General features: G+C 38.4%; 9 protein-coding genes, 7 long non-coding RNA genes, 1 other non-coding gene and 1 pseudogene across 26 annotated transcripts; 8 read left to right on the top strand and 10 right to left on the bottom strand.

Moving 5' to 3' along the window:
* Positions 1–239: 239 nt before the first annotated feature.
* Positions 240–2,431, top strand: LOC139195752 (uncharacterized). Its single transcript, XR_011580672.1, has 3 exons — positions 240–374; positions 1,287–1,356; positions 1,718–2,431. It is a non-coding gene; the product is annotated as an uncharacterized lncRNA (long non-coding RNA).
* Positions 2,117–4,658, bottom strand: LOC108171634 (uncharacterized). Of its 2 annotated transcripts, none has more exons than XM_029102775.2 (4): positions 4,442–4,658; positions 4,154–4,342; positions 3,145–3,200; positions 2,117–2,490 (listed from the first exon to the last, which is right to left on the bottom strand). In XM_029102775.2, the coding sequence occupies exons 1-3, from the start codon at positions 4,656–4,658 to the stop codon at positions 3,166–3,168; spliced, it is 441 nt and encodes a 146-aa protein (XP_028958608.2). In that variant the 3' UTR covers positions 2,117–2,490; positions 3,145–3,165. The 2 variants fall into 2 exon arrangements, with proteins under 2 accessions (XP_028958608.2, XP_017183506.3); XM_017328017.3 differs by having other exon boundaries at positions 2,117–2,496.
* A 131-nt stretch (positions 4,659–4,789) lies between these two features.
* LOC103420031 (uncharacterized) lies at positions 4,790–5,413 on the top strand. The gene is made up of 2 exons (XR_527017.4): positions 4,790–4,970; positions 5,134–5,413. It is a non-coding gene; the product is annotated as an uncharacterized lncRNA (long non-coding RNA).
* A 1,169-nt stretch (positions 5,414–6,582) lies between these two features.
* Positions 6,583–7,362, bottom strand: LOC114825150 (pentatricopeptide repeat-containing protein At1g79080, chloroplastic-like). Its single transcript, XM_029103524.1, has 2 exons — positions 7,128–7,362; positions 6,583–7,040 (listed from the first exon to the last, which is right to left on the bottom strand). The coding sequence occupies exons 1-2, from the start codon at positions 7,360–7,362 to the stop codon at positions 6,583–6,585; spliced, it is 693 nt and encodes a 230-aa protein (XP_028959357.1).
* Positions 7,363–8,018: 656 nt separating this feature from the next.
* On the top strand, positions 8,019–11,781 carry LOC103428093 (G-type lectin S-receptor-like serine/threonine-protein kinase At4g27290). 2 transcript variants are annotated; one of them, XM_029102773.2, is made up of 7 exons: positions 8,019–9,587; positions 9,830–9,973; positions 10,088–10,242; positions 10,320–10,530; positions 10,608–10,845; positions 10,939–11,089; positions 11,265–11,781. In XM_029102773.2, the coding sequence occupies exons 1-7, from the start codon at positions 8,309–8,311 to the stop codon at positions 11,559–11,561; spliced, it is 2,475 nt and encodes an 824-aa protein (XP_028958606.2). In that variant the 5' UTR covers positions 8,019–8,308; the 3' UTR covers positions 11,562–11,781. The 2 variants fall into 2 exon arrangements, with proteins under 2 accessions (XP_028958606.2, XP_028958607.2); XM_029102774.2 differs by having other exon boundaries at positions 9,839–9,973.
* A 2,651-nt stretch (positions 11,782–14,432) lies between these two features.
* Positions 14,433–17,052, bottom strand: LOC103415362 (pentatricopeptide repeat-containing protein At1g79080, chloroplastic-like). The gene has a single exon (XM_008353701.4). It carries the CDS (start codon positions 16,560–16,562, stop codon positions 14,859–14,861), a length of 1,704 nt encoding a protein of 567 aa, XP_008351923.2. The 5' UTR covers positions 16,563–17,052; the 3' UTR covers positions 14,433–14,858.
* A 651-nt stretch (positions 17,053–17,703) lies between these two features.
* On the bottom strand, positions 17,704–18,417 carry LOC103420037 (pentatricopeptide repeat-containing protein At1g20230-like). Its single transcript, XM_070821893.1, has one exon. It carries the CDS (start codon positions 18,415–18,417, stop codon positions 17,704–17,706), a length of 714 nt encoding a protein of 237 aa, XP_070677994.1.
* Positions 18,418–24,246: 5,829 nt separating this feature from the next.
* On the top strand, positions 24,247–24,867 carry LOC139196222 (zinc finger protein GAI-ASSOCIATED FACTOR 1-like). Its single transcript, XM_070821894.1, has one exon. It carries the CDS (start codon positions 24,247–24,249, stop codon positions 24,865–24,867), a length of 621 nt encoding a protein of 206 aa, XP_070677995.1.
* A 6,949-nt stretch (positions 24,868–31,816) lies between these two features.
* Positions 31,817–34,586, bottom strand: LOC139195753 (uncharacterized). 2 transcript variants are annotated; one of them, XR_011580673.1, is made up of 3 exons: positions 34,398–34,586; positions 33,270–34,173; positions 31,817–32,742 (listed from the first exon to the last, which is right to left on the bottom strand). It is a non-coding gene; the product is annotated as an uncharacterized lncRNA (long non-coding RNA). The 2 variants fall into 2 exon arrangements; XR_011580674.1 differs by having other exon boundaries at positions 33,691–34,173; positions 34,398–34,582.
* A 24,273-nt stretch (positions 34,587–58,859) lies between these two features.
* Positions 58,860–71,294, top strand: LOC139196223 (G-type lectin S-receptor-like serine/threonine-protein kinase SD1-1; annotated as a pseudogene).
* LOC108173404 (uncharacterized) lies at positions 65,429–67,863 on the top strand. The gene is made up of 3 exons (XR_011580675.1): positions 65,429–65,715; positions 66,266–67,563; positions 67,653–67,863. It is a non-coding gene; the product is annotated as an uncharacterized lncRNA (long non-coding RNA).
* An 8,764-nt stretch (positions 71,295–80,058) lies between the features above and the next one.
* LOC139195959 (uncharacterized) lies at positions 80,059–81,470 on the bottom strand. 2 transcript variants are annotated; one of them, XR_011581044.1, is made up of 4 exons: positions 81,088–81,470; positions 80,705–80,977; positions 80,387–80,595; positions 80,059–80,228 (listed from the first exon to the last, which is right to left on the bottom strand). It is a non-coding gene; the product is annotated as an uncharacterized lncRNA (long non-coding RNA). The 2 variants fall into 2 exon arrangements; XR_011581043.1 differs by lacking the exon at positions 80,059–80,228 and having other exon boundaries at positions 80,336–80,595.
* A 3,067-nt stretch (positions 81,471–84,537) lies between these two features.
* LOC103420039 (G-type lectin S-receptor-like serine/threonine-protein kinase At4g27290) lies at positions 84,538–92,182 on the top strand. The gene is made up of 7 exons (XM_070821184.1): positions 84,538–85,937; positions 86,060–86,191; positions 90,478–90,632; positions 90,712–90,922; positions 90,999–91,236; positions 91,330–91,480; positions 91,657–92,182. Exons 1-7 carry the CDS (start codon positions 84,569–84,571, stop codon positions 91,951–91,953), a joined length of 2,553 nt encoding a protein of 850 aa, XP_070677285.1. The 5' UTR covers positions 84,538–84,568; the 3' UTR covers positions 91,954–92,182.
* A 1,961-nt stretch (positions 92,183–94,143) lies between these two features.
* Positions 94,144–95,367, top strand: LOC139195961 (uncharacterized). The gene is made up of 2 exons (XM_070821643.1): positions 94,144–94,539; positions 94,622–95,367. Exons 1-2 carry the CDS (start codon positions 94,249–94,251, stop codon positions 94,799–94,801), a joined length of 471 nt encoding a protein of 156 aa, XP_070677744.1. The 5' UTR covers positions 94,144–94,248; the 3' UTR covers positions 94,802–95,367.
* Positions 95,368–102,559: 7,192 nt separating this feature from the next.
* Positions 102,560–105,858, bottom strand: LOC114824935 (uncharacterized). The gene is made up of 6 exons (XR_003773538.2): positions 105,719–105,858; positions 105,292–105,501; positions 104,489–104,669; positions 104,304–104,411; positions 103,566–103,629; positions 102,560–102,799 (listed from the first exon to the last, which is right to left on the bottom strand). It is a non-coding gene; the product is annotated as an uncharacterized lncRNA (long non-coding RNA).
* A 2,250-nt stretch (positions 105,859–108,108) lies between these two features.
* LOC103420030 (uncharacterized) lies at positions 108,109–117,450 on the bottom strand. Of its 6 annotated transcripts, none has more exons than XR_011581512.1 (5): positions 110,897–111,067; positions 110,722–110,796; positions 109,561–109,647; positions 108,612–108,734; positions 108,109–108,300 (listed from the first exon to the last, which is right to left on the bottom strand). It is a non-coding gene; the product is annotated as an uncharacterized lncRNA (long non-coding RNA). The 6 variants fall into 6 exon arrangements; XR_011581513.1 differs by lacking the exon at positions 108,109–108,300 and adding an exon at positions 117,364–117,450 and having other exon boundaries at positions 108,532–108,734; positions 110,897–110,963; XR_011581514.1 differs by lacking the exon at positions 108,109–108,300 and adding an exon at positions 117,364–117,450 and having other exon boundaries at positions 108,532–108,734; positions 110,722–110,806; positions 110,897–110,963.
* LOC114825306 (small nucleolar RNA Z103) lies at positions 116,922–117,024 on the bottom strand. Its single transcript, XR_003773948.1, has one exon. It is a non-coding gene; the product is annotated as a small nucleolar RNA Z103 (small nucleolar RNA).
* A 407-nt stretch (positions 117,451–117,857) lies between the features above and the next one.
* Positions 117,858–118,739, bottom strand: LOC114825151 (uncharacterized). The gene has a single exon (XM_029103525.1). It carries the CDS (start codon positions 118,737–118,739, stop codon positions 117,858–117,860), a length of 882 nt encoding a protein of 293 aa, XP_028959358.1.
* Positions 118,740–144,179: the final 25,440 nt, after the last annotated feature.

Here is a 144,179-nt window from a genome sequence, read left to right on the forward strand (position 1 = left end):
TATGCTTATGTCGTCTATGGTTGATTTTTGCTAAGGTGGAAATTAGAATATAAAACGTTTGATCCATTTTCTTCCTAAATTAATTGTGGATAAAATTGTTAATCTTTTTGTGGATGGTATTTTGTTTTATCAAAATTTGTGTGGATAGTATTGGCGGCTGACCAACTACTGACGGTAACTTTACTATGAAGTCTGCCTATGTGTTGGACTTAGGTGCAAATATGGACATTAAGTGGTGATGAAGCTTTATCTGGGAGTTGTATATTCCTCCTAAAGTACTCTCTTTTCTTTGGCTTTTGTTGCTAGACAAATTATCGACAATAAACGAGCTAGACGGGGGTTGGCTACGGGTTCTTCATGCAACATGTGTGGTGGTGCGTTTAAATCAATTATTCATGTCTTTAGAGATTGTTTCTTTGCTGCTAAGGTTTGGAGAAGTTTCCCTGTTCCTAATCAATTTTTTATTGATACATATATGATGTACTAATGATTGGTTTTCCAAAATAATTTCTCTTCCAAAATACTATTCTCGGACTATTTGAAATGGAGACTTATTTTTTGTATAACTTGCTGGCTCTTGTGTCATTGGAAAAACAAAAGTATTTTTTGATCAAGATTTTACCAGCCCCACTAATTCAGGGGGAATTCTGGGCTAAATTTGTCCTAAAGGTTAAAACTCATATTTGTCCCAAAGGTTGGAGCAAGTTAGGGTAAGTTTAAAACCTAAAATTTGAGTTTTATTCCAAGGGTTGAAGTAGGTCTAATGATCCCAAATTAGTTATTATTGCCTACTTGAAAGATTGACTTTAGGCGAATACGTAGGCGAATCGCCTATGATTTCCTCCATAAAGCCCCTTCGAACACATGCTTTTCTTCATTGGGAACCTCCTTCTAAAGGTTGGGTAAAGCTTAATGTTGATAGGTGTTGCAAGGGTGTGGCCAATTTCATTGGTGTTGGTGGTGTCCTTACAAACTCTTCAGGGGTATGAGTCTCTGATTTTTGTGCTAATTTTAGTTGAGGTGAGATTTTATGTATTGAAGTTTAGGGTGTTTTTATTGGATTGCAACTTGCGTGGAATAATGAAATTAAGAAGATTATGGTGGAAACATATTTTGCACTTGCAATACAATTGATTTTAAATGCAAAAGTATTAATCACACTTTGGAAAGTTTGGTATTGAATTGTCGTGCTCTTATGCACCAAAGTTGGTCTTATGAAATTCGACATATTTCAATGAAAGGAATTTTGTTGCTGATGATTTGACTTGTTTGGGGTTGTCATGCAGTTTAGGTCCAGTCTTTTTTAAGCAAGCTCCTCTTTCTTGTAGTCAGTTGCTAGTTGCAGATATAGATGGGGTAAATGACTCTTTTTTTGTGATATGTAATCTTTCCTTTCCATTTGAGCTTAAAAAAAAAAAAACAATCATTCATTTCCCTCTTAAGATTTTGAAGAATTCGCTCAAAATTCAGATGGAGTAAATGACTAAAAATGCTTTGGATGAAAATACTTTTGGAACCAATCATTCGTAAAAATGCAACTCAATCCTAAAAAAAATAATACTTGAAGTGCTTTTAGAACCAAAAAAAAAATCATCAAAAAAACACCTTCAATCATTCTTAAAACATTTTAAACATGCCGCTCTCTTAAATCTTTCAAAAGTGTTAGAAATTTTGGGGTATTCATTCATTCATGTATACTTAAATGCACATTGTGCAGGTTTCCGTTCTACTCAGTCGATTTTGGATGGGGAATGCCGTCCTGCATACGTCTCCCAGGACTTGGAGGGATTAAAAACATGGTCATATTGACGGATGCGAGTGCCGGCATTGGCATTGATGCACACTTGGTATCGAAAGAAGACATGGCCTTAATTGAAACCAACCAGGAGCTGCTTGCATATGCGTCTCCGAATCAAATATACGATGGCTAATTAATTGGCAATGTTCTTGTGCGTTTTCAATTAAAAAGGATGCTATATATGTTTTTACCTTACGTGATTTCTTTTGGCGTTGCTTGTACGTAGTAATGTCGTTCTCTCCGTAAACGATCAACTGTATTAAAAAATACCGGCAAGCATAACAAAAATTGTAAGTGGAAAAGTTTGGATCAAAGAACTCAAACACAACCACGAAATTTTTTTCTTTTTGGAGCTAGGATTCAACAAATGAAGAAAACACATCCCATCTCTAAATCGAAATCAAAATAGAGGGGACGGAGTCAACTTAGTTTCCATTACTACGTATCCAAACAACCACCATTCAACCTATTGAAACCTAGTCACAGCCCATAATCAAAATAATCACCTTCATACCGCAGTTCCAATCTCAATCTTCACTTTCAGGTACCGTGTATGTTCCGCGAATGATAGAACATCCATGTGGCTACTGAGACTCACCTCATCCAGCTTCCTCCCAAGATGGTGAAATTATCAGTGAGTAGTCAGCGGAGGCAAAACTCTTAAGGTTGTCCCGTGCAGTCCCATTATTAAGCTTTATCTTTCCGCAGATAACAAGAAAAAACCATAAAACAGTCAGTACTTCATATACTGAGTGAGATAACAATTACAATGTGTGTGCACTGCTTTCTTTATAAGTCAACAAGCCTACAAAAACAACAGCAAACTAATCTTTAACTAAATTACATGAATGACTTATTCATTTTCCATCGTGCAACTGCCTTGTGTGTTCTCGTTTTTTTTAGCTGGTAAAAGATTAAGATTTACTGTTGCTGATTTACAGATTATTACTTTGAAGTTCAAGTATAAGAACTACATAAAGTCATCTAAAAACTTTACAAAAACAGCAAGACAATAAGAATTGTACTCCGTTGGGTCTAATGAACTTCAAAATAACTAAAATGGTCAACTGTATGTGCATGAATCGACGTATAAATGAATCCAGCATTACATTGTTTTAGTTTGAGCCTACCATCCCAGCAGTCAATGCAATATATTTGTCAATGTTACTCCGTTCCAATGTTTACCAATAACACATTGATGAACCGTGGTATGCAATCAAAGAAGTTATAGTTATCCTTTTCCAAAATTTCCAATGTTTACCAATAACATATTGATGAATCGTGGTATGCAATCAAAGAAGTTATAGTTATCCTTTTCCAAAAAAGAGAGAAAAAATGTGTAGTACCTTTCGAGACACACAACTATATTACGGCAGTCCTGAATGTCCTGTGGCCGTCTTATCTGCACATTAAATTCAAAATTTTCAGACACAACCATATGTAGAGCAAGGATACACAATAGTTCAAAAGTTATATATAGGGTAGTGCTATTCACACACCCAACACCCCTGTTAAATTTGTCTATTGATCTTTTTGAATTCATTCGATTTGACTGAAGGAAATTGAGAGGGGTGTGTGAGAGATAAAAATGGATGAGTGGATATCACCACCTATATATAACATTTGATATTCTTGAGAGGGGTGTGTGAGAGATAAAAATGGGTGTGTGGATCACCACCTATATATACCATTAGATATTCGAACTGATAGTTTCATACAAACTTATCCGTTCAAAAACCAAATATCCATAAGGGCAAACAAAAGAGTTCTGCAAACACTCATCCAAACACATAACTACTTAAACCACAAGTTTACAAAAAAATCGGTAATGTAAAGGTGAGAGCGTTGTTAGGCGCCTGGCCTTTAAACTGGTTAGACATATTAAGACTTGAAAGCGAGAAAACAAGAATTTAAAATTTTTATTCTAACAAGATATGCGCCCATGTCTTGCAAATAGCTAACAGAAAATAGCACAATTTATCCCAATCACCCTTAGTTGACGAACAATAAATTGAGAGAAGCATAGACTCGTACGACCTATGTTTCTTTCGTTCTTCTTGACTAGTAACTTCCATGACCTATGTCAAAATCAACTAGCTTCGATATGTTTGGAAGTTGGGGTTCCGCATAAATCTTCGCATCTGCGGAGGTGTACTAATCGTAATGTGAACCTGGATTAAAAGCAATCAACTTTTTCTCATCTAACTATCCATGGAAATCTATCTTACAGTAGCTTGATCACACAAGTCACTCTTTCCACTTTCATTACCACTCGATTATCTCATCATAACGAAATCGAAATGTCTCGAAAAGTGGCAAAAACAACATAAAAAGAACCTTAGTTTTAGTAAATACCATGTTGTTGTTGCTGCTGATGCTGGATTCGGACGCCAACAAACAGCATTCTGTCAATGTTATCAAGCCGGCGCTGTACGGACTTGAGAACCGAATTCAACGACGAAACTCTCTTCCTAACGGCGGAAATCTTCGCCGCGTGTTGCATGATGAACAGAAACGGAGCATCGTCCAACAACTTATCCAGCTCTGCCCACAAAACCAAAACAACACTAAATATCAAAATTACAAGCAAAATTCAAAATTTCAAAAGAACAAAGAGGAATTTTTTTTTAACTTTTTTTTTACCGCGGGTGAGGCGATCGAGCGACTGAGAGAGGTGGTCCTGGCTGGCGAAGGTCTGCTGAGCTTTGGAATCGAAGTCTTTGATGACGGTGGTGAGCGTCGACGAAAGCGCCTTTGCCAGCGCCTCCGTCGACTGTAATCTGTTCTTCGCGTTCTCGTTCTGGTCGACAGTGACACTCTTCTCCTCTGATGACTCCAGCTCGGTTTTCTGGCTTTCCATTTTCTCAGACTCACCACTGAAAATTGACTGATTGGTTTTCTCGCTCACTTTCCTATTAGTTTTCTCGGCAACCAAACAAAAAATTAAATAAAAAAATTGGGGTTATTTGGTTACCGGGCTTTTTCCATTTTGGGCCTAAGATTAAACACTACTTCAAGCATTTTCTGGCAGGCCCATGTGCATATATAGAAGAAGCAGCAGAGATATTAGGGTTCAGAGTCGTCAAAAACCCTGCGGTATTCTTCTGGAGACGTCGCGGCCATCGTTCTGGTAACGCAGCAGCAGCCTTTCCCATCCGACATGAGGGCCAAGGTAATTCTTCAAAACCCTCTTCTTAAATCTCCGTGCTTTAAACTTTAAAGTCAGCGGGATCGAATCGAAAAACTGTTTCGAATCTGCTGCTGATGGTTGAATAAATTGTGTGCGGTGGTTGTGATTAAACCTGTGTCGCTTTTTGTGACGTCGTTGTTTGCAGTGGAAGAAGAAGCGCATGAGGAGGCTGAAGAGGAAGCGCCGAAAGATGAGGCAGAGATCCAAGTAGGCAGCTTTTGCTCCGGCGTCCGCATCGCCCCCTTCTCATGGCCTGAGCTGCCCATGTGAGGTTTTGCAGACTGGTGGCTGCTCGTGAGGGTTTATTTCTCTGTATTTCGGTTTTCGTAGTTTTGGGGTTATAACTATTTGGATGTTAAATTAAATGCTTTATGACAGAGTTTATTCTGCTCCTAATCACATAATTAAGTATGGATTTGGTTAAATTACTATGGATTCTCCTTGTTGTGATGTTTTCTTTAATTTGATTGTGTTGTTATGATGCAATGGGGATCTCGGATCGTGATAGATGTCAAAGTTTAGAGCTTTTAGGCATCTGGTGCACTTCGTGGCACCACATTAGGCCTTAGGTTTTTGACTAACCAGGCAAATGTGCTAGTTTAGTGTCTAGACCACATAAGCAAGATCCATCGGAAGCTTTGATTCATTGGCCAACCCGCGGAACCAGAACATGTACGTGTCTACCATCTGCAGATTTCTTGATCCTGGTTTCTTCACTGTATCGGGTGTTTATGGTTTCTAGTGTCATGCTGCATAGGAAGTCTTAGCTATTAGTATCTTTGTCTCACAGAGGATTTCTTTTGTTACGATTCACCGCTATCACCATTTCGTTGTCTGCTCCTTACTTGTCCAACTTTTCACAGCAGAAATCGATGGTTTTCTTTATCCGGCATACATTCTATTGACAAGCCCGCCAGGGATTTTTCCGAAATTGTAGATTTGTGAAAACCTAGTTCAGTTTGGTTACCTACTCTACAAGTTGTAGGTATCAGGTTAGGGTTGGTCATGTATCTGATTGATCCGAGTTGATCTCGAACTTAGGTCAAGAATATCGACCGCTTGGTCGATATTGCGACCGCACTGAGTTTCAACAAATGAAAACCCGCCCTATCTTCGGAAAAAACATAATCATGCTTATTTACGGCGCAAAGAAATTAAACGAGTAAAAGTTTGAAACAGATGTCTGAGTTTTGTTCTTCAAGTGGTACCAACATGGAGATTGAAACGGATCTCAGAACAGCTGTTAGACTTAATTTACAGAACAAAACTGAAGAATGCAAGTTCTCTCCAGAGTGAAAGTAAATAAAGTAAGAGTCTAGAGCAAAACTTCTTTGTCTTGAACTTGTTCAATGCTGCCCAGTTCCAAAGCCTGAATATATATGTCAATGGTCATAAGGAATGCATCTCCTATCGTTTTCCTTTCTTCCCTCATCGATCGATCTACACCAAATGATTGAACAGATCGATCTACACCAAACGATTGAACAGCCTGCCGGAACTGAGTTTCCCAAACTTGGCCCTAGAAACGACTTGGCCATAATCTTGCTTGCTTTTCTCGCCTGTCACAGTATTTCCGTTTTGTTTTCCCTCGCTCCTATCCCGGTAAATCCTCAAAGTCATACTGCATAACCAGTCTTTCCACTGTATTCGGACTCACTACGTGTCTCAGGTGCAACTCTTTTAAGACTCTGGCTGCCAGTTCCAGTTCTCCTTCGTGCGCAATCCCTTCCACAAGAATGGTGTAGGTCATTTCGTTAGGCATACGCCCTTTCTCGATCATCATCTCAAAAACCTGGAACGACTCGTAGCGGGAGCATTTTTGTTTATTGCAGAGGCTTTGAATGATAGAGAATGCCTCTGGCACCAAACCTTCCTCGCAGAGCACAGCAATGGCACTGAATGTTCCTTCATTAGGATTACACCGCCGATGAACCATTTGGTCTAGACACTTAACCGCACCATCCACTTTCCCCTCTTTGCAGAGATGAGCAATGATCGGATTGTAGCTGGCAGCGGTAGGCTTGAACCGACCTCTCTGCATTTCGTCCAAAACTTGACGATCATGTTAAGTTCTACCATGAAGTGCAAGTGAACCAATTAAGATGTTAAACGTAACTATGGAAGGGGCTCGATCCTCACCTTCCGTCTCAGACGGAAGCACATTTGCCTCTTCCCACCTACCCTCGTGACATAAACTCCTCAATACGATGTTATAGCTCACAACATTTGGATCGAACCCCATCGAAGGCAAACTCCTAAAGAACCGAAATGCCTCATCAGTCCTACCTTCCTTGCACAAACCAGTTAACAAGACATTGTAACTGACCAAATTAGGCTTTCCATCTTTAGCATTTATCTCCTGCAGGAGCTCCATGTTGTGCATGCTTTGTACATATTCGAAATGTTCTATTTCTATCCCACGTTTAAGAAATTGTCCTATTTCCCGGTATTTTTCCTTTAAAATTAGACGACTAAGAATATAACAGTCATGAGATTTTATGAGCCGATTCATTCTATAATATCCGCTAATTGATAATAAGTAAATGCGTAAATTACAAAAAACTACCTTAGGGTCGAAACCACAATCTCATACCTTATGTTTTAAACATTACAATCTCATACCTCAACTTATGAATTCTTTGCAATGTCAAACATTCGTTAATTTTTTTATTAATTTAATATCCGCCTCCTCATGCAGCGTCAGTCTCCAGCAGAGAGTGCGTGAGTGAGGAAGAAGAGAGTTTAATCAATGATTTTTTTAGAATTAATTTAATTGTTAAATAAAAAATAAATAATTTATTAATAAATAATGATATTTTTATAATTAATTTAATTGTTAAATAAAAATAAAAAATATATTAATTTTTTATTCTTGTTGGAGATAAGTGATCCTGCTCATGCTACGTTATTATTTAACAGCCAAATTAATAGAAAATTTAACGGATATCTAACATTGCAACGGATTTATAAATTGTAATATTTAAAACATAAGGTATAAGATTATAGTTCGACTTCGATCCATAAGTTATGTAGGTTTTTTTGTAATTTAGCTAAGTGAATTATTGTTTCATGACAGCTGGGAGAGAGGTATTTGTCATATGAATTTATTTGGCAATCCACCATTGGAGATGCAGTCAATTTTACAGTTAGCAGTCAATTTTACAGTTAGCAGTCAACTTAGTTGAGTCTAAGTTGTTGGCTCAATTAAGAAAACCAAGTCTTTCAATTTACTTTGATTTTTCTTTGGGCGAACAGTCCATCTTCTCTGCATAATTTTTATATTAATTTCTTTGGATAAAGTATACAGTCTCAGAACAACGATGCAAGCCTTGAGAAGCTTTTATATGTGCTTGTTCTTCTTATTCTCCCTCCTACGAATCTCAGCTGCAACTGCACTGGGCACAACAATCACTCCGAGTGGATATATAAGAGATGGCGAAACTCTGGTTTCAGTAGGTGGAAGCTATGAACTGGGATTCTTCAGCCCTGGTAAATCGAAAAGCCGGTACGTGGGAATATGGTACACTGATTCTACTGATGCAGTTGTGTGGGTAGCCAACAGAGAAACACCACTTGGTGATTCTTCAGGACTTTTGATGCTCACCGAGCAAGGAGTTCTAGTCCTCCTTGTCAATAGCTCAAACAAGATTGTGTGGTCATCGAATTCATCAAGAATCGCCGGGAATCCAGTATCGCAACTCTTGGATTCTGGAAATCTTGTGGTGCAAGATGGGAACGAAACTAACCCGGATAACTTCTTGTGGCAGAGTTTTGATTATCCTTGTGACACATACCTACCGGAAATGAAGCTTGGTTGGGACTTGGTTACCGGTTTAGAGAGGTATCTCTCGTCTTGGAAGAGCACAGAAGATCCTGCTCCAGGAGAGTTTTCGGCACGAATTGATTATCGTGGCTTACCACAACTTTTTGTTATGAAAAGAGCTAAGAAAGTTGGTAGAGGAGGGTCATGGAATGGTCTTCATTTAACAGGATTTTCATCTGGACAACCAAACCCAATATCTAGGATTGAATTTGTGTGGAACAAGGATGAAGTCTACTGTCAGTTTAGGCTCCTAAACAGGTCGGTGTTCCAGAGATTAGTATTGAGCCCATTAGGCGTTTCGCTGCTGTTCACATGGGAGTATCAAACACATAGTTGGGAATTTGCCTCTACACTCCAAGAAGATCGGTGTGAAAGTTACGCCTTGTGTGGTGCATATACTATTTGCAAAATCAATAACTCTCCCATATGTGTATGCCTGAAGGGATTTGTACCAAAATCTCCACAAGATTGGAATTCGGGAAATTGGTCTGATGGGTGTGTTCGTATGACTCCATTGGCCTGCAGCCATGGTGATGGCTTCCTAACGTACAGTGGGGTTAAATTGCCAGACACATCTTCGTCTTGGTATGATAAAAGCATGAGCCTCGAGCAATGCAAGGGATTATGTCTGGGAAACTGCTCATGTACGGCGTATACAAATCTAGATGTCAGGGAGGGAGGAACTGGCTGCTTGCTTTGGTTTGATAACGTCATTGACATAAGAGAATTCACTCTCGGTCAGGATCTCTATATACGGATGGCAGCATCAGAACTAGGTATCCCCCAGACTTGTTATGTTTTCCTTTCTATAGCAAATAACATTATGACTCTTGAGGTTAATGGAAACTGAGTTTTTTTTCCAATTTTGGTGGGGGGAGGTTTAAAGGGTTACAGGGTAGTAGTGCATCTTATACCTTTATCTGCAGCAGCTATGCAAAGTAGGGTTTAAATAAGTTAGTGTTAGAATCACAGTTACTGCAACAATACGAGATCCCATGAAAGGTTTGTTTCAATACAGATATTTCAGATCATGTTAAGAAAAAGAGCAATTTCAACAAGAGACAGCTACTTGCAATTCTCCTCAGCTCTGCAGTTTTTCTCATGGGAATGCTAATAGTTGGAATAATATTGTACATCCGGAAGAAGAAACTCAAAAATGAAGGTAAGCATTTTTGGACACATTAAAAATGCATTTGATAAGGTAGTATTTAATTTCAATAGTGTAGCTAACTGTTCACATCTTTTTATCCATGCTGACAATATTCTACTATTTCAGGACTCAGAACAAAGGATTGCGGAGAAGAGTACCCTGGAGAAGACGGGGAAGACATGGAGTTACCACTGTTTGACTTGACCACCATAGCTAAAGCCACCAACGGCTTTTCAAACTGCAACAAGCTGGGAGAAGGTGGCTTTGGACCTGTGTACAAGGTAACATAAATTTGTGCAACGAAAATTAGCTACATTGCTATACAAAACTCAAGTCTTTTCAAAATGATGGTCCATAGGGTACACTGATAGGAGGAAAAGAAATTGCAGTAAAGAGGCTTTCAAAGAATTCCGGACAAGGGACGAGAGAGTTCAAAACTGAAGTTATACTTATAGCCAGACTTCAGCATCGCAATCTTGTTAAGCTTCTCGGTTGTTGCATTCAAAAAGACGAAAAGATTCTAATATATGAATTCATGCCCAACAAAAGCTTGGACTTCTATATTTTTGGTACGATCCTTCATTTTCGACCTTATTATACTAGGATTCAATGTGGCATTGAAATAACAGGCTTAAAGTTTCTTCAGATCAGGAGGGACAAAAATTGCTCAACTGGCCTAAGTGCTTCCACATTATCGTTGGAGTTGCCCGAGGGCTTCTTTATCTTCACCAAGACTCTAGATTAAGGATTATTCATCGAGATCTGAAACCTAGCAATATTCTGCTAGATAATAATATGAACCCGAAGATTTCAGACTTTGGCCTGGCTAAAACATTCGGCGGCGATCAAAGTCAGGCCAACACAAACAGAGTGGTTGGAACCTAGTAAGCATGCTTAGACTTGTTTTGAGGTTTATAATTTTCATTTTTCTGCTTTTGAAATTCTTTCTGACTGGTCACTGCATATTGATCTGGCAGTGGTTATATGTCTTCGGAATATGCAGCAGATGGAATCTTCTCGATGAAATCTGATGTGTTTAGCTTCGGAGTCATATTGCTCGAGATGTTGAGTAGGAAGAAGAACAGGGGATTTCGTCATCCGGATCACGACCACAACCTTCTTGGACATGTAAGTTTAACCGGCGAGGTGATTATATTTACTTTAAAAAGAATAGCAAATTAGACGGTGCTCTTCAAAGAACGTCTTCTAATGACATGTATTTAACAGTATAGAAGGTCTGCAGCAAAGCCCCTTTTACATATTAGCCCACTAACATATCATACATGTTTCAATTTGTTTTAAGGCATGGATACGATGGATTCAAGATAAACCACTAGAACTGATCGACAAAACGTTTTGTGATTCATGCAACATATCTGAAGTGGTAAGGTGTCTTCATGTGGGGCTGTTATGTGTGCAAAGAGTACCTGAGAATAGACCAAGCATGTCATCTGTGGTTCTGATGTTGAGCAGTGATGTTGCCTTGCCACCTCCAAAGCAGCCTGGTTTCTACACTGAACGAAGCGTCAATGAATCACCATCAAAGACACTTCTATGTTCAGAAAATACTTTCAGCACTACATGGATAGAACCTCGGTAGATCATCATTGCGGTGCTTGTTAGTCCTTCAATCAACCATCACAAAACGTGTTCGGAAGGTTGACGTGAAGCTTATAGCCTTAGCTGGGAAACAATGAGACCTGCGATTGTAACTCTGCAAGAAAAATATTTATGATTACAAGTTTATCAGTTCCTAAATCAGAACAAAGAAAGCACTTGGGGTTGTTAGATGATTGAAGAAAAATTAAGTTATAGCTAAAGTTGTGTTTATTATTTATTGATTTTATTTTATTATTTCATGATAAGATAAAATTTATTGAGAAGGAAAGTAGATCCTGGTTCGGATATTTGATCAAGTCACCGGAATTAACACTCTAAGCCTGGTTCGAGATAGGTGTTTGTCATTTAAGTTTCTTTGGCAATCCTCTATTGGTAGAAAAACTTCAGTGCAGGCATTTGGACCGCGTGACCATCGTCCCGCAAACACAAACATCACGCTAAAGTGAGGCAGCCGTACTGAAGTTTCTCTCCACCGTCTATTCAAGCATTTTCAGCGCCTGTTCGGTCTGCCCATTATTCAAGCACCCACCAATAACAGCATTCCATGAAGCACCATCCAATTTAACATCTACCCTTCTCATCCTACAAATTAAAGTTACACCTTTTTGTTTTGAAGCAAGAAAAAATATATATTAAAAGGTAAACCCCCAAGAACAACCGTTCCCTATATAATCAAACGGAAGAGCATGAAGAGCAAATGAAGGAATATGGGATGATCCCAAATATGACAATTAGTAATAAGAAGGCCTTGGTGATCAAAGGCATCCGCCACAAAGTTAGCCTCTCTAAAAATATGTTTCCAATCAATGCAATCAAATTTGGTTGCCATCCACTTGATATCTTCAATAATAGGAACCAGATTCCACGGTGTCATATCCTGGTCCAACACTGACTGAATGACCAACTTAGAGTCTCCTTCTACCATAATCTTTGTATAGCCCTTCCCTTGAGCATAAAGAAGGCCCTCTCTGAGAGCCCTATCAAGATTTAGAAATAGTGGCACCATCAAGATTTAAAGCTCCACCGCCGATGAGTTGCCCAATATGATTCTTTAAGACAAATCCCCCCCCCCCCGGGAACCTTGTCCCCAGCCACTGAGCCATAAAAAATTTAGCTTAACATAACTCTGATCTGGAGGGTGCCATTTAATAATCATGGAAATATCATCAGTATTTCTACTTAAACCCTTACAATTGGCTTTAAGATATCGCTCACCCATAAATATAGCCAGTAAAGTTTACACCCTTTATGTTATCTCTGTTCGAAAAATACGCAGTTAGAAGTACATTCCAGGACGCGACATCTCGTTTAGACATGTTGATTGAGATTTAATATTAAATAACTTATTTACCCTACTATGCAATGACAATTTTGACCTTATTAGGTTTAAAAAATAAATAAATAATTTCTATATACACCCCAAATCACTTTTAATGTATTATTTATCTTCTTCAACTATCAAAACCCTTCCGACCCTCTATTGTTGAACAAAACCCTAACCAATGAAACTACAAACATGTTGATTGAGAAAAATTATTTTTGACAAATGAAACACAAAATCAGTATTTCCGAAGCTTCACATGAGGTAAGACTTCATTTTTTTTTTGTTTTAGTGATTTTGACAACATCAATAATTATTTATTCTTGCTTTTGTTGCATTATTCAAGCTTCTATGTTCGTATTCATCTTTCAGGGATTACATGAAGAATTAAACACCTAAAATTACCATAAAAAATTAAAACAGACGATATGGGTTTTAATGGTGGAATTGAAAACAACCTATATATGCTTTAAATCTCAGGCGGCATCTTTTGTCAAAATTCTAGTCGGCATTTTTTATCCAAATTAAAAGCTTTATCAGATTTGAGAAATGTTGGGTGTATGGAAAATATGGGGTACATGTAGAAAATGTAAGGTGTATATTGAGAATGTGGAGTGTAAGGGTATTATGGGGAAGTATGTGGGGTGTATTAAGATAATTTTTAATTGAAAAAGCAAATCTGGGGTGCATTAAGATAATTTTTAATTGAAAAGGCAAATGTGGGGTGTATTAAGTATATAGTTCATCTATTTATTAGATGAGTGTTAAATGACGAAATGAATTCCGTGTTAGTTGATTTTTAGTAGATTTGACATTTAAATAGTGACTTAAAAAATTTACGGTTCAAACCATTATGTCCCATTACAAGATGAATAAGAGAGACGAAATGTAAATAAAAAATTTCAAACAAGAAAATTGCAAGCATTCTCTCTTTAAAATTTGAACACGTGACCTCTCCAAATAAACTAAAAACAAGATGCTATCAAATGATCTCTAGCATAATCTTATGGTTTGAATTTCAACAATTCACCGTGGATGTTTACTTTTGACACGTAAAACTTTGACACGTGTACAAATACATTATTTATTGTTTAAATGGCTTTTCACAGCAGAAATCGATGGCTTTCTTTATCCCGCATACGTTCTATTGACAAGGCCGCCAGGGATTTTTCCGAAATTGTAGATTTGTGAAAACCTAGTTCAGTTTGGTTGCTTACAAGTTGTAGATATCAGTTTAGAGGGAAGGGTTGAGGTTGGTCATGTATCTGATTGATCTGAGTTGATCTCAAAACTTAGGTCAAATTTGTCAAGAAGATCGACTGCTTGGGCGATATTGTGACATGGTTTTATACTTAATAGTCTGAATTATATGCTGGACAGACATGAACAGGGACTTGTTTGACACCTCCAGTGCAGCAGTGCTTACGTTCGTACGCCTCGTCTCCTAGGCCTTTGAAAACCCGATACCCTATCTTCAGAAAAAACATCATCATGCTTATTTACGAGGCAAAGAAATTAAACGAGTAAAAGTTTGAAACGGATCTCTGAGTTTTGTTCTTCAAGTGGTACCAACATGTAGTTTGAAACACATCTCAGAACAGCTGTTAGACTTAATTTACGGAACAAAACTGAAGAATGCAAGTTCTCTCCAGAGTTAAAGCCTCTCATAAAATAATTAGCTTCAAGTAAATAAAGTAAGAGTCTAGAGCAAAACTTCTTTGTCTTGAACTTGTTCAATGCTGCCCAGTTCCAAAGCCTGAATATATATGTCAATGGTCATAAGGAATGCATCTCCTATTGTTTCCTTTCTTCCCTCATCGATCGATCTACACCATACGATTGAACAGCCTGCCGGAATTGAGTTTCCAAAACTTCTTGGCCCTAGAGACGACTTGGCCATAATCTTGCTTGCTTTTCTCTCCTGTCACAGTATTTCCGTTTTGTTTTCCTTCGTTTCTATCCCGGTAAATCCTCAAAGTCGTACTGCATAACCAGTCTTTCCACTGTATTCGGACTCACTACATGTCTCAGGTGCAACTCTTTTAAGACTCTGGCTGCCAGTTCCAGTTCTCCTTCGTGCGCAATCCCTTCCACAAGAATGGTGTAGGTCATTTCGTTAGGCATACGCCCTTTCTCTATCATCATCTCAAAAACCTGGAAGGACAAGTCTGTTCTTCGAGACTTGCAGAAACCGAGTATAAGGGCATTGAAATTGTCCGTATCAGGCCTAAGGCTGTTTTCTTCCATTACCTTGAAAATCTCCATGGCCTCATCCAGCATACCCTCCAAACACAATCCTCTGATCAGAGATGAATACGTATAAGAATCTGGAGTGAAACCGTGCTTGGTCATTTCGTACAATATCTGAAACGCTGGAAACGTGTTCCCTTTCCGACATAAGCTTGTGATTACGTTTTTGTACAACTCGTAGCTGGAGCACTTTTGTTTATTGCAGAGGCTTTGAATGATAGAGAATGCCTCTGGCACCAAACCTTCCTCACATAGCACAGCAATGGCATTGAATGTTCCCTCATTAGGATTACACCGCCGATGAACCATTTGGTCTAGACACTTGACCGCACCATCCACTTTCCCCTCTTTGCAGAGATGAGCAATGATCGGATTGTAGCTGGCAGCAGTAGGCTTGAACCGACCTCTCTGCATTTCGTCCAAAACTTGAAGAGCATGTTCAGTTCTACCATGAAGTGCAAGTGAACCAATTAAGATGTTATACGTAACTATGGAAGGGGCTCGATCCTCTCCTTCCATCTCAGACAAAAGCACATTTGCCTCTTCCCACCTACCCTCGTGACACAAACTCCTTAGTACGATGTTATAGCTCACAACATTTGGATCGAACCCCATCGAAGGCAAACTCCTAAAGAGCCGAAATGCCTCATCAGTCCTACCTTCCTTGCACAAACCAGTTAACAAGACATTGTAACTGACCACATTAGGCTTTCCACCTTTAGCAATTATCTCCTGCAGGAGCTTCATGGCTTCATTGACCCCTCTTTCCTTATAAGCAGCTTCAAGTAAGAAAGAGTACGTATAAACATTCGGAACCAGACCCTTCTGTATCAGTCTATCCAAAAGCTGCAAGCTCTGATTCAAGTTTCCACGAACGCAAAGCCCTCTGACGAGCGAATTGTAGGTCACAGTATTCGTCGGATATCCGTACTCCTCCATCTTCTCTACCAGCTGCATTGCATACCCAATGTTCCCTCTTTTACACAAGTAATTCACCAAGAAAGTATAAGAAGCTGCATCAGGTATAATGCCGGAAACAACCATCATTTCGATGACTCTGACCGCCTTTCGCATCTTATTCGCTTTGCAGAGGTCATACAAGAGCTGAGTTGCCTGAGCCACATCAGGCTTCTGGTCCTTCCCCACCATAGACTCCAAATGCACAAAGGCATCAATGAGTCTGAGCTCCTTACTTCTTCTGTCATTCTTGGCATGCCTCCAGTTGGGCAAGGCGAAAACGGTGTCTTTCGGAGAAATCGTGATCTGGGAAGCCGCCAAAACTCTGGAAAATCCCTTGCTAAGGGAAAGGGGTTGGAGATTCCTGATGTGGGAGAAGAACCCACAAGTTTTTCTGGTGGTTTCTGGCAATGGGTGTGCAATTGGAGACACATAATTTACAAGAACCGCCATTGACAGAGCTAAAAATATGCTACAAAGTTTGAAACTTTCTGCCACAGATAACAAGAATCAAAATTCTGGGTTGGCTAAATTCTCATCAAATGAAGATAAACAAATGGATAACAGAGTGTTTTATCAGGATGAACACGGATAAGATGGACCGGATAATTTTAACACGAATCAATCAAAAAACGAGAGACGAACTAGAAACGGAGAGAGAGAGAGAGAGAGAGAGGAAAGAACCAACAGGCACACACTCGATATCTTCAGCCGCTGGGTTTTTTTCAGGAATGATTGGTTGGTCCATTTGCCATCCCACTGCTAAGTGCTAAACAAAATGAATTTCCGCTTTTCCATTTCTAATCTGGTAACTTGTAAAATCAGACCCCAAAATATAGATGGTAACTGGAAAAACAAATTAAAACGTCACAATAACGATAAACTCGTTAACGTTACTACTAATACTATCACTGTCCAGTGTGAGGACCACTACGACACTTTGTTATCCTGTGATATAGATACATAAAAATAATTAACCTGTGATATAGGTTGATTATAAAAATTAAAAATAAAATCTATAAATGGGGTTTAAAGCAGGAGGAAGAACAATAAATAACAAAAATTAAAAATAAAAAGAAATAATCAAAGAGATAATTAGGAAGAAATTTGATTTTTATAATAAATCTTATCATTGAATAGAGAATTATTGATAATTAAATAATTAAATTTAAGAAATTGGACTTATTTTAATAAATTGGACTATTCCTACTATTGGCTAAAAAAATTGGACTTATATCAAGTTTTCCCTATAATTATATAGTATGTTTAATTACATTATGTTGTATCATTGTCATTAGACGCTATAATAGTGGTTACTTATTTTACGAAGTTGCTCTCGAGCTTGATCAAGTGTGTGGTTTTAATGAATTTGTACTTCTAATTATAGCTATAAATGTGATTTGGGTGTACTTTCACAAATTTAGAAACTCTTGTTTTATTCAAGATTTAGAAATATAGTCTCTCCAAACTCCCTCGGACAATGTTTGAGGCCTCTCGAGCAATGCTCTAACCATCGCGAGACCCCTTGATATGTGCTCAAGGGCTTGAGTAAATACACTTAGCCACTTCAGTTCCAAGCATCTTGCCACATCATTCAATAACTTGGATACCGAAAATCACCAAAATTTCTACAAGAACAATCTCCATTTTTGAAATGGTGAAACCTCAAGGAATCTCTAACAATAATCTGCAAACCAACAATCTTGGCCATGAACTTGATGGCATTACGGCAGTCCCCAAGTATCCTTAAATTCTTAAATACCCGAATCGTCGATTCGCCATTCAAATTGAGTATCCCAAACGCAACAGCAATTTTCTCACTGTGGTTGCAAGGGATCCCCACTTTCTCCTCTCGATCCACATCTTGCAGAACAAAATCAGTGTTGGGGACATGCCCTGCCAATCTCATCTTCTCACCCATGTCAATCAGAAACTTGTATATCTCCGCGCTTCGCTCGTTACTCCTATCACCGGTAACAAAAGAGTAGACTCTATTCTTCAGCTGAACCCAAGAACAACCCGGTGTTTTTGTGATTCCTCCGTCTCTCATTAACTTCCTAGTTTCTGAAGCTTCTTCCCATCGCTTGGCGGTGACTAAAATGTTGGACAACAGCACATAGTTGCCACGGTTATCTGGTTCAATCTCGAAGAGCTTGTTAGCTGCAATTTTTGCTAAGTCTACATTTTTATGAACTCTGCACGCGCCAAGCAATGCTCCCCAAGCACCGGGAGTAGGTTCCATTGGCATTCTTTGTACGAACTGATATGCCTCTACTAGGCGACCAGCACGGCTAAGCACATCAACCATGCATGAGTAATGTGTAGACATCGAAATTTCAGTAAATAAATGTTGACCGATAAATCAAAGTTTCGACGCTCATGTATTACATAAATTTTACACGTAGCGTATGTCTAAACAAAAAATCGAAATAAGTTGGAAAAGTCATCAAATAGGACACGTGTCAACACCTGGCAGAAATGACTTATTTCATCTGGAATATTATATTCAAAATTAGGCCTTGGAAAATTCTATAAATAGAAGCCAATTTCATTCATTTGAAGGGACCAATTTTCATATAACACCTTGAAGCTCTGAAACTCTGAAACTCCGAAGCTCTCAAGCGTCCAGGTTCCCGAAGAATCAAGAAAGCCTTCTTCGTTCTTCGTTCATCGTTCTTCAAGATCAAGCCCCAACGGCCCTTGAAGAAAGCGTTCTTCGTTCATCGTTCTTCCAAGATCAAGCCCCGATGACCCTTGGATTAACAATCATCCACCTTCAAGATCAAGCCCCGACGGCCCTTGAAGAAAGCGTTCTTCGTTCATCGTTCTTCCAAGATCAAGCCCTGACGGCCCTAGGATCAACAATCATCCACCTTCAAGATCAAGCCCCGACGGCCCTTGAAGAAAACTTTCTTCGTTCATCGTTCTTCCAAGATCAAGCCCCGACAGCCTTTGGATCAACAATCATCCATCTTCAAGATCAAGCCCAAAAGCCCTTGAAGATCTGTTCATCACTGTTCTTCAAGATCAAGCCCAAAAGCCCTAGAAGATCCGTTCATCACCGTTATTCAAGATCAAGCCTCAACAGTCATTGAAGAAACGCTCATCCTCAAGATCAAGCCCCAACAGCTCCTTGAAGATTCGCTCAAATCCACTTTCAAGATCAAGCCCACGACCCTTGAAGAACGTTCATCCTTAGATCAAGCCCAACGGCCCTTTGGATCAATTGCACATCCACAAATACACACCTTACGGAGATCGAGTCAGAGGATCAAATTAGAGATTGTAACCCTAAAAAATCATCAAATACAAAATATTATTTTGTGCATGTTGTTCTTGTCTCTTTCGTTTCAGGAAAATTTCGTGTTTACAAATTTGGCACACCCAGTGGGACAATCTCTACCTCTCATCTCTTTCTCCGTTCAAGAAATTCAAACACACCTCAAATTCAATGGCATCAAGCAAGGGACAAGCCGTTCTCGCAACCACTGAGGGAACGATCCTAAGCATTTTTGCCGCAAACAGACAATCCATTGGCGCCACAACCGCTCCTCAACATGCCACTTCAAAATTGGTGCCGCTAAAAGAGCAAGGGAAGCATCAAAGGTGCGAGTCTGTCATCAACCTGACCTCGCTGGGGGCACCGAAGCATGCTGCTGAGGCACACAAGATGACATCCCAAAACAGCCAACGACATTCTTCGTCAGCATCCTGGATGTCTAAAGGAAAGTCACGTCTATTGGTTGCACAAGTCATGACCATCGACATTACCTCCATCGAAGAACAACTAGCTCAAATGAATGAAACGATCGCAAGGCTAACACGGATTGTTGAAGAAAAAGACTTGCAAATCGCTGCACTCGTCAACCGACTGGAGCCACAGAACGGTGAGAACCCCGACCCAGAGGATGATCCACTAAAGAGAGGAGATGGCGAAGAAGAGGAGCCTCAGGTGGAGAAAATCAATATAAAGCCGGAGCCAGACCAAGCAGCGGCACTCATGGGATCTATTTCTATCCAGCAGTTGCAAAAGATGATCGCCAGCACCGTCAAGGCACAGTACGAAGGGAGCTCAAATACCTCCGGGTTGTATTCAAAGCCTTATTCAAAGAAGATTGATGCCCTGAAGATGTCGAGGGGATATCAACCACCAAAGTTCATACAGTTTGATGGAAAAGGAAACCCAAAGCAGCACGTTGCACATTTCGTCGAAACTTGCAACAACGTGGGGACAGAGGGAGACTACCTCGCCAAGTAGTTTGTGCGCTCGCTGAAAGGAAACGCCTTTGAGTGGTACACGAACCTAGAGCCTGAGTCCATCAACAATTGGGAGCAATTGGAAAGAGAATTCCTTAACCACTTCTACAGCACCCGCCGCACTGTAAGCATGCTGGAGCTCACAAGTACGAAGCAATGGAAAGATGAGCCGGTCATTGACTACATCAACAGATGGCGCACTCTAAGATAGGCTCTTGGATACCTCTTCAATCGAGATGTGCGTCCAAGGTATGCAATGGGGTTTGCAATACATCCTTCAAGGCATCAAACCACGGACATTCGAAGAGCTAGCCACCCGCGCCCATGACATGGAGTTGAGCATCGCCCATCATGGGAAGAAGGAACCGATCGCCGACTACAAGAACGACAAAGTTCTTGAGACAAAGGTGGAGAAGGCTGCGTGGAAATCCACCAAGGAAGCAATGACGGTCAACACAGCTCCCGTCAAAATCCCTACACGAGGTAAGGCGATTCAAGCCGAAGCTTTTCGTGATTAAAAGATGCGTAGACGCACTTTGAAGGAGCTTGAGGAGAAGACTTATCCATTCCCCGACTCTGATGTGGTTGCCATGTTAGAAGACTTGCTGGAAAAGAAGGTGATCGGTTTGCCTGAATGCAGACAGCCAGAAGAGATGAATCCCACCGACAGTCCAAGGTACTGTAAATTCCACCTCTTCATCAGTCATCAAACGAAAAAATGCTTCGTACTGAAAGATCTCATCCTGAAGCTAGCACAACAAGGGAAAATTGAGCTTGACCTCGAAAACACGGTTGCGGCACACACTACTACTATCGTGTTTGGATCACTCGATCATGTGCCTCTCCGAAGCACGCATGACCATTCCCGTCAATGTTCAAGTCACACAGCACTTCCTACACAACCATCATCGGGGGCAAGCAACCAAGATGCATCTACCAGTAATAAGGAAAGGTGGACATCGGCGACCTACAAAAAAACAAGGAAGCCAAGACCACAAGCCACAAGGCCAAAAGAGGAGCCTAAACCCGTCCCTCGAACTTTAGTCTTCTACAGGCTGAATCATTCAAAACCTAGAATTTCGGCACTTGATTGCATCAGTGGTCGAGACCGAACTTCCGTCTTCAAAAGGCTTAAGACGCCAACACCGCAAAGATCTGTCTTTGAAAGGTTATCAAAACCCAAGAAACAAAGCGGCACAACTAGATCTCCCCCGCAACAGTCGGCTGCGGACAAACTTGAAGAAACTAAAAAGCCTTCTAGAAACAGGAAGACAACGCCAAAGGGAGAAAAGCTCGACAGTCTAGCAGGAAAAGACGATGTTTAAAGCTTGATTCCTTCAAGGATGAAGCGCCAAGCAACTTTGGAAGTCGATACAAAAGGACCACTTAAGGTAAGGAGGCGCACCATCATCTACACCGGCCAATCTTCACGCCAACAAACCTAAGAAGACCGCACTGAAGAAGAGGCCCAAGAAGACAAAGAAGACGAAATCCCGGAAGAATACGTCACTTCCGGCTCCGTCAACTTAAAATCTTCACCTCAATCGCTTGAGGCATGCTCTAAAACCATGCCAGTCAAGCCAAGCGAAGTTGAAAGATGGATTCATGTCACTTCGAAGAAACTGCACAAGAAGCATATGTCTTCTCCACAAGTGCACCAATCAGAAAAGGGGCAAAACAGCTTTCGCCAACCTCCAGAACAATGTGAAAGTGTTGGAGATAATGAAACTTTGACACAAAGATCATCCATCCCCATCACGATGTGTGACATCTTCCTAGAAGACTTCTTCAACTACTCAGTCAAGGCTTCTTGCTATGAAGATTGCGAGGAATAACTCTCCCGGATCGCTTGACGAACCACAAATGCTCCTTGTTCGCACGAGCCTAAACTGTACGAACCAAAGCTCCTTGTCCGCACGAGCCTAAACTGTAGGACACGAGGCTCCTCGCCTACACGAGTCTAAACTGCATGGCACAACGCTCCTGGTCAGCATGAGCATAAAATGCGACATCAACGCTCCTAATCCGCATGAGCATAAAAGGCGATACCAACACTCCTTGTTCGCACGAGCCTAAACTGCACAAACCAAAACTCCTGGCCCACAAAAGCATAAACTGTGTACGGCAAAATCATCATCAAAATCACTGTTAAATTCATCACTCATTTGAACTACGTTATGACTTGATCTCTTATTTGGAAGAGTACATAGGCAACTTGAAACTTCAAAAGTTCAAGTACAGTCACATCATCATAAAAAACACAAACACTTTGAAGAATAAAAAGCAAATTCAAAATATGAATACTTTATTTCTTTAAAGGAATGATTTGGTTACAAAGCCGTATTACAAAGGTGGGCATTACGTCAACGTCACCACCGAGGAAAGTTGTGACCAAAAGGCACTACATAGCATAAACTCGCTGCAGTCTTTTGCACAACCCCACAAGGTAAAGGTGACACACTGGAACAAGCTCCAAGCAGCAGCGGCAAAGAGCCTATGGCAAGCAGCAAGGTCAATATGCACGGCAACGTCCCCCACCGAGGAAAGTTATGACCAAAAGGCACTACACAACATAAACTCGCTGCAGTCTTTTGCACAACCCCACAAGGTAAAGGTGACGCACTGGAACAAGCTCCAAGCAGCAGCGGCAAAGAGCCTATGGCAAGCAGCAAGGTCAATGTGCACGGCAACATCCCCCACCGAGGAAAGTTATGACCAAAAGGCACTACACAGCATAAACTCGCTGCAGTCTTTTGCACAACCCCACAAGGTAAAGGTGACACACTGGAACAAGCTCCAAGCAGCAGCGGCAAAGAGCCTATGGCAAGCAGCAAGGTCAATATGCACGGCAACGTCCCCCACCGAGGAAAGTTGTGACCAAAAAGGCATTACACAATATAAACTCGCTGCAGTCTTTTGCACAACCCCACAAGGTAAAGGTGACGCACTGGAACAAGCTCCAAGCAGCAGCGGCAAAGAGCCCATGGCAAGCAGCAAGGTCAATGTGCACGGCAACGTCCCCCACTGAGGAAAGTTGTGACCAAAAGGCACTACACATCATAAACTCGCTGCAGTCTTTTGCACAACCTCACAAGGTAAAGGTGACGCACTGGAACAAGCTCCAAGCAGCAGCGGCAAAGAGCCCATGGCAAGCAGCGAGGTCAATATACACAGCAATGTCCCCCATCGAGGAAAGTTGTAACCAAAATGGCACTACATAACATAAACTTGTTGTAGCCTTTTGCACAACCCCACTTGGCAAAGGTGACATACTGGAACAAGCTCCAAGCAGCATCGGAAAAGAGGGCAGCTATAAGACGGTTTTTCAAAGCACGCTACAGTAGCAAAGAAACCAAAATGCCACGCAATCGCACTACGCAACCTCGCAGCAATTACGCAAGCAGTTTCTTACACCGCACGTCGACGTCACCACCAAGGGAAAACTGTGACCAAAAGGCATTACACAGCGAAGCCCCACTGCAGTCTCTTGCATAGCACCACACGGTAGCGCACCACCGAGGGAAAACTGTGATCAAAAGGCACTACACAGCGAAACCCCGTTGCAGTCTCTTGCACAAACCCTAGGCAGCAGAAAGCACAAATATGCCCACATCTTGCTCACTCCAAATACCACGTCTCTGAAAGCTTCATGAGGGTTCCAACATCATGCTCTGCCTTCTCCAAAATTAAAGATTCCTTGCATCACATCAAATAAAAAAAATACATATGTTTTATGTATTTAATAAAAAAAATAAAAAAAAAGAATACATACGTTATTACTTGTTTACAAAAAGAAAAAAGAAAAAAAAAGAGATTTCTTTTACATACATATACATACAAATATATATATACATATATATATATATATATGTATGTATGTATGTATATCCATCAGCAGCAAGCCTCTCAAAAGGAGGCCATCCAGGCCCAAGTGGCAGCCTCCAAGCCCAATCCGTCATCTTCCCCGCCTACACAAAGTCCAGTGAGAGAGTTGCCAGAAAATCCCACGCAAGTTGTGGAAGCAGTGCCGGCTGTGGTGGGTAGAAAGGGGAATTGTAGCAGCAGCAGCAGCAGCAACAGCTCAAGCAGCAATGGCAGTACAAGCAGTGGTGTGTTTGCAAGTTTATTCGCTTCCTCAACAACATCGGCAAGCTTGCAACCTCCTCAACCGCCTGCATTTACTGACTTAATTCGAGCCATGGGGCATCCAGATCAATCAACCAACCTAGCTCCATCTTCTTCAATGGAGCCCATTTCTCTTGGCCTCTCAACCAGCCATGGATCCTCAATTTTCGAGTCTGCAGGACAGGAGCGTAGGCAATATGCGCCTCCATCACAACCATCTATGTCTGCGACAGCACTGCTTCAGAAAGCTGCTCAAATGGGCGTAGCAGCAACCAATGCATCGTTGCTTCGTGGGTTTAGCATTATGTCATCTTCAACGTCTTCCACGCAAGAAGAGAGAGAGAAAGAGCGAGCATGGGCGAGATCCAGGCCATGAGGGACCTGAGAGAATGGCTGCTGACGCTTTGTTCAACACTTTGCCAGCTGCCTTTGTTCAACGTTTTGCTTCTTCCTTATTGGGTTTCCTTCTGATTTCTACAATGGATGCCGACGAATCTGACGACTTGAGCAGAGAAGAAGAGGCGTCCGATACTAAGAGCATGGAAGAAGGCGAGATGGCACAGCAACAAAAACCACGGCTTTCGCCGGAAATACGTCAGATCCCGCACGAGCTTCCCCACCGATGATACGACCAATATTGCATACATTTTAATGCCCTTTAGTTTAGATTTTTGTTATGTTTTTGAGTGAATTTAGTTTGTTTCATTTAGTTTTATGTTTTTCTTAGATTTGAAGAGTGAAGATGAAGAAAGAAGAAAAAATGAGCACTTTGGCGATTGAAGTGAGTTATGTGCCCTGGAAGCAGAAGCTGTTTGTGCAGATCAGCCAACTTGACGGAATAAACTGTACTTCCTCAGAATGAACCAGCTGTTGAGCTTTATACCATTGGAAAGATATGGATGTTAGCTTTCAGAGGAATTTTACGGACTGTGATTTCGAGTTTCCTAGACGATGTTATGAAAGTTTTTGTACAAGACGTCGGTCAGCCAAGTCTACGCGGAAATTGCAAAGTCTGTTGGGTTTTTCAAGTCATAATTCAGTCGAAGCCCAAAGCCCAAGATAGAAAACGTTGGAGATGATTTTAGTCCTATTTCAAATGGGTCTGGAGTAATTTACTTGGGAAACTTACCTGCCACATCATCAATTATCCAATACAAATGAGGAAAAGATTGAAAAAGACCTAAGGATGCTAGGATTTTGACGAATCGATAAGGGAGAGATTGTAGGAAGCAAAGAGGGGTTCTTTTGGGGGGGATTCTCTGCGTGTTTTTGGAAGAGCAGCAGCCGCCTTTCATCGATCCTAAGTTCTTCATGTTTTTAAGATTGTTAATTATGTTTTCATATTCTATGAGTAACTAAACTCTTTTTCTAGGGTTAGGATGATGCCCTAGCATGGATGTTTATGGTTTTTAATGTTATTCATTGGGTTTCTAGATTCTTTTAGATGAATGTTTAATCACTGTTTGAATTGTTACTCTTTGTATGGGTTCTTTGATTGATCACCTTAGGGCTTTGCATCTAGTAAGATTGGAAGATGAATTTGAGGCTGAACTAGCAATATAATTCAATTAGCTTCTTGTGGTTAAGTGTGGTAAATTACATTGTTGCTTGACAAAGAATAATGGTTTGCTTGGTTCCCTTGTTTTCTAGAGCGTACAGAGTCCTATTTGTTAAATTTATGCCTTAACCAGGATAGATTGCATGTTAGGATATACGACCTCTGCTTGAACTAGGAGAGAATCATTCACTTAAGGAAAACTATGATCTAATGTGCCTGACAAGGACGTAGATACGGGAATTATCATCTAAAGAATCGAAAGATCCGTTGAATGCATTGAAACCTAAATTAGATTGCTTGTGGTTGATTCCGAATCCCTAGACTTTTCATCACTTGCCTTAAAACACAACATTTTCTTCTCTTTAATTTCAGTTTTTACTTAAGGTTCTGTTTTTGTTCGTTTATAAAATCATCACAACAAATTCTTCACATCCTTGATTGATTTTATTAATTAAGATCGAGTCTAGTCCGTTGTTTGAATTTATAGTTTTGTGTTTGTGTGTTATTAATATTATTAGATTTGGTTTAGTTTATCGAATTGGAGATTGAATTAGAATCCTCGTGGGAACGATACTTGGACTTGCAAAACGCTATATTACGACTACTTTGTGCACTTGCAAGTTTACACCAACCGACCCCCAGGCGTTGGGCCATATTAGACTTGACGGATTCGAGCAAATAGGCGTTGGGCCATATTAGACACAGAACCTGCACACTGCACACTAAGAGCCAGAGAATCCTTAACAGCCAACTCATCAGACCGTTTGGAAAGTAGTTTGTTATCTTTGAGAGTGACAAGGTTCCGGGCCACCACCGCAGCGGTCATATCATTCTTCATCATCGAATCCCCAACGGTAAGAGGACCAGTAGGGGATATGAAGGATGGGCGCCATATGTTGTCTGGAGAAGGCGGGACTGCCTCTTCACCAAGGTTCAAATAAAAAACAACGGTCGGAGGGTCCAGACATTTTCAAAGGTGTTGAAGAAAGAAGAGGTCAGACAAATCAAGATCTTAGAAGTGCAAGAAGGGAGTTTCTACAAGCGAAAATTCAAGTGTGCTTTGAAACGAACTGCATGCCTCTATAAAAATCAGTACTCGACGGGATTTCAGAGATAGAAGAGGCGAGCTCAGAATTCAAAGAGGCCAATTCAAAAATCGAAGAGGCAAGCTCAGAAATCAGAGAAGCATCTTGCTTTTCCAGACGCGTCAGCACCCGTCACACACAAACTCAGCTTTGCGGAAATCACGGGCAATTTGTCGAAACGCCGATCCCAGATATCGAAGAGACGCCAGTCTTTTTCAGCCTCGTCAACACCTGTCACATGCACACTCAGCTAGGCGGAAATTACGGACAATTTGTCGAAGATTTCTGATAAAAAAGAAAGCACGTGAAGCCATACTGATCAATCACGCATTGGTTGCCGACACGAGTGAAAGAATAGTACCTCTACAGGTACTAAAGAATTTCCTATAACTATCCACCTTCACCCTCCATAGCAAGGTAGACATACATAACCTTTCTTCATCTCGGAGAACCTTTCTTCATCTCCGAGAACCTTTCTTCATCTCCAAGAATGCCTTCCCAACGAAGCCTCTCGAGTCACTCAGTGTTTCTTATTCCTTGGGGTACCTCTGCAAACAAATGACCTAAAGCAAAAGTATCTTATATCACCAGGGTAGAAAGCAAGAGTATCTCATATCATGCTTTCTCCCCGTCCTTTCCTTTGTCCTTGTTCTTACCTGCAAAGACAAGGATAAAGAAAACAATATGTCGGAACCTCCACTCAAACTCAGGTAAGGAATCGACTACCTGGAACCTTTGCCTGGTTGCTTACATGGTATTACTCTCGAGTACTCGTCTTTCACTGCTGCTGTACTTCCAAAGAAGCTGCCACATCTGCCTGGAGAACAGATAAGGCAAGTGAAAATGATACCTTGCAGCATGTGGAGACAACGTGCAGAAGAAACAAGCAGAGAAGAATGCGGTCTGCACAGTCAACTCAGCAGAAGGAGTCCGAGTTGAGGAACTCAAGAAGCTACCACATCTGCTTGAAGAAACAAGCAGAGAAGAATGCAGCCTGCACAGTCAACTCAGCAGAATGAGTCTGAACTGAGGAACTCGAGAAGATGCCACATTCTGCCAGAAGAATAAATAAGGCAAGGGAAAATGATACATTGAAGCATGTGGAGACAAGCGAAAAACAAAGCACGTGCCGATTCATCCGCTACTTCTTAAAAAATCAAAAGTATCTCATATCATCAGGGTTGCAATCACTATGGGTGGAGGACTCGTTTTGACCCTCAAATTCTTGGGTCGACTTACTAGGCGTTGTGGGCTGCACGTGCCGATTCACCACCCTTGAATCAAATCCTTAAAAATCAAGTCACCAACTGGAAGAAGAGCCCATCAATCTTGAAGATCATACCGTTGACCAAACTGCTCAGGTGTGAATTAGAAAGATTGAACAAAGCAACAAGTCATCACCTTCCCCTCATGCCTGCTTGCCATGTGTTTGAGTCAACCTTCAAGAATCAAGCTTCAACGGCCCTTGAAGAAGCTTCCAGCCAAATTCAAAATCAAGCCTCGATGGCCTTGGAAGAAATCACAAGTTCGATTCAAGATCAAGTGTCCACCACCCTTGAATCAAATCCAGTTCAAGAATAAGCTGTGGAAAGTCAACAAGCGCAAAAAACAAATACGTACCAATTCATTCACTACCAAAGCCAAAGATCATCTACCACATGAAGCTCCTTGTGGTCCAATTTCAACCTTCAAGATCAAGCCTCGACGGCTCTTGAAGAAATCTCAAGCCCAATTCAAGATCAAGCCTCAACGGCCCTTGAAGAAATCTCCAACCCAATTCAAGATCAAGCCTTGATGGCCCTTGGATCGACATCTACAGTAAGGGACTTCAAAACGCATCTCCTACATGTGACAAGCACATGTATACGACACGCCTTGAAGTGGGGGCATTTGTAGACATCGAAATTTCAGTAAATAAATGTTGACCGATAAATCAAAGTTTCGACGCTCATGTATTACATAAATTTTACACGTAGCGTATGTCTAAACAAAAAATCGAAATAAGTTGGAAAAGTCATCAAATAGGACACGTGTCAACACCTGGCAGAAATGACTTATTTCATCTGGAATATTATATTCAAAATTAGGCCTCGGAAAATTCTATAAATAGAAGCCAATTTCATTCATTTGGAGGGACCAATTTTCATATTACACCTTGAAGCTCTGAAGCTCTGAAACTCCGAAGCTCTCAAGCGTCCAAGTTCCCGAAGAATCAAGAAAGCCTTCTTCGTTCTTCGTTCATCGTTCTTCAAGATCAAGCCCCAACGGCCCTTGAAGAAAGCGTTCTTCGTTCATCGTTCTTCCAAGATTAAGCCCCGACGGCCATTGGATCAACAATCATCCACCTTCAAGATCAAGCCCCGACGGCCCTTGAAGAAAGCGTTCTTCGTTCATTGTTCTTCCAAGATCAAACCCCGATGGCCCTTGGATCAACAATCATCCATCTTCAAGATCAAGCCCAAAAGCCCTTGAAGATCTGTTCATCACTGTTCTTCAAGATCAAGCCCAAAAGCCCTTGAAGATCCGTTCATCACCGTTATTCAAGATCAAGCCTCAACAGCCCTTGAAGAAACGCTCATCCTCAAGATCAAGCCCCAACGGCTCCTTGAAGATCCGCTCAAATCCACTTTCAAGATCAAGCCCACGGCCCTTGAAGAACGTTCATCCTTAGATCAAGCCCAACGACCCTTTGGATCAATCGCACATCCACAAACACACACCTTACGAAGATCGAATTAGAGGATCAAATTAGAGATTGTAACCCTAAAAAATCATCAAATACAAAATATTATTTTGTGCACGTTGTTCTTGTCTCTTTTGTTTCAGGAAAATTTCGTGTTTACATAATGATCTGCATTGGGTTCTATTGAGTGATCCCTCCTCATTGAATCAAAAACCATGATGCCTTCACCAACCAGCCGAGAATGGCTACAACCGCTCAAAACACCAGTGAAAGTAACAGAATTAGGCTTCACCCCAGAGTCTAACATTTTTCTGAATGGTAACAAGGCTTCTTCTCCATTCCCATACATCGAGTTTGCAATGATCATCGTATTCCATGCAACTGTATCCCTTCTTGGCATCATATCAAAGACCCTCTGAGAAAGTTCCAACTCACCACATTTCGCGTGCATGAAAACCAAAGCTGTTGTGGTAGCCAAGTCCTCCATTAAACAATTCCTAAAGATGTAACTGTGCACCTCTTTGCCTGCCCTCAAGCTTACCAAATCTTCGCAAGCTGGTAACAAACTAGTAATTGTGATCTGATTGGGCTTAATTCCTGATTCTTGCATTTGTCCGAGCATTTTCAGCGCCTGTTCCGTCTGCCCATTATTCAAGTACCCACCAATAACAGCATTCCATGAAGCACCATCCAACTAAACAACTTACCTTCTCATCCTATAAAATAAAGTTACACCCCTTTCGCAATCTCTGTTCGAAAAATACACAGTTAGAAGTACATTCCAGGACACGACATCTCGTTTAGACATCATATCAAATACCAACTGAGCTTGTTTAATGCTCAGACAACTAGCATAGATATTTATGTGTCTGTATTATTTATTTGGTCATAAGTAAAAGTTTGTATTCGTTATTTATGACAACTAATAAAGCTAATAAACATATATTATATATGTTTGACATTTACTTGTGACGCGTAAGAGTTTGACATGTGTACACATATATTATTTATTTATTTTCTGAAATACAGACACATTTTTTTCATTCAATTACAAACACATTTAATGAATAAACTTGGTACAAAAAGTTGGTTCCCTTCACCCAATGATTTGATTTTTTCGCTAATACTTGCCATCATATTTGAGGTAGGTTTTATTAGCTAATGCTTGAATTCCATATAAGATTTGACATGCTTGATGGGTATTTTGTTTCTTTTGAAGATGAAAGTTTTGCTTCTGTTTGTCTATTTTAAAATTCAACAACTAAAAATTTAACGGTCATGCGATATTATGAGCCAATTCATTCTATAATTTCCGCTAACTGATAACAAGTGAATTATTGTTTCATGACAGCTGGGAGAGAGGCATTTGTCATATGAATTTCTTTGGCTATCCACCATTGGACAAGTGATCACTGTTATTATCAGCTGTCAACTTTGTTGGGTCTGAATTGTCAATAGAGCATAACTTTCTCTCCAAACCAAAGTTGGGTCAATTAAGAAACCCAAGTACTTTAATTTATTTGATTTTTCTTTGGGCAAACCGTCCATCTTCTCTGCATAATTTTTGTATTAATTTCTTTGGACAAAGTGTACAATCTCAGAACAACCATGCAATCATGCAAAGCCTTGCGAAGCTTTTTTATGTGCTTGCTCTTCTTATTCTCCCTTCTAAGAATCGCAGCTGCAACTGCACTGGGCACAATCACTCCGAGTCGATATATAAGAGATGGCGAAACTCTGGTTTCAGTAGGTAGAAGCTATGAACTGGGATTCTTCAGCCCTGGTAAATCGAAAAGCCGGTACTTGGGAATATATGGTACACTGTTTCTACTGATGCAGTTGTGTGGGTAGCCAACAGAGAAACACCACTTGGTGATTCTTTGGGACTTCTGAAGCTCACCGAGCAAGGAGTTCTGGTCCTTCTCAATAGCTCAAACAGCATTGTGTGGTCATCGAATTCTTCAAGAATCGCAGGGAATCCGGTGTCGCAACTCTTGGATTCTGGAAATCTTGTGGTGCAAGATGGGAACGAAACTAACCCGAATAACTTCTTGTGGCAGAGTTTTGATTATCCTTGTGACACATTCCTACCGGAAATGAAGATTTGTGGGGACTTGGTTACCGGTTTAGATAGGTATCTCTCGTCATGGAAGAGCACAGAAGATCCTACTCAAGGAGAATTTTTGGCACGAATGGATTATCATGGCTTACCACAAGTTCTTCTTATGAAAGGAGCTAAGATACAGGAGAGAACAGGGTCAAGGAATGGCCTTTATTTGACAGGACAAGGATATGGTGTCAGAGAACCAAATCCAGTATCTGGGACTAATTTGTGTTGAACAAGGACAAGGTCTATTTTGAGTACAGCCTCCGAAACATGTCAGTGTTCTCGAGAATTGTATTGAACCCCTTCGGGGTCTCCGAGCAGTTCACATGGGTGTACCAAAAACACAGTTGGGAACTTCCCGCTACACTCCTAGCAGATCGGTGTGAAACCTATGCCTTTTGTGGTCCATTTTCTAGTTGCAGTATCAATAATAACTCTCCGATATGTGCATGCTTGAAGGGATTTGTACCAAAATCTTCAAAAGATTGGAATTTGGGATATTGGTCTGATGGATGTGTTCGAAGGACTCCGTTGGCCTGCAGCGATGGAGATGGCTTCATAAAGTACAGTGGGATGAAATTGCCAGACACATCAACCTCGTGGTTTGATAAAAGCACGAGCCTTAAGGAATGCAAGGGATTATGTTTGGGAAACTGCTCATGTACTGCGTGTGCAAATCTGGACATCAGGGAGGGAAGAAGTGGCTGCGCGCTTTGGTTTGATAACCTCACTGACATAAGAGAATTCACTCCCGGCGGTGGTCAAGACCTCTATATACGGGTGGCAGCTTCAGAACGAGGTACATCTTCGACCTTTCTCTGCAGTATGCAAAGTAGGGTTTAAATAAGTGAAGTGTTAAAATCACAGTTACTGCAACACTACGAGATCACACGAAAAGTTTGTTTTAATACAGATATTTCAGATCACGCTAAGAAAAAGAGCAATTTCAACAAGAGACAGCTACTAGCAATTCTACTCAGCTCTGCAGTTTTTCTCATGGGATTGCTAGTTGGAATGATTTTGTGTATACGGAAGAAGAAACTCAGAAATGAAGGTAACTATTTTTGGACACATTAAAAATGCATTAGATAAGGTAGTTAGTATTTAACTAGTGATGGTGCCCGCACGATGCTGCGGGTTTTTAAACCATATAAAACATATCAAAAGTTCCATGTATATATACGATATGCAATATTTATGCATGTGATTCATGTCTTCTTAACCATTAACAGAACAAATTGAAAATATGAAAGTCAAAAACTACACTTAAGTATAAATATACATGCGGTCTGCAAACTCGTTTCTAAGTTCTACAACTGCCACTTATTCCAAAACAACTACTTACTCGTCATCTCCCTTCATAATCCCGTTCGTTGTCTTTTTAGATTTTGGCAGCTAAACATGCTCATTTTAATATTCTCTGCATCCACATCATGAGGAACTTTTTGTACCTGAAGTTGCTGTTGGTATTCACAAGAGTTTTACTAACTCAATACCAAAATATGTGGGTGATAAGTTTACAAACTCTATCACACCTCTCACTTTGCACTCTCAATAAAATTGGACAAACGAAAAGGAAAGAAGTAACAAGCTTGGTGATAACAAACACTATGAAATATTAGAAGAGTTTACAACTCTTAAAGCTTACAAGCTGAAAATGAGAATGGGAATTGGATTGATGTTCTAAAACCTAGCAAGAAAGCCTATTTATACAAAACAGAAATTGATAAACAATACAACAACATGCAATGAATGATGGTGTTTACCATCTTTACACCCTTTCAAACACAGGCAGCAACTTTAGATAGTTGGCACACACATGCATTGCATTATTCCAGGTTGGAATCACAACCTTTCGGCTAGCACACAGCAGCTCACATTAGGGCTGGGTTCGGTTTGAAACGATTCGGTTTTTTGCTAAAACCGAAACCGAACCGAAATTTTGGTTCGGTCCGATTTTTTTTCGGTTCGATTTTTTTCGGTTTTGATTTTTTTCGGTTCGGTTTCGGTTTTTTTTCGGTTTTTTCATGATTTTTTTTTAATATCTGGAGCTTGAAGCACATTTTTTTTCCTCATTCGGCTGCAAATTTACCCTTTCTCTCCACACTCCGCAGATCCGGAGCCCTCTCAAGCATAGATGAAGGTGGTCGCTGCATCGTTGTTGGCTGTATTGGGCAGCAAGACCACCACAGCTGGCGGAGGTGGTGCTGTTGCAGTTGCTGCAACTGGTTGTGGTGGTGGTGCTGCCGCTGAGGCAAAGAAAGAGGATAAGCAAATAATGATATCAGGGGAGAAAAAAAGAAAGGGAAAGAAATGGGTGAGACTCTCACAACACAAAAATCAAACAAATCTACAATACAAAACAAAACAACAACCCATAAATTTACACCAAAATTTCAGATTCCCTCCATGGAATTTACTCTAAAAAAACCCATAAATCGACAAAATAAATAAGAGAGATTGAAGATCTTACCCTGGAGTGAGAAGATCGAGAAACGGAGAGAGAAGAATGGAGAAGAATGGAGAAATTGGAGGCATGGACAAGGAGGGAGTCTGGAGGCGCAGGGACGAGAGAGAGAGAAGAGGGGAATGAAAAAAGAAAAGGTATGGCTGCTACTACTAGTGGCTAGGGTTTTGTTGATTTCTAATTGCACAAATGGCTATAGATTTATATCTTTATAAATAGTTTAGTTATACAACTATAACAAAACAAAACCAGTTGCCATGTTGGTTTTGTTGAAACCTTTCAACTGGAGCGCACGGGTTCAAACCCACATGCCTCCAGGACTTTAGAGATTTTTTTAATTTTTATAATTAAAATATTATAAAAAAATAATTAAATATATATTCGGTTCGGTTTGGTTTTTTTCGGTCTCGGTTCGGTTTGGTTCTCGATTTTTTTAGGTTTTCAGTTTTTTGAACCCACCCCTAGCTCACATCTCTACTGTCTTTCAACACACTTTCAGCTAGCACATGGATGAAACTTTAGTCTTTGTAGTTGCAGCAAGTGTGAATACAACCTGTAAAGAAACTAATGATAAGCTCATATTTATATATATTTTACATAAAATTCACTTGTCTTTTCTTAGTTAGTTCCTTATATTTTTGAGCTATTTACTATGTTTTTGTGTTTTGTGTGATTTATCAAGCAAAGAAAAGAAAAGTAGCACAAGTGAATTATTAAGTAACAAATTCGTCAAAACTGCCTGTGCAGATTATCTGACTTTGGAAGCATATTACAAACAGCTCAGAATGAATGAGAGAATGAGCCTTATATGCGTGGAAAGCTACAGATGTCTATTTTCTGGAGCAATTTATGGATTGTTAATCTCATTTTTCTAGAAGAAGTTATGGGCATTGTAACACTGAAAGGTCAGAAAAGGGCTAAGCAGATTTGGCTAATAAAAAGAGAAAGGCAACTCATGGGCAAAGGAAACACACACACATGGGCAGAAAATGGGTGGATTGTTGGCTGAAATAATGAAGAACATGTGTCTGCAAATGCAAAGGAAAAAAACACACACATAGGCAAAGGAAACACACACACATGGGTAGGAATTGTGTGTGTTTTGTGGTTGAAATGATGAAGCATGTGTGTGTAAATGTAAAGGAAAACATGGCAGAAAATGTGTGTGTTTGGTGGTTGAAATGATGAAGCATGTGTGTGTAAATGTAAAGGGGAAACATGACAACACACACCCACACAAGCTGCACATGCAAAGGAAATGGAGTGGTCATCTCTCAAGCCTATAAATACCACCTCCCATATTCATCAACAAAACAGATTTTCTCCTTGCTTTGGCCGAAACTTCCCACCACCATTCTCTCTAATTTCAGCCAAAAACCACCCCTAGCCACACCACCCATCAATCCTAAACCTTTCCATACCATTCCCCATCCATTCTACACCATAAAAACCACCCAAAACCGTCCAAAACCTCTAGTGCCGCTGCTTGCAAGGAAGGAAAGAGAAGGAACATCTTGTGCCGTGCCTATGCCCAAGCCTTGGGAGTGTTGGAGCGTTTCTAGGTGTTTTCTATCTTTGTTTTTAATGTCTAAATTTATGCATCTTTGCTTTGTAAGTATGAGGAACTAAACCCCTCTTAGTTAGGGGGTGATTCGAAACTATGTTCATGCTTGCAATATGATTTGATTACATCCAGTTGTGATTCATAAGTTGTGAATTCAATTTACTTATCCGTTCGTATAAAAACTGATTTGTGTATGTTGGTTGAGAGTGTACGCTTAATTTTCATGCATGAATTTGACGCTAGAATATAAGGGAGTTTCACCTAATCGTTATGAACTTATATTCACAAGTAGTGAAGGTTGCTAGTCACAATCACGTTAAGTAAATTCTTGGCATAAGTTTCATGCAAATCATAGTAACGAGTGCCTCGTCAATGCTTATGTTTTTCATAGAACTTAATGATTCTTGCTTGTATCTCTATTATGCAATTCATGTAGGGAACTTGTAGGGAATGTTTTGGGTTGTCGTATGCAATCATCCAACCTAATAACTTGTGGAAAAACTGAGGGTTAATTAGTGCAATTCACGGTTAATTTGGGGCGTTGAGTATTCATAGTTTATCGAAAAGCAATTGGAAATCATTTTGTATGCAAGTGTGACATGTGTGGAGAAGAACCTCTGAGCTAGCTTCTCATCCATTCAATTTGATCAATCTCGTTTTAAAACCTATTTTGTTTTACAAAGTTCTTGTTTTGTTTTCAAATTCGTCTAAAATCAATCCCCCTTTATTTTGTTGAGTCATATTAGTTAGAAATCAATTTAGTTTGTGTTTTTAAGTGTCTTGAGTCAAGTTATAACATATTTTCGTTCAAATTCTTCCTTAGTGTTCAAAACTGCCCAGATTGTGTTTTTAAGGCAGTTTTGAGTGTTTAGGTGCTGTTTTGAGTCTTTGGGTTTCATCTCTCACCTCTTGCCGTGCCCATCCTTCACCCAAATCCATATTTTCTGACCCCTAAACCCCCCTAGCCGTGCCATACACCCATCCTAGACACTTTTCCACCATTCTACCTCATCCAAAACCATCCCAAACCATCTCCATACCTTGTGTCGCAGCAAGAAGGAAGAAGGAGTGCCCTTGATTGTGCTTGCTAGTCTATTGCAGATTGCTGGAACTTTTAGGTGTAATCTTTCTTATGTTTTCAATGTTTCAATTCAATAAACCTTGTGTTGTGAGTATGAGGAACTAAACCCCCTTAGTTGGGGGGGGGTGATTCGAGACCATGTACATGCTTGCAATATGATTTGATTACATTCAGTTGTTATTTCATAAATTGTGGATTCAATTCGTTCATCTACTTGATTGATAACTTATTTGTGTATGTTGATTGAGAGTGCACGCTTAGTTTTCATGCATGAATATGATGCTAGATTATGAGGGAGTTTCACCTAATAGTTACAATCTTATAATCACAAGTAGTGAAGGTCGCTTGAAAACGATCGCGTTGAATGAATTCTTGGCACGAGTTTCATGCTCATCATAGTAACGAATGCCTCGTCAACACTTATAGTTCTCATTGTGCTTAATGATTCTTGATTGTATCTTTATTGTGCTCATCACGTAAGGAACCTTTGAGGAATGCTTTGAATTGTTGTATGCGCTTTCCCATCCAATTCATTAACTTAAGGAGAACTTGAAGGTTAATTTAAGCGTATCTAATTAACTTGGGGTGTTGAGTTTCATAATTTATTGGAAGAACAACTAAAAATCGTTTTGTTTGCAAGTGTGTCATGTGTGGAGAAGAACCTCCTAACTAGCCTTTTATCCATCCTTTTCATCCGAAACGTTTTACAATCTGTTTTGTTTTAAAGTTTCTGTTTTGTTTTCAATTTTCGTCCAAAACAAATCCCCCTTTATTTTGAAGTCTTAGATTAGTTAGAAAGTGTTTTGATTTGTGTTTTTAAGTGTTTTGAGTCAAGTTATAACATATATTCGTCCAAATTTGTGTTAGTACTCAAAACTGCCCAGATTGTGCTTCTAAGGCAGTTTTGAGTGTTTATTTGCTGTTTTGGTTCCTTTGCTTTGTTTTGGTGTTTTAACTTTTAATTTTACATTCTTTGAGTCTAGTTTAGTGTTTTAAACTTTGTTTTTACATTATTGAGTAGTTTTCAAGAGTTTAGCAATCCCTCCTAATCCCCGGTTTAGAACGATCCCTACTTACATCTTTACTACAATTTGACAAAAGAGGGTTTAATTTGTGTGTTTAGTTATTTTATGCATCAATTTGATCAATCTCGTTTTAAAACCTATTTTGTTTTACAAAGTTCTTGTTTTGTTTTCAAATTCGTCTAAAATCAATCCCCCTTTAGTTTGTGTTTTTAAGTGTCTTGAGTCAAGTTATAACATATTTTCGTTCAAATTCTTCCTTAGTGTTCAAAACTGCCCAGATTGTGTTTTTAAGGCAGTTTTGAGTGTTTAGGTGCTGTTTTGAGTCTTTTGGTTTGTTTTAGTGTTTTAAAGTATAGTTTTGCATTCTTTGAGTCTAGTTTAGTGTTTTAAACTTTGTTTTTACGTTTTCAAGTCAGTTTCCAAGTGATTTAGCAATCCCTCCTAATCCCCGGCCTAGAACGATCCCTACTTACATTCTTTACTACAATTGACAAAAAGAGGGTTTAATTTGTGTGCTTATATATTTCGCACCAACTAACAGCTAACAGCTGCCATTTACAACCTGTTTTGATTTGAATTTCCAACACACCTCCTCAAATCAAAACGCCTTCATGCCTAGCATTTCACGTAGCAACTTGAATGGCTCAACTGGCAGGGGCTTTGTGAAGATGTCAGCCACTTGTTCCTTGGTGTGACAATAGATAAGTTCGATTGTCTTTTGCTTCACATGGTCCCTCAGAAAATGGAACCCGGTATCAATATGCTTGCTCCTTCCATGTTGGACTGGATTCCTAGCAAGCTTGATAGCTGAGATGTTATCCACATGAATCACAGTCGATTCCACTTGTGGATGACATATTGACTTCAACAGATTTCTTAACCAAATTGCCTCACACACAGTTGAGGCTACAGCAACGTATTCGACTTCACACGATGACAAAGCAACAATGGATTGCTTCTTTGAAGTCCATGAGAAAGCTGTTGATCCTAGAAAAAACACATAGCCAGTTATGCTTTTCCTTTCATCTTTGTCACCTCCCCAATCACTATCTGAATAACCAAATAATTTTGCATCTTCACCAAAATTATAAAATAGACCATAGTTTAGAGTACCTCTTATGTACCTCAAAATTCTCTTGGCGGCCAGCCAATGAGACTCCCTTGGTGTTTCCATGTATCGACTCACGAGTCCAACATCATAAACTATATCAAGTCTTGTGATTGTAAGGTACCTTAGGCTTCTAACCAAGCTTTTGTACACGGTTGAGTTTACAAACTCACCTTCTCCTTCCTTGGACAGCTTCAATCCAGTTGCAACTGGAGTGTTGACAATATTGCACTTGTCCATATTGAATTTCTCCAATATATCTCTCATGTACTTTTGTTGAGAGATGTAGATACCGTCACTTTCTTGCTTCACCTCTATGCCAAGAAAGTATGACATTAATCCATTGTCAGTCATCTCGAATTCACTGAACATGGATTGCTTGAACTCACAGAACATTGCTTCATTGTTTCCTGTAAACAACAAGTCATCTACATAGAGACAAATAATTAAGAACTCCCATTTTTCACCGTTCTTCATGTAAACTGAATGCTCGTATGGACATTTCTGAAATCCATTTTGGTGAAGGTAGTTATCAATCCTTGAGTTTCGAGCTCGTGGTGCTTGCTTGAGGCCATACAAAGCCTTCTTCAAACGATACACCTTATCTTCTTCTCCTTGTACTTGGAAGCCTTCCGGTTGTTCCACGTACACTTCTTCCTCAAGAACTTCATTAAGGAAGGCTGACTTGACATCTAATTGATAAATTTTCCATTTATGCTAAACGGCAAGAGAGATTAGTAATCTTACCGTGTCAAGTCTTGCAACTGGAGCATAGACTTCATCATAGTCTACTCCATACTTCTGTTTGTAGCCCTTTGCTACAAGCCTTGATTTGTACCGATCCACACTCCCATCTGCAGTGCGTTTGATCTTGTACACCCACTTGACACCAATATCCTTTTGATTTGGTGAGAGCTTTGTCAACTCCCAAGTGTCATTTTTCTCGATGGCATGGATCTCTTCTTCCATGGCTTTCTTCCAACAATCTTCTTCCACAGCTTCATTGAATGAGAGAGGCTCATGGTTTGCATACAAGCAGAAAAAGTTGGTTTTTTTTTTCTTCTTGTCCATATATCTCGGTGAGACTTCTTAGCCTCACTAGAGTTGAGGAGCTGCTTTCTTCACTTGATGTAGGACCACTCATTGCAGTTCTGTGCAATGGAGTTGTTGTGTTTGTTTGAGCAGGCTGTTGCTCAACAGGTGGTACAACTTCTGGTTCTTCAAAATCAGTGGAGACGATCTTCTCTTTACTGACTTCTTTGTTGTTCCACTTCCATGCCTCTTCCTCACTGAAGATGACATCTCTACTAACCACTAGTTTGCCAGTTAGTGGGTTGTAGAGCTTGTATGCCCACAAACACACACTTCTCACTTCAATCATCGAGTTTCCTTCTCTTGGCTTCTGGAACTTGAGCATATGCAACACACCCAAAAACTCTTAGGTGTGCAACATTCGGCTTGTATCCACTCCAAGTCTCTTGTGGTGTCATCCTCTTAACACTCTTTGTTGGACATCGATTCAACAAATAAATCGAACAAGCTACAGCTTCTGCCCACAATTCTTTTGGCAAAGTCTTTTCTTTAAGCATGGACCTTGTCATGTCAAGGATGGTTCAATTCTTTCTTTCGGCTATCCCATTTTGCTGTGGGGTATAGGCAGCAGTTAGTTGATGCCTAATTCCTTGCTTATTGCAGTATGCTTGGAAAACATTGGAGGTGTACTCTCCACCTCTATCTGATCTCACAGCCACACATTTGTGGTTGCTTTCAGCCTTTGTGAGTGCCTTGAACTCCTTGAAGATTCTTAGGGCAGCCGACTTCTCCTTGAGAAAATAAACCCAAGTCTTCCTACTAAAATCATCAATGAAAGTAATAAAATACCTATTACCTCTATAAGACATGGGATCCAATGGACCACATATATCTGTATGCACCAACTGCAGTGGTGCCTTTGCTCTCCATGTATCACCAATAAGGAACGATAGTCGTGCTTGCTTGCCAAGCACACAACCTTCACATACTTGGCGTGTGGCTTCAATCTGGGGTAGACCACGAACCATTCCTCCACTTGACAACAACTTTAGGCCATTGAAATGAAGATGGCCAAATCAAAGATGCCATTTCCATGACTCATCTTCCATTACACCGATGTTGCAACTCCCAATCTTTGTGTTCAACTTCAACGGGAACATTCGGTTCTTTGACATTTGAACACGTGCAATAAGTTTTCTCCTTGCATTTCTGAGAGTGAGAAACATATCCTCCATATGTATAATATACCCTTTCTGGAGCAGTTGACCAATGCTCAAAATGTTGTTCTTCATACCTGGTATGTAGTAGGTATCAGAGATGTATTCTTCTCTACCATCATTCTGGATGATCTTGATCTTCCCTTTGCCTTCAACTGGCAACTTTGAGGAGTCACCAAGACTCACAGATCCATAATGCCCATCTTTGAGTTCGGCAAAAAACTCTTTCTTTCCACACATGTGGTTGCTTGCATCAGAGTCCAAATACCAAACATCTTGTTGGCTACTGATACCATGGTGTTCTAGTAAGACTGTAAATTCCTCACCAGCATTTCCACTTGATTCTGCAATGTTGACATGCTCACCATTTTTATATGAACATTCATTGGCATAATGTCTATATTGCTTGCAACTGTGACACTGGATATGCGCTTTTCCTCGAGTAGATCTCCATTCTTGAGATTGACCTCGGTTTTGTGCATAGCCTTAACCTCTTCCTTGGGCTCATCCTTGGCTACGGTTAGATGAACTCCCACGACGTGAGTTCCACTGCCCACGACCTCCATTTGGTTTGTCAATATTCAACTTTGACTCCAAAGCTTGCTCTAGCGTTGTGGGGCTTGCATTCTTCTGAATGAGTTGCTCGTGAACTAGGAGGGATCCTAGTAGCTCCTCTACGCTCATCGCCTCCAAATCCTTGGATTCATCAATGGCAGTCACCATATGCTCAAACTTAGATGTGAGTGATCAAAGTATCTTCTCCACAACTTGTACTTCATCGAGTCTCTCGCCATTTCTCCTCATTTGATTTACTATCACAATGAGCCTTGAGTGATAGTCGGAGATGCTCTCCCCTTCATTCATATGAGCAGTTTCAAAATCTGCTCGAAGTAATTGTAACCTCACTTTTTTGACTCGATCTACTCCTTTGTAGATTGTACTGAGTGTGTCCCATACTTGCTTGCTTGTTGTTGCTTCTGCAACTTTCTGGAACGTTGAATCTTCCAGACCCTGGTATAGAAGATACAGCGCCTTCTGGTCATTCTTTCGTAAGTCCTTGAGAGTGTTCCTTTGTTCTGCAGTATATGCGGCTTCTTGCTCGGTAGTGGGTACAACATACCCACTACTGACTATTTCCCATAGCTCTTGTGATCCAAACAATGCTTTGAATTGGATGCACCATCTTTCATAATTTTCTTTCTTCAATGTGGGAACCTGGAGCTGCACTAAGTTGGACGCCATAACTGCTGCACTTGCCAGAATGGTATTCTGGCTCTGATACCAATTGTTGGTATTCACAAGAGTTTACTAACTCAATACCAAAATATGTGGGTGATAAGTTTACAAACTCTATCACACCTCTCACCTTGCACTCTCAATAAAATTGGACAAACGAAAGGGAAAGAAGTAACAAGCTTGGTGATAACAAACACTATGAAATATTAGAAGAGTTTACAACTCTTAAAGCTTACAAGCTGAAAATGAGAATGGGAATTGGATTGATGTTCTAAAGCCTAGCAAGAAGGCCTATTTATACAAAACATAAATTGATAAACAATACAACAACATGCAATGAATGATGGTGTTTACCATCTTTACACCCTTTCAAACACATGCAGCAACTTTGGATAGTTGGCACACACATGCATTGCATTATTCCAGGTTGGAATCACAACCTTTCGGCTAGCACACAGCAGCTCACATCTCTGCTGTCTTTCAACACACTTTCAGCTAGCACATGGAGGAAACTTTAGTCTTTGTAGTTGCAACAAGTGTGAATACAACATGTAAAGAAACTAACAGCTAACAGCTGCCATTTACAACCTGTTTTGATTTGAATTTCCAACAGTTGCAGCACAATAATATGAGAAATCTTGCCATACAACACTACCAATTTTAAAGATCATACCAATTTTAAAGATCATAACATGCAGAGAGACAGTGACATGATAATCTTCCAAACAACAATGGGGTTTAAGGAATGCATTTTAGAATGTTGATTCCAAGTTGAGCATATAGTGAGAAGAAGCTATCCACAAAATGTTAACCACCACGTGATATTGGAAGATGGTTTTGACGTATTGGGTGATCCAGTAACTAAAGCAAGTTAGAATCTAAGTTTAAATCCCTATCAGCACTAAAGCATTATCTTTCAACATAACTCATGACTCAAGCTAATAAATTTAACAACTACTCTCAGCTCTAAATCTTAAGAATAATCAGAAATCCAACAACCTTAAAATATTTGACCCTCCCCACAACATAGAATTGATGGTTTCCAGACGCAGTATCAAATTTAAAATAGTATTGCACCAGTAAACCATTGACTGATGTACACACAACATAAATGGGTGTGCTTGTGAGTGTGACATAACATTGATCTAAGTAAACCTCATAAACCAAAATCAAAACCAGTAAACCATTGCTCCAATTTTCTCAAAACACAAAAAATATTCCTGTATTTTGCTCTCATAAAACCCCACACTAATCTCAATCTCATTTAAAACTATCCTAAGCAGATAGCCTTGTTGAAATTTATTTGGAGAAATTGATCAATTTCGAATGGGTGGCCTTATGAGTGTGTGACATAACATTGATCTAAGAAAATCAAAACTAATTTAGAAAACACCAAATAATGTGGAACTGGAAATGATAATGAGGGGCAGGCAACCCAGCTCAAAAGGAATAGGCCTTTACATTCCTTTTCAATTTCTTTAACTAAATAATTGCAAATGCATATTAAATATTCAGTGGTATTTAAATCACAGGTGTATACGAAATTCTAATGATCATAACAATATATCTTCGACCAAAACAATACATCATTTCGTCTCAAAAAACAATACATTATTGGTCATAACAAAGGTTTTAAATTCTAATAAAAACTTATATCAAAATTCGATTCAAGCAGTGCATTAAACAATAACGACAGCACAACAGTACACAAATGCTCTCATAAATGAATTAAAGAATTCTAGATGTTGTGATGCCTAACTTAGGATAAGGTCTTGGAGTGGGACTAATCAACAAAATAAATGATCAATGTTTAGAGGAGCTTACATGGATCTCACATCACAAAAATTAGAGCATGCACCAAAATCCACAACAAATATCACAAAAATTAGAGAATGCCCCAAAATTTGAGGCCCAATTCTCTATTTCACAGAGGAGAAAAACCAAAAATAAGGGTAACAAAATCACAATTCTCTGGTAATAAAAATTCAACAATACATTAACAAAATTACTGTAACTGAATATACCTCAAAAAGCCAATGGCCCAATTGCTCCCTCCAACGATCCAAATTTCTGAAATTCACAAACACAGCAAATCCATTAGCAATTTGACATGATTAGTACAATCAAAATTCATAGGAACAAACAAACTTTGCGAGCTAATTAAATATTCACACACACTGCACTCACACACACTGCATACACACACAAACTGATTATAGACACAATGCACAACATTCACACACACAGTCACATATACACTCACACGCACACCCGCACATACTGTGTCATACGTACACACACACAATTCACACATACACCCAGTGGCGGATCCAGGAATCTTACCCCAAGAGGTCGCAGTGTAAAAGTTCAAATAAAAATTTAGGATGGAAAAACATATTGAAAATGAAATCATAGTACTTTCATTCATAATTCATAATGGAAACAATATTACAAACTATAATTGTCCACGACGAGGTTTCATATTTTGAAAACGAAGCATTATAGCTTCATTTTCAATACAAGCAAAAATATCTCTCTCAATATAAACAAGCAAGCTATCACTCAACCATTGATCTCCCATTTTGTTCCTAAGTAGACCCTTAACAATATTCATGACAGAAAATGCTCTCTCCACTGAAGCAGTTGCAACTGGTAAAACTAAAGACAATGTAATGAGCAAATATACATAATTGAATACTTGATGCATCCTTGTCTCCACCATTTTTTTTGCAAGATCACCAATCCCTTCCAATTGAGAGAAATCACTACTGGAACACACATAATGAATATAAATTTCAAGTTGATCTTCAAGTGCCAAACGATCTTCATCCGAAAAGTCTTGAGGATAAAATTGAGCAAGACAAAGTAACTTTGGTTTATCAAAAGCTACAAATGAATCTTTCGGACTCAAACATGCCATACAAATAAGCAACTCGGTATTTACCTCATTAAAGCGATCCTCTAACTCCGTAATTTGCTCATCAATGACATAAATAAAGAGCTCCACACGATAATGATGACGATTTGTCTTTATTGGAGCATAACGCCTTGACCTCCCTGGAAGTATAAATGCCTCTTCCATGTTAGGAACATCAATATGATGTTTTTCACAAAAAGAAGATACTTCATCAACCAATGCATCGAACCCATTATTCCTCATCCAATATAGCTTTTCCTTGCATGATTTCACTAAAGCCATTGCATTCACAATTTCTTGATCTTTCCTTTGCAATGCTTGTGACAAATCATTTGTGAGTCCCAATATGACTTTCATCAAGAAAAGGTGAAACACAAACTCAAAAGTAAGTATCACTCTCATTAACTTATTTGCTTCACCCGCACTTTCATTGGGATTATCATCAATAACCATTTGAAGCACATGAACCACGGATGAAAACATAGAAATGATGCTAATCAAGGTACCATAGTGAGAGTTCCATCGTGTGTCACCGGCACGTTTGAGACTTGTTTCTTGATTTAAGCCTCGCCCCGTTATAAGACAATCATTTTCAAAAGCTATCACAAGCTCTTCTTGAAGTTGCCCTCTAAGTGAATCACGCCGCTTACAAGATGCTCCAACATAATTAACCACACTATTAGCCGTTGCAAAAAAAGAGGCAATGTCTATATTCTTCTTTGCTACGGCAACAAGAGCTAGTTGAAGTTGATGAGCAAAGCAATGAACATAATATGCACAAGGTTGTTCTCTCAATATCTTTGTTTTAAGGCCATTCAACTCACCTCTTATATTGCTAACACCATCATAACCTTGTCCTCGTAGCTTGGAAATGCTCAAACCGTTGCGAGAAAACAATGTGTCAATAGCATCCTTTAGTGAACTTGAAGTAGTGTCGGTAACATGTTGGATACCCACAAATCTTTCAATTACATGCCCGTTGTCATCCACATAACGCAACACCATAGCCATTTGCTCTTTCACAGACACATCACGTGCTTCATCCACCAATATTGAAAAGAATCTATCTTTTAGACCATCCATGATAGCATCAAGTGTTTCAAGGGCACATGAATTCACAATTTCTTTTTGAATGGAAGGAGCTAGTAATTTGAGATTCCCCGGAGCATTTTCCATCACAACTTCTCTAACTTTATCATTATTATCTGCAAGGAATTGCAATAACTCCAAGTAATTTCCCCTATTGCTTGAAGTGGCACTTTCATCATGGCCACGAAAAGGAAGAGCTTGTCGCAATAAAAACTTAGTGCACTTGATTGAAGCAATCAAGCATGTGCGATAAGCCTTACGAGCTTGGTCAGAGTGTTTGCTCACTGCCGTTTCAATATGTGTAGCTTGATTCATCAAATTTGTAGCAGCTTCTCTAGCCTTATTATGAACACTCCCAACCGGTCCAACATGCATCTTAAATCTTTCTCTCCCTTTCTTCCAATTCTTAAATCCATCTCCAGTGAAAGCTTCACTACCCACTTGTTCAAAATTGGTTTTAAAGAGATAGCAATAGAGACAAAATGCCGCATCTTTAGATACACTATACTCCAACCAATCAAACTCATCAAACCATTGGGGAATGAAGCGTCGATTAATTCCCGACATATTAGTTATTGGGAAATTATGACCTCTAGGTTGACAAGGTCCTTTTTGTAGATATAATCTTCGGACCTCATCTCTCATATTAGCATCATAATCTATTATTCGAGTTCTTAATCCAGGATCCGCTTGAAGATTACCCAAAACATCATCTAACTGACTTTGTCTTGAACTTGGAGTTCTTGAACTACCAACAGTATTTGAACTATCAACATTATTCGAACTACCCGAACCCGATGATGACTTTCTCTTAAAAAACCGTTCCATAATAATGCTACATATACAAAATATTCAAAATAAATACTCACAATATAAACAAACCATAAACATAATCAAAATAAATATGAATTGGATTTCAATTAAATTAAATATCTCATCTTGCATTCTACATATACAAAATAATGAAAATAAAAACTCACAATATAAACAAACCATCAATATAATCAAAATAAATATGAATTGAATTTCAATTAAATTAAATATATTCTACATATACAAAATATTCAAAATAAATACTCACAATATAAACAAACCATAAACATAATCAAAATAAATATGAATTGGATTTCAATTAAATTAAATATCTCATCTTGCATTCTACATATACAAAATAATGAAAATAAAAAATCACAATATAAACAAACCATCAATATAAACAAACCATCAATAAAAACAAACCAATAAAAACTCACAATATAAACAAACCATCAATAAAAACTCACAATAAAAACTCACAAAATAAATATGAATTGAATTTCAATTAATTAAATATATTCTATATATACAAAATATTCAAAATAAATACTCACAATATAAACAAAGGGAGGAGATGGAGTTGGAGCCGCCAACAGGGGAGCAGCAAGGGAGGAGATGGAGTTGAGGGTTTGGGGGCAGCAGCAGCAAGGGAGGAGAGGAGTTGAGGGTTTGGGGGGATTGAGTTAGGGTTGGAGGATGAGAAAACAAAAGAAATTGGGGCTATTGATTGTATAGGAGTCGGGTAGGAAGGCTGGGACTGGGGGGGACACGGTGGGAATTTCTTTTTTTTTTTTTGTTCGGCCTGGCCCAAAACGACGCCGTTTTGGCCAGGTCATTTAAAAAATTTTCCTGGGCCAAAACGACGCCGTTTTGCCCGTCTGTTTTGAAAAAAAAGAAGCGCGCGCGAGCGCTGCTTCTTCTTCCTCTTCCTGCCGAGTCTTCGTTCAGGCTTTTTGTCGAACAGTTGGCGTGCGAGTCCGACCCCGACGACCCCAGCTCCAAGAGGTCGCATATGGGAGCTTCAAGGTTGTTTCCATAGTTTCCAAGGGGTCGTGCGACCCCGACGACCCCACTGTGGATCCGCCACTGCATACACCGCCATGATAAACCACACTGCATACACTTACACACTCACACATTCCCACATACAATCCACGTGTATTACTTTGCACACAAAATCTTTATCACACATACACTATCATGAAAAACCATTTTGCAGATTTGACATCCATTATAGCACAAATTAGGTTATGTTCGTATCTCTTCAATAATAATGTATACATTTCCACTTTAGCACAATTTTGACATCCATTCTAGCACGTTACAAAAACTATTATCAACATTTGTGTATTAAGAGATAAACTATATTCTTAATCTGGTATCAAAATGGTGTTAATTTGGGCAAAAACATTTGTGTATCGTATAGTTTTTTTTAGCAAAAATTAACTATCCATTCATTTTAGTATTTGTATTATCTACAGGAAACACAATACCTAACCAATTTCATAATCAAATTCAGCAATGTATACATTTCCCTGGTGATTTTAGTTTACACTACTCTTAATATAACATGGTTCTTTCTTTTTAAAGTACTTTGTATTAATTCTTTTGTGAACAATTACTCAATAGCATCTGTCAATACTTTAAACAAAGAAGGAATCACTCGATTTACCCTTCTAGATTGGGTTGAATGGTGGCCAAGTGGCCATTACCTTTTGGCTATTAAACAAAAAAAAAGAAAAAAAAAAAAGAAGGTGAAAGACAAAATGATAAGGGAACATCATGATGAAGAGGCATCATGATTATGTTTGTTGAAAAGAAAAAATGAAGGTCATGATGATGTTTTTGAAATTTTTATTGGGTGTTTTTGTATTGATGAAGTTATCATCCGAATGTGAGAGAGGTAGTGAAGGGTGCACCATTTTTTGTTTTAGTAGCCCATCTTTGAGAAAGCAAAGAGAGCTGCAGAGAGCAGAAAACTGAGAGCAGAAAAGAAGAAGAAGGTGCTCTTCTTTTTGGTTAGTAATCACCCACCAAGGTAGTTGTTGTTGTAATAGCTTTGAGCTTTGTATAGAGAAGAAATTAATCACTATATTTCTTTCTCTATTTGTTTCTTTGGTGTGTGAAAGCTATTGATTGTATTGGGTTATTTGGGTTGTGAGATTGCCAACACTTTGTAAACTTCAATTTGGTTGATAGTGGATTATTAGGTGAGCTCTTACTGCTCCGAGGACGTACTCCAATTACATTGACTGTTGAGGAACCTCGTTAAAATCTTTGTGTCTTTTATATTTTGTTCTTGCATTTTCATTTGATAAATTTCTTGTGGGTTAACTTGAGTTTGTTCCATAAGGTTTGGTGCTATCCTAGCACAACAATTGGTATCAGAGCACTGGTTGCTCTTGGGTACTGTCTAGTTGCCAAAGATGTCAGACGGGCAAGATGAGAATCCTTTTGGAAGCAGCTCCGGGTTTGCAAGAACTACGGTGCAAAATGCAAAGTTTGAAGTGGAAAAGTTTGATGGCACAAACAACTTCGGGATGGGGCAATGTGAGGTCAAAGATGTGTTGGCTCAACAAGATCTACTTGCCGCTTTGGGAGAGAAGCCGGAAGCTATGTTGAAGTTGGAATGGGAGAAATTAAATTTGTGGGCTTGCTCTTCAATTCGGTTGTGCCTTGCAAAAACTCAGAAGTATTTTGTGATGCGGGAGACATTAGCAAGTGTGTTGTGGCAACAATTAGAAGACAAGTATATGACAAAAAGTGCAGAGAACCGGCTACACTTGAAGAAAAAGCTCTACCGCTTCCAATACAAAGAAGGTACAAAAATGATTAGACACCTTGATGCTTTTAATAAGTTGATTGCCGACTTGTTAAATTTAGATGAGGATATTAAGGATGAAGATAAGGCCTTGATATTGTTGAATTCCTTGCCAGACTTTTATGAGCATTTTGTTACCACTATTATGCATGGTAAAGAAACTGTGAAATTTGAAGATGTGTCAAATGCCTTGATGAATTATGAAATGAGGCATAGAGAAAAAAATCATTATAGTACCTCTGAAGCTTTATTTGTTAGAGGTAGATCATCGGAGAGGAGGTCCTCTACTAGTAGGAAAAAATCACACTCTCGACCTAGAGGAAACTCTAAAGGTAGAAAAACCTTGGAAATGGATGAATGTGCCTTTTGTCATAATAAGGGCCATTGGAAGAAAGATTCTCCTAAGTTGAAGACCAAAGGAAAAGAAAGTTCTGAAGCCAATGTTGCTGAGGTTGAAACAGATATTTTTTATTTTGCTTTAACCACTTCCTCATCATTTGATTGTGCTACTAAATGGGTGTTGGATACGAGTTGTACTCATCATATGACTCCTCACAAGGATTGGTTTTCAAGCTTGAAAGAGTTTGATGGTGGTGTTGTGTTCATGGGAGGTGACAATCCTTGTACAACAAAAGGGATTGGTACAGTTCGTTTGAAGTTGCATGATGGCATGGTTAAAGAGTTGACAGGTGTTCGGTATGTACCGAATTTGAAGAAAAATCTTATTTCTTTGGGCACTTTAGAATCCAAGGGCTTCAGGTTTCATTCAGATGGGCAGACATTGAAAGTTACTTATGGTGCACTTGTTGTGAAGCTCCTAGATATGGCCATTTGTATTTATTGCAGGGAAGCACTGTGACAGGTGAAGCATCTATAGTCTTAGAAAATATGGGCACATCCGATTCTGATACTACTAGACTGTGGCATATGAGATTAGGCCATGCCGGTGAGAAAGCTCTACAAGGGCTTGTGAAACAAGGTCTTCTAAAAGGTGCCACAACTTGTAAGCTTGATTTCTGTGAGCATTGTGTCTTGGGGAAGCAAACTAGAGTGAAGTTTGGTACTGCTGTACATTAGACGAAGGGCATTCTTGATTATGTGCATTCGGATGTTTGGGGTCCTACAAAGACTCACTCTTTGAGTGGTAGACATTGGTTCATGACCTTTGTTGATGATTATTCAAGAAGGTCTTGGGTCTACACTATGAAACACAAGAGTGAGGTATTAAACATTTTCTTGGGTTGGAAGAAAATGGTTGAGAACCAGACTGGGAGAAAGATTAAGATTTTGAGATCGGATAATGGTGGTGAATACACATCCAACCCTTTCTTTAAAGTTTGCAAAGAGGAAGGGATTATGAGACATTTTAGTGTCCGGGGAACTCCACAACAAAATGGAGTTGCAGAAAGATTGAATCGAACCTTGCTTGAGAAGGTTAGATGTATGTTGTCTCAGTCGGGTTTAAGCAAGTCATTTTGGGCAGAGGCAGTTAATTATGCATGTCACATCATCAACCGGTTACCCTCAGCTGCTGTTCAGGGTAAGACACCAATGGAGGTATGGACTGGAAAACCTTATTCTGATTATGACTATATCCGTATTTTTGGTTCACCTGCTTATTTTCATGTGACTGAAAATAAACTTGATCCTAGAGCCAAAAAGGCTATCTTTCTTGGTTTTAGTAGTGGTGTCAAAGGTTACAGGTTGTGGTGCCCAAAGATGAAAAAACTTGTAATCAGCAGAGATGTGACATTTGATGAATAAAGTATGTACAAAGACTTTGAGAAGAATGTGAAAGATGTCCAACAGGTGGAGCTTGAGAAAGTTGCCTCTGGTACTTCAAATCCTATTTCCGCTGATGTCGAAGCCACTACAAGTGAAGAAGTTGGAGACCATGAGGATGTTGAAGAAGTTGAACTTGAAGATTCTATTCAAGTTGAAGAGCAAGTTTCACCTCAAGAGTCTATTGTAAAGAACAGAGGAAAGAGACAAATTACCAAGCCAGCTCGGTATAGTGACTATGTTGCTTTTGCTCTTCCTATTATCATTGATGATATTCCATCCAATTTCGAGGAAGCCATTGAGAGTGAGGAGAAGAAGAGGTGGTGCAATGCCATGAGTGATGAGATGAATTCTCTCTTGAAGAACAAGACTTGGGAGTTAGCTAAATTGCCTAAGGGCAAGAAAGCTATCGGTTGGAAATGGGTGTATGCCAAGAAGGAAGATGCTGATGAGAAAAGCAATGTAAGATTTAAAGCAAGATTAGTTGCTAAAGGGTATGCACAAAAGGAGGGCATTGACTACAATGAAATCTTTTCTCCAGTTGTGAAGCACTCCTCAATTCGCATTATGTTAGCTCTTGTTGCACAGTATGATCTTGAGCTTGTGCAACTTGATGTGAAGATGGCTTTCCTATATGGTGATTTGAATGAAGAGATCTATATGTGTGAACCGGATGGGTATACAGTGAAAGGGAATGAGAATTTGTTTTGCAAATTGAATAAATCACTTTATGGCTTAAAGCAATCTCCAAGGCAATGGTATTTGAGGTTTGATAAATTTATAAGAGGCCAAAATTATTCTAGAAGTCAATATGATCATTGTGTGTACTTCAAGAAGTTGCAAGATGGGTCTTTCATTTATTTGTTGATATATGTTGATGATATGTTGATTGCCTCAAAGAATGTCGAAGAGATTGAGAAATTGAAGAAGCAAATGAAGAATGAGTTTGAGATGAAGGATCTTGGTGAAGCGAAGAAAATCCTTGGCATGGAGATCACTAGAGATAGATTTGGGGGTTGATCAGAAGCAGGTGGAGGTACATTGTGATAGTCAGAGTGCCATTTATTTGGCTAAGTATCAGGTTCATCATGCGAGGACCAAGCACATAGATGTGCGTTATCACTTTGTTCGTGAAATTGTTGGTGAAGGGGAAATCATTCTCCAGAAGATTCCAACTAAAGACAACCCCGCTGATATGTTGAAAATGATGATGGAACATCATGATGAGGAGGCATCATGATTATGTTTGTTGAAAAGAAAAAATGAAGGTCATGATGATGTTTTTGAAATTTTTATTGGGTGCTTTTGTATTGATGAAGTTATCATCCGAATGTAAGAGAGGTAATGAAGTGTGCACCATTTTCTGTTTTAGTAGCCCATCTTTGAGAGAGCAAAGAGAGCTACAGAAAGCAAAAAACTGAGAGCAGAAAAGAAGAAGAAGGTGCTCTTCTTTTTGGTTAGTAATCACTCACCAAGGTAGTTGTTGTTGTAATAGCTTTGAGCTTTATATAGAGAAGAAATTAATCACTATATTTCTTTCTCTATTTGTTTATTTGGTGTGTGAAATCTATTGGTTGTATTGGGTTATTTGGGTTGTGAGATTGCCAACACTTTGTAAACTTCCATTTGGTTGATAGTGGATTATTGGGTGAGCTCTTACTGCTTCGAGGACGTACTCCAGTTACACTGACTGTTGAGGAACCTCGTTAAAATCTTGGTGTCTTTTATATTTTGTTCTTGCATTTTCATTTGATAAATTTCCTATGGGTTAGCTTGAGTTGTTTCCATAAGGTTTGGTGCTATCCTAGCACAACAGATTGCATTTCAAGTTATACACCATACCTGAATGAATTTTCTAGATTGCATTTCCTATATGAATTCTGTATTTAGGCAGTAAACTGTTGGATATAACCAAGGTCCTAATTCCTAATCACTTTAATTGATCAAAGTGGCCAAGCAAATCTTCTTGCAGTTTGTCTTTGAAAAAATCCTACTTGGAGTAAAAATAAATAGTAGTAAGTTATAGCATAACCAGTAAATTGAATTTGACCTACAAAAAAACAATTTGACCACTGCACATATAACTCCATAAATTACTTACCACATCAACCTTGAGAGGTCCAACATGTCTAAAAGTCGCAAAAACTTTTCCATGTTCAGCTCTAATCACCTACAAACACTGAAAAGCAGAGGAAAACATATAAATTCATTAAAATTCTCTACCCACGGATAAGTTAAAAATCGAAAGCACTGACCATTCCAAGGAAAAGAGCAGCCATTATTAGGATCCAAAACTCATTCCTTAGTCTCCTCATCTGGGTACTCGACTCCGTAATCTTTGCTTTATTTCCATTATATATACACACTTTGTCATTATATATTTTTCTAGAAAAAAACCCTAAAAGTTAGACGATTCTAATCACTGAAATAGAATGAAAATTAAACTTTTTGGAGAAATAAATATTTTAATATGTATAAAAAAGAAATTAAAAGAGAAATAATCAATTTTTTTCTAATTCTTAGAACACCATCATCAGCCTAATTGGCAGAAATCAAAGTAATTACACGCTTGACCACTTAATCAGCTTAATCACAGAATAAAATTAAGATCCCTCAATTCCTTCCACCATATTTTTGCACACATGCAGTTCTCCCTATAAAAATTCCAGAAAACTCATTATTAGGAGAGAAATAGAAAAGGACTTTTAGAAGTTGTCTATGAAGCAAAGGAATCCAACCCAAAATGTATGTGTGCAACTCATTGGAATCAAATCAAATCCAATAACAATAATAAATGACTTCTTACCTATAAGTGGTAAAACCATTTTACCAACTTAGGAAACCCCTGCCCAAATGATTTGTAATTGATATAATTTAAATGGAACCAATATGGAATGAATAGTAAACAACTTAAACCACTGGACGAAGTCAAAGACTATGTACCTGTTTTCACGTTTCATACTGGATTCAGTAAATCTCTTTAATAAGCTGCTTACTCGCAATTGGATAAACTTAATTTGGAGGCTAAAAATTATCTGAAAAGTAGTTTCAAATGGCATCTGATAACTCAAACAAACAACGGAGAACACATTCAAGAAAAAGAAAAAGATGACATGAGAGTCGAAGTTACCAAGTATGTGCAGATGGCAAGTAATCTACGCCTTGTGCAACAAAAATTTATGTGAGCCCGAGATCCCTTGAAGTGCACCAAAACCTTTTAAAAGCACCTGGACAATATGAGCAACACTGCTCAGATTACATCTTATACAACAAATACAGTAGATATCATAATATATAGCGAAATTGTCACAGCCCGTCCCGGAGATGTGCATTATTTTATTCTCGATGACGTGAAATGACGGTTTTATCCTTAGACGTTGAGACTATAGTGTATGTGTGTGACATATTATGAGACTTAGAGGTTATTTTTTATTTTTGGATTGGTGACCCACGTGGACCACACACACACCACACTCACTCATTCTCTTCTCTCCCGTACTCTCTCATCTATCTCGGACTCACTCTCTCTTTCTTCTTCCTCGTACGGACCAAGCTCGAGGTGAGCTTCCCAGTCACAGATCGAAGATTCTAAAGGCACCATTGCATTCCTCGTGCCATTTCGAGTTGGTTGGTACCCATTTCAGGTAAGGATTCCTTCGAAATCTTGAGAACCCGAAACTCATTTTTCATGCACTATTCATGTGGACGTAAAACCTTATGTTTCAGAGGATTTCAAGCTCACAGGGAGCTTTAGGAGGTCCTAAGGAAGCTTAGGGTAGTTCGTTGGAAGAGTTTGGATGTCGGAAGGCCGAGATCGAAGTTTTTCAAAGTTGACCAGATTATCGAGCTTCCTCAGGTAAATTCTAGTGGATTTCAAGGCTTAAAAATAGTATAACGTGATTCTACATGTTATTAGCTTCATTTTGGTAACAATTTTATGAACAATGGTGAAGAAATGAAGGAGAATAGTAGTTTTGAAGTTTTACCCAGAAACCGGCGAAGTCATCGGCGACCGGCAACTCGCCGGAGAAGAAAGGAGCATATTCCGTTAAGGTTAACGGAATATGCTAACGCCGTCAATTAGAGTTAACTGTTACCGTTAGGTTTTAATGGAATATTCCTTAGAATATTTCTAACGGCATTGACTGACGCCGTCAGTGTGCATGTCACGTGGCCGCGCGTGGGGGCGCGTAGGGCCGTGCCCTTGCCGGAGCGTGGCGGCGCGTGAGGGGTCAGAAAAATATTCTAAAAATATAGGGATGATCCTGAGGTTGTGTAGGTCACTGTGGTATATTCATATACCCATTTTGAGCATGGTATGAGAAGTTATTAGCTAGTTTTGTCCATACGCTCTAAAATAACATTTTTATAGTTAATTCACATATAGGTGCGACTTATCCCAAGGACGAGCGTATCCAAGGGCGACTCGGGGGCTACGACCCTTTGACATACCAGTGAGTGGGCTTTTGGTTTTCAGTATATATTTATATACCAGATATTTTCCCAGAAATATGTGTTTAAATGATAGTATGCCATAAATGCCATGCATATAAGTCTATAATTCATATATGAATTGGTATGTGATGCTTTATATATATAAATGTGGTGCCGTGGACGCTCAGGTAAGCTCAGGTAAGTTATGTTTGGTTATGTGAATCATCGATGATGTGATATGGGATTGAATAACGTTGAGCTCATAAAACTGCACCTAGAGTGATTATGAATTAGCCAAAGATATGGCACATGCCTATTTATTATGTCACCTCCTGCACCATATGCTCATATTGGATCCAATTTAGGTGCACAGTTTTGTCGTACAGACCTTATTTATGGTTCTGACACGTAGGTGACTAGTGATGTATCGCCCATCTATTATGTGAGAGTAGTATTGAGCATGATTATATTACACCCATTATTGTCGTACAGACCTTTGCATTTGGTTCCGACTCTTGTGCAGTATATTGCCGTATAGGTCATTGTAGTGACTCCGGCTAGATTGACTTTGAGCTATGAATTTAGCCGTACAGACTACCACATGGGTTTCGGCTAACATGTTATATTTCTATGAAATTATTCTTACCTGAATTGCTTACTCTGTTATATCTTGGCATGGCATACATATGAATATGATTATGTGAAGCATGATTTGAATTGATATAATTACATATATATTTATGTATATGCTTATATCTTGATTCTGGGAAAAATTATACTTGTTTTACAGCGAGGGGTTAGATATGTTGATAAATGAAATGGTTTTGTAAAACATTTGTTTTGCCCCATTCACGTTTTCTGTTTTACGCCCTTCCAGGTTTTAGTAAGCTTGATGTTGGTGGCTTTGAGGACTTTGGCGGTTCTGACATATCTAAATAATTGTAGGACATCTTATGGTACTGTATAACTAGTACTGGTCCTACTGGACTGCACCTAGACTTTCTATGCTCTGATTAGGAGTGTTTACTTCTGTATCTTACTCATAATACTTTCGGTTTAGTAGTGCACTCTAGTAGTTCGGTTTTTAATTATTCATATATTTCTTATCATTATTGCTTCCACACTGTGCACATGGCTACGTCACTCTCACGTGACGGCCAACATGCCTTGATCTTGGTCGGGGTGTGTCAGAAATTATGTCGAAAAATTTAACGAAAAATTCATACATAATTGCAAAAAAATAAAAATAATAATAATAGTAACAATGTGGTTATTTGACCTCTTTCATTATTTAAAGCCGCCGCAGAAGAGCTCTGCCGTTTAAGATCCTCGCACCAGAGCCCTCTTCATGTCTGCCATCCTTTCGTTTTTGTCTCCATTTTAGGGCATTCACACAAAAACTGTTATTCACATATTAGCTTTCATAGTTTCACGGATCCATCTTATTTGGACTTCAATATAGACAGAGGTGCATATCTGTACCTTTGACATTCGGCCATGAAAATGAATGAAAGGGAGAGGTGGACGTGTTTTACCTTTATTGGTCTTGGGATTTGAGGAGTCCTTCGTGAAGGTGGAGTCGTCAATGATGAGTGCAGAGCCGATCTCTCTCTAGCCTTCCCCTCAACCTCACCCCCCGGGCAACCATACCTCCCCATCTCTCTCTCTGCAGCAAACACGCGTCACTCTCCTAGAACCTTACCCCCAAATCGATCATGACCGCACCCACCCTCTCACCTTCTCTCCCCGTAATCCCGCACCCAAACCCCACTCTGTCCACCTGGAACCCCTCCCGTCAACCCTTTCTCTACCTGCAACCCATCAACCCCTCTGTGAACCATGCCTCTACCGACGTCGACAGCAACCACCCCAAAACACATAATGACAACCCATCAACCCCTCTGTGAACCATGCCTCTGCCGACATCGACAGCAACCACCCCAAAACACAGAATGACAAAAGTGCCTCCAAATCTTGTCCATTGGATTTGGATTGAAGCGGGCAAAAAAGTCATTTCGACTCTTTCTGTGCAACCCAGCCCAACACATTGGACAACCCACTTCTGAAGCCCACACCTGTCCCAAAATAGGCCCAAATTGGGCCCAAGGCACCCAAACCTACGGACAATATTACCCTCCTAACTTTTAGTAATTACCTCAGCCCAACACAGATTTAGTGGCAGTAGTATGCAAATAAAGCAAAATCAAGGGGCAAAAAAATTGACTATAGCTAAGCTACAGTCAATTTCTCCTCAATTTTAGAATAGATAATTTCAATAGTGTAGCTAACAGTTAGCATCATTTTATACATGTTGAAGAATCTTCTACAATTTCAGGACTCAGAAGAATGGATTGCAGACAAGAATACGTTGGAAAAGATAGGGAAGAGATGAAGTTACCATTGTTCGACTTGACCACCATAGCTAAAGCCACTAACAACTTTTCAAGCTACAACAAGCTGGGAGAAGGTGGCTTTGGACCTGTGTCCAAGGTAACATGAATTCATGCAACGAAAATTAGCTATATTGCTATAAAAAATTTAAGTTTTTTCGAAATGATGGTCCACAGGGTACATTGATAGGAGGAAACGTAATTGCAGTAAAGAGGCTTTCAAAGAATTCTGGACAAGGAATAAGAGAGTTCAGAACTGAAGTTATACTCATAGCCAGATTTTAGCATCGCAATCTTGTTAAGCTTCTTGGTTGTTGCATTAAAAAAGATGAAAAATTCTACTATATGAATTCATGCCCAGCAAAAGCTTGGACTTCTATATTTTTGGTATGATCCTTCATTTTCAACCTTATTTACCTAGGATTCAATGTGCCATTGAAATAACAGGCTTAAAGTTTTTTCAGACCAGAAGGGACAAAAATTGTTCGACTAGCCTAAGTGCTTCCACATTATCGGTGGAGTTGCCCGAGGGCTTCTTTATCTTCACCAAGACTCTAGATTAAGGATTATACATCGAGATCTGAAACCTAGCAATATTCTGCTAGATGATAATATGAACCCGAAAATTTCAGACTTCGGCCTGGCTAAAACATTTGGCGGTGAACAAAGTCAGGCCAACACAAATAAAGTGGTTGGAACCTAGTAAGCATGCTTAGACTTGCTTTGTGGTTTATAATTTTCATTGTTCTGCTTTTGAAATTCTTTCTCACTGGTCACTACATATTGATCTGGCAGTGGTTATATGTCTCCGGAATATGCAACAGATGGAATTTTTTCGATGAAATCTGATGTGTTTAGCTTTGGAGTCATACTGCTCGAGATGTTGAGTAGGAAGAAGAACAGGGGATTTCGTCATCTAGATCACGACCACAACCTTCTTGGACATGTAAGTTTAACCAACGAGGTGATGATATTTTACTTTAAAAAGAATAGTGAATTAGACGGTGCTCTTCGAAGCACGTCTTCTAATGACATGCATTTGACAATACCCCTTTTACATATTAGCCCACTAACATATCATACATGTTTCAATTTGTTTTAAGGCATGGATATGATGGATTCAAGATAAACCACTAGAACTGATCAATAAGACGTTTTGTGGTTCGTGCAACACATCTGAAGTGGTAAGGTGTCTTCATGTGTGGCTGTTATGTGCGCAAAGAGTACCTGAGGATAGACCAAGCATGTCATCTGTGGTTCTGATGTTGAGCAGTGATGTTGCCTTGCCGCCTCCAAAGCAGCCCGGTTTTTACACTGAACAAAGTGTCCCTAAATCACCATCAAGGACGCTTCTTTGTTCAGAGAATACTTTCAGCACTACGTTGGTAGAACCTCGGTAGATCATCATTGCAGTGCTTGTTAGTCCTTCAATCTACCATCACAAAACGTGTTTGGAAGGTTGACATGAAGCTTTTAATCTTAGCTGGCAAACAATGAGACGTGTGATTATAACTCTGCAAGAAACATATTTATGATTACAACTTTAGGAGTTCCAGATAATAACTGATATAACAGAAATGCCACATGACATTATTCTAGTGGTTAAGTTTGTTAATATAGTTAGAAGGGTATTATTGTAATTGGGATATATGGCTATATAAGAGATGGTATAGCTATCATTTCTTTAAGTTCTTTTGTATACATTTTCTCCATTTTAATCAATACAATCTTTCTGGTTTTTCTCTCTATCATCTTCATCTTCCTTTGTACCAATTCTTCATCTTTTACAATGTAGTTAATATGGTATCATAGCCACCAAGGCTCACGCCATGAATCTTGGTGGTCGATTCCTCTTCTATTTTTTTTTTCTTCATTACTTTCTTTCGTTTCCGCGTATTTGATCGAAGAGGGAAGACTTGAGAGAATCGACGTTGGAGAGGAGAGATCGAAGGTCGTCGACGTCCTCTTCCAAAGCGTAAACAGTGTCTTTGAGGCTGAGGCGGCTCTGCTCCTCAGCTTGGTGAGTCAGAACCTCGGTCAATTGGTGATTGACAAGCTTCGTCGGCGAGGCAGCAGGAAGAGGATCTCCACCAGCCAATCGCCGAACTCCTTATTGACCTTCCGTTCGATGTGCCACCGAATATCTGGAATCTTCTTCTCCATCATCTGCTTGAGCATAGAATCGCTCCCTGCCCCTGTGATGCCATTCGATTTCGCTCAAGAACTGCAGTTTCAGATTTTGTCGTTCAGTTCATTCTGTATTTTCTGGGTAAATTTTTGTTTTGGGTTGTGATCAGAGATCATCGGTGTTATGATATCTTGGTCTTTGGAATTGTGGCAAATTTTTCTTCGTCTGAAGCTTGAATCTTGCTCCTTCGGGCCAAATTAGAAGTGGGAACTTCTTGATTCTTGAATTCGGGAAAGGAAAATTTTCTAGGGAAATGTCAGATTCCGGGAAAGGAAAAGCATCAGCTTCTAGGCAAGTGTTCGATTCCGTTGAAGGAAAGTATGATCGTTATGTTCCTGGGTTGAAAGAAAGTACGACGGCGGTGGCCTCTCTCAGGTGCCGATTCTGAATTCTGCAAGTATAAGATGGGTCCAGACCAACACTCTAGTTCGATTTAGCGAAATGAATTCTACATCGGTGCTTATAAAGATGGTTCTATTTGGAGGACCAACAAGTTTATGGATATTTGCATAGGGCTGATGGTTGCGCTTGCTGATGGCGGCGACGAGCATTGCGGCTTGATAGCGTATGCTTGTTGAGAATTTTTCGAACTGTTTTTGCTTCTTGTGATATTTTAGTGGAATTGGCTGTGAAACAATTTGGGTATTGCAAATTTTTTTGTGGATTGTTTGTTCAAGATTGCAACTATTGGGAGCTCTTCCGGTTCTGATTCTGTGCACTCCAACTGGTTGAAGAAATGGGTCAGTGAATTATGTGATCTCTACTCTATTCTTTGGTACAGAAGAAAGATTAGACATGGGTGCAATCCTGGTGTTTGTCGAATTACCCAACTCAAAAGTTTCATGTGAAGGTTATATTTGGTTTCTTGGTTAATAGTATTAGTTTTCTTGTCAATTTAAAGAAGAAAGTGTCATTCTTTCTATGAATTTTGGAGTTTCATTCTCCTAAGTTGCCGTATGATTTGGAGTTTCATTCTCCTACGTTGCAGTATGATTTGTGTTCATGGAGTGTCAGTCTCCTTATTTGGTATTTTTAGTAGAAGTTTGAGATTTGTGTTGTGCTTTGGAGTATCATTCTCCTTGGCTGATTTGGTTTGTTGGAGTGTCATTCTCCTTGGTTAATTTGGTTTTTTTTTGGAGTGTCATTCTCCTTGATAGATTTTGTATGGCTTCTCAGTTCACAGTCGAAAATTTGTTGGGTGTGTTAAGGATAAAGCTGGATTGTACTTGTGGTTTTCATCATGGCTTCACCAACGGCAACAGTTGTAGTCTTGTGTGATGATAATGGGGTGCGCAGAGGTTTTTGGTCAGCAGTTACATGGGGTGAGCAGAGGTTTTTGGTCAGCAGTAACAAAGGTGTCAGTGGGTGCTTTCTTGTTTGCAGCAGGTTAATTCTTGAAGCACAGATCAGTCTCAAATACTGGCTAGTTCAAACTTCACTTGGATATTCCAAGTTTAGTTTGAGGGGGAGTAATAACTGATATAACAGAAATGCCACATGACATTATTCTAGTGGTTAAGTTTGTTAATATAGTTAGAAGGGTATTATTGTAATTGGGATATATGGCTATATAAGAGATGGTATAGCTATCATTTCTTTAAGTTCTTTTGTATACATTTTCTCCATTTTAATCAATACAATCTTTCTGGTTTTTCTCTCTATCATCTTCATCTTCCTTTGTACCAATTCTTCATCTTTTACAATGTAGTTAATACCAGAAGCAAAACAAAGAAACGATTTGGGGTCGTTAGGTTGAAGAAAATTAAGTTATAGCTAAAGTTGTGTTTATTATTTATATACTTTATTTTATTATTTCATAAGAATATAAAAATTTCATTGAGAAGTAGATCATGCATAAGTACACAGGAAGTTGGAGACGAGCCTTCCTCCAACAACACTATAAACTCCTCGAAAGGAATTGCCATATTTGGCTAAGATCACAAAATGTAAAGCTTTATGGATCGCGGTCCATGCACTTAGGTCTAGTTCGGGTATTTGATCGAACCAGGCAGGCTATTTGTAAATGGCTGGAATTCACACTCGAGTCTGGTTCGAGACGTTTGATGGTTAGATTTGATCAAAAGATGTAATTTGTGAAACAAAAGTGAGTAATTGCTTCATGATACTGGGGAGAGAGGTGTTTGTCATTTAAGCTTCTTTGCCAATCCTCTATTGGTAGAAAAAATTCAGTACAGGCATTTGGACCACATGGCCATCTTCCTGCAAACACAAATATCACACTAAACTAAGGCAGTTGTACCGCAATTTCTCTCCATCCGAGAAGTGGTTAAGTTCATCGGCTAGCTGTCAACTTAGTTTATCCTTGAGACCAACTTTTCAAACCATGGGACCCAAAGTCTTACAAAAAAAATAATAAATGGTAAAGGAAAAAAACCCTTGAAAGAGAGTTAATATTCTTCTTCCAACTCCTGTGCATAAATGATGTACAATTTCACTTGATTTTCTAGTAACTTATTATTTAAGTGACTTGATATTCAACTAATCTTGCAACCTCAATATAGCTAGAATAATAGGGTCTTAAGTCTGATTGACCAATTACGTAATCACTGTTTAGTAAGACTTATTATGGTGGGACATGAAATATATAATTGTGGTTATGAGTATTTCTCATGTGATAATAGGGTTGATTGAGTGATATCCTAGCAACTATATAGTTTGGAGAGAGTAGAAGACATTCTTATACATGCGCCGATTCCTCTCTACATATAAGTTAATTGTAATTCGTTTATTGAATTATTGGTTTATTAAATCTGTGATCCTAATGTCTTAGTTATTGTGATTTCAGAATATATCTTACACAATCTTCAATTAACACACAATATTTGTTTTAATTATTTTTAAGGCATGGACATTATGGATTCAAGATAAATAGCTTGAACTGATCGATAAGACGCTTTCAGATTCGTGCAAACAAATCTGAAGCTGTAAGGTGTCTGCATGTGGGGCTGTTATGTGTGCAAAGAGTACCTGAACGAAGTGTCCCCAAATCACAATCAAGGATACAATTAACAAGAAAATGTTTGAATTGTGAATAATGTAAGATAAAATATATAATGGAGAAGGAAAGTAGTTCATGCTTAAACAACATGTATAGGAGGTTGGAGAAGCAAGACGAACATTTATCCAACAGCAATGAAATATGGAGGTTCACCAAACCTGTCACTTTGTAACCCAAAGCATGCAAGCCGGTGAGCAACTTCGTTGGCTTTTGGCAACAGATATGGATAAAATCTTCTCCAGTGATCCCAAATGACGTCGAGGTAAGACAAATAAGAACCCATTGATGCGTCCATAGAAAGATGAATAAGAACCCAAATGACGTAGAGCTAAGACGATCTAAAAGTAAAAGAGTAACACAAACACTGCTAAATTTTTACACTTCAACTGTTTGAGTAATTGATGAACTTAAATTTTATACTTAATCTAAATAAAAAAGTTGACAAAACTAATAAAGTTCTTAAATTGTTATAATTATTAAAATATGACCGAAGTGGAACATATCAACCTGAACGAGATATTTTTCTTGTACCTGAAACATCGACATTGAAAAATATACCTTAAATGGAACATATCAAATTTATTGTCCACTTGTATTATAATATGTGTTGTACCATGGTTGTGTGGGAAAATGCATCTTAATTTATCATGGTTGTGGGAAAATGCCTCTCGTATTTTATTTTGACCTAATTTTCACAAGTTGAGTACCGTTATGTGTATCCTCTGTTTGTTTTGTTTAGGTATACAATTTGTAGGTGTGGAATTTGGACTGATATATGCTGGCTTTGTTTTTGGTTGCCTCAGTTCATAATTATGGTTGCTAGTTGCCTTAATTCATGGTACCTCGGTGTACTATTAACCTCTAATGCTTTTCTTGGTTACTTGCTGCCTCAATACATTGTTGCCTTTGTTTTTTTTCGCAATTTTCCCCAATTTGTTGCTCAGTTATCCTGATACCGGGATTTAGGGTTATCTCAGTATATTGTTGCTACAGTTTATGGTTTTCTTGGGTTATCTTGATACATTGAGTCATTGTTGCCTTGGTATATTTTTGTGGAAGTCAATAGTTGCCTCAAGTATTTTGATGCCTCATCCATGGTTGCCTCGGTTGTATAGATGCCTCAAATAGTGCTTGTCTCTGTTTATTGTTGGTTTCAGTTATGGTTTCCTCAGTTGTATTGATGCCTCGATTTATTGTTGATTTCTATTATAGTTGCCTCAGTGCTTCGATTAGTGTAACACTTGGATATATATATATATAAATTATAGGAGTAAGATTATTTTAGTTAAAAAAAAAAAAACAAAGAAACAAATAAGGATGAGCTAACGTGTAGCCATCCCCCATTTTTCTTCTTCTTCCCAACCATCACACGGTGGGTGAGCCAAGGAATCAGATTCTGTCCATAAATGTTTGGGGTGATGTGGGTAGTCTAGGGGGTGTGAGTAAGCATTCTAAATCAGGAGAGGCAATGATAGGCTTAGAGGGAGTATTTCCAACTCTCACTGAAGAATTAGAGGAGAGTGAGAGGTTTTGGAAAGGGAAAAGTAGGAAATCGGAAGAGGGAAGCTGAGAGGGTGCTGGTGTGTTCTTCAATTGGTACAAAAGGTTAGCTTAAATTTGTTAAATTTCTATTTTCTTACCTCTGCAACCTTGATTTCTAGAAAACAGCAGTTTCGTGAACCTCACTTTGGCTCTTGTTTCTTCTCAATCCATTTCATCTTCTTAAAGAGTCTTCTTATATATTTGAAATTAGATATGACAAGGATCAAAGCCCAATTTATTTCATCGTTTTTGGTTGAGATCTTCTATGGAAAAATATGATTTGAAAATGTGAAAAAAATCTGGAAATCTTCAGATTTTCTGCAGAAAAACTGGTTGTGAACTCAACTTTGGAACTTGATTATTTTCTTCTCTTAAATCCATTTCGAGAAACTCTTGTAGATTAGAAACTAGGTTTGTTAAGCTTTAAAATCCAAGTAATTTCATCCTTTTACATGGATTTTTGAGGGATGAAAATAGGGTCACAATATGGGGACTTAAGCTTGGTTTTTCACGGGGTTGTGATGGGTATATTTGGGTAAATCTTTTGTTAGGCTGAAATAGAATTTTCATTCCAGTTTTATGCTAACTTTTACTATTATTTATGTGATGTTAGGCCTGGGAGTGACTACGGACACTTCAGAGGCTTAGAGAGGTATTATAGTTAGCTGGACAAGAGGTAGGGGCTCTATTTCCCGATGATAGATCTATATCATGGTTAATCTTTGTGATATTAGTAATTATATCTAATACAGTAGTAATGAAATGCTTGGGTGAAATTGAATCAATTGATTGTCTTGGTTGTGTTAGGGTTGATGGTTTCTTTTTCGGTGTATTATATATATTGACTATGTTAAATGTTGTTATGTTTTGATGAATGGTTGAGTTATATAAAATTGTTGGACTGACTATGTTGAGGTTTACAATTGTGTTTGTTAAATTGAAATGCTCAGGTTGCATTATATGTTATAGAGTTAAGTGTTGGGTTGTGTAAACTTGGTTAAGCAAATTGTTGAAAACTTGTATATGTTCAAGCGTAGGGTGAAGGGCTTGAACGTATAGTTGGGCGTCGGGAGAAAGGCCCATGTTAATGAAACTGAAACTACTAATAAAATTCGGGGTTAAGGGAGGAATGGGAGTTAATTTATATTTTATGGTATTCGGAACCAAGTGGTATAAGCATGGTATGGGACGTGCAGGTTTGGATGCCATAAATATAAGTTAGCGGGATTAGAAGGGAGTGAGTTCATGTGTACTTCTTTGTCATATCATTTGTATTTTACCGGATTATTTGATGCGTGGTACTTTGATTAACTATGATAAATGAGCTTGAAGGACATATGGTTCCTACTGGGCATGAAATGCTCACACCCTAATAGGGTGACCTATTAGCTATTGCAGGTACCATTATGGAAGAACATGAGGATGACCTGTCTCTAAATGAATAGTCATATCATATGTGTGCTGGTTTCCTAGTTGTGCTTAAAATAAAGCGTCCTAGTATCTGAAGAGTGTGTTGTAAGAGTTGATGTTATACCCACCCTTAATTTAGATTGTATTTTCACTAAGTTTGATTTTATCTTGTTTTTAAGATTGTTTTTGGGTCTTAATAGGTGTGCCAAGGGGCCCACCTTTGTTTGTTGTCCCCCCGAGTCCAAGCCCTTCATCTCTCTCTCTCGGTCTCTCTTTCCCTCCCTCACTCTCTCTTCCTTTTTCCTCTTTTTCCCTCGAGGCTCTCTCTCTCTATTCTCTCCTCTTCCCGTCGAATACGCACACACACTCAGTCACCAACCACAACCCGTACCACCTGAGCGTGGTGACGTTGAAATCAGGACCTGAAGGAGTGATACTCCAACAGTGGCAGTGCCACTGTGCATCTTCGTCCCTAAACAAACTCCGGCGAGTTTGATATGGGTAAGCTCCGATAACACTCTAAACCTCCCCTTTTTTATCCTCATAATTCATTTCTGATTGTATCTATGTGTTTTGGTCGTCGAAACTAGGAAGAAACACATCGGGGAGACTTCCCCGGATTCCTGGGAGGAATCCGTCACTTTCGAGGCACTTTTTGGCCAAACCATGGTGAGTTGGCCGGCGTAAAAGGTATCAATCTCTTCGTCTCACTGAGTACTACAACTTTCCTTTTTGTTTCACCCAATTTCGTTGAGTATTGAAGACGTTATATCCATTTGAATCTTACCCAATTTCCGGCGACCTCAGTGGTTTCGAGGAGTTTTCTGGCCAAACAACGGTGAGTTAGACGTCATGTGAGGTACCATTCTCTTCCTCTCTTTGAGAACTACAACTTTTGTTTTTGAATCACTCAATTTCGTTGAGTTTTGATAAAGTTATGGTCGTTTAAAGTTGGTGTGGATTTCTGGCCGAATTTTGGCCTTCTTCATCCTTGGGTCCGGTGACCCACCAAACCCAGGCCCTTTGGGCCTTTCTTGCCGAGCCCAACCCAAAACCCATTTCAGTTTTATTATTTATTTTATTAATTGTTTTAAGTTAAAGGCCTTGGGGCCAAATTAGCTAAGGCCCTAAACCTTTTTATCTAGAAACCCAAAACCTTTAGGCCTAAGGCCTTCGGGCCTTTTGAACCAGGGCCCTAAGCCCTCTCCTCTAAACCTAGCCCACCTAATTAGCTAAACCCAAACCTTTTATGTGGAATATTCTAAGGATATTTTGTTGACATTTCACGAAATTTATCCAAGACCCTTCTTAGGGTAATTCGACGTTCTAAATCCGTTTCCAATGTCCGTTTTCCCAAATTCAATTTCTATTATAAAGTTTTATTAATTTGGCCCTTTATGTGCTTAGGGGCAATTATAGTGGCATTTCTGTCTTCGCTAGTTGCGTGGCTCTTCGGCGGCGAAGTACTGTGAGTGGACCCCTTCTAAAAATGCATGTTTTAATTATAGAAATGCATACATGAAAAGCATGATTTGATGATTACGTTTTATGAAACGTTTTGTGAGATAACATGTTTATTGAAGTTATTTGAATTATTACTATTTTTCCTATAACCCATGTTCTTATAGAATATCCGATGGATGACGATATGATATTTAGAACATGTTTCGAACACCTCTTTATGGTATAGATGATGGATGACTTTATACTATGAAGTTGGTTTTCAATATATATATGTTCAATGGTTTTGTATTTACCTAGTGGTCCTTTCCGCTACAGGACGAAGGGATAGATTCAGGTCCGTCCTGAGTGACGGTTTGGTGTTGGCATATGGCATGGAGTGTGTTTGCTCTGGCTATTTAGCACAGGGACGGGGAGCCAGCATGGGGCCTGAAGTGTATTTTCCTCTGACTGTCTGCTCAGAGACGGGGAGCCGGCATGGAGCCTGAGAGTTATCGGACAATTCACTAGTGATTATTATATATACAAGTTATGGTTTGAGACTTTCACGGCATGCTAGGTTTCGGAAAACTTATGTCTATCATGATATATATGTGTTTTTATAAAACCTAGGGGTTAGTATGTTGATAACTGTTTTATTTTATATATATATATATATATATATATATATATCAACTTGGTCCACTCATGTTTGTTTTGCGCCCCCTTCAGGATTTAGAATCGAGGTATACAATCCCGACGTCCAGGCATTTCCGCATCGGCATCTTCGAGTCCTCTCGGTGTAGGATCCATCCTTTGTTTCATTCAATTTTATATTATTTCTTTTAGTGTTATAGTTAGTTGTATGCTCTGAACATGTTCCTTAAAGGCACATTATTCATTCTCTTATATTTACAAGTCTAAGTGAACCTTTAGATGGTTTTGGTTCTATCATACTTTCGTTGTAATATTTTAAATTTTTTTTTTAATTCTATTCACGTCCTAATTCGATTATCATTCTTATTTTCGAATTTGGGGTGTGACAAGTAGTGATTGCCTCAGTTTATTGTTGGTTTTGGTTATGGTTGCCTCAGTTTTTTGTTGGTTTCAGTTATGGTTGGCTGGTTGTATCGATGCCTCGATTAGTGGTTGCCTTGTTTTATTATTTGTTTCGGTTATGGTTGCCTTGGTTGTATCGATGCCTTGATTAGTGGTTGCATTGGTTTATTGTTGGTTTCGGTTATGGTTGTCTCGGTTGTATTGATGCCTCGATTAGTGGTTGTTTTGGTTTATTGTTGGCTTCAGTTATGATTGCCTCAGTTGTATTGATGCCTCGATTAGTTGTTGCCTCTGGTGAGAATGAATCTCACATTGATAGGGGGAGAAACTTTGCAAAGACTTATAAGAGGTTGGGTTACTCCTTATAATGCCAATTTGTTTTATGGTAGAACCTCAACTTCTTCATGGTATCAGAGCAGGTTGTCACATGTGTGAAGTCAAATGCCCACACTCGCACATGCGCTCCACGTCACCCTGTTGTATTGTCCATGTGTTAGGTTTGAAAATTCACCACACATGAGGGGGCATGTTGTAAATGAATCTCACATTGATGGGAGAAGACACCTTGTAAAGGTTTCTAAAAGGTTGGGCTACTCCCTATATTACCAATTGGTTTTATGGTGGAACCTCAACTTCTTCAGCCTCGATGCATTGTTGGTTTCAATTATGGTTGACTCGGTTTATTGTTCGTTTTGGTTATTGTTGCCTCGGCTGTATTGATGCCTCATCATTATTGCTTCAGTTAATTGTTGCCTCACTTTATTCTTGAATAGTATTGTTTCATTGGTTTATTGTTGCCTCAAATTTTCAAGTGTGTTGTTACCTTGGTTCATGATTGCCTCACAGTTATCTTATGCATTGCCTCATTTTCCTTGTTGTTTGGATATCCCGACTCATACTGTCATAATCATTGGACGCATTGTTACCCATAGTCGACTTCGTATAAATTTTTGCCACTGATATTTGATGACTATTCATGGTTGTCTTGAACTCTCAGTGTGCTGGTGTATTGTCGTATTGGTTAACTGTTGGCTCAATATATAGTTCTCATCACTCAAACTTTCGACGGTTATTTGATGTTTTGATACATGTTTGTCTCGGTTTTTTTTTATTTCTTGAATAATAGTTGCCCTAAGTTTATTCCTGGTTACACTTTTACATATTAGGCCACTAACATTTCATACATATTTCAATTTGTTTTAAGGCATGGATACTATGGATTCAAGATAAACCACTAGAACTGATCGATAAGACGTTTTGTGATTCGTGCAACATATCTGAAGTGATAAGGTGTCTTCATGTGCGGCTGTTATGTGTGCAAAGAGTACCTGAGGATAGACCAAGCATGTCATCTGTGGTTCTGATGTTGAGCAGTGATGTTGCCTTGCCACCTCCAAAGCAGCATGGTTTCTACACTGAACGAAGTGTCCCTGAATCACCATCAAGGACGCTTCTATGTTCAGAGAATACTTTCAGCACTACGTTGATAGAACCTCGGTAGATCATCATTGCGGTGCTTGTTATTCCTTCAATCTACCATCACAAAATGTTTTTGGTAGGTTGACGTGAAGCTTATAGCCTTGGCTGGGAAACAATGAGACCTGCGACTGTAACTCTGCAAGAAAAATATTTATGATTACCAGTTTATCAGTTCCTAAATCAGAACAAAGAAAGGACTTGGGGTTGTTAGGTGGTTGAAGAAATTTAAGTTATAGCTATAGTTGTGTTTATTATTTTTTGATTTTATTTTATTATTTCATGATAAGATAAAATTTATTGAGAAGGAAAATAGATCCTGCACTTAGGTCTGGTTCGGGTATTTGATCAAGTCGCCGGAATTAACACTCTAAGCCTGGTTCGAGATAGGTGCTTGTCATTTAAGTTTCTTTGGCAATCCTCTATTGGTAGAAAAACTTCAGTGCAGGCATTTGGACCACGTGACCATCTTCCCGCAAACACAAACATCACACTAAAATGAGGCAGCCGTACTGAAGTTTTTCTCCACCGTCTATTTGAGCATTGTCAACGCCTGTTCGGTCTGCCCATTATTCAAGCACCCACCAATAACAACATTCCATGAAGCACCATCCAATTTAACATCTATCCTTCTCATCCTACAAATTAAAGTTACACCTTTTTTTTTTTTTTTTTTTTTTTATCTTTTGAAGCAAGCAAAAAATGTATTAAAAGGAAAACCCCCGAGAACAACTGAAGAGCATGAAGAGCAAATGAAGGAATACGGGGTGATCCCAAATATGACAATCAGTAATAAGAAGGCCTTGGTGAGCGAAGACATCCACCACAAAGTTAGCCTCTCTAAAAATATGTTTCCAATCAATGCAAGCAAATTTGGTCGCCATCCACTTGATATCTTCAATAATAGGAACCATATTCCACAGCGTCGCACCCCGGTCCAACACTGACTGAATGACCAACTTAGAGTCTCGTTCTACCATAATCTTTGTATAGCCCTTCCTTTGAGCATAAAGAAGGCCCTCTTTGAGAGCCCTAGCCTCCACTTTAGAAATAGTGGCACCATCAATATTTAAAGTTCCACCGCCGATGAGCTGCCCAATATGATTCCTTAAGACAAATCCCGCCGCAGCCTTGTCCCCAGCCACTGAGCCATCAAAATTTAGCTTAACATATGTCACGCCCCGAACCCAACATACGTCCAGGATCGACGCGTGACGTTATCCAGCATCCGTATATCTAACAAATCCCACCTCCGATATATTTACAAGGCATAACTCAAGATCCAACTGCGTAATAATTTTTTTTTCGTAAGCTTTATGACTGCATCTAACCTCCTCGTTAGACTACCTACGTACCCTAATCAGGGATCAAACCATTCGTAGTTCATCAATCACTACCCATCTACATTTACCAATGTACATTCCAGCCGAAAGATATAACATTCCTCAATCAATCATTAGAACTTGACAAGTATGGAAGTACTAGATTCAAGGCTACATAACAATCCAATATGACAATCAAGGTTTCCATTCCACCCATCATATAAGTCACTATGTTTCAACATGAAACCTTAATCCACCACATGTAATGTATCCAAGAACCAACAAAGCACAATATTATTCTCAAGCCATTTCGAGTAACGAGACTAATCATAATAATAACAATCATATCCCACATCATTCCGCAATCGTTCTACTTAATCAATCCTAAAATCATAGATGCATGATATCTACAATTACTATGCTATTCAATCAATAAGGTCCCATATCAATTCACAAATTTTAATAAAGGATCCCTACATAATTCCCCACCTGGATTTCAAGTACTAACATGATAAGTCTAATCTATACACAATGTCTACTGTGAACAATTCATATTCACTCGACTCTAAGGTCAGACTACCTTTACGGAAATGAGCAAGAGTAGGGATTCTATACCACTCAACAAAATCCAACCAAAATACTAAGCGACCTCTTGTAATCTCTTCAGACTTGACATATGTACAATCAGTGCCTACAACATGGGAATGGTATTGGCATCAAGAATTCAGATAAGCTACAAAGATCAGGTGAGTGACAATAATACAAGGATGTGATAATAATGATAAAGCCAACCATTAATAACAGTTTACATCTCTTTAATATAAATCATTCATAAAGAATCAATACCAAGCCTTTGCAACTCCGAATGAGTCACCCAGACATCCAACGGTTCGTCTGAAACAAATCACAACAGCTCACAATCATAATCTCATACAACACAATGAAAAGTAGGGTTAGGGTGACACAGTTCAGTCGAAGTCTACATCTCCGAAGCTATCTCAATCCAAAATTTATAACCCCAAGGTGAACACGATCCTAGACCATCTCTCAACGGAATCGCGAAGTAGAAGGGGTTCCGGACCACTCAACTAAACCGAGCATAAGTCCAACAAATATAGCAATGCTCAAAGAAGAAAACATGAAACAAGTACTCAAAATACAAAAGCTCAATGAAACAAGAAATGAAATAATGATACGATATGTGAAATAAGTCTCGAAGTAACAAACCCCATGACAATGGGTTCATAGTCCACTCATAACCCTCACATTTCATCACATCAGGCCAATCATGCAAATCAAATCTCATTTCAAATATGCACATCAAATTACTTTCCATCGAACAATTCATCAAGCACTTCAAATCACATTTCATAGATATCATCCATACACAAGTCAAATCACGACTAATAAACATAGATCAATGACTAATCACATTTCAATAGATTCACATTATATAATCAAGTGATATCCACTCAAAATATAATCGCCTATCGAATGTACCAAGTACAACTAATCCTTATCACCCCCAGAATGCGTAAGGTCCCCAATCGCGGATATACCAAGCGGGATCATATATACTTTCTCTTAAAACCAATTCCCTTCTTTGAACATATTAACCTAATCTGTGCAAGTAGTATTGGCCTATTGGGAAATTAGAAATCCATGAGTGAATCATAATTCTCAAACCATTTAAATCAAGTGTATGTTATGAACAGATTATCACTTTGATTCAAAAGGAACTATAAATGGCATAGTCATTTCAACTTTTATACCAAAGCAGCCCCTTTAGCTTTTGTGTATATAATAGATAAAAGCAAGCATCTGCATAATACTAGTCTTGAAAAAAAAACGTGGCTAATATATGACATGCAATTGACTCCACCCAATTAATTATGTTATACAAATATCCCTTTCAGGTATTATACCAAAATAGGGTTTAGGCAGTTGTGTATAAAACTAGCTTTGTATCATATATCATATAAAAAACTTGCACATACAACAACTGCATATAAAACTAATTTCCCATAATAGCATCCAATAATGACCATAAAAGAAATTTAGAGTATCAGAGAATAATTACCAAAGCTTTCCACCCATTGGATAACACAAATGAAATCATGTTTATTTCATGATTCAAACCCACCTTCTGAGACCCTCTTCTTTCTTTTCTCATCCCTGCCTTCTCTGTTACCCTCTCTCCTTCCTTTCAGTTCTTGTTGTCCCGTGTCTCCACTTATACAATTGGATTTAAGCTGGGGTGGTAGAGTTGGTTTATACCATAGGGAGATGAGGTTCATAGATAGAGGAAAGCAAGATGTCATGGTGATCAATCGTGAGATGAATTTGAAAGAGGTGGTGGGAAGTGACGACCTCCTTCCCTCTCCAACCCCCTTCTAAAAAAAATGAGATACAGAGGGAGGAGAGGGTGCTCTAGAGTCTTCCCCCTTCTCTCTCTAATTTTTTTTTGCCCAATTCCACTTATAATATCCGGTCCCTTTAATCCCAATAAATGTTGGGCCTTTTAGCCATAAGTTGAAATTAAAATAATTCCCACAATTTATAGTTTCACAATTTCAAACGTCTGTAACTATACCGTTATAACTCGGACTCGCAAACGCCCTTTGCCTATGGGCTCGTGGCTTCGAGACTTATTCGAAAACATTACTTGTGACCTCAAAAGGTCAACGAATTTTAAATAATTATTTTCCAAACTTCACTCTTCGTAACTAGTTTAATTAAAATCTAAATCCAAACGATTTAAAATAAATTCTCTAGAAATAATATAAAATCTCAATAGTACAAATACGTAGATTATACCAATGAAATCCAGGAACGGGATTTCACAACATAACTTTGATCCGGAGGGTGCCATTTAATAATCCTGGAAATATCTTCAGTATTTCTATTTAAACCCTTACAATTGGCTTTAAGATATCGCTTACCCATGGACATAGCTGACCCATAGACATAGCCAGCAAAAGTTACACCCTTTTTTGGTATCTCTGTTCGAAAAATACGCAGTTAGAAGTACATTCCAGGACACGAAATCTCGTTTAGACATCATATCAAATACCAACTGAGCTTGTTTAATGCTCAGACAACTAGCATAGATATTTACAAGGGCGCTGCTAACGAAAACATTCTCTTCCATTCCATGTCTGACCACAAACCCATGAATCAGACTTCCCAAATTCAAATCTTTCAACTCCGAGCAAGCAGGTAGGATTGAAGAAACTGTTACCACATTGGGTCTCACTCCATTCAACCCCATCTCGTGAAATGCCTCCAAACCTTGTCTAGGCATCCCACAGTTAACATAACAAGAACAAAAAGAGGTCCAAGATACCACATCTTTCACAGCCATGGCATCGAAAACCAGTCTCGCCAGATCAACATATTTACATTTTCCAAACATATCGACCATTGCATTGCCCAAAGAGACATCCAAATGAAACCCAAATCCAATTGCATCATCGTGAAGCTGTTTAGCATTTCAAATATCACCAAGAGCAGCACACGCCTTAGCAACTGACAAAAGCAGAAGATTATCGGGCACAACGGGCCGAAATCTGAGCGAAGCGTAAAGATTTATGGATTCCTTGAGGAACCCATGTCGTGTGTAGCCTGATATGAGCATGGTCCACGCACGCAGGTCTTGTTCGGGAATTTGATCGAACAGGCGGCGTACACATTGCAAATCGCTGGAATCACAGTAGATTTTCAAGAAGCTAAGGCTCAGGCTCAGGTGAGGCGGGACGTTGGTGTGTAGTTTTGAAAGCATGTCGTCTATATATATAAAGGGAGAGGGCCAGTTTCGTGAAACATTTGAAAATACCAAGAAAGCCCCTTTGTTTTCTTCATAATCCAAATTCAGAAAAATCGTAAAATGAGGACAAATTGATAAAAACACCATAACTGAACAGAAAACAAATAAATAAAAAAAAATCTATAACAGATGTGCTTAACCATTAACCCTCACAAACTGCTGGGCAGTTTAAAAACAGAAATTACGAAAAGAAAAAAAGAAAAAAGATATCTTTACCATATATGTAAAAAAGAAATATAAAAAAGGTTACAGTAGATAGAAAATATAAAAATAAAAATAAAGCAAATCCAAAAAATATTGGAAAGGAAAACAGAAAATTAAAAAAAAGAAGAAAAACAACCCGCATACCTCTCAAACTGCTAAGTAGAGTAATGGGCAGTTTTCTCCCCCAAAGATTTCCACGCTATGAGTTTGGTGGGAGGTTGAATACTAACCACCTGCATACCACCAGTATTTAGAGATGAGTAATCGGAAGGAGGCTAATTTTGGTTTTCAGGAGTTTGCTGTGCGGTTTCAGTTCATTCCAAACAAAAAAGGATCGACAAACTCAGTGACAGAAATTAGTAAAACATTTGAGCTTTCAGAACAAAGGCATGTCCGAAAATCGAAAAATTTCATCGGCGTGATGATGGTGGCGGGCAGAGCAAAGGGCAAATAATAAGGATTTTTGTCGAGAGGGTTATCGCATTGCGCTAATGGTTTCTCTGAGTTCCGACCTCAATGACCTTTTTTCTTTTCTTCAGTAATCACTTACTGTACTATACATGCTAATTAAAAAAATTATTTGTTTTTATTCTTAGGATATTTACAAGAATACTCACAAGAAATGAAGAAGGAACTACCTATTGATAAGATTCCAAATAGACGTGTTTCTATTTTTACACCTGGTTGGGAGATATCCGTTGGAGTAAAAACTACTGATCTAAGCCAACTGATTCTCAAAGAGTGGAAAAAAAAGAAGCATGAGCAGTATGTATTCTAAATTTTTTATTAAATTTGTTATAAGAAATCTAACATTATATATACTTTTAATATATAGGTGGCGTATGAAAAAGGCGGTAGAAGAATTAAAACCTTCAACAACTCCTCACATCATACGCATTTGGAATAAAGTCCAAAAAATTAGGTACAACACCATTTCTTACCTATTTACGTTTAATTGCATTCTCCATATCATTCTACAAATTAATTATCAAATTTAAAAAAAATTTAGAAAACAATTTATGGGTGCAGAAAAAAGATTAATAGTGATCAAACAACTTTTCTAAATACGGTAACTCTTCTCTTATTTTCATATGAATGTATACTATGAATTCAAATTGCATTCAATTTTCAAATAGAAATAAAATTGCATTTTTCTATCAGTTTTACAAGCATCACACCCGTCTCAAAGTACAAAGGTTGAAGTACAAGATTAAGGTAACATTTCTTACTATTTAATTTTGTAAACATGATTACAATTAGTTACTTCAAACTTGACAATTTATTTATCTTTCAGTATTCTAAAAGTAACTGGAGTAAAAGTATTGCTATGGGAAAATTATCGAAGTTAAAGGTATTTAGGTTAAATTGCTTACAATCTTTATATTTGGGATTGTGCATTATAATGCATTATTCACATCTTAATCAATTAGACTTCTTAATTTATCATCATTGCTTGCAGATTAACCATGAAAATCTAAAGCATCAAGTGCAAGCAAACGGATGGCAAGCATGGCGGAAGGACGAAAAACTTGACAACTAGATATTCAATATTCGTGAAATCAAGAATGTCTTTATTCGTGAAGTCAAGCATTAACTAGATATTCATTATGTAAAACTAAATTATTGCTCCTATCAGTTGTGTCCATTCTTGATTTGATGAAATCCACTTTATTTATTTTTCTTCGTATTCCTACACAAACCCAAAAAAGAAAGAGAACGCAATATTTTTTTTTTTGACAAAAGAAAAGATAACATGGGGAAAAAATATATGCAATAACAGTAACTTGCATATTAATATCAATACAGAGAAGAGCTACTTAATGTTTTTATCTACTCTTTTTTTATTTACATCTACTTACCATTGTTCATGAACTTTAGATAGGAACTTGCATCCAAATATCTCATGTTGTTTGACAATTGCATGAATAACATTTAAAACATTACTTTACGCAAAGTGAAAACAAAAAACTTGACAACATTTTAGGACATGCCTGATAAAGAAAAAGTTCATCTTTGCACAATACAATTAAAATATATCTTGACAATTACAATGAAAAAGAATAACACAATACACTTTTAGGGCCGCGTAGCGCCCGTGATGCAAAAATGCCTCTCGCACGCACGCTAGTGCGTGCGGAGAGGCTAATATATTGTTTAAATGGCTTTTGCATCTTGTAATATGCAGGGACAAGCTTCGAGTTTTGCAAGTGCTTTTGAAAAGCAGTTGAGAAGTACCGTTTCTTGGCGCCAGGGCATGTAATAGCGGACGATGTGTCTAGGCTTGAAACGACATGCCCCGTATGTTTATTAGCTTTATTTTAGGCATGGAACATTCCACCTCGTTGCATTTTATTTTTGTTCTTTTTCTATTTTGTAAGACTTTGTAATGGCTAAAGCTTAATGAACTTGAGATTGGGATGCTTTCCTTTTCGTCCTGCAATATTTGCATCATGATTCGAATAATTTATTTTTTAGTTTATTTATTTGAAAATCATCTTTATAAAAAATTAATTAAATAAAAAATAGTTTGGTTGTCCAATTAATATTGTTGACCACAGCAAATGCCCTAGTAGTAAGGGAATTACAGCAAATGCCCTAGTAGTAAGGGAATTACAGCAAATGCCCTAGTAGTAAGGGTCAGGTGAGGCGGGAAGTTGGTGGGTAGCTTTGAAAGCATGTGATATTATTGTTTTAATGGCTTTTGCATCTTGGAATCTGCAGGGAGCACTACAAGAAAAATGGGCTAAGAACACAATTCATTTGTGCCCTTTTCATTATCATTGAGCACAAATACATATATGTGCTTTTTAAATATCAATGAGCACCAAAACCATCTCAAATGTGCCCTCTAAACAAAGGGCACATTGGTTGGTGTCCTGCATTTGTGCCCATTAAAATGTTTGCACCAAAATTTGTGTCACTGTTTATAAATATCAGTAATCATAATTTTTTATTAATTTACGTACACACATAAATAATTTTTGTGCCCTTTGATTTAGTATATTTAAATTATTTAATTTTATACACATAAGTATCTTGTCTTACTTCAACAATCTGAAGACAAAATCTTATTTTAATATATTTTTATTGATCAAAACCCACCATACACTCCCTTTCTTTGACTTTACTGTCTCATCTCTCTCTCCGTCTCTCTCATTTCTCTTTTCCTGTCTCCCATCTTTCCTTCTCTTTTACTTTCCTTATCTCTCTCTTTCATCTCTGCTTCCCCAGATTAAGTCCAACCACCCTATATATATTTTTATAGATGTATGATTTGGTTATTCATTTTTGTATGATTATGTGGAACTCGTTGGAAAACAAATAAGATGGTGGGTAATTTCGTCTTTTGTGGGGCTTTCGAGTTCAAGACACTTGGTGGTAAATATTATATTTTATTTAAATACACTGTCACAGTTTCAACCACGAGCTATGGCCGTTGTCTAATATGATGCAACCACGGATTGTGCCCATGATAGATTGAAATCTAACACCACGTGACCACAAACAATGCCCGTTATAAAACAATTCCCAAAAATTTAAAAAAAAAAATATTCAATAAAAATTATAAATATATAATATTTATATACAAATTGCATATTTACTGCAATATAATGATTACGTAAAAAACCACATATTCAAAATACAAATATTACAAGTTGTACACTAAAACTAACAACAAAACCAATGAGTTATACTAAGTGCCAAATATACCTCTAATAACAAAGACATTGTTAATTGAAGACTACACATTTCTTTGAACACTTTCGAACAAAAGACTTGAGAGTGAAATACTGCCTCTAATGCTTGAGCTTCAGAAATTGGTGCCTCTCTCTATCCATCTGTATAGACATAAGCATATGGATGAAAATAGTGAATAGATAAACAAAACTTGAAGCTAAATTAACAAGTAAAAATTTAAATAGACGAATCTCTAATGGTGCACACATGACGCCAAAAAATTAATCAATAAAAACTTGAACATTTATACAGAACTAACCTCAACAAGATTATGTAGTGCAAAATTAGCATTGCATTACAGAGAATGGATCAAATGTAGCCAAGAACTTAAATTACAATCATCAAATTTCTAAGATATTCTTCCTATCCGCTCCACCTCTAAAGCTAGCATTTCTTCATTGCTCCGTTCCATCTCCCAATTGACCGAAGTCACTAGCTCATGATCAATCGCTTACACATTCAGGTTATCTTATGCACATAGACCAAACACAATATATAATTACTTGATTAAAAAAATGGAAGAATTGAAATTTATAAACATTAAAACAATAAAATAAAAAAGATGAAGCTTAATTACCCCAAGTGAAAAGCAACCCATTTGATGCAGCAGAGGCGGTGTGCTCCTGGTCGCAAGCAATGTCCAACCACTGCCAATTAGTCCTCGCCGTGCACCCAAAAAGCTCCAGAGAACTGCTTCGGGATCCTCAACCACTGCTCCTTCCCATTCCGACCGGTCTGCTCAAACTTGCAATATCCCCACACGTAAATCGCCATCTTCATCGGAATGCTCACCGGCCGGTTGCGACCCAGAAGCTCATCAATGTCAATTTCCATAAATTCCCTTCACATACTGAACCACAAAGTTGCAAGTCAACAAATTTGACAAAAAAATTAACAAATCTTAATCCAATTGAAGGAGAAAGTTGGGAGCTTCACAAAATGGGTTCTCTATTTGGTTACCTGGGAAATGGAATAGTGGTGAACTGGGAATTTGTCGGCAGCCAAACAGAGGAGAGAGAGAGAGAGAGAGAGAGAGAGAGTGGCGGAGATACCTGAGGACTCAAAGTGGACGAGGAAGAAAACTGAAAAATGGTTGTCGTTGGTGAAATGTTAAGAGAGAGAGAGAGAGAGAGATCTCCTGAGGACTCAAAGTGGACGAGGAAGAAAACTGAAAAATGGTTGTTGTTGGTGAAATGTTAAGAGAGAGAGAGAGAGAGAGAGAGAGAGGAGAGTGACAAAGGTCGGTTTAATTTCTCACGATTTGAGGAGGGGGAGTTTTGCAGTTACTAGCTGATGGGATGAGATAAACCAATAAATGAAATTTGAACCTCCTTTATATTTTGAAAAGCATGTGGGAGTGTTGTGAAATTTTCAAATTTAAAAGATGTTTGAAGTTTTACAAAATTCTTGTCCCACCTCCTCTAGATTTTTTAGTTAAGTGTGTGTGATTCCATCACATATTATGTCTGTGATAGATAACAAAAAGACGATGTGGATGTTAATAATATTAACCACAAGCATTGTCCGTGATGGTTTTAGTATATTTATAACGTTCAATTTTGCGCGTGGTCATTTGCTGTTATTTTACAACGAGCTAAGATTTGTCTGTGATAAAAAAATTGTTATTACTATGTGCTTATTATGCCCATGGTAAATTTGTACTTTTTATAACACGCTCATAAAGTCCGTGGTAAAATTGTCGTGGTTGATGAACTATTATGTTGTAGCTTATCGTAATGAACGCGTTGTCACAAATGGATATGAATTCGAAGTTAAAACAATAAGTTACGAATTTTTAAAGTTAGAAGGCAAAATGGTAATTTTGGGACTGAGAGTATTTTAGAAGCCAAAGGCTTCTCCCATTTTACTTTCCCAGCAGGCAGCTGCACCACCCACGTGGGTCTTCACCCTTCCCATGTATATATAATTATTTGTTGAGTATTAATCCAACAGTCTTTTCGTCTCCCTCATGGTTATGTATATAATTATTTTATTAATTTTCTAATGGGTTTTTGTGTCCCATGGGACCCACCCACGTGCGTCTTCACCCTTCCCCGTGCTTCTACTCCTCTCTGCACGCCATCACTCTTTCCGTCTCACTCATTCACGCAATCATCTCTCTCTTTCTCTCTCGACTTCTTCAGACTTTTCTCTGTCATCTCCCTCACCATCTCTGTGTGCTCACTACACAAAAAAATGCAGCATCCATCTCTATCTAACTAGCCACTCCGATGAACCTTGCCACCACCCAAACACTACACTGCCACCCTTGCTCTCTCACAATCTTTCTATCTCTCCCTCTCAGTTTCTTCCTTGACACAGAGAAGCACATAAGCAATGACGACAATGGAGTTGGCAATCTCCGGTGAGGCAACCACCAGCATCACCTTCCTCTCCTCACTGGAGACTCCCCATTACCTTTTGCTTTCTGGAAATCGAAACCGATGCGACGAAATGACAAGCTCCATTGTGGCTTGACTCCCCGGCGAGATTTTCCGTCGAATCCTGTATGGGTGAGTCTCGAAAACACCTTAGTTAGGTTCTTTAAGTTGTTTAGAGACGTTTTTGTGCACTGCATGCCTGATTTGGTTAAGTTTGGAAGCAGTTTCAACTCAAGGGACAAATTCCCCAGATTTCCAGTGAGGGCTATGATTTTCAGGCTGATTTTAGGCTATCACCGGCCACCTAATGGCCCTGAAGAAGGTAAATTTTGAATACTTACCTTTGTAGCTTTGTTTTAGCTTTGAATTGTTGAAAATGGTTGTGTTTTAGACCAAAATAGACTTTGAAACCCCTGGCGTGGTTGCAGGTCGCATTGTTGCTGCTTGTGGTACTGTTGTGGATGGCACGTGGAGCACAGGCACCTCCACTGGAAGGATGACTGCCTTTCAAGGATGAATATACATTTTCAAATGTTTGTTTCAGATTGTAGGGTATTTCGAATTTGTTATTTTTATTTTATTTTTTTTTAATTTAATTGATAGGGCACAATTACAAAAATTGTGGTAACATGAATCTGAAATGGCATCTGACACAAGTGTCAGAACAGGGCACAATAAAAACCTTATTTGTGCTCAACTCTTTGAGCACACATAGCCTTATCGTGCCCTCTAATCAATGGTGACGCCCATAGAGGGCACATACTTAAATATAGTAGTTGCATTGTTGCTATTGGTCTATGGGCACAATTGTTGGTGCTCTTTGGTCTTAAATGGCACATATAATTTATTGTGTGCAGTGCCCATATTTTTTTGTAGTGGAGAAGCTTCTAGTTAGCAAGTGATTTTGAAAAGCAGTTGAGAAGTACCGTTTCTTCGTGCCAGGACAGGTAATAAGCGACAATGACTCTCTGTAGGCATGAAACGACATGCTCCGTGTGTTTATTAGCTTTATTTCAGGCAGGGAACGATATTCCATCCGAATGCATTTTATATTGATTTGTTTGTTCTTTTCCTTTTTTGTAAGACTTTGTAATAGCCAAATAAAAAATAGTTTGTTTTTTCGTTTACCTTGTTAAAATTTCAGTGTATAATAAATATTATAGTTCGTTTATTTATTAGATAATTGTTAAATAACTAAACGATCTTAGAGTTTGTTGAGTTTTAGCAAATGAGAAATGCCAAAAATACTTTTAAAAGTGGAACTCTTCATAGAATTTAAAGAAAACTAATGAAAATAACTTGAAAAACCTCATATTTTTTAGACAATGTTATATAATATTGGCATGAGAATTAAAAAGTGACTTAAAAAATCATTGCGCAACATTGCAGGATGAAAAAAGAGTGACTACTATAGAATAAAAATTCAAATACAAAGATTGCCAGCATTCATTTTTAAAAATTTGAACACGTTTCTCTTTGAGATTTGAACGCGTAACCTCCCAAATAAAATGAAAACAAGATGCAATCAAATAATGATTTGCATAACCCTATGGATGGTCATTTACTTATGACACGTAAAAGTTTGACATGTGTACAAATATATTATTTATTTATTTTCTCAAATACAGACACATTTTTTTTCATTCAATTACAAACACATTTAATGAATAAACTTGGTACAAAAAGTTGGTTCCCTTCACCCAATGATTTGATTTTCTCGCTAATACTTGCCATCATATTTGAGGTAGGTTTTATTAGCTAATGCTTGAATTCCATATAAGATTTGACATGCTTGATGGGTATTTTGTTTCTTTTGAAGATGAAAGTTTTGCTTTTGTTTGTCTCCCTTAAAATTCGAGGACTAAAAATTTAACGGTAATTTCCGCTAACTGATATCAAGTGAATTATTGTTTCATGACAGCTGGGAGAGAGGCATTTATCATATGAATTTCTTTGGCAATCCACCATTGGACAAGTGATCACTGTTATTATCAGCTGTCAATTTAGTTGGGTCTTGGGTTAATTAAGATACCCAAGTCCTTTGATTTTTCTTTGGGTCAATGGTCCATCTTCTCTGCATGATTTTTGTATTAATTTCTTTGGACAAAGTGTACAATCTCAGAACAACCATGCAATCATGCAAAGCCTTGAGAAGCTTTTTTATGTGCTTGTTCTTCTTATTCTCCCTTCTAAGAATCTCAGCTGCAACTGCACTGGGCACAATCACTCCGAGTCAATATATAAGAGATGGTGAAACTCTGGTTTCAGTAGGTGGAAGCTATGAACTGGGATTCTTCAGCCCTGGTAAATCAAAAAGCCGGTACTTGGGAATATGGTACAATTTTTCTACTGATGCAATTGTGTGGGTAGCCAACAGAGAAACACCACTTGGTGATTATTCGGGACTTCTGAAGCTCACCAAGCAAGGAGTTCTGGTCCTCCTCAATAGCTCAAACAGCATTGTGTGGTCATCGAAGGCTTCAAGAATCGTGGGGAATCCAGTGTCGCAACTCTTGGATTCTGGAAATCTTGTGGTGCAAGATGCAAACGAAACTAACCCGGATGACTTCTTGTGGCAGAGTTTTGATTATCCTTGTGACACACACCTACCGAAAATGAAGATTGGTTGGGACTTGGTTACTGGTTTAGATAGATCTCTCTCGTCTTGGAAGAGCACAGAAGATCCTGCTCCAGGAGAGTTTTTGATACGAATGGATTATCGTGGCTTACCACAACTTCTTCTTATGAAAGGAGCTAAGATACTGGCTAGACCAGGGTCATGGAATGGCCTTTATTTGACAGGACTAGGATATCGTTTTAGAGAACCAAATCCAATATCTGCTTTTGAATTTGTGTTGAACAAGGACGAGGTCTATTTTCAGTACAGCCTCCGAAGCACGTCAGTGTTCTCGAGAACTGTATTGAGCCCATCAGGGGTCGTAGAGCAGTTCACATGGGTGCACCAAAAACAGAGTTGGGATCTTCCCGTTACATTCCTAGCAGATCGGTGTCAAAGTTATGCCTTGTGCGGTCCATTTTCTAGTTGCAGTATCAATAACTTTAACACTCCGATATGTGCATGCTTTAAGGGATTTGTACCAAAATCTTTGAAAGATTGGAATTCGGGATATTGGTCTGATGGATGTGTTCGAAGGACTCCGTTGGCCTGCAGCGATGGAGATGGCTTCATAAAGTACAGTGGGATGAAATTGCCAGACACATCAACCTCGTGGTTTGATAAAAGCACGAGCCTTAAGGAATGCAAGGGATTATGTTTGGGAAACTGCTCATGTACTGCGTGTGCAAATCTGGACATCAGGGAGGGAGGAAGTGGCTGCGTGCTTTGGTTTGATAACCTCACCGACATAAAAGAATTCACTCCCAACGGTGGTCAAGACCTCTATATACGGGTGGCAGCTTCAGAACTAGGTACGTCTTCGACCTTTATCTGCAGTATGCAAAGTAGGGTTTAAATAAGTTAGTGTTAAAATCACAGTTACTGCAACACGACGAGATCACATGAAAAGTCTGTTTTAAAACGGAGATTTCAGATCATGCTAAGAAAAAGAGCAATTTCAACAAGAGACGGCTACTAGCAATTCTCCTCAGCTCTGCAGTTTTTCTCATGGGATTGCTTGTTGGAATGATATTGTACGTACAGAAGAAGAAACTCAGAAATGAAGGTAACTATTTTCGGACACATTAAAAATGCATTAGATAAGGTAGTTAGTATTTAACTAGCGATGGTGCCCGCACGATGCTGCGAGTTTTTAAACCATATAAAACATATCAAAAGTTCCACGTATATGTACGATATGCAATATTTATGCATGTGATTCATGTCTTCTTAACCATTAACAAAACAAACTGAAAAAATGAAAGTAAAAAACTACACTTAAGTATAAATCAATGTATTAAAAGCGTGAGGCGTGGGCGAGGCTTCCGAGGGATAGCCTAGCCTAGCCTAGGCGTGAGGAGTGAGGCAAAGCCTCACGGGACCTAAATTTTTTAATATATACACTGAGTGTACACATATATTATATTAAAAAAAGATTATTAATCAATAATCACACTGAGTACACACATATATATACATATTATATATATATATATGTAATAGAGGATGAAAAGCACAATGAACACACATATAACAATGCACGTAGACAGCACACACATCCATTATATAAAAAAATAAAAATCAGAAAAATAAGGTGGAGAGGCGATAATGCAAGTAAGAGATATGAGGCAGTTATGGGTTTGGGAGTTAAAAAAAAAAAAAATCCCCTAAGGCGTGCCTAGGCAGCTCCGACGACGCCTTCCGCCCACTCCAGCAAAACAGTGGCGTTAGCCTTCGCGCACAGCCTCAAAGGCACCCTAGGCACGCCCTGAGGCTAGTTTTTTAAAACATTGGTATAAATATACATGCGGTTTGCAAATTCATTTCTAAGTTCTACAACTGCCACTTATTCCAAAACAACTACTTACTCATCCTCTCCTTCCTCTTCCTCTCCCTTCATAATCCCTGTCATTGTCTTTTTGGATTTTGGCAGCTAAACATGCTCATTTTAATAGTCTCTGCATCCACATCATGAGGACCTTTTTGTACCTGAAGTTGCAGCACAATAATATGAGAAATCTTGCAATACAACACTACCAATTTTAAAGATCATAACATGCAGAGAGACAGTGACATGATAATCTTCCAAACAAACAATGGGGTTTAAGGAATGCATTTCAGAATACTACATACCAAAAATGTTGATTCCAAGTTGAGCATATAGAGAGAAGAAGCTATCCACAAAGTGTTAACCACCACGTGATATTGAAAGATGGTTTTGACGTATTGGGTGATCCAGTAACTATGCAAGTTAGAATAATCTAAGTTTAAATCCCTATTAGCACTAAAGCATTATCTTTCTGTATAACTCATGACTCAAGCTAATAAATTTAACAACTACTCTCAGCTCTAAATCTTAAGAATAATCAGAAATCCAACAACCTTAAAGATATTTGACCCTCCCCACAACATAGAATTGACGGTTTCCAGACGCAGTATCAAATTTAAAATAGTATCGCACTAGTAAACCATTGACTGATGTACACACACATAAATGGGTGGGCTTGTGAGTGTGACATAACATTGATCTAAGTAAACCTCATAAACCAAAATCAAAACCAGTAAACCATTGCTCCAATTTTCTCAAAACACAAAAAATATTCCTGTACTTTGCTCTCATAAAACCCCACACTAATCTCATCTCATTTAAAACTATCCTAATCAGATAGCCTTATTGAAATTTATTTGGAGAAATTGATCAATTTTCGAATGGGTGGCCTTATGAGTGTGTGACATAACATTGACCTAAGAAAAAAACCAAAATCAAAACTAATTTAGAAAACACCAAATCATGTGGCACTGGAAATGATAACGAGGGGCAGGCAACCCAGCTCGAAAGGAATAGGCCTTTACATTCCTTTTCAATTTCTTTACCAAAATAATTGCAAATGCATATTAAATATTCAGCAGTATTTAAATCATAGGTGTATACGAAATTCTAATGATCATAACAATATATCTTCGACCAAAACAATACATCATTTCGTCTCAAAAAACAATACATTATTGATCATAACAAAGGTTCTAAATTCTAATGAAAACTTATATCAAAATTCGAATTAAGCAGTATACGTATTAAACAATAGCGACAGCACAACATACAAAAATGCTCTCATAAATGAATTAAAGAATTCTAGATGTTGTGATGCCTAACTTAGGATAAGGTCTTGGCGTGGGACTAATCAACTGAACAAATGATCAATGTTTAGAGGCGCTTACATGGATCTCACATCACAAAAATTAGAGCATGCACCAAAATCCACAACAAATATCACAAAAATTAGAGAATGCCCCAAAATTTGAGGCCTAATTCTCTATTTCACAGAGGAGAAAAACCAAAAATAAGGGTAACACAATCACAATTCTCTGGTAATAAAAATTCAACAATACATTAACAAAATTACTGTAACTGAATATACCTCAAAAAGCCAACGGCCCAATTGCTCCCTCCAACGATCCAAATTTCTGAAATTCACAAACACAGCAAAGCCATTAGCAATTTGACATGCTTAGTACAATCAAAATTCACAGGAACAAACAAAGGATTGAACAAACAAACTTTGCGAGCTAATTAAATATTCACACACACTGTACTTACACACACTGCATACACACACAAACTGATTATAGACACAAAGCACAACATTCACACACACAATCACATATACACTCACACGCACACCCGCACATACTGAGTCATACGTACACACACACAATTCACACATACACCGTCATGATAAACCACACTGCATACGCTTACACACTCACACATTCCCACATACAATCCATGTGTATTACTTTGCACACAAAATCTTTATCACACATACACTATGATGAAAAACCATTTTGCAGATTTGACATCCATTATAGCACAAATTAGGGTTATGTTCGTATCTCTTCAATACTAATGTATACATTTCCACTTTAGCACAATTTTGAAATCCATTCTAGCACGTTACAAAAACTATTATCAACATTTGTGTATTAAGAGATAAACTATATTCTTAATCTGGTATCAAAATGGTGTTAATTTGGGTAAAAACATTTGTGTATCCTATAGTTTTTTAGCAAAAATTTACTATCCATTCATTTGAGTATTTGCATTATCTACAGGAAACACAGTACCTAACCAATTTCATCATCAAATTCAGCAATGTATACATTTCCCTGGTGATTTTAGTTTACACTATTCTTAATATAACATGGTTCTTTCTTTTTAAAGTACTTTGTATTAATTCTTTTGTGAACAATTACTCAATAGCATCTGTCAATACTTCAAACAAAGAAGGAATCACTCGATTTACCCTTCTAGATTGCATTTCAAGTTATACACTATACCTGAATGAATTTTCTAGATTGCATTTTCTATATGAATTCTGTATTTAGGTGGTAAACTGTTGGATATAACCAAGGTCCTAATTCCTAATCACCTTAATTGATCAAAGTGGCCAAGAAAATCTTCTTGCAGTTTGTCTTTGAAAAAATCCTACTTAGAGTAAAAATGAACAGTAGTAAGTTATAGCGAACCAGTAAATTGAAATCGACATACAAAAAAACAATTTGATCACTGCACATATAACTCCATAAATTACTTACCACATCAACCTTGAGAGGTCCAACATATCTAAAAGCCGCAAAAACGTTTCCACTCTAATCACCTAAAAACACTGAAAAGCAGAGGAGAACATATAAATTTCCTATGGGTTAGCTTGAGTTGTTTCCATAAGGTTTGGTGCTATCCTAGCACAACAGATTGCATTTCAAGTTATACACCATACCTGAATGAATTTTCTAGATTGCATTTCCTATATGAATTCTGTATTTAGGCAGTAAACTGTTGGATATAACCAAGGTCCTAATTCCTAATCACTTTAATTGATCAAAGTGGCCAAGCAAATCTTCTTGCAGTTTGTCTTTGAAAAAATCCTACTTGGAGTAAAAATAAATAGTAGTAAGTTATAGCATAACCAGTAAATTGAATTTGACCTACAAAAAAACAATTTGACCACTGCACATATAACTCCATAAATTACTTACCACATCAACCTTGAGAGGTCCAACATGTCTAAAAGTCGCAAAAACTTTTCCATGTTCAGCTCTAATCACCTACAAACACTGAAAAGCAGAGGAAAACATATAAATTCATTAAAATTCTCTACCCACGGATAAGTTAAAAATCAAAAGCATTGACCATTCCAAGGAAAAGAGCAGCCATTATTAGATCACCCAATACATTAAAAATGCATTTGATAAGGTAGTATTTAATTTCGATAGTGTAGCTAACTGTTCACATCTTTTTATCCATGCTGAATAATCTTCTAATCCATGCTGAAGAATCTTCTACTATTTCAGGACTCAGAAGAAAGGATTGCAGACAAGAATACGTTGGAGAAGACATGGAAGAGATGGAGTTACCACTGTTCGATTTGACCACCATAGCTAAAGCCACTAACAACTTTTCAAGCTGCAACAAGTTGGGAGAAGGTGGCTTTGGACCTGTGTACAAGGTAACATGAATTCATGCAACGAAAATTAGCTATATTGCTATAAAAAAAATTTAAGCCTTTTTGAAATGATGGTCCACAGGGTACACTGATAGGAGGAAAAGAAATTGCAGTAAAGAGGCTTTCAAAGAATTCCGGACAAGGAACGAGAGAGTTCAAAACTGAAGTTATACTCATAGCCAGACTTCAGCATCGTAATCTTGTTAAGCTTCTTGGTTGTTGCATTCAAAAAGACGAAAAAATTCTAATATATGAATTCATGCCCAACAAAAGCTTGGACTTCTATATTTTTGGTATGATCTTCATTTTCAACCTTATTATACTAGGATTCAATGTGGCATCGAAATAACAGGCTTAAAGTTTCTTCAGATCAGGAGGGACAAAAATTGCTTGATTGGCCTAAGTGCTTCCACATTATCGGTGGAGTTGCCCGAGGGCTTCTTTATCTTCACCAAGACTCTAGATTAAGGATTATACATCGAGATCTGAAACCTAGCAATATTCTACTAGATGATAATATGAACCCGAAGATTTCAGACTTCGGCCTGGCTAAAACATTCGGCGGTGAACAAAGTCATGCCAACACAAACAGAGTGGTTGGAACCTAGTAAGCATGCTTAGACTTGTTCTGTGGTTTATAATTTTCATTGTTCTACTTTTGAAATTCTTTCTCACTAGTCGCTACATATTGATCTGGCAGTGGTTATATGTCTCCGGAATATGCAGCAGATGGAATTTTTTCGATGAAATCTGATGTGTTTAGCTTTGGAGTCATACTGCTCGAGATGTTGAGTAGGAAGAAGAACAGGGGATTTCTTCATCCAGATCATGACCACAACCTTCTTGGACATGTAAGTTTAACCAACGAGGTGATGATATTTTACTTTAAAAAGAATAGTGAATTAGACGGTGCTCTTCGAAGCACGTCTTCTAATGACATGCATTTGACAGTATAGAAGGTCCGCAACAAAGCCCCTTTTACATATTAGCCCACTAACATATCATACATGTTTCAATTTGTTTTAAGGCATGGATACGATGGATTCAAGATAAACCACTAGAACTCATCCATAAGACATTTTGTGATTCGTGCAACATATCTGAAGTGGTAAGGTGTCTTCATGTGGGGCTGCTATGTGTGCAAAGAGTACCTGAGGATAGACCAAGCATGTCATCTGTGGTTCTGATGTTGAGCAGTGATGTTGCCTTGCCGCCTCCAAAGCAGCCCGGTTTTTACACTGAAAAAAGCGTCCCTGAATCATCATCAAGGACGCTTCTTTGTTCAAAGAATACTTTTAGCACTACGTTGATAGAACCTCGGTAGATCATCATTGCAGTGCTTGTGAGTCCTTTAATCTACCATCACAAAACGTGTTTGGAAGGTTGACATGAAGCTTTTAATCTTAGCTGGCAAACAATGAGACGTGTGATTATAACTCTGCAAGAAACATATTTATGATTACAACTTTAGGAGTTCCAGAAGCAAAACAAAGAAACAATTTGGGGTTGTTAGGTTGAAGAAAATTAAGTTATAGCTAAAGTTGTGTTTATTATTTATGTACTTTATTTTATTATTTCATAAGAATATAAAAATTTCATTGAGAAGTAGATCACGCATAAGTACACGGGAAGTTGGAGACGAGCCTTCCTCCAACAACACTATAAACTCCTCGAAAGGAATTGCCATATTTGGCTAAGATCACAAAATGTAAAGCTTTATGGGTCGCGGTCCATGCACTTAGGTCTAGTTCGGGTATTTGACCGAACCAAGCAGGCGATTTGTAAATCGCTGGAATTCACACTCAAGTCTGGTTCGAGACGTTTGATGGTTAGATTGATCAAAAGATGTAATTTGTGAAACAAAAGTGAGTAATTGCTTCATGATACTGGGGAGAGAGGTGTTTGTCATTTAAGCTTCTTTGGCAATCCTCTATTGGTAGAAAAAATTCAGTACAGGCATTTGGACCACGTGGCCGTCTTCCTACAAACACAAATAAGTGAAGCAGTTGTACCGAAGTTTCTCTCCATCCGAGAAGTGGTTAAGTTTATCGGCTAGCTTTCAGCTTAGTTTATCCTTGAGACCAACTTTTCAAACCATGGGACCCAAAGTCTAACCAAAAAAAAAAAAAGTAAAGGAAAAAGACCCTTGAAAGAGAGTTAATATTCTTCTTCTAACTCCTGTGCAGAAATGATGTACAATTTCACTTGATTTTCTAGTAACTTATTATTTAAGTGACTTGATATTCAACTAATCTTGCGACCTCAATATAGCTAGAATAATAGAGTCTTAAGTTTGATTGACCGTAATCACCATTTAGTAAGACTTATTATGGTGGGACATGAAATATATAATTGTGGTAATGAGTATTTCTCATATGATAATAGGGTTGATTGAGAGATATCCTAGCAACTATATAAAGATTGTCTCTGCTTTTACAATAATCATTCTTTTATGTACTAAAGAACATATAGTTTGGAGAGAGTAGAAGACATTCTTATACATGCGCCGATTCCTTAAGTTAATTGTAATTCGTTTATTGAATTATTGGTTTATTAAATCTGTGATCCTAATGTCTTTGTTATTGTGATTTTAGAATATGTCTTACAAAATCTTCAATTAACACACAGTATTTTTTTCAATTATTTTTAAGGCATGGACACTATGGATTCAGGATAAATAGCTTGAACTGATCGATAAGACGCTTTCTGATTCGTGCAAACATATAGCTGTAAGGTGTCTGCATGTGGGGCTGTTATGTGTGCAAAGAGTACATGAGGATAGACCGAGCATGTCATTTGTAGTCCTACACTGAACAAAGTGTCCTCGAATCACAATCAAGGATACAATTAACAAGAAAATGTTTGAATTGTGAATAATGTAAGATAAAATATATAATGGAGAAGGAAAGTAATGGAGAAGGAAAGTAGTTCATGCTTAAACAACAAGTATAGGAGGTTGGAGAAGCAAGACGAACATTTAGACTATCTCCAACCCTGACCTAAAAGTTAAAATTTACCATTTTTCCCCCCTCAAATCCACTCCAACCCATGACTTAAAATAAACCTAAAACCTAAAACCCAAATGAATGTCAAATTCCGGCCCAATTTTAGGCCACAAAGTAAAATGGGCTCCACCAACTGAGAGTGAAACCAGGGCTGTGTTGCCCACTTCCCATCCTCCACCCGCCAACGCGCCACACGCGCCTGGCATATTGTTGAAAGCAGACAGCCCTATGTGGGGGTGTTCCCTGCTGTTAGAAAACAAAAGCAGCCCAACGGCTACTTTTGGTGATCCAATGGTTGTGTTTAAATGGGCTGTTGGTTAATCCAACGGCCCAGGTTCAAATTATTATTTTTTTTGTTTTATATTTATATATTTATTGAATCCAACGGTTTAAATCGAATATAATAAAATCTAACGGTAAAAAAAAAGATCTAACGGTCCAAATTTAAATCCAACGGTTAAAATAATTTTTAAAAATTATTTAACTTAAAATTCAACCAAAAACTCTATAAATACCTATGTATTTGTTCAAACATCCACACAAAACTCACTTTTCTCCTACAATTCTTCCAATTTTTCTTTCTACCATTTCTTCTCATTTCCAAAATTTTCAAGATGGCAAAAGAGCATGTTAGAGGTCGTAATTGGACCTTTGACGAAGATATTGCTTTATGTTTGGCATGGATTTCTGTTAGTGAAGATGGTGCCGTCGGCACCAATCAAAATATAAAGGATTTGTGGGGTAAAATCGTTGATAAGTTCCATGAAAACTCCAACGCCGGTCGAAGGGAAGCTGGTGGTGTTTATGATCGGTGCAAGATTATCAACAAAGCGTGCACTTTGTGGAAGGGAAGCTTGGAGAGAGCCATGGTTGACATGCCTAGTGGAAGGGGCGTCTCAGAAATTGTGAGTTTCTTTGTTGATATTTTTGTTGTCATGTACATAATAGTATTTTGCAACTAATTGTTTTTATGTATTTGTTGCATAGGGTGACAAAGCAATGGCAATTTACAAGACAAGAACTACACCAAAAAATCAAGCTTTTAAGTTGCATCATGCTTGGAACATCCTCAAGATTGTCCGAGGTGAGGAATCAATGCGAATCAACAATGTGGAAGATTATTTCATAATGAAGCCCCACCTCCAAATGATGTCAATGAAGGTGTGAATTTTGCCGACAATGAAGGTGTCAACCAAATGAGCCCAACTTCTTCTTTGCCAAGGCCCTCAGGTAGAGATAAGCAAAAGGAAGCAAAGAGAAAAGGGAAGTCCCAAGATCCGATACGTGAACAATTTGCTAGCGAAATGGCAAGAATGAACGAAAACCAGTGTCGTTGGCAGGAAGAATCGGCCCAAATGTTTTTGGCCATGAAGCAAGAAGGGGATAGGGAGCAAGAAAGATACGAAACTAATTTGATAATGGCGGACCTCGACAAATACACTCTAGAGAGGAAGAGATACTTACATGGTAAGCAAAAAGAAATTTTACGAAGGAATGCCACAAGGAGTATATTTCAAGATGATAATTCATCGCAAGACTATCACCCAAGTCCACCACCAAGTCAAGATGATGGATATCATTATTAGGTTTATGTAGTCTATGAGTTTTCGATTGTATTAAGTTTATGTGGTTTATTAATTGTCTTTTTTTTTTAAGTTTATGTGGTTTATCATGATTTTCATGTATTGATTTAGTGATTTTTCAAAATTTATCGGAATTTAAATATTTTTAGGTTAAAATGTTCATAAAATTAATTTAGGATAGTCTACATAATTTTTTTTTTTAAAAGTTAATTTAAAAAAAATAGCCTTAATTCATTTTTTGATAATCTGGGGCTCAAATTTTAGGCTAAAAGGGTTGGAGTAGAAAAGCTGTTTCTGGGCTAAAACCTAAATTTTCTGGGCTAAATATTTTTAGGTTTTAAGTCAGGGTTGGAGATGGTCTTATACAACAACAATGAAATATGGAGGTTCTCCAAACCAAAAAGCGCAACTGTCATTTTGTAGCTGTCTCAAGTAGCTGTCTCTTGTTTTTGCGGTGCGGGGAAAAAATTGCTTGGCTCTATAGTCCCCATTATTCGTATGAGTGTCTTGAAAAAAAGGATGTATCGGTGGATATATGGGTGATCACTGCCTTGAATCATGACAGATCTTAATGCGTTGATAGATGGCTGCCTTCGTAATTGTTTCCTTGATTATTTTGAGGCATTTATTTACAGATGTTTTCATTTCTTATTTTTCTATTCATGGTTGCCCGTGTTCTTGTTGTTGAATGGTGGCCAAGTGGCCATTACCTTTTGGCTATTAAACAAATAAAAAAAAAGTGAAAGAAAAAATGATGAGGGAACATCATGATTATGTTTATTGAAAAGAAAAAATGAATATCATGATGATGTTTTTGAATTTTTTATTGGGTGCTTTTGTATTGATGCAGTTATCATCCGAATGTGAGAGAGGTACTGAAGGGTGCACCGTTTTCTGTTTTAGTAGCCCATCTTTGAGAGAGTAAAGAGAGCTGCAGAGAGCAGAAAAGAAGAAGAAGGTGCTCTTCTTTTTTGTTAGTAATCACCCACCAAAGTAGTTGTTGTTGTAATAGCTTTGAGCTTTGTATAGAGAAGAAATTAATCACTATATTTCTTTCTCTATTTGTTTCTTTGGTGTGTGAAAGCTATTGGTTGTATTGGGTTATTTGGGTTGTGAGATTGCCAACACTTTGTAAACTTCCATTTGGTTGATAGTGGATTATTGGGTGAGCTCCTACTGCTCCGAGGACGTACTCCAGTTACACTGACTGTTGAGGAACCTCGTTAAAATCTTGGTGTCTTTTATATTTTGTTCTTGCATTTTCATTTGATAAATTTCCTGTGGGTAAGCTTGAGTTGGTTCCATAAGATTTGGTGCTATCCTAGCACAACAATTGGTATCAGAGCACTGGTTGCTCTTGGGTACTGTCTAGTTGCCAAAGATGTCAGACGGGCAAGATGAGAATCCTTTTGGAAGCAGCTCCGGGTTTGCAAGAACTACGGTGCAAAATGCAAAGTTCGAAGTGGAAAAGTTTGATGGCACAAACAACTTCGGGATGTGGCAATGTGAGGTCAAAGATGTGTTGGCTCAACAAGATCTACTTGCCACTTTGGGAGAGAAGCCGGAAGCTATGTCGAAGCCGGAATGAGAGAAATTAAATTTGTAGGCTTGCTCTTCAATTCGGTTGTGCCTTGCAAAAACTCAGAAGTATTTTGTGATGCGGGAGACATTAGCAAGTGTGTTGTGGCAAAAATTAGAAGACAAATATATGATGAAGAGTGCAAAGAACCGGCTACACTCGAAGAAAAAGCTCTACCGCTTCCAATACAAAGAAGGTACAAAAATGATTGGACACCTTGATTCTTTTAATAAGTTGATTGTCGACTTGTTAAATTTAGATGAGGATATTAAGGATGAAGATAAGGCCTTAATATTGTTGAATTCCTTGCCGGACTCTTATGAGCATTTTGTTACCACTATTATGCATGGAAAGAAACTGTGAAATTTGAAGATGTGTCAAATGCCTGGATGAATTATGAAATGAGGCATAGAGATAAAAATCATTATAGTACCTCTGAAGCTTTATTTGTTAGAGGTAGATCATCGGAGAGGGGGTCCTCTACTAGTAGGAAAAAATCACACTCTCGACCTAGAGGAAACTCTAAAGGTAGAAAAACCTTGGAAATGGATGAATGTGCCTTTTGTCATAATAAGGGCCATTGGAAGAAAGATTCTCCTAAGTTGAAGACCAAAGGAAAAGAAAGTTCTGAAGCCAATGTTGCTGAGGTTGAAACAGATCTTTTTTATTTTTCTTTAACCACTTCCTCATCATTTGATTGTGCTACTAAATGGGTGTTGGATACGGGTTGTACTCATCATATGACTCCTTACAAGGATTGGTTTTCAAGCTTGAAAGAGTTTGATGGTAGTGTTGTGTTCATGAGAGTTGACAATCCTTGTACAACAAAAGGGATTGGTACAGTTCATTTGAAGTTGCATGATGGCATGACTAAAGAGTTGACAGGTGTTCGGTATGTACCGAATTTGAAAAAAAATCTTATTTCTTTGGGCACTTTAGAATCCAAGGGCTTCAGGTTTCATTCAGATGGGCAGACATTGAAAGTTACTTATGGTGCACTTGTTGTGATGAAAGCTCATCGATATGTTCATTTGTATTTATTGCAGGGAAGCACTGTGACAGGTGAAGCATCTGCAATCTCAGAAAATATGGGCACATCTGGTTCTGATACTACTAGACTGTGGCATATGAGATTAAGCCATACCGGTGAGAAATCTCTACAAGGGCTTGTGAAACAAGGTCTTCTAAAATGTGCCACAACTTGTAAGCTTGATTTCTGCGAGCATTGTGTCTTGGGGAAGTAAACTAGAGTGAAGTTTGGTACTGTTGTACATCAGACGAAGGGCATTCTTGATTATGTGCATTCGAATGTTTGGGGTCCTACAAAGACTCCCTCTTTGAGTGGTAGGCATTAGTTCGTGACCTTTGTTGATGATTATTCAAGAAGGTCTTGGGTCTACACTATGAAGCACAAGAGTGAGGTATTAAGCATTTTCTTGGGTTGGAAGAAAATGGTTGAGAACCAGACTGGGAGAAAGATTAAGATTTTGAGATCGGATAATGGTGGTGAATACACATCCGACCCTTTCTTTAAAGTTTGCAAAGAGGAAGGGATTGTGAGACATTTTAGTGTCCGGGGAACTCCACAACAAAATGGAGTTGCAGAAAGATTGAATCGAACCTTGCTTGAGAAGGTTAGATGTATGTTGTCTCAGTCGGGTTTAAGCAAGTCATTTTGGGCAAAGGTAGTTAATTATGCATGTCACATCATGAACCAGTTACCCTCAGCTGCTGTTCAGGGTAAGATACCAATGAAGGTATGGACTGGAAAACCTTCTTCTGATTATGACTATATCCGTATTTTTGGTTCACCTGCTTATTTTCATGTGACTGAAAATAAACTTTATCTTATAGCCAAAAAGGCTATCTTTCTTGGTTTTAGTAGTGGTGTCAAAGGTTACAGGTTGTGGTACCCAGAGATGAAAAAACTTGTAATTAGCAGAGATGTGATATTTGATGAAGAAAGTATGTACAAAGACTCTGAGAAGAATGTGAAAGATGTCCAACAGGTGGAGCTTGAGAAAGTTACCTCTGGTACTTCAAATGCTATTTCCGCTGATGCCGAAGCCACTACAAGTGAAGAAGTTGGAGACCATGAAGATGTTGAAGAAGTTGAACTTGAAGATTCTATTCAAGTTGAAGAGCAAGTTTCACCTCAAGAGTCTATTGCAAAGAACAGAGGAAAAAAGACAAATTACCAAGCTAGCTCGGTATAGTGACTATGTTGCTTTTGCTCTTCCTATTATCATTGATGATATTCCATCCAATTTCGAGGAAGCCATTGAGAGTGAGGAGAAGAAGAGGTGGTGCAATGCCATGGGTGATGAGACGAATTCTCTCTTGAAGAACAAGACTTCAGAGTTAGATAAATTGCCTAAAGGCAAGAAAGCTATCGGTTGCAAATGGGTGTATGCCAAGAAGGAAGATGCTGATGAGAAAAGCAATGTGAGATTTAAAGCAAGATTAGTTGCTCAAGGGTATGCACAAAAGGAGGGCATTGACTATAATGAAATCTTTTCTCCAGTTGCGAAGCACTCCTCAATTCGCATTATGTTAGCTCTTGTTGCACAGTATGATCTTGAGCTTGTGCAACTTGATGTGAAGACGGCTTTCCTACATGGTGATTTGAATGAAGAGATCTATATGTGTCAACCGGATGGGTATACAGTGAAAGGGAAGGGGAATTTGTTTTGCAAATTGAAGAAATCACTTTATGGCTTGAAGCAATCTCCAAGGCAATGGTATTTGAGGTTTGATAAATTTATGAGAGGCCAAAATTATTCTAGAAGTCAATATGATCATTGTGTGTACTTCAAGAAGTTGCAAGATGGGTCTTTCATTTATTTGTTGATATATGTTGATGATATGTTGATTGCCTCAAAGAATGTCGAAGAGATTGAGAAATTGAAGAAGCAAATGAAGAATGAGTTTGAGATGAAGGATCTTGGTGAAGCGAAAAAGATCCTTGGCATGGAGATCACTAGAGATAGAGAGAAGGGTTTGGTCAATTTGAATCAAAGACAATACCTTGAGAAGTTGATTCGGAAGTTTGGAGTTCATGATTCAACCAAACCGGTTAGTACCCTTTTGGCTCCTCATTTTAAATTGAGTTCTCTACAATGTCCTAAAACTGATAAAGAGAAGCTGCAAATAAAAAATATACCATATGCAAATTTGGTTGGTAGTTTGATGTATGCAATTGTATGCTCTAGACCGGATATTGCTAGTGCAGTTGGCATGGTGAGTCGATATATGCATAATCCAGGTAAAGAGTATTGGCAAGCAACTAAGTGGATATTGAGGTATCTCCATGGTACTCGAGACGTTGGTTTATGCTTTGAGAGAGATGACTCTGGTATTGGTCATTTTGCAGTTGGTTATGATGATTCAGATTATGCAGGTGATCTAGATGGAAGGAAGTCTACTACAGGCTATGTGTTTACTATGGCTAAAGGGCCAGTTTGTTGGAGGTCCATTTTGCAGTCGTCTGTTGTCTTGTCTACTACAGAGGCTGAATATATGGCAGTTGCTAAAGCTATAAATGAGGCCATTTGGATACATGGGCTGATTAGAGATTTGGGGGTTAATCAGAAGCAGGTAGAGGTACATTGTGATAGTCAGAGTGCCATTTATTTGGCTAAGTATCAGGTTCATCATGCGAGGACCAAGCACATAGATGTGCGTTATCACTTTGTTCGTGAAATTGTTGGTGAAGAGGAAATCATTCTCCAGAAGATTCCAACTAAAGACAACCCCGCTGATATGTTGACTAAGGTTATTGGTGTAGCCAAGTTTGTTCACTGTTTGAACTTGGCTCACATTATGCCTATATAAAGAAGGCGTTGAGCAGTAGGAGTTTTGGAGCATTTAGCTCGGCATGAGTTGTTCTCTTGCTAGTGTTTGGGAGTGATTTTTTGGGTCAATTGTGTTGGTTGGCTTATCATGGCGTTTTCGGAACTTGGCCAAGGTGGAGATTGTTGAATGGTGGCCAACTGGCCATTACCTTTTGGCTATTAAACAAATAAAAAGAAAAAAAAAGGTGAAAGAAAAAATGATGAGGGAACATCATGATGAGGAGTCATCATGATTATGTTTGTTGAAAAGAAAAAATGAAGGTCATGATGATGTTTTTGAATTTTTTATTGGGTGCTTTTGTATTGATGAAGTTATCATCCGAATGTGAGAGAGGTAGTGAAGGGTGCACCATTTTCTGTTTTAGTAGCCCATCTTTGAGAGAGCAAAGAGAGCTGCAGAGAGTAGAAAACTGAGAGCAGAAAAGAAGAAGAAGGTGCTCTTCTTTTTTGTTAGTAATCACCCACCAAGGTAGTTGTTGTTGTAATAGCTTTGAGCTTTGTATAGAGAAGAAATTAATCACTATATTTCTTTTTCTATTTGTTTCTTTGGTATGTGAAAACTATTGGTTGTATTGGTTTATTTGGGTTGTGAGATTGCCAACACTTTGTAAACTTCAATTTGGTTGATAGTGGATTATTGGGTGAGCTCCTACTGCTCCGAGGACGTACTCCAGTTACACTGACTGTTGAGGAACCTCGTTAAAATCTTGGTGTCTTTTATATTTTGTTCTTGCATTTTCATTTGATAAATTTCCTATAGGTTAGCTTGAGTTGGTTCCATAAGATTTGGTGCTATCCTAGCACAACACTTGTTGCCTCTGTTCGTGTTGCTTTTTCTATTTTGATCCCTTGGTTCATGGTTGCCTTTGGTTACTTGAAATTGTGCTGCCTCAAAATGTTTGGGTTCATGTAATGGTTTGCTCGGTTTAAATGTTTTAGTTATTTATAATTTCAATTTAACCTAGTATCCTGCACATAGAAAATATGATAAGCTTCTCATATATAATCTCATGATAATGGAGAAGCTATATATACAACCTCTGAGAAATAAGCACGGCCATGTTCACTTGTGTCGACGTCTGTGGGGGGTTTCTGTGTAAAATAAAATAGAATAAAGTGATCTATGTGGGAGATGAAAGTTCAGGATTCAGAAGAACAATTAAGCATTTTCTGGAAGAGGCAAAGAGATATCTTTTAAGGTACCTTCCTTTTCTCTATTTTCTCATTCATTCAAACACAGCCCACCCGTGGTTTGAGTTACAGCTTTATCTGAGTTCAATTTTCGAGTTTAATTTTAATCGGTTTCCATGGTTGATCTAATATTTTAATTACTTTGATTTGGTTCCTTTTGAGGGTTTTTGTTTCTCTGAATCTGACTTTTTGGTTGATGTGTCTTGATCAGACCTCCATCCTAATATTTCAATTTTTCCTCATAGATTTTGAGCTAGCGTTGCTGATACTAGGCTCCATTCATCTGTTATCTGCTGCCTTAGACAAACAAATTCAGTGGGCTGGTAAATTCATTGTCCATTTCCTTTTGAAACTTGTGGATTGGACAAACAAATTCAGTAAAGGTCGTACCCAGTGCACAAAGCTCCCGCTTTTCAGTGGCAAAATAATATATTATCTTTTGGTTTAGGACTCAAAACTGAATTATATGCTCTTTTGGGAGGAACGTTTGCCAATCTACTCGGCTGCGTGAAATGTTTAATATTAGTAGCAAAATGCACTTTTTGAAAGCAAGGAATTAATTCAGTAAAACTACATTAATGTAGATAGATGCCCTTTTGGAGGAACATATGCCCATCGGACATCTATGTGAGAATGTATATCATAAATAGCATGACACGCCCCGACCCTGATATTCCCTGAATACCAGGATGGACACATGTTGGCCGACACCCGAGAGTGACGAAAACCATTAATTGATACAAAAGCTAAGAATAAGAAATAAATAAGGGTTAGAAATTTAGAATACAATGAATTAAAAATTTTAGGAACGTGCTCAGAATATACAACTAAACCTAATCACTAAGAAGAATTAAGATGAAATTGAATGAATAAAGAAGTGGGTCCTACATCGAGAGGATTCAAAGATGCTGCTGCAGAAGTGTCTTGTCGCCGGGATTAGGTGCCTTGATCCTAAGTCCTGAATGGGAGCGTAAAACAAAGGTGAGTGGACCAAGTTCATATATACAATAATAATAAAACAGTTATCAAGATAATAATCCCCACAGTTATATAATGAAAACTACTAGCATAAAAAGTGATAGGTTTTTCTGAAACTCTAGCATGCCATAAAACATCTCAAGAGGTATAACGCAGAAAAACATCATATAAATCATCGCGTAAATCATCTCGTAGATCGTCTCGTAAGCGCGGTGTGCTGCTAGTAAGATCACTGAATAAATATCACTCCCAGCCCAATGCCTGCTCTGTGGTCTCTGCGCTCGTAGCCAGAGATTACCAACTCCCGGCCCAATGCCTCTTCATGTCCCTCAACCCGTAGCTAGGGATTATTTCTCCCAGCCTCAATGCCAACACCAGATTCTCGCCCCAGGCGGCATAGTGTCCATTAGGTACGCACAAATAGTTACACCTCTCATAAATAACCACTTCATAGTATAAATGTCGTCCATCGTCTATACTATAAAGAGGGGTTTCAAAAACATGTTCTAGCATCCTATCGTCATCTATCAAATAGTCTACCAGTTTATGGTTTTCATAGAAAATCCGATATATCAAAATATAGCTCAATATAGGCCAACAATTGATTCCTCACCAAAAACACGAGACGAAAATCAATATATTTAATAAACAGGCTTCACATAAATCAAATCATAAACTCGTAAGCATGCTAATCATTTATGCAATTAAACTATAAAATCATGTAATTTTAGAAGGGATCCACTCACAAGTACTCCTTAGCAGTAGAGTTGTGCAGATAAGGATTAAGAATTTCTTCACTAGCAACTTCACCTAAACACAAAAATGTAATAAATGAATAAAAGGGTTTCCAAAGGATTTGGGCTTGAATTAAAATAAATAAAGGATTTAGGTTGAATGGGTTAAGGTCTAATGGGTTTTTAGAATCCTAAGGTTGTAAGGTTAAAAGGGTTTAGGGAAAAGAAGAGTGGTTTGGGCTTAAACCCAAACCCACACTCACACATACGCCAGCCCACATACACACACCTGCACAGCACATACATACACACCCACACGTACACAACACACGCACACACACCACACAAACATACACACATGCACAACATGCATATGCATGCACGGCATGCACACACACTCATGGTACACACACACACACACACACACACAACACACACACGCACTACATAACACACACACCACACAACCCACACACACACATACATGGGCCATGCAGGACACGGCCCAATCACACACACACTCCACACAAACACGGCCCGCAGGCCAATTAATCAAAAAGGGAGATGGGCTAGTTCCAGTAAGGGCTAAGACCCGAGGTTAATTGAGAAGGCCGGGTGGCTTGGTGGCTTTGGGTGCAGATCGGGGAAGAACACCGGAGCTGTATAGCTCCGGTCGACGGCAAACGATTACACCACTACTCAAACCAAGTACTAAAATGAAGAGGGAAGAAAGTATCGTATATTTCATACCCTAGCTTCGCCGTGTACGGCCGTGAGAGCTCGGAAAGAATCCTCGAAAGTCACGGGTTCGCCGGACAATATGGGTGAGTTTCCCCCGTGCCGTTCCCGTCCTCAAACCTTGGAAGAACAACATGGTTTTCATCATACAACGTCCAGAAACCAACATGGTAAATTAAAAAGGTAATTGAACTTACCTAGTCGGAAGAAATGGAGAAATCCGTCGGAGGTCCCTTCTCTGAGTTCCTCGACCTCACTGCGACGGAGAGGGAGAGACACGGTGCAAGGGACATGATGATGAAGATGGTCTAAATAGAGTTGCATGCAGGATGCTTGGCAGGTCACGATGCAGAGAGTGAAGGATAGGGTTTTGAGAGACTGGAAAGTGTAGAGAAAGAGAGTTATGGGAGAGGTGAGGGAAAAGAAAGAACTGAGAGAGGAGAGACCGGAAAACACAAAAATAAAACAAGGTGGGCCCCACGAGCTCACCAATTAAGGTCTTAAAACAACTTTTAAATAAAAGTAGGGTTGGGATGTTTCATGGAAAAAGCACTTTCAGAAGTTAGTGACGTTTTTTGGAAACCGTAATGGACTAAGCATATTCTTGCTCTTGCTGGAAGTCTTATTTTTCTAAATTTATCGGATGTAGAGACTTACGGAAGTGAGGACCAATTCAAGCTAACACAAGGCGTGGTAACAGATAGTATAACCAGATAGTAACAGGCACACGCTCCTATCGTACCACCGGTGAATGAATGTCGGTCAAATAATTGCTCGAAGATGCATAGAGAACCGTTGTTTAATGCAAGTACAAGTGGTTGTATTTGGTTTCTCTAGTACAAGTTTAAAAGAGAAGAATGTAAAGGTGCACTTATCTACATTATGAACAAGTGTTATAGGGCTGGGTTCGATTCAAAACGGTTCGGTTTTTTGTCAAAATCGAAACCAAATCAAAATTTTCAGTTCGGTTTCGATTTTTTCATGAATTTTTTTTTAATACCTGGAGCTTGAAGCACATTTCTTTTTTCCGCATTCGGCTGCAAATTTACCCTTTCTCTCCACACTCCGCAGATCCAGAGCCATCTTAAGCATAGATGAAGGTGGTCGCTGCATACTTGTTGGCTGTGTTGGGCGGCAAGACCACCACAGCTGGTAGAAGTGGTGTTGTTGCAGTTGTTGCAACTGATTGTGGTGGTGGTGCTGCCGCTGCCTTAAAAGAGGAGAAGCAAATAATGATATCAGGGGAGAAAAAAAAAAAGGGAAATAAATGGGTGAGACTCTCACAACACAAAAATCAAACAAATCGGCAATACGAAACAAAAAAAAACCCATAAATTTACACCAAAATTTCAGATTCCCTCCATGGAATTTACTCTAAAAAAAACCCATAAATTGACAAAATAAATAAGAGAGAGTGGAGATCTTACCCTGGAGTGAGAAGATCGAGAAACAGAGGGAGAAAATGGAGAAGAATGGAGAAATTTGAGGTATGGACAAGGAGGGAGTCTGGAGGCGCAGGGGACAAGAGAGAGAAGACAAATAGAAAAGGTATGGCTGCTACTACTAGTGGCTAGGGTTTTGTTAATTTCTAATTCCACAAAAGACTATAAATTTAAATCTTTATAAATAGTTTATTCATACAATCAAAACAAAGTAAAACCTATTGCCAAGTTGGTTTCAGTGAAACTTTTCAACCTGGAGCACATGGGTTCGAACTCTCCTTCCAAGATTTTAGAGATTTTTTTAATTTTTATAATTAAAATATTATAAAAAAATAATTAAATATATATATCGGTTTGGTTCAATTTCCGAACCTCAAAAACCGAAACTGAACCAGCCATATTCGGTTCGATTCGGTTTGACAATTTTCGGTTTCGTTTTTTTCGGCCTAGGTCTGGTTTGGTTCTCTGTTTTTTTCGATTTTCGATTTTTTGAACCCACCCCTAAATTGTTATTTTGATAAAGTGCAACATTGAATGGATAACCGTCACGTATATTTCAAGTTTACATCGAGAAAAACAGAATACATGATTTGCCCGTAAGAACATCTGTTGAAAGATGGAAAAATTACACAAAACTACCTCAACTATTAGGGTCACGACAGTTTCATACCTCATCTTTTAAAATTGAAAATGTCATACCTCCGTCAATTTTTCTGTTAGTTTTTCTGTTAAGTGCTGACGTGGCAAGAGACGAGGACCACTCACTAATCGAGCTGGATTAAAAAATAATTAAATATATTTTTAATAATTAAATATTAAAAAATTAAGAATAAAAAAACAAAAACAAAAATTCCTAGGGGTGTGGCACGACATCCCCTTCCCTTTACCCGCACCAATTTCAAATTTTTATGTTCTTCTCTCTCCTCCTTCTTCTTCTTTATCTTCATCTTCTTCTTCTCCTGGGCCGAAACTGGATTTGTCACTTTTTTTTTTTCGTTCTTCTTGGGCCGAAATTGGGTATGAATTTTTTTTTTCTTTTTGTTTTTTGTTTTTGTTTCTGGGTTGCAAGTAGAGGGAAAAGGGGACAAAGATGAAGATGGGGAGGAGACAGAGAGGGTTCTTCTTCTTCTTGGGCCGAAACTGGGTTCGAAATTTTATTTTTTTATTTTTTTGTTTCTGGGTTGCAGGTAGAGGGAAAAGGGGAAGAAGATGAAGATAAGGGAGGAGAGATGAGTGTGTGTTGGGTTGGGGGGGGACAAACTGGGTTGGGTTGGGTTTTTTTTTTTTTTTTCTTTTCTCCTTCTTCTTCCTCCACAGGAAGGGGTGTTTTAATTTTTTTTCTTCTTCCTCTTCCTTCTTCCTTCTTCCTTCTTTTTCTGGGTTGCAGTTTGGCTTTTTTTTTTCTCCTCCTCCTCCTCTTCTTCCTCTTCGCTTCCTTCTTCTTCTTCCGCGGGCAGGCCGGGAGGGGGGGGTTGAGTTGATGGGTTTTCTTCTTCCTCTTCCTCCTTCTTCTTCCTTCTTCTGGGTTTTTTTTTTCTGGGTTGCAGTTTCCATTTTTTTTTCCTCCTTTTCTTCTTCCTCCTCATTCTTCCTTCTTCTTCTTCGGTTCTTCCTCCTTCTCCTGGGGGGGGGGGGGCGGAGGGGCCGGTGGGGTTGGGGGGTTGGGTTTTCAAATTTTTTTTTTTTTTGTGTGTTAAAGATTAAGCAGGGAAGAAGATGAAGATGGGAAGAGAGAGAGGGGGGAAGCGATGACTAAGGTTTTTTTTTATAACTTTTATTTATTATTTTAATATTTAAAAAATATTAAATATTTTTTTTAGTTTTTAATAATATTTTATTAATTTTTTAATAGAAAGTGGGCTCTGAATTAAGCCACGTCAGCACTTAACAGAAAAATTGACGGAGGTATGACATTGTCACAAATTCGTAAGATGCGGTATGATATTATCAATTTTAAAAGATGAGATATGAAACTGTCGTGTCCTCAATAGTTGATGTAGTTTTTTGTAATTTACCCAATTATTTTTATTTCTTTATGTCATAGAGTGCAAGCACCATAATACAAAATAGAAAGGTAAAAACATCACATAAATATAGTACCATCGAACATCATAAAATATCCTTTTGAAAACATGCCACTTTCAATGCAATTGCTACACCATCACCTGTTCTTTTAAAAAAAAAATTTAAGAAAATCTCGAAAGTATGAGGGGAATTTTTATTAATATATATATATAAGGTACACCTAGTCATGGAGGATATAAACTTAACCCCTTATAATACAAGAAAAAAGGATAAAAAATACATGAAAACAAGGGGGGACATATACCTTACCCTTCTAGAAACAAAGTCAACAAAGATACAAGAAATTGCTACCCCATCACCTTATCTTTGATGTCATCAAAGAATCGAAAATAGGCATACCTCCACGGTGTTTTTAAGACCAATGTACCGTAAACACCCCAAAAGCCTACGATAAAGCCAAGTACCACGCTGACATAGAACCACAACTTATCATTTCCATCTTCATTCTTGTCCTTTGCAACCTTCAAGTCATCTCCAGGGCACTGAGTTGAAAGAGGAACGCCACATAGCAATGGATTATTCATGTAAATGGATAAATCATTCAACGTTTGAAGTTGGTTTCCTGAAAGAATTCTTCCGGACAAGTTGTTGTAAGACAAGTTCAAGTGGCTTAAAAAGTTTAAAGATGACAAGCTTTGAGGCATCTGTCCCGAAAGGTGATTGTGGGAGAGATCAAGAGTTTCGATCAAATGCATTTTTCCGATCTTGGAGGGTATCTTTCTGATCAATTGATTCATGAACAAGTTCAACGTACCCAATAAAACAAGGCTACATATCTCTTCAGGAATCTCACCTTCTAACACATTCGATGAAAGATCAATGCTCTTTACCAATATGAGAGTCTTGTTATACAAATATTGACCCCCTTTTAGTGTCCACTAGCAAGAGTGCCCGCACGGTGCTGCGGGTTTTCAAACTATACAAAACATGTAGAAAGTTTTAAATGTATATATGATATGCCATACTATTTACATACATGTGGAAAATGTACTTACAACACTATATACAATAAGGAACAATGAGTAGGATTGGACTTTGTTAATCTGATGGGCTTGTTTTCATTTTGCTTAGGATAGTTGACTGAAATTAGGAGAGAAATAGAAAAAGAATTTCATAAATTGTTTATGAAGGAAACAAATTCAGTTCATATTATATATAATAGATGATCTATTACCTATAAGGAAGAAGATTCATAAAAATGAAAATCATAGACCCTAAAACTTCCAACATGGTGAAAAATATAAACATTGCGAAATTGGAATAGAAATCAATTCTGAAAAGAAACTGAGAAGAGGGATTACATTGAATGGAAACCGTAAACACTAACTGAAACAATTCTTATAGAATGAGTCAGTCGAATTTACAACATAGTGAGGAGTGTAATCTTGCTGCCAATTGCTAAACCAAGACTACCGACACCAAATCAGAACATTTTAATCCTTCAATCAGTTATATTGGATGATGCTAAGCATGCATGGTTAAATTAGACGATGACTTGGAACATCTTCTTAAAGCTTAAAAGTACATCACTTCAATTAAGCATATGTCGAGACTATCTCTAATCCTTGGTTAAACCATGACTTGGAACATGTCCTTAAAGTCCCAAATTTTAGTTGGTAAAACAGCACAAAGAACTTATAGCTCCAACCAGTAATCAAACTCTACTGAAATCAGCTAGGATAATAACTGAAATGAAAAAGAAACAAAAATATAGGAATACCATATTAATTTTCAAATCTTACCACCAGTCTGCAGGGTGTGCCGAAAGCTTGTGTCTCACCATGGCTCAGTCCTTGCCTTGTTAGTAACTTTGCCGTCAAATCTTTCAACTGCAATGATCAATTGAACATGATCAGAGAAAAACCACATATGGCAAAGCACACAACTTTCAAAATGCTCATGGAATCCACAATCAAAACTTTTCACTTTGCTTCTATCTGCAAGATACCAAAACGATATTAACAATGAAGGGATCATAACAAATCTCATTAAAGAACACACTGCATTTATTACCAAAGTGTTAACCAGGTGAAAGTATAAAATATTACGGATTTACAGAGTCAAATTCTACATTTGTTGATTATAATCAGTGAAATAAACAGTAATCTATACAACAATAAATATAAAAATAGTTATTGAAGTTGATTTCGCAATTTCTGAAGGTTTAAAGACTGGAGCATCAGATATTTGTTGAATTTAAAACTTTATGTGATCTTAATCCACTTATTAAATACAAAATACAACAATGTAATTACTTTGCTATCACATTATGAAGTACAGTTAAACGCATTGGCAAGATATCAATCGTATAGGAAACAAAATAAAAAAAAGATTATGGAATAAATCAGTAACTAAAATCAGTTAGCATCTGAATTAACATCCGAATTATCAAACAATTCCTAAGAATCAATTCCAATGCGAAAAACAACGATTCGGATAAAGAAGAAATCCCAGAACGGGCTGCAATTAAATTAACTTTTATGATGAGGAGAAGACAAACTAAAAAGCAACTTTTCGATTACATTCAAAGGAAAAAAAAAAAACAATTGAAGCAGAACAAAATTATCTTGAAAACAATAATAAATTATTGAAGATCATAACATTATGCAATTGCAAACCCATCAACGTAAATTGAATTTACCAGTTCAAGATATAATAAAAAAAAAATTAGAAACTTCATAAGCAAGCAAGGCAATGGACAAAACCCACAAAGGATCCCAAAACCTCTGGGAATTCCGAAATTTTTCGTTTTTTGGCGTACCGAAATAAAACTAAAAGGCGTGATCTAATCAATTTGAAAAATATCTCAAGAATTCACATATCATTACAAAACAAAATTCATCGTTAAGATTAAGAGCAACCGAATAACACAATAACAAAACAGAAAAAAAAATTATAAATACCTTTATCAAATCTCTTGGGATTCAAGTCCATTGACTTCACCCCCATACTACGTGGTGCCCCAGAAATTCTTGTAACTTTAGTAGCCTTGATCATGCATGTGTCAGTACAAATACAAAAAAAAAAAAAGATAAATGCAATTTATTAGACTAAAGAATTTGGTATCAATAAACTTACAGTGATGCCAATAAATAGCGATTGAAGATAATTTTTCGTGTTGCTACATTGAGAGGGGCACCCAAACCTGATATTTAAAAAACAAAATATTCAGTACAATGTAAACAATTCAATATTATTGAATGTTTTATGTATATTTCATGGTTCAAGATCCAACATATATAGGATAAGAAACGGGAAGGAGAGTGGAGATACAAAAGGTGGAGAATAATGGCAGCTAAGCAAGCATCATTGTGGCCTCCACTCTCACTAACTTAAACTACTAATTAGCTTTACAATGATGATGAATAACAACCAGCTAACACTAGCACTAAGCTGAGCTGTTATCCATCAAAAACTTAAACAAAGGGTTGCATTATTCTTCCAACATTGAACCCTACTTCCACCTGCATTATTTCCACTTGCATTATTCTTCCAACATTGAACCCTACCTTCCAATACTCCCCCTCAAGCTGGATCCAGAAGGTTGATGGATCCAAGCTTGGAGAGGAGCCTTTGAAACTGATGAGAAGCCATAGGTTTGGTGAATATATCAACCAGTTGATCGGAGCTTTTTACATAATGCGTCTGGATCACCTGCGACTGTACTTGTTCACGGACATAGTGGCAGTCGACTTCAATATGCTTCGTCATCTCGTGAAAGACAGGGTTTGATGCTATGTGCATGGCAGCCTGGTTGTCACACAATAAGGTCATTGATTGAGCCGTGAACACACCTAAGTCACATAAAAGTTCTTTTAGCCATATCAGCTCACACGCGGTTGAGGCCATTGCACGATATTCAGCTTCGGCACTTGATCTTGCGATGACAGTTTGTTTTTTGCTCTTCCACGTGACCAAATTTCCACCAACAAAGGTACAGTAACCAGTGGTGGACTTGCGATCGATGGCGTTTCCTGCCCAATCTGCATCGCAGTACCCCATTATTTGAGTGTTGTCATTCTTCGCCATGAGGATGCCACGACCAACGGACCCTTTTAAGTAACGTAAGATCCTTTTTACAAGGTTTAGATGCTCGATGGTGGGGGAGTGCATGAACTGACTGGCGATACTTACTGAATATGAGATGTCCGGTCTGGTGATTGTTAGGTAGATCAGCTTGCTGACAAGCCTCTGATAGAAGCTTATATCCGAGAGTGGCGTGTCTCCCAAGTCAAGTTTGAGCTTGCTATCGAGAGGGGTAAGTGCAGGCTTAGCCTCACTCATATTAGCTTCCTTGAGTAGGTCCATGATGTATTTTCGTTGATTAAGAAATAGTCCCTTGTGTGAAGATGCCATTTCGATTCCAAGAAAATACTTCAACACCCCAAGATCTTTAACAGCAAATCTTTGTTGAAGTGACTGTTTGAGTGTGGAGATTTCTGCAACATTATCACCTGTGATTATTAAGTCATCCACGTATATCAACACAACTAATTTTCTCAAAGCTCCCGTGCGAACAAATAATGATGAATCTGCATTACTCATTTTAAAACCAACATTACGAAGAACGGAACTTAGTTTTGCATACCAAGCACGAGGCGATTGCTTCAATCCATAAATCGACTTATGCAATTTACACACCAAATCAGGTTCCTGGCTTTGAGAGTGTCCTGGTGGCAATCTCATATAGACCCCTTCTTCAAGATCACCATGTAGAAAGGCATTCTTCACATCCATTTGGTACATGGACCAATCCTTATTGACAGCAACAGACAATAGAACCTTAACTGAGTTCATTTTTGCAACAGGAGCAAATGTTTCTTTGTAATCCACCTCAAATGTTTGAGTGAATCCTCGAGCCACCAACCTGGCTTTATGCCTCTCAATTGAACCATCAGAATTAAACTTGATCTTATAGATCCATTTGCAACCCACTGCCCTTTTTCCTTTTGGAAGTTTGGTGATGCTCCAGGTGTTGTGTTGGTCTAGTGCTTTGAGTTCATCTCGCATTGCTTCTTTCCACACAGCTTGGTTATTAGCCTCATGAAAGTTTTGAGGCTCACTGTGACTTGAAATGGTGTTAAGAAAAGCAGCATGAGATGGAGTTACCTTTTGATACGACACGCAATTGGAGATTGGATGCCTAGGTTTATATGTGACAAAATCTTGAAACCTTATGGGAGGTTGTCTATCACACCGAGGATTGCGTCGAGGTACTAGGGGAGTTGTCTCATCCTCATTCAAGTTATCAGCCACACTTTGAAGATTTCCTTGATTGCCGTTGTCATCATCATGCACAGAACCATCAGGATGAGTGCCTTCATTGTTGACTTCAGTGAGAGGTGTAGGAGATTCATCGGTGTTGTCATGGTTATAAACTATGTCATTTATAACATCTTGAGTGCTGATTCTTGGTAGAGGAAGCAGGCCTAAGATACACTCCCCCTGACTTGTGGCTTCATGTGATTTACTGAAAAAAGGGTTAGCTTCATGGAATCGAACATCTTTGGATACAATTATTTTCCTCAATTGAGGATCATAGCACTTATATCTTTTTTGTGTTGATGAATAACCAAGAAAAACACATTTGAGAGCTCTAGGGTCCAATTTAGATGCTCGATGGTGTGGCTGAACATGAACAAAACAGACACAACCAAAGACTCTAAGATGTGAAAGGTCGATTTTTCTTCCTTTCATACCTTCAAGGGGAGATTTAAACTCCAAGACTCGGCTAGGAAGTCTATTGATGATGTACACAGCCGCCATGACTCCTTGGGACCAAAATCTCTTTGGTACATTCATTTGTAACATTAATGCTCTTGTTTTTTCCAGTATGTCACGATTTTTTCTTTCGGCTACACCATTTTGTTGAGGTGTGCCAACACAACTTGTTTGATGCATGATACCATGCTTGCTCAAATATTGTGACATGATATGGGACATATATTCGGTGCCATTGTCAGATCTTAAGGTTTGAATTTGAGAGGAAAAATGGTTCTTAACAAGGTTGTGAAAATCCTTAAAAACTTCTATCACTTCACTCTTAGACTTTAAAAGGTACAACCATGTGGCTCTAGAGAAATCATCAACAAAGATTACATAATACTTATAACCATCAAAAGATTCAAACGTTGGTCCCCATACATCTGAGTGAACTAGTTCGAAAACTTTACTAGTCCTAGATAAGGATGAGTTAAAAGGCAATCTAGTGGCCTTAGACAGATGACATGTTTCTCACTGAATTAAATCATTCCCTAAGTTTGGAAACAAAGATGACAGAATAGGTTGGGAAGGATGAGCTAAACGTTGATGCCACAATTGACTATCCTGGGATGAATTGGACTTGGCTTGAAATCCTCTGGGACTGCTCTTTGATATGTAATAGAGACCATCTAGGTAAAACCCTTCACCAATCGTCTTCTTGGTGAGACAATCCTGAAAAATGACATTGTGAGGAGAGAAGATGGTTAAACAATTTAAGGTGTTGGTGATTTTTCCCACAGATAGAAGTTGAAATGGAAAAGAAGGAACATATAAGGCTACTGACTCAATTTTGTCCGACATTAAGTTGATATTTCCTTTGCCTAAAACCTTAGAACTCTCACCATTGGCAGTTGAGACTTGAGAAGGTTGTGAAAATTTTTCAAATTTGTGAAACTTAGAAACATGGTTGGTCATATGATCTGTGGCACCCAAATCAACAATCGAAAAATCATGCATCATATTTATATTAAGAGTAGTTTTGAAAGCAGCCATGATACCTAGCATGTCATCTCGGGGCATGTGTTGTGTGTCTGTTAAGAAACCAGTGAACTTGCCTAGCAAAGCTGTTGAGTTTCCATCTTCGAAACCAACCGTTTGATCACTCTTAATCCCTTCTTTTTTGCTTTGAAGATATGCTGCAAAATCATTTATGAGTGCAGCCAGATTTGCTGTGAAGCTTTTGAGTGCATCAGACCCATGTGATGTTGAGGCAAATGCTTTGTAGGCTTTGTGTGGTGCACGATTTAGTCTTTGTGAGCCCTTGTTATCCTTCATGAACTCCGACTTTAATTCTGGATGTAAGATCCAGCATGTCTCCTTAACGTGACCAGTATAGTTGCAATGTTGGCATTTCAAGTGTGGATTCTTTACTTTGTATTTTCTTTCGTTGGTTAGGTAAGCCCTTACTTCAATTACACTGGTCTTTGTGCCAATGTTCATGACTTTCCTTCGTACTTCTTCACGTTGGATTGTTGCACATACACTGGTGAAGGAAGGTAGTTCAAGGTTCATGAGTATGTGGCTTCGCAGGTCTTCGTATCCTGAATCAAGGCTTGACAAGAGTTGGAATATCTTGTCTTCTTCTGCCCTTTTCAGTAGTACAGACGCTTCAGTTGTATGAGGCCGATACATTTCCAACTCATTCCACATGCTCTTCATGCTGCCTAGAAGTTGAACAAAGGGCTTTCCTTCTTATTGTAGGTTGGAAATGTCCTTCTTCAATTGAAACACACATGCAGCATTGTTCTGACTGCCATATATCTCCTTGACTGTTTCCATAGCTTGAATGATGATTCAGAATAACTGAATATTTCAACTAGTTTACGTTCCATGGAATTTAGGAGCCACGACATAACTAACTGATCTTTGCAAAGCCAGGATTCATATGTTGGTGAGGGCGCATCAGGAACTTCGATGCTTCCATTTATGAACCCTAGCTTGGACCTTCCACCTAGGGCAAGACTCACTGCTCTCGACCACGGCAAGTAATTAAACTCATTTAACAAGGCCGAGCTTAATCTTTGATTTGGGTTGACATCCACCTCAGACAAGGTTGAGGAGGAAAATATCTGGGAATTTTCAGCTTCAGACGAAGAAGAATTTTCTTCCGCCATATCGGAGATTGTAGGAATGCAGCAGCAGGTTATTTTTCCTGCTCTGATACCATATTGAATTTTTTATGTATATTTCATGGTTCAAACAGCTACAAGATCCAACATATATAGGATAAGAAACGGGAAGGAGAGTGGAGATAGAAAGGTGGAGAATAATGGCAGCTAAGCAAGCATCATTGTGACCTCCACTCTCACTAACTTAAACTACTAATTAGCTTTACAATGATGATGAATAACAACCAGCTAACACTAGCACTAAGCTGAGCTGTTATCCATCAAAAACTTAAACAAAGGGTTGCATTATTCTTCCAACATTGAACCCTACTTCCATCTGCATTATTTCCACTTGCATTATTCTTCCAACATTGAACCCTACCTTCCAATAAATATGTAGTATCAGTTTAGGATGCATAATTCAAGGCTCTAAAACCCTCAAAATCACAGGAAAAAAATTCAAACACAAAATCTACCCGCAAATCGAAAACGACAAAAAAGAAAGTAAATTAGGCAACATTGAAAAAGACCTAAAACTTACCAGAAAATGCTAGATCACGCGAGGAAAAAAATGAATTTCAATGAAATCGAAAACAGCAAAAACCTGTAGCCACCCAAGGGTTTCGAACCAAAGAAGTCCGTTGGTATGAAATTTTATGCACCATTTGACAAACCAAATCAAGCAGTGTCCAAAGATCAGAAAAATATGTTAAAAAGTAGAAATTGTATTTGATATAGATTAAAATGATTGAGTAATTGTGAGCGACTTACGACAAAATGAAGATGATTAAGGGAGGAGAGTAATCAAATTCGATGACTTCAATTGTAACAAATGGAAGGCCACCATTGAAAAGGTGTTAAAAAGCTGAGAATATATGTCAAAATGATATTTGAACCAACATTTTTTTGGAGTGTGATGTTCTATAATTAGAAATTATGTAAATAGTTATGTATAACTGATTTATTGTGGAAGAGTGTGATTGAGAAAACATATTGGATATATTGATCTATGACTGGTTGGTGATGCAAGGAACAGTATTGGAGGATTGTAAAAAAGTGGAATATGTTGAAATGAAGGTAATTGCAAAAGAAGTTAATAGATTGCATGACTGAATCAAATTGGAAGCATAGTAATGTCATTATTTGGTTTCAAATTTTGAGATCATTGTTTACATATTTTAGTGTAAAGGATAGAATTCAATTAAACAGATTGATTAAAATGGTGTAAAAAGATGGATCAGACATAGTTAGTTTGGTGTCTTTGTGTAGTACAGAGATATAGTTTGCTGAGTTATTTCAGCCTCCATTATTTGGAGAAATAATCATCATTTCCATCTTTTCTCTTCAGAGGAATGAGTTGCTACCAATTTATATACAGAGGCTTTCTCATTTTGACCTGTTGTAAACACATGGCTAATTTTCTGGTTGTTCAATGAGGGGTTTGAGTTGGACATGCAAAAGTATAAATCTAGATGTTCCCATTGAAGATACTCTTACACATGTTCAATTTAACTCATCAGTGGACAAATAAGGAATTAAGCATGTATTCAGAGCAGGTAAAAAGAAGATAGTTTGTATATATATTGGTAGCAGCCAATTCCCTTGAAGAGAAGGGTTAGTAAACATTGAATTTAAATGCAAGACAACCAAGAAAAGAGAGTTAAGAAAACATACCATTAAATTGTTCCATTGTGGTTGAGGATTTAGATATCGTTAGGGTAGGATGTTAACATCTCACTCCATATCTAAAAAGCAATTATAAAAATTTTGTTTATTAGAACATCTTTAATCTTTTTGAAAATGCTTAAATTTTAATTTTTTGCCAAAAATTTGAAATGGATAAATGTCTAATTTTTTTTGTAATATATTAAAAAACAGGATAGGTAGAGAGAAGAAGATATTGTTTAGTGTGTACAGAGCAGAAAGAATGTAGTGCAAATTGTAATCCATAGCAGAAAAAGTACATATAAAACGTGTTGTATAAGTATTTATTAAGCTGTAAATTAAAGGTGTTAAATTTATGTAAACATCTAAAGCATGCGTGTAACATGCTATAAACCAAATGTAGACAAAACATGCAAAAGAAAGAAAAACGAAGAAGGAAAGAATAAGTAAATATAGTTTTTTTTTTTTTTTCGAAAGTTAAGATTGTATTGAAATCAATAGGACTAAAGCCTAACCATTACATTGGCATCCTCTGCTAAAATATTAAATAAGAATTCAGGACCTAATTCATCCCAGCCAAATCTCCCGCCATGCTTAACAACGTACGCCGCGATCGAATGGGCATCACGATTGCATTGACGAGGGGTAAAGCAAAACCGTACCACCGGAAAAACACAAGTCATCCTCCAAATATCTTGGATATAGACCTCAAGCTTCACATCAACTGTCGTCTCCTTATTGAGCATATTAATCAAGCCTTTAGAATCCGATTCCACCACCAAACATGTACTTCCCGCCCAAACCTCACTCCCCACCACCGACTCCAAGCCCCGTCTAATTGCCTCTGCCTCCGCCATAATGGCGTCCCCGAACCGTTCCCCTCCCATTCCTCTTGCGAGCAAAGGAAGACCAGCAAAATCCCTAAGGACCCACCCAACTCCTCCCTCTCCCGTGGCCTTTTTCCAAGCAGCATCACAATTCAACTTCAACGTACCAAACAGCGGTTTTTGCCACAATAGTAGCCCTACCTCTTCTCTCCTTTCCCCCACCACGATACCATCGCCATGCCTCACCCCTCCCTCCCCGCTACCTACCCTACGTCCCCCCCGTACCCTATCCCACCTATCACTGCCCAAGGCCCCAGTGCCCCATTCCGAAGTATCCGAAGCCGTTCGAAACTCCTCCACATGCCGGTGCCAAAGCTCCACAGCCACCCGTGGCTCCGTCGTCACCCCCTTGAAAACCAAGTCATTTCTGCACTTCCAGATACGCCAGAATCCAAAAACCACCTGTTGCAAGATCAAATCCGCATCCTCCACATTCTCCAGATGCTTCACAACCAACTTCCAACCCTCCAAGAAATCCTGGACATCCAAAGCCGCCATATTCAATTGCATCGACGTTCCAAACCAAAAGCTACGGCTAAACTCACAATTAAAGAATAGATGAGCCTCAGTTTCATCATTGACTCCACACAGCTCACATCTATTTAAAATATGAATTCGCCGACGTTCCAAATTATGCCTTACCGCCAACGCCCGCCTACCAGCCTTCCACATAAAAAACTAGAGCTTTGGCGGAACATCGAGAAGCCAAATCGTCTTCCACAACCCCCCCAAGGAACCCATAGAACTCGACATCCCCCTCCCTTTCCTCCCAAACTCTCCATTTTTCATCATATCCATTGCAACATGGTAACCCGACCTTACCGTATATACTCCGGTCTTTGTGTAGTGCCAAATTCTTTTGTCCGCACACCCATACCGACTAAACGGAATAGCGCGGATCAAAACCATATCCTCTGGTGCCACTCCCCTTTCTAACGCCTCCAAATTCCACCCTTGCCTATCCACCGTCATCAACTCACACACCCTAGTATTAGGATCCAAACTCCGCAGCACCGGCTTAAACGAGTGGGGTTTGGGAACCCATGGATCAGCCACCCTAACCGTCTCTCCATTACCCACCCTCCATCGAAGCCCCCGAAGCATAATTTGTCTCCCCAAAAGAATCCCTTTCCACCCCAAGAAGAGTTCTTCTGTTGTCGGGCCTCCACAAACGAAGAATGTGGAAAATATTTATCCCTAAGCATCGACTCCGGTTTATCCATCACCCTCCACCCAATTTTCGCGAGCATGGCCAAATTAAACCCAACAAGGTCACGGAATCCCAACCCTCCCATCTTCTTGCTCTCAGTCAATTTGTCCCATGCCACCCAATAGCATCCCCTAGTGTTCGGTTGATTCCTCCAAAAGAAATGAGCAATGACTCGCTCCATCTCTTTACACAAAGTCACCGGCAATTTAAAACATGCCATAACATGGTTCAGCATCGCCATTGCGACCGATTTGATCAATACCTCCTTACCTGCCGGGGACAAAAACTGTTCCGCCCATCCATCAATGCGACTTTCCATACCACGTCGTACAGATTCAAATACCGCCTTCTTCGAATGCCCAAAATCTGCCTGGATCCCCAAATACTTACCAAAGCCGTCTCGTGCCTGAATATTCATTCTAGACACAATACGCTTTTTAGTCTTCTTATAACACCATTTCCCGAAGAAAATAGAACTTTTCGCCAAGTTAATAATTTGGCCAGACTTCCGCCCATAGTTCTCCAAGATCCGAATAACAGTCCCCACCTCATTTTCATCCGCTTTACAAAAAACCACCGAGTCATCTGCAAAAAACAAATGCGAGATGGCGTGTGCTCCAAGTGCCACCCGCACCCCACTAATAAGCCCTGCCCTTTCATTTGCCCGAATATACGCAGATAATGCTTCTGCACATATGAGAAAAAGAAAAGGTGACAACGGATCACCCTGCCTCAAACCCCTCTGGGGTCGGAAGAAACCCGAGGGAACACCATTGATTAGCACGCTATACGACACCGACGATATACATTCACGAATCCAAGCGCAAAAAGATGGATGAAAACCCATATTCCTCATAACGTCAAGGAGAAAATGCCATTCCACACGATCATACGCTTTTGCCATATCCAGTTTGACTGCCATCCTACCATTCTCGCCTTCCACACCTTGTTTTAGGGAATGCAACATTGCAGCATAACTTTTTAAACCAATATTTCACCTGTTTAATCGCAGCCTCAATTGTTTTGGAGAGTGCGAAGATGATATGTCTTCTTAAGTGTTCATACGGCATCTGCAAAAGAAAGAAAGCAATGGAAGAAAGTTAATGATAAGTGAAAAAAATGTAAAATGTGAATGGACAAAAGTGGGAAAATAAGGTAGAATTTAGTAAAAAATACTAAGTTTTTTTGTCAAAGCATTTTATCCTAATCAAAATCCCAAACTGAAACAACATTTGTAATTAGATGTAAGAAAAATTTGGCCCAAGCAGTTGAGTATGGTACCAACATTATTATACTACTATTTTAATCACATTGAATAAAAAATGTAAACGTTTAGTCATAGGTTAGTAAAATAAACAGTCTGCTCATAAATTTTGCAATACATCTTTAAACACTATGTTTGCAGTATAGTTGTTTACATTATTGTCTCCATCTGGAATCAAAATCTTCAAACCTTCTTTTGATGTAACTCTAGATAATGCTACATATAATTGACCATGGGTAAAAACAGGTTCAGGAAGATATAAACCAACTTGTTTCAAAGATTGACCTTGACTTTTGTTGATGGTCATTGCATAACATGATCTAGCAGGAAATTGGCGTCTTTTAAAAATAAAAGGTCACTTATTTTCCGTTGTTGTCAAAGTGATTCTCGGAATGAATACTTTGTGACCAATATTGTTTCCAGCAAGTATTTTAGCTTCAATAATTTGGTTGAATAATTGAGTAACTACTAATCTAGTTCCATTACACAAACCCAAAGACTGATTTAAATTTCGTTACAGCATAATTGGCATTCCTATTTTCAAAATTAGGTTATGTGTAGGTAAACCATTGAAATCGAGCTTATTCAAAAATTTAATAGGATACAATATTTCTAAATTTTCATTATTTCCATTTGAAGAACACAAAGAATCATAGCTTAGAAACACATGTTAATCTCCAGGCAACAAATGGGTTATATAATTGTTTATATCTGTAACAGTTGTGTTTCAAGGTGTTATAATAGCACGTTCTCTCAAGTAGGCAAAATCTTGATAAGAATGTTCAAAATTGGGATAAGTTCCAAGAAAAATTGATAAAATTGGGTTGCAAGAAGAATTAACTATTAAATCTTTAGGTATTTCAATCAGAGATGTATCTTTATCATTTGAATTGTTTTAACCGATTTTTCCATCACCTATTTGTAAAATCCAATTTGCAAAATCACTTATTGTTCTCTTTTCATCAATGTCTAACCCATTTTTTGATAATCTCATGTTTTCTTTTAAATAAAATATTTTAAAATGTGACCATAAATAAGAACTATTTAAAGAAGCATTTATTATGTCCTCTTTGCTTCCTCCAGGTATAACAGGTAATATTTGTCGAAAATCACCACCTAATAAAAGAGTTTTACCACCAAATGGAGTATTGCCTTGTGAATCATTTAAATGGGACATAATATCATAAAGTGATTTATCTAATGCTTCAAAACAATGTTTGTGATTCATCGGTGCTTCATCCCATATAATCAAATCTGTTTTTTCAATTAATGTTGCAAGATGAGTTTTTTTTTTATTGCACAAATTGAAGAATCAGTAACAACCAAGGGAAATTTAAATCTGGAATGTGTTGTTCTACCAGCTGGTAATAACAACGAAGCTATCCCTAATGATGCCACAGCTAAAACAATTTTTTTATCAGATCTAAGCTTACTTATGATAACATCCCATAAGAAAGTTTTTCCAGTGCCTCCATGGCCATAAACAAAAAACAAACCACCTTTTTTTCTTTCCACGGCATCTATAACACAATCGTAGATAAGTTTTTGATCTTGATTAAGTTGCAATTTTAAATTTGCGTGTTTTTTTTACAATTGTTCAGAATCATAGTTTAATTCTTCTCTTAGAAGCTTATTTTTAATTTTTAACATTTTTCTTGCATCATGTATTGGTAAATGATACTTGGCTAAAGAACTCGATGCATTGTTAAAAAGCAATTCTAATTCAAATAACACAGAATTTTTTAATTCATCTTGTGGTATGATCATATCAGGAATTGCAAAAGTTTTTCGCAAGTTGTACAAAATGTCAACATACATGTTTTGCCAATGAGTATCAAAAGGAGTTTCAGGTTCTACCACATCACAATATAAAATGATTGTAACAAATAATTGTCTCAACTGAGGAGATGACGCTACATTTACAGCACTTGACAAAGCCTTAATCCATTATTTATCATCTCCTGACAATCCCAATGATTGACATGCAGCATGATATGAAGGATGTACAATACCATTAACAGTTTTGAGATCATCAAAGTTTAATGCACCTTTTTTCAAGTTCAAAAGCATTCATAAATAATATAATTCACCAGATACAGGATGCACATACGCTCTTCTACCTATTGAACCTTTTTGTTTTCTAGGTTTCCACATTTTTTCCCGTGTGTCATATAACAATTTTGAAGGAAATTGTGCATAAGTGAGTGAGCACGCTTCACTATAAATTTTGTTAGTTTTAAACCAACTTGTTAACATTGTATGGTTAGAGGCTTTTTGTTTGATAATTGAATGGAGTGATTAATCACCACTGAAAACAATATTCTATTCAAACGGTAAATGCACTGGTAATCGCTCTACAGAAGGTTAAATTGTTTCTATTCAAACGGTAAATGCACTGAAAACAATATTCTATTCAAACGGTAAATGCACTGAAAACAATATTCTATTCTATTCAAGTTTGCAAATTCACTCGGAAAAGGACTGGTTAAATTGTTTCTGGCTAGATTAAGCTCTTTGAGGCTAGTAAAATTAAAAAGCCAACTAGGAAATGCAGAATTAATCTTATTATCTGACAAATCAAGGATCAAAAGGGATGTGAAATTAATCTTTTGCAGTGAGAGTGGAATGCTTTTGATTTGGCACGACGACAAGTGTAACTCTAACAATGAAGGAAGCGTGTTAATATCATACGCCCAACTGACTCTTGTGCTGCTAAGGTCAATGCCTTCGAGATTAAGGTATTTTAGGGAAGAGAGGTGAGAAACCCAACTCAAGTTGCTGGAAGATAAATTGTAATTAAACCCGAGATCAAGAAAATTCAGGCTTGACAGGTTACCAAGAGAATAGGGAATCTCTCCCCCGAACGATGAAGAGGAAAGATTGAGATATTGCAAACTGTTAAGCTGCCCAAAGAAGTTTGGAATGGGAATAATGCCGTGGAAATTATTCATGCTCAGGTCAACGTAATTCAAATATTTCAAGGTTAACAAAGAAGCATTTATCTTACCTCCCAAGCAAGACTGTTCATGAGCCAACTCGTCCCACCGTTCATCAGAATATGAAAATGGATAAGGATATGGATTGCGGAGGTTCATCTTGACGACACGACCAGTGCTGTTGTTGCATGAAATTCCTTCCCATCGACAGCAATCATGTCCCACCCAAGAAGAAAGCCTACCCGAATGATCAACAAGCTCGTTTTTAAAGCTCACAAGCGCTCTGCGTTCTTCCTCAATGCATAATGATTTCACAACACCAGTGGTCGGAGTTCCGATATCACCGGAGCAAAGTATAGCAGCGGGTAGATAAAAGGATGCCATAAACAAAAGGTGAAAACAGAGGGAAACATTGAGGTAAATAGGCTTGAATAAAAAGCTTTTTGCATGCAAGGTATCCATTGGATAAATCAGGTATGAGAAGTGAGAACAACGTAAACGTATAATATATAGGAGAAATTTTGCCAAAATATCTGGTATTCAAGCCACGTGTCATAACACGATAGGATTTATTTTTTATACGTACAATAATAGTATTATTAATTAATTAATGCACGTTCATGACTTTGGTAACCAAAGCAATAACGTCGACTCCCAAGTCCCAACTACATCGACTCCCAAATCCCAACTACTTTTTTGGGTGAAGGAGCTTGAACAATGTGAATTTTCAAAATTTTTGTTTTTGTTTTTTTTTTAGAAAGGTATTTTTATTACCATCACAAAATAATTATAAAGGAGGAAGCTCAAATACAATTTGCACAATGCTTACCCGCTTACACCCTAACATTGATCATGTATGTTGTGCATAAACATTTCTTTCAGTCTCCTTTTATCTGCGGAACTATCAAATTAGATAGCTTATTTGTCCGTGCTTATTTTTTAGTTTTTTTTAGGTATTTGATTTATGTCCTCCTGATCAAGTGTGTTTTATAGCGTTTGTTTCTCGCATACTAGCTCAAATAAATACAACTTTTGTTTTTTTTTTTTTTTTACCAAACAACAACATTAATTTGTTATTTATTTTTATTTTTGTGGTGAATGAAACACTTCCTGAATCCTAACTGGGGACAAAAGAAACAAGTGTGTTCACACCCAAAATCTCCATCATAATAAGTAATTAATGACTTTGAATTAATTATAGTCAACACAACTGTTAATGGTTTGGTCACACCAAATGCCATTTGTAGTGAATTCCGTTATGCCGACGGAGACTTCGAATTAAGGGTCTTGAATTCACACCAGCGTCGATTAGACGGTAGACTATTATCATCATATTTAATGTTAATTTTCCAATTATGTCCTTATTTTACTAAATAAAACTATTTAATAATTAGGGGTATTTTTGTCAAATTATCACAACCCCATTTTCTCCACACCTTTTTTTCTAGGAAAACTAATGAAAAAGGGTTGAAAACTTTGAGTTTTAACGATAAGGACAAAATAAAAGGTAAAGTGAATAGTACCATGATTGGCTTTTTAGTGTAAAAATATGATTTTTCGTTAAAGTGAACAGTACATGGAGCTTTTCGTTAAAGTTCCCTTTTTTCCTTGGAAAACTCTCCTCAACTGCTCAACACATGCATAGGATGTGAGCAATTGCTAGTACTATTTAGGAGAAAGCTTAGCTGCTGAAAAAATCAGCAGTAGCTCCTGCTGCTAGCGAATCACGGGTGGACACGTGTCCAAGTTGTGATTAAAAAAATCAATTACTTGGACACGTGTCCACTCGTGATTCGCTAGCTACAGGAGATGCTGCTGATTTTTCAGCAGCCAAACTCCGTTCTATTATTTATGGTTTCTACATTATGTCAAGTGTGTTTAAGTCTTGTACCACTTAATATATGTACTGAAATTCTACATATAAATATTGAGACGATAAATAGAATTGTATACTGGGTGCAAAGTTTTAAGCTGGTAAGTCTACTTGACTGTGACCAGGGAAGGCTGAAAAGTCTATGTGAGTCTTCTCGGCCCCCGAAAAAGGATGGATGAATGTGGCTTACCATCAGTTGTCCTCCTTTAAAAAATAATAAAATAAATAAATAAATAAAATTGTTTAAAAGCTATTCATTGTTGTAAAAATCAAACCGACGTAGTTCACAAAAGAATTTGGAATTTGATTTGGATTTGATTTGTGTGGTTTGTATCATTTGCGAATTTGGAATTTGGAGTTTGATGGGTATTATGGGTGTCAACAGAAGACTACAAAACGATATTCTTGTATCAATTATTTTCGAATTGATACAACTCTAGGTGGACAATTTTTTATTTTTTATTTTTTTTTGAACAAACGATATTGTGGGGTAGAGAATGGGCTTAGCCTCACAAAGCTAATTTGAAGAAAATGTCTATTGAACTTTTCTTGAATTTTATACCAATTGTTCATGGAGGGAATTTCCGTGGGGAATGCTTCATAGCCGACGAGCACACAGCTCCCCGAGAGGTTGGCACCGGCTGATGCTTTCTGTCGAGCTTCTGCTTTACTGGCGGGCTTGTCGGGCAAAGCCTTTCGGGCAAGGCTGAAAGAGAATGACATGGTTAACTTTGAAAGGTGCCTTTGTGAGGCCTTAGGTGTAGGCCTTGAGGCTCACGATCAAGATTAACTTTGAATTGCTCAGGCGTGCCACTACCATCTTCAGCATAGCAAATGTAGAACGGATGTTTGAGTTTTAATTATATATTCGAGAGACTATGTTAGTTATTGACAGGTGCCTTTGTGGGGCCTTAGGTGTAGGCCTTGAGGCTTCCCATAAATAACTAACTTAGTACTCAAACACATAAGGTTCCTTTTGTTGGTTTTATGGGTCTTATAACCATCATACTTCTGATTACCTGAGCTCAAAGAGCAGAATGAATCCAAATAGATGCCTTTGTGGGGCCTTGAATAGGCCTTGAGGCTTCCCATCAGAACCCCTTCTGTACTCAATGTTCTTGCCCAAGAAATAGGAATCTAAATAGGTGCCTTTATGGGGCCTTGAATAGGCATTGAGGCTTCCCATCAGAATTTATCCCGTACTCGAACGTTCTTGCCCGAGAAATAGGATGAATCCAAATAGGTGCCTTTGTGGGGCCTTGAATAGGCCTTGAGGCTTCCCATCAGAATTCATCCCGTACTCGAACGTTATATGGTCATCATAATATAATAGAAATAAAACTAAGTGGTAGGTCGATTACTTGCGCCCCAAGTAACTTCGGACTTCTTGTTTATCAAAGCTTGTCGTGGATGGGTTAAGTCTACATCAGGTTCTTGTTTATGCCTTAAGGCCAAGGACTTTTTAGGGTGATCAAATCTTATATGCACGAGGGCTTAGAGCTTAGATCTGGCTTGAACTATGAAGACATATTCAAATCGGATTCAAGCGCTGAGAGAGTCTTTTAATAGCCATATTACTAGAAATAACTTGGATACAACTTAAAGTATACAACATATTGCTAGGCTAATGAATGAAAAGACAAAAACGAAGAAGGTCAGGCAAGGCTGATCGTCTTGCAACTTCCTATCTTTGTGGGTTAACAGAAGGTTTGAAAGCTTAGAAAAGGGGTTGGGAGGTGAGTTTGCAGAAAGAAAATCGATACTACAACAGGCGTTGAACAAGGTAGCAGAGCTATTACAAAGGGTTTGTCCCGAAAGGGATGAAGGCTTGGGCTGACTACAACTTCGTTTTGAAGGCAAATCTAGCTTTGAGCAGAGTTTGTGCTTTTGTTTGTTTGTTTGAGTGTCCTTGATTCTGAATTCTCTTTCTCCTTTTATAGCCACCTTGGCTTGGCCTCCTGTAGCAATAATCTTGCCCGAATGCAGTTTGAAGGATAGTGACTCATCAGCTATTTACTTGTACTGCCATCATAAAGTACTTTTGGGCTGATTAGCTGGCTAGTCTATACCACTTTGCCCTTGGGTAGGTGAGCAAGTGGTGCAAATGATCTGCACCTAGTCGGGAAAGGCGCTTTCTGCTTTCTAGGTCTGGGCTGAGCTTCGGGCTTTTCTTTCTCTTTTTGGGCCAACTCCCTTCTAAGCCCAAAGTTTAAGTTGCAACCCAAACAATGCCCCCTTCAATCAATATTCAGACTGGAATTCCAGGCGCCAATATTGATTGAATATCTGCATGCTTATATACCCGCTCTTGGAACTTGTGTTTTTCTGGACAGAAGGCCTACGACCATGCGTATCTTGCTCTTCTCACGACCTTTGGGTTACCCTCTGAGGTTTCTATAAATTCAGGTTTGATTTTGCCTTTTGCTCAGTTAACCAAATTCCTTCAACCTTCGCTTCAATTAACCCCGAGTATTTTTGCCTTCTTAGTTTTCTCCCTAAGACTGAGAAATGATCTCTTCAAGATTCAAATGGGGTTTCCTAAAACTCCCTTTTCGTGAGAAAAAAGAGTTTTCATCAAATAACCACTATCCCCAACACCCTTGGTCAGGCACCCCCTATCTCCAACACCCTTGGTCAGGCGGTGCTCCCATGAAGACTTGTCTTCCCGCTCGTCGCCATGATAAGTCAGGCTTCACCATCATATATGGTGATGACTCTGCCTGAAGATCCTCTACCAGGCGCGTCTTGGCCGCACAACCTGATCACCTGACTGGATTCTACCCATGAAGATACCAGAAAACCAGCTGAGACGTCATTGCACCTGGAAGGAGTCGTACATAGTACATCGGGATTGAATTGAATTTGTTGTAAACTTCACCAATTTGTCGAAAATGAAATAAACAATATCTTAACAATCTTGTGTCTTTTTTGTCTTCTTGAATGACTGATGAATATACACTATACTTTAGCATCCCGAAACCTGCTTTACCTTGCATCCTCCTCGATGTAACAATCCCTAACATCCCATAATGTAGGACAATACCTTTTCAAGAATTTAACATTAATGGGATGTTTCTGCCAATTCCCTTCGAGGTCCGCCAAGTAATATCCCCATTTGTCTAATACTTGACGAACTATGAAAGGACCTTCCCATGTCGGGCTCCACTTTCCAAAGCCCCTAAGCTGAGCTCCTAGAGGAAGAACTATCTTCCATACCAAATCTCCTTCCTTGTAAGACTTTGCTTTCACCCTTTTGTTATACACTCGGGCAACAACTCTCTTTCCTTCCTGAATCTAGTTCAGAGCTTCAATTCGGGCTACATCCTTGGCACATGGCTTCGATGTATTCTTCGCTGTGTAACCCAAGCTGATTTTGAATTCTGACATAACTCACATTGATCTCCATGGGAAGCACTGCATCTTGCCCGAAGGTTAGAGCATAAGGAGTTGTCCATATACCTGCCCTCTTGGAAGTTCTGTATGCCCACAAAGTATTCCCCAACTTTTCATGCCATTTTTCCGGACTATCTATCACCATTCTTTTGATAATGTTTACCAAAATCTTGTTGCTGGATTCTGCCTGGCCATTTAACTGCGGGTAGTAAGGACTGGACCGAATCATCTTTATTTTGTATTTGCTTGCAAATTCTTCAACTTCTTTTGAAATAAAAGATGGCCCTCGATCCGTCACTATGGTTTCAAGCACCCCAAATCTATGCAGAATCTTGGTCTCAATAAAAAATTTGACCACAGCTGAGGTTATGGTTTTTACCGCCGAGGCCTCTACCCATTTGGTAAAGTAATTCGTTGCTACAATGATAAAAGTGTGCCCCTTGCTAGAAGCCGGGTAAATATGCCCGATGAAGTCCATTGCCCATCCTCTGAAGGGCCAGGGCTTGACTACTGGATTTAAAGGCACATAGGATACATGTTGGAGAGGACCGTGCCTTTGACATTCCTCACACCCTCGGGCATAGGACTTGCAATCTTTTTCCATGTCGGGCCAAAAATAACCATATCGCCTAAGTAACCACCTCATCTTTGTCCCCGCCTGATGTGCTCCACATACTCCTTCATGTACTTCGACCATCACTCTCATGGACTCTTCTTGGCCTAAGCATTTCAATACTAACCCGTCTGGAGTCTTTCTTAGTAGGTCTTTCACCCATAAGACATACTTAGTTGCTTGTTGTCTATTTTTCTTGCTGGTGGGTGAAGAGGGATCTTTCAAATGATGGATGATGGGCGATCTCCAATCTTCTATCTCAGTTTCCTGAACCATTACATCCAGGCTGAATCCCCTTTCCAGGATAGAAGGAAGATTTCTCCTTTGAATCTCGACATCCAACCCATATCCTTTTTCCTGTATTGGCATGCCTGAGGCCAATTGCGTCATCTCATTAGCTGCTAGGTTGACTCCCCTGGGAACATGACTCACCGATATATCAGAATCCTAATAACTCAACAATTGTGTGGCCGCCAAATAGTATCCGGTCATGGTGATATGTCTGCATTTGAACTCCCCATTTAGCTGGTTTATTACCAATTCTGAATCACCAAACACCTCAACTTCCATTGCCTCCAGATCCATCAAGATTTCCAAACCAATTATTAAGGCCTCATACTCTGCCCGATTGTTGGTATTCCCTTGATAATCCAAGAGAAATGAGTAATAATGATAAATCCCTTGAGGGTTGATAATCACAATCCCAGCTCTTGAAGCCTTCTGAGTATAAGAACCATCGAAATACAGCTTCCAATGAGTAATCCATAAACCAGCCACTCTTCTTATCTCCTGCTAGATCCACTCATTTTTGCCCGAGATCCCTTTGCCTGGCGGGATCCAAACATTAGTAACTTCCAGGGTTCCCGGTATATTGATTATCTCATCTCGAGATTCTTGATGCTCCGCCAAGAAGTCAGTAATTGCTTGGCCTTTTACTGCCCTTTGGGGGACATACTGGAAGCTGAATTCTAATAATGCTTGAATCCACTTCCCAATCCTTCCTGTTAGCATTGGCTTTGACAACATGTACTTTATCACATCTGTCTTGGCGATGATGTGCACGTGACAAGGTAACATGTAATGCCTCAGTTTATTGGCAATAAAATACAGAGCTAAGCACAATCTCTCTACTGGGGAATACCTTGTTTCTACCTCGGTCAGAATTCTACTGAGGTAGTACACTGCCTGCTCTTTCCCGCCTTCATTATTCTGAGCCATCAAACTCCCAATTGATTTATCTGAAGCGGAGATATATAGCTTTAAGGGTTTTTCCCTCTGAGGTGGTACCAATACTGGCGGGGAAGTCAAATAAGCTTTGATACCATCGAAAGCCTCTTGGTGCGGTGGTCCCCACTCGAAATTCTCCTTATCCTTCAGTCTTAACAAAGGAGTCAGCGGCTGGATCTTGCCCGCTAGATTGGCAATGAATCTTCTTAAGAAATTAATTTTGCCCAACAGCCTCTGAAATTGCACTTTGTTGGTGGGTGAATGTGACTCTATTATTGCCCGAGCTTTATTTTTGTCCATTTCTACCCCTCTTTGATGAACCAGGAATCCTAAGAAATTGCCCGTTTTCACTCCAAACGCACACTTCTTTGGATTCATCTTCAATTTGTGGATCCTCATTCTTGTTAATGCCTGCCTGAGGTCTATCAGGTGTTGTTCTTCCGTCTTGGATTTCACCACGATGTCATCAATATACACCTCCATATTATGGCCAATCAGATCATGAAAGATGGCATTCATCGCCATTTGGTAAGTTGCACCAGCATTCTTGAGCCCGAAGGGCATAACCAGATATTCATATGCCCCCACATGCCCAGGGCACCTAAAAGCTGTTTTATGTATATCCTCCGGGGCCATCTTTATCTGATTATACCCGGCATTTCCATCCATAAAAGATAAGACTTTATGTTTTGCTACTGCATCTATGAATAGATTTGCCATGGGCATAGGATACTCATCTTTAGGTGTAGCACCATTAATATTCCTGTAGTCAACACAACATCGTACCGCTTTTGTTACGGCTTTTAAAACGGGTACAATGTTGGCTAACCACTCCACATATTTGGCTGGCCTGATAAATTCGGCTTTTACGAGCCTCTCAATCTCTTCTTTGACCTTCTCTTCTATCTCCTTCGACATCCTTCGTGGTGCTTGTTTAACCGACTTATATCCTTCCTTGATAGGCATTCTGTGTTCCACCAAAGTTGCATCTAAACCCGGTATCTCAGTGTAATGCCAAGCAAAACAATCTCTGAATTCTTGTAAGAGACAGATAATTTGTGCCCGATCCTCACTCTCTAATAAACCACTGATTTGTATTGGTCTTGGGTCCTCCTTTGTTCCTAGCTCAATAACTTCCAAAGGATCTTGGACCTCCAGTGGTGGCTTGTCAGGTTCTGCACACAAAAATTCGACTAGCTCCAGGCTCTCAGGCAAGTCATCTGGCTCATCTAGGTCATATATACACTCAGCCATTTGAATGGACCTTTCCAATTCTTCTTAACAAGATTCCTCGTTGCTTTTATCCTGGCTGGTTGAAGCTCCCACCTGCCATTCCTGTTATTCTCTGTCTAAGAGCTCATTTTCTTGTCTTATTTCTTTCCCATACACCAACAGTCGTTTAATCAGGGATCTGACTGCCATTACCTGATCTTTCCTTTTTTGTTCTATCATTGATGGTGTAGGGGTGTTGGGATGATATAAGGTCTGTCCCACTCCTCTCTAGTAAGGAGCATCCCTTGTTCTATGAGCTTTTGGGCCGTCACCTTGGTAGGACGGCTGTTCTCATCTACTCCCAAACACTTCAAGATTTCTACGTTGGGATTGTAGAAACTTGCTTCCGCTATATTGGCTGTGGGAAGAAATGGTCGTGATTCGGCCTCTACCATCTCCCAAAAGTCTGGCCCTTCTGCGCTTGCCTCATGATACACAGCCACTTGTTGATGTAAGGTGGAAGGTACAACAAGACTTTGGTGGATCCAATCTCTTCCAAGTAAGGCTCCATAGGTGGAGGTGCAGTCCACCACAAAGAACGCCAGCATGATCTGTTTAGACCCCAGATCTACTTCCAAAGGCAATATCCCAAGAGTCTTGGTGATAACGCCCGAGAAACTAGAAACTGTGAGGTCTGTAGGAATAAGATCCTATGTGCCTCTCCCCAACTTTTTCATCTGCTTGGCTGGTAATATATTAACAGCTGCCCCTCCATCAATAAAAATCCTTTTGAAGGGCACTCCCTCCAAATGAGCTATTACATATATGGGCTTTAGATGATTGGCAAGTGAAATGTTCGGGCGACTGAACACCATTTTGTCTGTGTAGATCCTTAAAGGACTTTCTTTGGATGCTTCAGATGATGCAGTTTTTCCCGACTCTCATTCTTATGCTATCTCCATATTAACATGAGCCATCATTGGCTCATTTGTTACATAATCTCCTTCCATGACGGCGGGCTGATTAGGTTGGGCAACAAACATAGCAGATAACACATACGCCATGTTTATATGAAAGTTGCTAGGCTCTGGCAGTTCCTCTTTTTTGCTCCCAATCTGGTCCATGAACTCATCCAACCACGCCATAGCATCTGGTGAAAGCAATGGTTCTGGTGCCCCCTCTAGCTGATTCACACCTGAACATGGTGTTTGTTTTGGAACTTCCCCGAAATGATCCTCTAATGATAGAGAAGGTTGTTTTTTCTCAGGGGAGACAGTTCCAAAGTAAATAGGCTGCTCTGCCTTCCATCCGGGAGTCGGCACCATAACCATATCTTCTTGAGCTCTCCTCAAGATTCTATATTTCCCAAGGTGTAGGCTTTGTGGCACATGATTTCCTTCGCCTTCAATCTTGCTGTTAGCCTTTTCCACCTCCTTCTTACTTCTCCAGCGGAGCTGACTGCTCCCCCCAGATGACGTTTTTTCTAACTTTTGATTTTTGGAAGCTTCCGACGTCGCTAGGGTTTTCAAGGAATTCATGTAGGCTTTGTGTTGCCTCTGAACCCTTCTGACCATGGAGGCACCCATTTACTTAACGGGTTGTCCATTCTTTCCGACCACATACCATTTTCGCCTAAGGCGGGCAGGATTATCTTTTGTGATGGGGTTTGTTATCCTGTCATTCCTCCTGACCTCTCTTCCCATATGGCTGTACTAAGAGTGCCCTACACTTCTCTCTTTTGGCTTCTTGGCATCTTTATCCTCTGCCTCCTCAGAAACTTCATGGTTACGAAATATTTCTGATAAAGCCCTTGGTTGGGAATCGCCTTCTAACCGCTGAAAGACACTTCGGGAGGTATCCCTTCCTGCAGTCCGCCGAGCTTTCTCTTGTGCCTCTTTTCTCTTTTGTTCTTCATTCCTCCTGATCAGTTCATGATCTATGAGGGCTCCTGCGGGCGGTATTTCGAGTTCCCTCTCTTTTCCCTTCTCCGCCCATGTCATACTGATCATATTTATAGGGGGCATCTGAGAAGGGATCCGTATGTTTATCCGTCACCGCAGCTTCTTCTAGTTGATTGGTTTTAAGCCCCCTCTTCTCCCTATCATTTTTCTCCCCAAGATGAGGTAAAGACATAGGGATAGGTGGTCTTAGAACCGGGTCATCTTCTTTTCTGGAGCCTGTAAAAACGTTCTCCAGTCTTTGTAGTATGTGTAACAAAGCAGTTTGGAAATCTTTTGATCCTTTTGACATATCGCTTTGATCAAAGATAATCCCACCGAGTGTGCCAAAACTATGTTCGCAGCGGGAATTTCCGTGGGGAATGCTTCCTGGCCGACGAGCACACAGCTCCCCGAAAGGTTGGCGCCGGTTGATGCTTTTTGTTGGGCTTTTGCTTTACTGGCGGGCTTGTCGGGCAAAGCCTGTCGGGCAAGGCTGAAAGAGAATGACAGAGTTAACTTTGAAAGGTGCATTTGTGAGGCCTTAGGTGTAGGCCTTGAGGCTCACGATCAAGATTAACTTTGAATTGCTCAAGCATGCCACTACCATCTTCAGCATAGCAAATGTAGAACATATGTTTGAGTTTTAATTATATATTCGAGAGACTATGTTAGTTATTGACAGGTGCCTTTGTGGGGCCTTAGGTGTAGGCCTTGAGGCTTCCCATAAATAACTAACTTAGTACTCAAACACATAAGGTTCTTTTTATTGGTTTTATGGGTCTTATAACCATCATACTTCTGATTACCTGAGCTCAAAGAGCAGAATGAATCCAAATAGGTGCCTTTGTGGGGCCTTGAATAGGCCTTGAGGCTTCCTATCAGAACCCCTTCTGTACTCAATGTTCTTGCCCGAGAAATAGGAATCCAAATAGGTGCCTTTGTGGGGCCTTGTATAGGCCTTGAGGCTTCCCATCAGAACCTTCTGTACTCAATGTTCTTGCCCGAGAAATAGGAATCCAAATAGGTGCCTTTGTGGGGCCTTGAATAGGCCTTGAGGCTTCCCATCAGAATTTATCCCGTACTCGAACGTTCTTGCCCGAGAAATAGGATGAATCCAAATAGGTGCCTTTGTGAGGCCTTGAATAGGCATTAAGGCTTCCCATCAAAATTCATCCCGTACTCGAACGTTCTTGCCCGAGAAATAGGATGAATCCATATAGGTGCCTTTGTGGGGCCTTGAATATGCCTTGAGGCTTCCCATCAGAATTCATCCCGTACTCGAACGTTATATGGTCATCATAATATAATAGAAATAAAACTAAGTGGTAGGTCGATTACTTGCGCCCCAAGTAACTTCGGACTTCTTGTTTATCAAAGCTTGTCGTGGATGGGTTAAGTCCACTTCAGGTTCTTTTTTATGCCTTGAGGCCAAGGACTTTTTCAGGTGATCAAATCTTATATGCCCGAGGGCTTAGAGCTTAGATCTGGCTTGAACTGTGAAGACATATTCAAATCGGATTCAAACGCTGAGAGAGTCTTTTAATAGCTATATTACTAGAAATAACTTGGATACAACTTGAAGTATACAACATATTGCTAGGCTAATGAATGAAAAGACAAAAACGAAGAAGGTCGGGCAAGGCTGATCGTCTTGCAACTTCCTATCTTCGTGGGTTAACAGAAGGTTTGAAAGCTTAGAAAAGGGGTTGGGAGGTGAGTTTGCATAAAGAAAATCAATACTACAGCAGGCGTTGAACAGGGTAACAGAGCTATTACAAAGGGTTTGTCTCGAAAGGGATGAAGGCTTGGGCTGACTACAGCTTCGTTTTGAAGGCAAATCTGGCTTTGAGCAGAGTTTGTGCTTTTATTTGTTTGTTTGAGTGTCCTTGATTCTGACTTCTCTTTCTCCTTTTATAGCCACCTTGGCTTGGCCTCCTGTAGCAATAATCTTGCCCGAATGCAGTTTGAATGATAGTGACTCATCAGCTATTTACTTGTACTGCCATCATAAAGTACTTTTGGGCTGATTAGCTGGCTGGTCTATACCACTTGGCCCTTGGGTAGGTGAGCAAATGGTGCAAATGATCTGCATCTAGTCGGGCAAGGCCCTTTCTGCTTTCTAGGTCTGGGCTGAGCTTCGGGCTTTTCTTTCTCTTTTTGTGCCAACTCCCTTCTAAGCCCAAAGTTTAAGTTTCAACCCAAACACCAATTATCAGGTAATTGTTATACTTGGATTTGTCAATTAGCCTCATGATTTGGAGACCAACAGACATGTACGGAGCCAATGAAGGCCCACTTGCGGCAGATGCCCCCACTCAAATAATATGTTAGTTAAGTTGCAGATTATATATACGTGTTATCATTGAAAAAAAATATATGTATCTAATATCAAGCATATCTCCATACTACTCCCTATCAAATACTATATGAGCAAACGTGTTCTTGTTCTGTCATTCAAACCAAAAAACCCTATCATGCTTCTAATGTGTTAATATTTTTCTCATCAATTTGCCACTTTCAACTGCTATATTAAATTTTTTGTAACATTGGAATTGTGATACATCGTCATTTGAAATCATTATCATATTGTATATAAGCCATACTATATACGATTTTCTTAATTGTTTTTCGGATTACCCCTACTAGAAGAAATTTCTTGTTCTGTCACTGACAGCATATGCTGTTTTTTTTTTCTATTTTTTTGTTTGTGACTCCATTCTCTTTGATTTTTGGTCTCTTTGGACTTTTCCTTGCGTCCGTGGCTGGCAGTGAATGAGGAGATTTGGACCGAGAGAAATTTGCACCTTGATTGCATCCTTGGACTTAGGTTTATGCGCTTTTGATTTTTCTTGGTCTTCCTTAATTTGATTTTCTGTGTGCGTTTGTGAATTTGGCCTCGAAGTCGTACCACGTGCGTCCATGGCCTTCTTTCGTCTGCACCAAAGGTAGGCCTAACTAGATTTTTAAACGTGTAATGAAAGGAAGATTAAATATGTAAATTAAATAATAGGTCTTCAACAGGTACACTGAACACTAACCTAATCATGACGAACCGCTGGAAAGTCGATAATTAGATTATTATATAAGTGTTGATTAATGTGCTTATTTCTTATTGGTGATACATTATTTTGTTACTAAATTTAATCTATCTAGAATTACCCTTTCTAAATCTTTTCATTGACTTCTGTGGCTACAATTATTTTTCTTTAGGTAATGCTAAGGAGAGTGAATTTCATAAACTAAATGGCTTGAAAGTTGATGATTGGATCACCACTTAAGTGTTAATTAATGTGATTATTTCTTATTGGTGACACAATATTTAGTTTACAAATTTAATTTATCTAGCATTACCCTTTTTCTTTTACCTTGATTTAGACATCTCTCTGTCATCCTCTTGAATACACAAAGCCTGGGCTGTTTCTATTGTGCAAAAGACCTGTTTACTAGCCTTGAATTGAAAGTTAGGATGGGTACTTCGACCAAAAAAAAGTTAGGATGGGCACTAGTTTTGGAGTGAATATGTTCTAACTTGAAAAATCAATGTCAAATTTAATTTTCACTTTCACGTTACATACTATATTATTCTAGGTTCTAACTTGAAAAATCAATGTCAAATTTAATTTTCGCATTCACATTACATACTAAATTATTCTACACATATGCAATTAAAACGATAAATAAAATGTGCACATAGAATGTAGAATTTAATGAGACAAAACCCACCACTGGGAAAATTCTTGAACTCCCAAGTTAGGACAAATACTAAGAGAAAGAAGTACATAAAGACTTATAAAACTCATTAACTAGAAACGCATACTACTAGTTAGTTTTGTCTCCGCACTTTACTACTTGATCTCTCTTCAACCTTCAAGTAGAAATTGCACAACACTAACATGACCGTCAATCACTGTCTCCTCAAACATTGCAAGATACTAACTCAATCATGCACAATGTATGAATTAAAATTATTTTTGAAATCAACTAATTACGACAAAGCATATTTTCATAATTGATTTTAATTAGAGTGCAATGAAAATCAATGAACAAAACTAAATTTCTCTTTCAAAAATACCTGGATACAAACTGATTTTTCTACCATAAACCTCACGAAAAATAAAAATTTCTCTTGAGAAAACACATGCAACTGACTGACATGAAAAACACAAACTTTCTGCTGCGAATCTCACATTAATGGGAGGAGTGACCTTGCATGTGCTTATCAGAGCAGATTGTTTCACGTGTGAAACCCAATGGTTACAGGCGCTCCACGACACCTGTTTGTGTGGTTTATATACTACGCTTAAAAATTTGCTACACAGGCATGTTTAGAATAAGTCCCACATTGATGGGAGGAGATATCTTGCATGTGTTTATAAGTAGTTGGGCTATTCTCCATATTACCAATTCATTTTATGATAAAACCTCAATTTTCTTCAGCTTTTTGTGCATGGTGCTGCCTCAAATGCAAACTACAATATATACCTTCAGAGCATACAACAATATATAAGAATATATATGAATTTCAAAACATGTAGCAAAGTAATGGATCTATATAATGCATGTAGTTGTTGTAGGCTATTATATATATATGACTTAAACAATGAAAATGGAGCAGCAATCCAATACTCAAAAACTCATTCTGATACACGCAGCAGCATCCTTTTCACTTTCACGAAAACACAATGGTAGCAACCACAACTCCTTTTTAACATCGACCCCTGTATGAATAACTTGCGGCAACAGCAAGCAAATCCCTAATGTAATCTCGTCTATATATAAGCTGCAGTAGGAGACTTCAACACGACTTAAACCTCTAAATAGATAATAAAAATAAAAACAAAACATTTGGAATTTTTTTTTCCAAAAAAAAAAATTTGGAATATTTAATCAATATGCTAAAGGTGCAAAACTATTAGGGGGCGTTTGTTGCGCTGGACTATCTCGGACTGGACTAGCTTCAAGGACTAAGCTGGACTGACTTAGACTAGACTAAGCTGGACTAACTTAGTGAAGCGTTTGGTGCAGTGTTGGACTAAGAAGCGGATAATAACAAATTCTAATATTATATTATTTAATATATAAATTATTAATATTTTATTATAATCTCGGTGATCGGAGATGACGAGGAGTCTATCGGGAGTGGTTGTTGAGCATGACGAGGACGAGAGAGGATAGTCTTAGCTAGTCCCATGGTTATTGGGGGGTCTCGCTAAGACCTCTTAGTGAAGGGTTTTGTCCATGCTAGTCCCCTTTAGTCTCATTAACGTTAGTCCCAGCATGAAACAAACACAGTATTGGACTAACACCTACTCCAGTCCAGTCCAGTCCCACTTAATGAGGGCAAACAAACGCCCCCTTAAGTTGTAATAAAGCAAGCACAACAGTAAATGTACAGATCAACCGGTAGGCTAGGGGTCTACGGCTAATTAAAAAGACATGGGATTTTAATTAAGATAAATGGAATCTTAATTAAAGTATCAAACTAATTAACGTGCAAAGTCCAAAACTATACGGTCAATTTAACACAGACTTACCATATGAATACATATGCACGTTAAATTTACTTGAGTAATTTCTTTAAAATGATTTATATTCTTATAATTAATAGCACATGAAATAAACTTAGACTAAAATAAGTAGAACTGAAAACATGATTATTTTAAAATATTATAGACTTAGACTTTTTGCTAGAAATTGTCAATTTTTCAGTAAAAAGTCTTCTTTTTAGCTTTAAATTCCTTTCTTTCCTTCATCGTGCAGAGGTTTGCTTGGAAGACAATTGGCCATCTTTTTACCCTTTTGACTATTCTGTCTGTAGTCCCAAACTTAATTAGTAAGTGGGAAATTCCTTTTTTTTTTTTTTTTTTTTTTCAAGGGGTCTTTTGATATGGGCTGTTCTAAATTTCTACACATATTTTGAATGGAAATTACTAGTATTACGCCTTATAAACAGGGTTAGTAAGTAGACCACATCTCCACGTTAGATATTTAGAACATGTTTGGTACTCTACTTGAATCCAACTTTTTAAACGCAAAAACAATTTTCAAGTTTTAGGCCTTAAAAACTTGTTTGGTAGGACTATTTTAAAAAACTTAACTCAAGACTAACTCAAAAATATAATCTATTATCTAAAAACACAAAAAGAGAATTTTAGAGTTTTTAAACTTAAACTCACTTTTTTTTTTTATCCCTCCTCCCCTCACTCCAAATCTATCCCTTTTCTTCTTTCTCTCTCCCCCTTCTTTTTTTTTCTTTTTTTCGTCTCTCCTCCAATCCGCTATCTTCATTCTCTCGGTTCTTTCTCTCACTCATTTTCCTCTCTATCTCCTCCGATCTTCTCACTTCTTTCTCTTTCCTCCAATCATCTCTTACTTTCTTTTCTCATCTCTCCTCTTTCTCTCTCGACCCTCTTTTTATGGATCTTTTTGTCCAATTTAAGTTATAAGATTTAAAAATTTTAAATCGCATACCAAACAAGTTTTTAAGTCTTAAAGAAAATTGTTTTCAAGAAAAATTCTTAAGAAATGTTTTGAAAAATTATAAAAATTTTCAAATAGGATAAAAAACAAGCCCTTACCTATCCTTGATTTTCACACAAATTACATCACGTGCCGCTCAATTGTTTATGAAATGAGTTGTCAGATTTCAGAAATTTAGGGGAGTTTATCCAAATCCTATTCGGACGATTACTTAGAAAATAAAATAACTTTCCGATTATGGTGTTTTTGAGATTCAAATTCGAATTATTAAGTGTGGGATAATATTTTTACACTTCTTTATAGCCTTTAAATTTTATAACATCCAAGGATTCTTATTTATTCATTAACTAACTTGATGCTTATGTAGATTTTAACATTTTTTTTTTCGCTAGAAAAGAAAATCAATTAAACGGAAGAACCTCAAGTACAACCAGTTCTAGAAGCATCAAACAGAAGAGCATTAGATGCTTCCACAGGGATACAAGCATCCCAAATATGAAGGTTATCCATCTTAATACCAACCAAAGTTAAGGCATCCGCCACAAAGTTTGCTAACACATAGTTCTATATAACTTCCTAGAACGAAGAGGCATACAACTTGATATCTTCTAAAATGGATCTTAAATTCCATGGAATCTCGCACTTTCCTTGGACCACATCAATGATAAGCTTGGAAGCACCCTCAACAATAATACAACTAAATTTTTTCCTTCTAGCCCAAGTGATAGCTTCCCGAAGCGCCAAAGCTTCAGACACATTGATGGTATTCGATCTCAAATTTAAAACTCCAGTCGGAAGAGGGTTCCCTTGATCATTTCTGATAACAAAACCTAGATTTTAACAAATATTAAAGATAAAAATAAAATTGAAAAAACATAACTATGAAAAATTAGAAAAAGGAAAAAACCCTAGTTGTAATCGTGAAAACAAGAAAGGAGGTATGCAACCTCCATCTCCCCCTTTGTCGATGAGGTCTGCAACTTCTATGCCCTGGATTGATACAAAATTATGATGCCTTCTACAACGAGTCAAGATATTAGTCTCTTGAATCTTCATGAAGTAAGCAAAACAAAACGCTACAACAAGTCAAGTTATTAGTTTGTTGAATCTTTGTGAAGTAAGCTAAACGCTAAATTCTATATTATTGTTCATATATGTAGGGTTTGCAAAATCCTTTTAGTTTTGTCAGTTAATGTTTTTGATGATTTTTCTACTCTTTTAGTTTTTCAAATCAAACAAACAACTATCTCAATACGTTATGCTCGGTTAGCTAATCCCTTGGGCCCCATATCGTGCCCTAGTATTTTTGTTAGCTAGTGAATTTGGTTAGTCTGTTCCAATTCTTGAGCAAAACAAGTTCTACAAATTTTATGTGCAAACTCCGATCCACCACTCATTATTGAGTCGTCCGCCTATAGCGAATTAGTAATATTTAGGGAGAATCATGCAAAGAAGATTTTTTATTTTATTTTATTTTCTTGTGATTATTAGGGTTGTATTTTACATCATGAAAAAAGAGATTTCATCGAGAGCATTGCAGACCTCATAGGCAAAGAAGAGATTTCATGTTTTTTTGTTATTTGGGTTCAAAGTCTGATTATTTGTTTTTAGATTACAGCTAGGGTTTCTTCCTTTTTAATTTTATTTTGAATTTTCCAGATTTTATGTTTTTTCAATTTTATTTTTATCTTTAATATTAGTTAAAATCCACATAAGCATTCATGTCATTTAATGAATAAATAAGAACCCTTAGATGTTATAAAATCTAAAAGCAAAACAACGTGCATATGGTTCACACATATTTACAAGAGCGCTGCTAACGAAAACATTCTCTTCCATTCCATGTCTGAGCACAAACCCATGAATCACTCTTCCCAAATTCAAATCTTTCAACTCCGAGCAAGCAGGTAGGATTGAAGAAACTGTTACTACACTGGGTCTCACTCCAGTCTCCATTCAACCCCATCTCACGAAATGCCTCCGAACCTTGTCTAGGCATCCCGCAGTTAACGTAACAAGAACACAAAGAGGTCCAAGACACCACATCTTTCACCATCATGCCATCAAAAACTCGTCTCGCCCCCATCAACATATCTACATTTTCCAAACATATCGACCCACTAGTACAAAAACATACTTGCGCGTCGGAGCAAATTGCATCGCGCAAAGTATGTTTGCGCAACGGTGACAACAAAACGTCAGGCAAACGTATTTTGTGCAATGAAATTTTGCGCGACGAAGACCGACGTCGCGCAAAACAGCTTCGTGCGATGAAGGAGCACCTTTGGTGGCGCAAAGTTGGGAAAAAAGGCGGTAAAAGTCTTGGTTTGGCGCCAAAAGCTTGCGTGACGCAAAGGCCTCGTCGTGCAATTGTCCTTTGCGAGACGTAGGTGTGCATTGTTGAGCAAAATTTCTTTGCACGACAAAGACTGCCGTTGCACAAAACTGCTTTACGTGACGAAGGTACACCTGCGTCGCGCAAAGCTATTTTGTGCAACGAATGCACACCTACATCGCGCAATCGTGTAAAGGTTGTGGTATCCACTTGTGTAAATATTTTAAATTGAAGATAGAATTCACTCATTGTATTCATATAGGGTCAAGGAGTGTAGTGTAAAAAAATCATCAAAATCGGAGTTAAAACTACCGCTAAATCGTGATTTTTAGTTTATAACCGTCGAAAAATTTTGTCCTGTTACTTTATCTCTGAATGTTTGTTTTTTGCGGTTTTTGACATATGCGATCTCGAAGCATATACAAACATGTTTGACGGTTGGATTGTTGAAACTAATTTCGTAGAATGCGTATCTCATCAAAACAATAACACTTAAGAGTTTATTTGTACTTTCATTAAGTATAACATAAAATTTTGTGGTATCTATTAGTGTAAATATTTTAAATTGAAGATCGAGTTCATTCATTGTGTTCATATAGGGTCAAGGAGTGTAGCTATAAAAAATTATTAAAATTAGAATTAAAATAACTGTTAAATCGTGATTTTTTGTTTATAACCGTTGAAAAGTTTTGTCCTGTTACTTGATCTTTGAATGTTTGTTTTTTGCAATTTTTGGCATATGCGATCTGGAAGGATATACAAACAAGTTTGACAGTTAGATCTTTAAAATTAGTTTCATAGAATACGTATCCCATCAAGTTGAATGATATATATATATATATATATATATATATATATATTTATTTATTAAGTAGTTTTAAATTGATTTATTTTGTATGTATAACACTTAATAAATTGAATTTTATATATATTTATTAAGTAGCTTTAAATTTATTATTGTAGTTCGTATCAGATTTTTGTTAGAAAATTATATTATTATGGGTTTTATAAAAAAAATTGAATTTGAAAAGAATAAAGTCAAAATTTCAATAAATTTTATAATATATATTTTTCTAAATATAACTTGGGTGACACCATAATAGACTTGTTGCGCAAAAACACTTTGTGCGACGTCATAATGTGTACATGCGTCGCGCAAAATCACCCAAATTATGGCGGTGCAGTTGTAAAAAATAGGCGGTTTTTTTTTAAATGTTCTCAAATTTATACAAAATAGGTCTCTCTTCCCTCCATCTCACTCGGTCTCTCTCTTCCCTCTCGCTCCTCTCTCCCACTCCGTCTCTTCCGTCTCTTCCGTCTCTGCCCTCTCTCTCACTCCGTCTCGCTCTTCTCTCCCACTCCTGTGCACACCCGCCAAACCGCTGCCCCTCGTTTCTCTTCCCTGGAAGATCGTGTTGCTTCCTTGAGGCCATCATCGCCTCTTTACCTTCACTC

The sequence above is a fragment of the Malus domestica genome, chromosome 05, assembly GCF_042453785.1.
Source record: "Malus domestica chromosome 05, GDT2T_hap1".
Lineage (NCBI taxonomy): Eukaryota > Viridiplantae > Streptophyta > Magnoliopsida > Rosales > Rosaceae > Malus > Malus domestica.

Coding starts and splice junctions, on each gene's coding strand:
- LOC108171634 (XM_029102775.2), bottom strand. CDS start 4,658: ATGGAAAGCCAGAAAACCGAGCTGGAGTCATCAGAGGAGAAGAGTGTC. Junction 4,343..4,441: donor GCTCGATCGCCTCACCCGCG/GTAAAAAAAAAG, acceptor TTTTGTGGGCAG/AGCTGGATAAGTTGTTGGAC. Junction 3,201..4,153: donor TCAGCAGCAACAACAACATG/GTATTTACTAAA, acceptor TTTAATGTGCAG/ATAAGACGGCCACAGGACAT.
- LOC114825150 (XM_029103524.1), bottom strand. CDS start 7,362: ATGGAGCTCCTGCAGGAGATAAATGCTAAAGATGGAAAGCCTAATTTG. Junction 7,041..7,127: donor GCTTCCGTCTGAGACGGAAG/GTGAGGATCGAG, acceptor ATGATCGTCAAG/TTTTGGACGAAATGCAGAGA.
- LOC103428093 (XM_029102773.2), top strand. CDS start 8,309: ATGCAAGCCTTGAGAAGCTTTTATATGTGCTTGTTCTTCTTATTCTCC. Junction 9,588..9,829: donor GATGGCAGCATCAGAACTAG/GTATCCCCCAGA, acceptor GTTTCAATACAG/ATATTTCAGATCATGTTAAG. Junction 11,090..11,264: donor ACCACAACCTTCTTGGACAT/GTAAGTTTAACC, acceptor ATTTGTTTTAAG/GCATGGATACGATGGATTCA.
- LOC103415362 (XM_008353701.4), bottom strand. CDS start 16,562: ATGGCGGTTCTTGTAAATTATGTGTCTCCAATTGCACACCCATTGCCA.
- LOC103420037 (XM_070821893.1), bottom strand. CDS start 18,417: ATGGTTGATGTGCTTAGCCGTGCTGGTCGCCTAGTAGAGGCATATCAG.
- LOC139196222 (XM_070821894.1), top strand. CDS start 24,247: ATGTATATCCATCAGCAGCAAGCCTCTCAAAAGGAGGCCATCCAGGCC.
- LOC103420039 (XM_070821184.1), top strand. CDS start 84,569: ATGGTCCATCTTCTCTGCATGATTTTTGTATTAATTTCTTTGGACAAA. Junction 90,923..90,998: donor CTTGGACTTCTATATTTTTG/GTATGATCTTCA, acceptor AAGTTTCTTCAG/ATCAGGAGGGACAAAAATTG. Junction 91,237..91,329: donor AACAGAGTGGTTGGAACCTA/GTAAGCATGCTT, acceptor TTGATCTGGCAG/TGGTTATATGTCTCCGGAAT.
- LOC139195961 (XM_070821643.1), top strand. CDS start 94,249: ATGGCAAAAGAGCATGTTAGAGGTCGTAATTGGACCTTTGACGAAGAT. Junction 94,540..94,621: donor GAAGGGGCGTCTCAGAAATT/GTGAGTTTCTTT, acceptor TTTGTTGCATAG/GGTGACAAAGCAATGGCAAT.
- LOC114825151 (XM_029103525.1), bottom strand. CDS start 118,739: ATGGCGGCTTTGGATGTCCAGGATTTCTTGGAGGGTTGGAAGTTGGTT.